At 59.1% G+C, this 129,795-nt stretch overlaps 12 protein-coding genes, 1 long non-coding RNA gene and 2 other non-coding genes across 23 annotated transcripts; 8 read left to right on the top strand and 7 right to left on the bottom strand.

Moving 5' to 3' along the window:
- The first annotated feature begins 13,933 nt into the window (after window positions 1-13,933).
- Window positions 13,934-34,938, top strand: LOC135284560 (calcium/calmodulin-dependent protein kinase type IV-like). Of its 3 annotated transcripts, none has more exons than XM_064396138.1 (12): window positions 13,934-14,351; window positions 14,725-14,852; window positions 18,487-18,565; window positions 18,851-18,913; window positions 23,120-23,202; window positions 23,282-23,354; window positions 26,017-26,107; window positions 26,200-26,274; window positions 27,318-27,393; window positions 28,342-28,468; window positions 30,134-30,286; window positions 31,928-34,938. In XM_064396138.1, exons 2-12 carry the CDS (start codon window positions 14,755-14,757, stop codon window positions 32,642-32,644), a joined length of 1,635 nt encoding a protein of 544 aa, XP_064252208.1. In that variant the 5' UTR covers window positions 13,934-14,351; window positions 14,725-14,754; the 3' UTR covers window positions 32,645-34,938. The 3 variants fall into 3 exon arrangements, with proteins under 3 accessions (XP_064252208.1, XP_064252207.1, XP_064252209.1); XM_064396137.1 differs by having other exon boundaries at window positions 13,935-14,357; XM_064396139.1 differs by lacking the exon at window positions 13,934-14,351 and adding an exon at window positions 14,416-14,495.
- On the bottom strand, window positions 34,308-36,313 carry LOC135284587 (uncharacterized). Its single transcript, XR_010349869.1, has 2 exons — window positions 36,233-36,313; window positions 34,308-34,518 (listed from the first exon to the last, which is right to left on the bottom strand). It is a non-coding gene; the product is annotated as an uncharacterized LOC135284587 (long non-coding RNA).
- Window positions 36,314-36,547: 234 nt separating this feature from the next.
- PWWP3A (PWWP domain containing 3A, DNA repair factor) lies at window positions 36,548-46,343 on the top strand. 2 transcript variants are annotated; one of them, XM_064396124.1, is made up of 16 exons: window positions 36,548-36,646; window positions 37,537-37,571; window positions 38,182-38,277; window positions 38,691-38,782; window positions 39,028-39,098; window positions 39,712-40,029; window positions 40,060-40,638; window positions 41,146-41,259; window positions 41,599-41,669; window positions 42,110-42,186; window positions 42,661-42,721; window positions 42,965-43,040; window positions 43,301-43,351; window positions 43,503-43,933; window positions 44,605-44,693; window positions 44,927-46,343. In XM_064396124.1, exons 3-16 carry the CDS (start codon window positions 38,221-38,223, stop codon window positions 45,000-45,002), a joined length of 2,163 nt encoding a protein of 720 aa, XP_064252194.1. In that variant the 5' UTR covers window positions 36,548-36,646; window positions 37,537-37,571; window positions 38,182-38,220; the 3' UTR covers window positions 45,003-46,343. The 2 variants fall into 2 exon arrangements, with proteins under 2 accessions (XP_064252194.1, XP_064252193.1); XM_064396123.1 differs by having other exon boundaries at window positions 39,712-40,638.
- Window positions 46,344-46,844: 501 nt separating this feature from the next.
- Window positions 46,845-46,917, bottom strand: TRNAF-GAA (transfer RNA phenylalanine (anticodon GAA)). Its single transcript has one exon. It is a non-coding gene; the product is annotated as a tRNA-Phe (tRNA).
- Window positions 46,918-47,138: 221 nt separating this feature from the next.
- TRNAN-GUU (transfer RNA asparagine (anticodon GUU)) lies at window positions 47,139-47,212 on the top strand. Its single transcript has one exon. It is a non-coding gene; the product is annotated as a tRNA-Asn (tRNA).
- A 190-nt stretch (window positions 47,213-47,402) lies between these two features.
- On the top strand, window positions 47,403-52,047 carry NDUFS7 (NADH:ubiquinone oxidoreductase core subunit S7). The gene is made up of 8 exons (XM_064396160.1): window positions 47,403-47,506; window positions 47,649-47,685; window positions 48,143-48,208; window positions 48,554-48,668; window positions 49,949-50,128; window positions 50,198-50,244; window positions 51,399-51,487; window positions 51,857-52,047. Exons 1-8 carry the CDS (start codon window positions 47,491-47,493, stop codon window positions 51,952-51,954), a joined length of 648 nt encoding a protein of 215 aa, XP_064252230.1. The 5' UTR covers window positions 47,403-47,490; the 3' UTR covers window positions 51,955-52,047.
- Window positions 52,048-52,574: 527 nt separating this feature from the next.
- GAMT (guanidinoacetate N-methyltransferase) lies at window positions 52,575-58,664 on the bottom strand. 2 transcript variants are annotated; one of them, XM_064396155.1, is made up of 7 exons: window positions 58,493-58,664; window positions 56,692-56,865; window positions 55,044-55,189; window positions 54,900-54,963; window positions 54,002-54,069; window positions 53,444-53,554; window positions 52,575-53,250 (listed from the first exon to the last, which is right to left on the bottom strand). In XM_064396155.1, exons 1-7 carry the CDS (start codon window positions 58,647-58,649, stop codon window positions 53,110-53,112), a joined length of 861 nt encoding a protein of 286 aa, XP_064252225.1. In that variant the 5' UTR covers window positions 58,650-58,664; the 3' UTR covers window positions 52,575-53,109. The 2 variants fall into 2 exon arrangements, with proteins under 2 accessions (XP_064252225.1, XP_064252226.1); XM_064396156.1 differs by lacking the exon at window positions 58,493-58,664 and adding an exon at window positions 58,062-58,232.
- On the top strand, window positions 57,801-82,463 carry DAZAP1 (DAZ associated protein 1). Of its 3 annotated transcripts, none has more exons than XM_064396148.1 (12): window positions 57,836-58,006; window positions 64,444-64,484; window positions 64,924-65,090; window positions 65,355-65,420; window positions 65,934-66,041; window positions 68,291-68,339; window positions 72,581-72,663; window positions 75,897-76,050; window positions 77,523-77,552; window positions 77,984-78,124; window positions 78,899-79,081; window positions 81,859-82,463. In XM_064396148.1, the coding sequence occupies exons 1-12, from the start codon at window positions 57,975-57,977 to the stop codon at window positions 82,029-82,031; spliced, it is 1,227 nt and encodes a 408-aa protein (XP_064252218.1). In that variant the 5' UTR covers window positions 57,836-57,974; the 3' UTR covers window positions 82,032-82,463. The 3 variants fall into 3 exon arrangements, with proteins under 3 accessions (XP_064252219.1, XP_064252218.1, XP_064252217.1); XM_064396147.1 differs by having other exon boundaries at window positions 57,837-58,006; window positions 65,931-66,041; XM_064396149.1 differs by lacking the exon at window positions 72,581-72,663 and having other exon boundaries at window positions 57,801-58,006; window positions 65,931-66,041.
- Window positions 82,464-83,906: 1,443 nt separating this feature from the next.
- RPS15 (ribosomal protein S15) lies at window positions 83,907-86,474 on the top strand. The gene is made up of 4 exons (XM_064396170.1): window positions 83,907-83,979; window positions 84,228-84,313; window positions 85,520-85,754; window positions 86,314-86,474. Exons 1-4 carry the CDS (start codon window positions 83,977-83,979, stop codon window positions 86,425-86,427), a joined length of 438 nt encoding a protein of 145 aa, XP_064252240.1. The 5' UTR covers window positions 83,907-83,976; the 3' UTR covers window positions 86,428-86,474.
- A 1,502-nt stretch (window positions 86,475-87,976) lies between these two features.
- Window positions 87,977-104,323, top strand: APC2 (APC regulator of WNT signaling pathway 2). Of its 2 annotated transcripts, none has more exons than XM_064396107.1 (15): window positions 87,977-88,132; window positions 91,749-91,907; window positions 91,988-92,078; window positions 92,152-92,335; window positions 92,820-92,928; window positions 93,006-93,119; window positions 93,948-94,025; window positions 95,195-95,275; window positions 95,351-95,732; window positions 95,818-95,913; window positions 96,009-96,148; window positions 96,406-96,483; window positions 96,566-96,682; window positions 96,814-97,028; window positions 97,377-104,323. In XM_064396107.1, the coding sequence occupies exons 2-15, from the start codon at window positions 91,767-91,769 to the stop codon at window positions 102,751-102,753; spliced, it is 7,203 nt and encodes a 2,400-aa protein (XP_064252177.1). In that variant the 5' UTR covers window positions 87,977-88,132; window positions 91,749-91,766; the 3' UTR covers window positions 102,754-104,323. The 2 variants fall into 2 exon arrangements, with proteins under 2 accessions (XP_064252177.1, XP_064252176.1); XM_064396106.1 differs by lacking the exon at window positions 87,977-88,132 and adding an exon at window positions 91,035-91,310.
- On the bottom strand, window positions 104,304-106,044 carry LOC135284566 (granzyme M-like). The gene is made up of 4 exons (XM_064396150.1): window positions 105,506-106,044; window positions 105,268-105,412; window positions 104,658-104,915; window positions 104,304-104,524 (listed from the first exon to the last, which is right to left on the bottom strand). The coding sequence occupies exons 1-4, from the start codon at window positions 106,042-106,044 to the stop codon at window positions 104,336-104,338; spliced, it is 1,131 nt and encodes a 376-aa protein (XP_064252220.1). The 3' UTR covers window positions 104,304-104,335.
- C21H19orf25 (chromosome 21 C19orf25 homolog) lies at window positions 106,037-107,784 on the bottom strand. Of its 2 annotated transcripts, none has more exons than XM_064396168.1 (3): window positions 107,685-107,784; window positions 107,029-107,203; window positions 106,037-106,959 (listed from the first exon to the last, which is right to left on the bottom strand). In XM_064396168.1, exons 1-3 carry the CDS (start codon window positions 107,772-107,774, stop codon window positions 106,778-106,780), a joined length of 447 nt encoding a protein of 148 aa, XP_064252238.1. In that variant the 5' UTR covers window positions 107,775-107,784; the 3' UTR covers window positions 106,037-106,777. The 2 variants fall into 2 exon arrangements, with proteins under 2 accessions (XP_064252238.1, XP_064252239.1); XM_064396169.1 differs by having other exon boundaries at window positions 107,719-107,781.
- An 82-nt stretch (window positions 107,785-107,866) lies between these two features.
- REEP6 (receptor accessory protein 6) lies at window positions 107,867-112,663 on the bottom strand. Its single transcript, XM_064396164.1, has 5 exons — window positions 112,454-112,663; window positions 110,468-110,561; window positions 110,116-110,254; window positions 109,410-109,578; window positions 107,867-108,256 (listed from the first exon to the last, which is right to left on the bottom strand). The coding sequence occupies exons 1-5, from the start codon at window positions 112,566-112,568 to the stop codon at window positions 108,207-108,209; spliced, it is 567 nt and encodes a 188-aa protein (XP_064252234.1). The 5' UTR covers window positions 112,569-112,663; the 3' UTR covers window positions 107,867-108,206.
- A 123-nt stretch (window positions 112,664-112,786) lies between these two features.
- Window positions 112,787-118,646, top strand: PCSK4 (proprotein convertase subtilisin/kexin type 4). The gene is given in 16 exon segments (XM_064396122.1): window positions 112,787-112,990; window positions 113,399-113,503; window positions 113,584-113,679; window positions 114,231-114,359; window positions 115,240-115,275; window positions 115,277-115,317; window positions 115,418-115,506; window positions 115,910-116,082; window positions 116,157-116,369; window positions 116,554-116,654; window positions 116,913-117,016; window positions 117,113-117,230; window positions 117,392-117,562; window positions 117,728-117,852; window positions 118,067-118,186; window positions 118,258-118,646. Coding segments are annotated over 16 exon segments (2,214 nt in total).
- Window positions 118,647-122,137: 3,491 nt separating this feature from the next.
- ADAMTSL5 (ADAMTS like 5) lies at window positions 122,138-127,500 on the bottom strand. Its single transcript, XM_064396140.1, is given in 14 exon segments — window positions 122,138-122,631; window positions 123,210-123,281; window positions 123,525-123,675; window positions 123,677-123,763; window positions 123,848-123,910; window positions 123,912-124,012; window positions 124,614-124,697; window positions 125,253-125,370; window positions 125,449-125,576; window positions 125,663-125,771; window positions 125,859-125,919; window positions 126,135-126,280; window positions 126,384-126,435; window positions 127,316-127,500. Coding segments are annotated over 14 exon segments (1,545 nt in total). The 5' UTR covers window positions 127,375-127,500; the 3' UTR covers window positions 122,138-122,317.
- Between the last annotated feature and the right edge of the window lie 2,295 nt (window positions 127,501-129,795).

The following is a 129,795-nucleotide window of genomic DNA, read 5'->3' as shown; positions in this document are numbered from 1 at the left end:
CTGCGGAGCACCTGGAGAATCCCAGAGCGGGGGATGATTTATGGAAACAGCGCGGGGAGCCGAGGAGAGAGCAGCGGCACCGCCGCTCCCTCCGCCGGGTGGGGATGGGGATGGGGATGGGGATGGGGATGGGGATGGGGATGGGGATGGGGATGGGGATGGGGATGGGGATGGGGATCGGGATGGGGATGGGGATGGGGATGGGGATGGGGATGGGGATGGGGATGGGGATGGGGCGGGGGGCTGCCGGGGCAGGCAGGTGACAGACCCCCGGCCCTTTGTGGCCAGGGATTTGCAGGAGCCGGCCCAGCCGGGTGTGTAATTGCGCTCAGCCCCGGCCGCTCCCGCCGCGGGGCAGGAAATGGAACTTTTCAGGCCGCTGGACATTTGGTTTTGTTCGGCTGTTAATTCCCCCCGGCGCGGGGAGAGGAGGGAGGGTGGTGGAGGGGTGGGAGGAGGATGCTGCAGCCCCCCCGTCCGTGGAGGATTCCTGGGAATCATTGATTCAGCAAATCCCACAATGGTTTGTGTGGGAAGGGGCATTAAAACCCATCTCATTCCACCCCTGCCATAGTCAGGGACACCTTCCACTGTCCCAGGCTGCTCCAAGCCCTGTCCAGCCTGGCCTTGGACACTTCCAGGGATGGTGCCTGGGAAATCCATCCCAGGGCCTCGCCACCTCCACAGGGAAGGATTTCTTCCCAGTACCCCACGGATGCCCTGGGTGAGGGCACCTCGGGAGGTCACTGCGCCTCACCCACCCCCAGGCCACCCTCCCTGTGCCTTTTCCCCCGTTCCGAGCCCGGTTTGGCCGGCGGCAGACACGGCCCGGGTGCTGAGCATCCACCCCCAGCCCCGGGGCTTGGCAGGGAGCGATTTCTCCCCCAGGCACGGAGCGAGCATCCATTCCCCTCGGAGCTCCTCTCTCGCAAGGTAACCGGCATTATATCCGGACCAATTGCTCCAGCATGATCCTCCTGAATGTTGCACAGCATGTACACGGCGTCTTATGGAAAATACATGCCCCTGGGTGAGCCTTTTAATAGCGCCGGCTCCTGCCCGGGGGGCGGGGGGGCCGCGCTCTGCCACGGCGCTGCCAGGGAATGATTGAAAAGTTGGGGCTCGCCGTAGGAAGCCCCCCGCTGTGGGGAACAACGTGTTTTCATTCCCCTGCCAGGTAACAAATGAAAAGAATTGCGATGAATGCTAATGGGGAAGGGAGAAGGACGCTGCTGCGGAGGCTGCCGGGGCTGGAGGGGGGGATGAGGTGGGCAGGGATGGGGGGATCCATCCCATCCACCCCGGGGGTGCGGGAGGTGCTGGAGAACCCCGGGGTTGCAGGTTGGAGCTGGTGGGAAACATTCCCTGGCAGGGGGCTGGTGGGTGCTGCAGGGAGGATGCTCTGGGGTGCTGGGCCAAAATCACTTCTTCTTGCAACAAAATGCAGCTGAGGGGATGTGCTGGTCCCAAAAATTCCCCTTGGTGAGCTCTTATCCTTGCAGCAATCCTGGTTTTGCCGGCTGGAGCTGGTCATGGCATGGCAAACACACCCTGGCATGGGGCTGGTGGGCGCTACGGGGAGGATGCTCTGATGCTGCACCAAAATCACTTCTTTTTGCAGCAAAACGCAACTGGGGGAACACATAAATCCCAAAAATTCCCAGCTTTCAAGCCCAAGGAGCCTGTCCCCGTGTCACAGCCGAGGTGCCATTGAGCTGGGGAAGGGCTGAGCTGTTTGTCACCAGCGCCGGGCTGGGGAGCGGGAGGGTAAACACGGATGAACAGCCTTCACCCGCTCCAGTAAATATTTTATATCCCACACCAAGAAAAGACACTCCTATTTAAATGATTTATCAAGGAAGATCATGTAGAGGTTTCCATAAAATATGTAGGGCTCCTAATCCCGACATCATCAAGCCAAGAGGACCGGAATCATTTATTACCTTCCCAACAGCCGCGCGGCTGCGGGGACACGACTGACAAATAAAAGTGTGTTTACAGCTTTGGGGCTCCTCTGGGGACAGGTAAATCACAGTGGGGGTGGGAAGGGGAAAGGGAGCCGGGAATTGAGCAGCAGTTCTTGTCCGTCAGGGCAGCGTGGGGCTGGGCACGCCGGACACGGCGGCGCGGTGTCCCCCGGTGTCCCCCGGTGTCCCCACGGCGGCTGCCACGTGCTGGGTGCAGCCGTGCTCCTTCTCCCACGAGATTTCTGGGGTGGGCACTGAGTGTAACCCCTGGGGGATGCCCAGATGTGCCCAGATGTTGGCGCACCTCGAGGCTGTGCTGGGATTGGCCACCTGGGGTGGGACAGCGGCAGGTTTGGGATGGCACCTGCAGGGATGTCACGCCTTTCCCCGTGGGGCTCTGGCTGAGCCACAGTTCCACTGCACACTTGGGAGCCTGGACCCCAGGCACAAACCCCTCTGGGATGCCCAGATGTGCCCAGATGTCCTGCAGGTTGCAGCAGGACGGGGACCAGCCGTCTCAGAAGGGTTTCCATGGGCACCAGCAGAATCAGGATGGGCCCACAGGGATGCAGCCTCTTCCCCCCCGGAGCTGGTGCCCACCCCCTGCTCCCCCTCGCCTCTCCTACCACTGCATCCTTTGGATCCACTCATGGGGATTTTTTCCTCATCCTCTGCCACTCAGTGATCTCATCTCCTCATCCATTTCAGCCATTAATTGAGGATTTTCCCCCACCTTCCCAACTTTTTGCACCCATTTACTGAGAATTCCCCCCCACGGTCTTCCGTCACTTCATGATCTCATCAGTGCATCTTTTTGGGTCCATTTATTGACATTTTTTCCCCACCCCCCAATATTTTAGGCCCATTTATTGAGGATTTTCTCCATGTCCTCTGCCACTCGATGACCCAATCACTGCCTCCCTTTAGGTCCATTTATTAAGGATTTCCCCCATCTCCTCAACCTTTTGCACCCATTTGTGGAAGATTTTCCCCATCCTCTGCCACTCAGTGATCCCATCTCCTCATCCTTTTGCATTAATTTATTGATAATTATCCCCTTATCCTTTGCCACTTGACGATCCCTTCTCCCCATCCTTTTTTACCCATTTATCAATGTTTTCCCCCCATCTACTCCACCTTTTAGGTCCATTTGTGGGGGATTTTCCCCCATCCTCTGCTATACAATGATCACCATCTCCCAATCCTTTTTTACCCATTTATGGGGGATTTTCCCCCATCCCCTGTAGTCAACGATCCCATCTCCTCATCCTTTTTTACCCATTTATGGGGGATTTCCCCCATCCTCTGCCACTCAATGATCCCATCTCCTGATCCTTTTTTTACCCATTTAAGGAGGCTTTTCCCCCATCTCCCCGTCCTTTTTTACCCATTTGTTGAGGTTTTTCCCCCATCTCCCCAAACTTTTACTTCCATTTTCCCCCATCCTCTGCCACTCAATGATCCTCATCTCCCCATCCTTTTTTACCCATTTGTGGGGGATTTTCCCCCATCCTCTGCCACTCAATTATCCCATCTCCCCTTCCTTTTTTATCCATTAATCGAGGCTTTCCCCCCATCTCCCCATCCTTTTAGGTCCATTTATGGGGGATTTCCCCCCACCTCCCCATCCTTTTAGGTCCATTTATGGGGGATTTCCCCCCATCTCCCCATCCTTTTAGGTCCATTTTTGGGGGATTTCCCCCCACCTCCCCATCCTTTCAGGTCCATTTTTGGGGGATTTCCCCCCAACTCCCCATCCTTTTAGGTCCATTTTTGGGGGATTTCCCCCATCCTCTGCCACTCAATGATCCCATCTCCTCATCCTTTTTTACCCATTAATTGAGGCTTTCCCCCATCTCCCCAACCTTTTAGGTCCATTTATGGGGGATTTCCCCCCACCTCCCCATCCTTTCTCACCCATCCATGACTCATTCCCCCCCCCATCCTCTGCCGTACCCATCTCCCGCCCTCTCCCCGCACCTTTGGGCTCCAGTCCCGGATTTCGCCCGGTCCAGCGGCCCCGCCGGGCCCCGGGGCAGCCCGGGGCGGGCGGCGGGCGCTGGCAGCGGCGGCGATTTGGCCGATTTGGCATTCAGCGGCGGGAGCGCAGCCGTGGGGCCGGCGCCGCGTTATTAAGGGATTAGCAGGTTGTCTTGGCGCTCAATTGTAGATAAGTGCCGCGGTTTGTATTATCTTTTCACGCTGCACCGCGAAGGATGACAAAGAGACAACATGGGTGTCATGGCCTTCAGCATATCATTAAGGGTAATTTGTCTTGCGGGGAGGGGAAGGCGAAGGGAGAGGGAAGGAGAGGAGGCGAGGGAGGACAGGGAAAGGCAGCCTGGGAGGAGAGAGGGGATTAAAAACTAAGAGAGGAGATTAGGAGTGAAATGGGAACTGTATGGAGAGTCAGCCAGGCGGGGAGAGGCCGGGAGGGGCGGGGGGGTCACCCTGGGACCGGCTCCGGTGCCGAGAAAAAGCGGGGCTGGGATGGACGAGGCACGATGGGGTGGGGGCTGCACAGACCCCCCCTCACTTTTCTCCTGCACAGGAGAGCCCCGATCCCTGCCCAGCCTCCGTCGTGCGCATTAATCTGTAGTAAGGAGATGGCTCCAGATGGATGCCGCGGATCCCGGGAGGGGGGAAACACCCCAGGGGATCCAGGGAATCCACCCGCCACCATCACTGACTGACCACCCCGGGCTTCGGGGGGCTGGGGGCACAGCGCAGGAGGCTCGGGGCATGGGGCCAGCCCCTCGGTGCCACCCTCTCCTCGGTGTAACCCCACTTCTCGCAGCCTCCCCTTCCCCCGTGCCCCGCTGCCCCCTCCTCACCGAGCTGCTGAAGGTAAAGAAATACCAGGAGGAGCAGCAAGGGGAATTCTGGAAGGCCGGGGCAGGGCTCGCTCCGTCGGCCAATCAATCAATCAATCAATCAATCCATCCATGAGGAGCACCGGCGCGGGAATCGATCAGTCGGGGAGATGGCTTTTCACGGCAATGGGAATGAGCATGGGGACAGTCAGACGGAACCGCTCCTGCCACGGTGGCTGCCCCCGAGGTGCTCTGGGGAGGAGGAACCCCCGCTCCCCCCGTGCCCCCTCCCAAAGAACTCGGGGTGGGCAAATCCCTGAGGGGCGCGGCTGGGCCATTCCAGGGGCGAGGGATACCCGGGCACAGCCCCGATTGCCCCGGTGCCACCGCCGTGCCCCGAGCTCCCCCTGCACCGCAGGACCGGCTCTCCGGGGGCTGGGGACGGGGATCCTCCCGCACCCCCTCCCTCCCTCCCCTCCCCTCCCCTTCTGATAATCCTATTTTTGAACCAGGGGATTAGGATCAATACTTCACTCCTAATGCTGTGGTAATACAGTGTTACACCGCCAGCGCCAGTTCCCTGCTGAAACACTTAAGGTAGTTTAAACCCATTTGTGCCGGGGAGTGCCGTGAATCCACAACGAGCTCCTCGCCCGGCCGAGCCGAGCCGAGCCGGTGCCAGCCCGCGGCCAGCCCTGGCTGCTCCTGGTGGCCCAGGGAGCCCAGGAGGCTTCTGAGCCCCAAAAGGGGCCGTGGGCACGGGGGCGGCCGCTGTGCCCTTCACACAGCCGGGGTGGGCATCTGCTCATCCCGGGGGTGCTGCTGATCCCAGCGTGCCTCGTGCGGGGACCCCTCGTGGAAGGATCCCTCGTGCAGTGGAGCCCTGGTGGCTCCCCAAATTCTGAGTGTCCCGAATCTGTGTGCACCAGGCTCTGCCCTGGGCTCTGGGAGTCCCCAGCTCCGTGTTCTCCCATCTCCGTGTTCTCCCAGCTCTGCGTTTTCCGAGCTCTGGATGTCCCCAGCTCCGTGTTCTCCCAGCTCTGCGTTCTCCCAGCTCTGGTTGTCCCCAGCTCTGCCCTGGGCTCTGGGTGTCCTCAGCTCCACGTTCTCCCAGCTCCATGTTGTCCCAGCTCTGTGTGTTCCCAGCTCTGGGTGTCCCCAGCTCTGTGTTTTCCCAGCTCTGTGTGCCCCCAGCTCTCTGTGTCCCCAGTTCTGTGTGCCCCCAGCTCCACATTCTCCCAGCTCTGTGTTATCCCAGCTCCATGTTTTCCCAGCTCTGGGTGTCCCCAACTCTGGGTGTCCCCAGCTCCGTGCTCTCTCCAGCTCCGTGTTCTCCCAGCTCTCTGTGTCCCCAGCCCCGTGTTCTCCCAGCCCTGGGTGTCCCCAGCTCTGTCCCCCCAGCAGCCCCTCGCTGGCCCTGGGGCCGAGGGATCCTGTCCATCCTTCGCTCCAAATTGGCCGAGGGGTTTGAGCAGCTCCCGGGGAACAGAAACCAAAACATTTTCATCCCGCGCTAATTCATAATTAGCTCCGTTTTTATTAGGTGCTAATGGAGAGCGGGGATTTGGGATGCCTGGCACAGCTCGGAAATGCTGATTCACCCAGAGACCTCCCTTTCCTCGGGCCAGAGCCTGCTCGAGGCAGCTCCTGGTCAAAAAACCCCAGCCCAGCAAACTCCAGGAGCACCTCGGGAGCTGAGCAAACACCAGCCCTGGGATCCAGGGATCCACGGCACGAGCAGGCTGTGTCCCTGCACACAACGCTCTGGGGACCCCCTGCCCACACCTGGGGGTCCCTGACCCCACCAGGGGGTCCCTCACGGGGTCCTTCCCTCCTCTGTTTCCCAGGAAAAGGATGTTTGTGACATGTGGGATCAACTGGTCCTGTCCCTCGCACCGGGGAGGATCCGGATCCGGCCCCTCTGCTCTGGACACTTTCAGTTAAAGCCAAAATATCCCCTAATAACCCACAGAGGGTTTTTATTTCCTTCCCTTTTTATTTTTTTTTAAATAAATCTATTATGAGGAGCTTAGAGATGGATGCAAAACCGACGAGGGACGATTTGAGGATAAGGGATGGGCGTGAGGAGCAAAGTCAGCACAGTCCTGATGGGGCTGGAACCAGGCTGGGAAAGGGTCACCAGGAAGGGGAAAAACGGGATGCAGGGCTGGGAAGAGGAGCTGGGAAGGAATTGCTGCATCCAGAGGAGCAGGAGGGGTCCCGGCTGACGGCTCCGGGAGGGGCAGCGAGATCCCGAAGCAGGAAACCCCGCGCTGCTCCAGCCGCCTCCCGAATCCCATTTAGCATAAAAGTCATTTTGGTCGGGGACCCCCGGCTGCTGCTCCCTCATTCCCAGGCATCGGGGCCCCCGCGGGGGGATGCGCGGGGGGAGCAGCGTTTAACCCCCCCGCCAAGGGGAATTGGCTGCTTCGCCGTTTCCCTGACCCCAAAAAGACAATGAAATCCTGCACGAAACCAATAGATTTTAGCCACAGGCCTGCGGAGAGGCGAGAGGAATAAAATACAGATGGAGCCTCGTGCGGCGGGGATGGGAATGGATTCCGAGCGGGAGCCGGGACGTGCCGGGGCTGCCCGGGGTCGGGATGAGGTGACCCCCCCCAGGTCCGTGTGCGCCTCACAGCCACACTCCGGGTGGCTTTTGGGGCCCAATTCTTCATTTCCTGGAAAAAATTCCCTAATTTCTGCCCCGGCTGCGGCGCCCAGCCCGAATTTAGGAGCTCTTTTGGTGGTTTTTCACCAGTTTTGAGCAAAACCTTCTGCCGGGTGGTGGAGCTGGGATGCGGCGGGATGGGGTGGGGACAGGGGACACCCGGAGCATCCCGGGATGGCTCATTCCCTATCCCTGCGGAGCTGCAGCCCTCGGAGGCTGCTCATCCTCCTGCCTTAACGCACCACCTCTATTTATTCTGCTCCTGTAACTGTAAAATTGATTTTCTTGCAACAAGCCGCTCGTCTTTCACCACCCAACGCACCCAAACGCTCCGACATAAGACACTGGCAATTTTTAATTAGTTTCCTTTCTCCCTCCTTCCTCCCTGAGCAGGCATGTGGAACCGGAACAGGGCAGCCCGGAAAGGAGCGGGATCCAAAGGTGACAAAAGCACTTTTTATCCTTGATATGATTATTAATAATACACTCGTTTACCTAACGAGGCGGGAGCGCGGGGGGTGGCGCAGGGAGGTGATTAGTGCTTCCTTCAGCTGCGGGGATGGACGAGCAGCTTCAACCACTGGAATCTTTCAATATTGGCTTGGAGCAGCTCAGGGGTGCTGGTCCCCTCCCCACAAAGACCCCCCAGCCCCCAGCCCAGCCCTGGCTCTGCTGGCACAATGCAGAGGGTGCTGCCGATGTGCCCTGGGTCAGGGGTGGAACTGGTCAGGACCCCCCGGGAGGTGACCCCCAGCACTCCCACGGCCCAGGATTAACTGGGAAACTCACAGAGCTCATTACACCTCCCTGATAATGAGCCTGGAGTAATTAAAGCCTCGCTGGCTGGGCTGGGGGAGCCACTCTGCTCTGCCAGGCTCCCCCTGCCCCTCCAGCCCCACAGGGGATGCTGTGAGCCCCCAATTTGGGGGTCCCTGTGCTGAAGCTGCAGCCAGGTGCCAGCGCCACGTGTCCTCTGTCACCAACACCCCGGCTGGAGGTCACAGCCCCGTGTCCCCCTGTGACCGGCGGGGTGGCAGAGGTGACCCAGCATCCCGCTGTGGGAAGGGTCCCCGGGAGCAGGAAAGGGCAGAGGGGCTGCAGGGAGGGGGCAAAGCCCCTCTGCCCCCAACAGCAGCACAGGGACACGTGTGAGCCCCGAGGAGCCGCCCGCGAAAAGTTCCTGGGATGGGGAAAGCGAGAATGAAAGGGAAAAGAAAGAAGAAAAATAAAAGGAGAAAAAAAGGGGAAAAAAGGGCAGGAAAGTCCTGCGGCCTTTTGCCTTGTCAGTTCTCCGTCTGCTGTCACTCAGCCGCCGAATTCTCCTTCAAGTTGTCATAGCGAGGCTGGCGGGGATTATGCCGCGGCTCTGTCCAGAATTGATTCATGTGGAACGCGTGCTTGACGGGCGGAACCGCTGGTGTGAGCGGGAGCCGCTGAGACCCCCGATTTTCCCACCTTCCTCACACAATCTGGTATTGTTTGGCCGCAGCCTTAGTGATCCCTGCGCCGGGGCTGTGACTGACACAGCTTTGAGGCTCTAAGGCGTATTTTGAATTTCTAAAACCTCTCAGGAAGTCCCCGGGGTGCCTTCTGCCATTGTCTTGTTTCTCCTTTCGCCTTTTTCCCTTTCCACCCCGAACCCCTCCTGCATCCCCCACCGCCTCCTCCCCCTTTTTTTTTGCCCCTTCCTCCCCCTAATTCCAACCCCTCAATCCCTGACACAACCCCGGGGTTTTTTTTTTCCCTTTCCCCCCATGTTTATGCTCCAACTCTCTCCGGAGCTGCTCAGCCACTTCACAAACACGATTTAAAAAAAAAAATAAATTAAATAAAACAGAGAAAAACTAAATAAAGCTCTAAAAGTTCCCAAATCCTTGATCCGCCACGGAGAAGAGGAGCTTTACTTGTTTGCTTTTAATCAGCTGACACAAACCCCGGGATGTGTTGAAAAATAATAACAGTAGAAATAAATCTTCCAGCGAGTCATAATAGAAATAAATCTTTCACCTAATCTTAATAGAAATAAATCTTTTAGCTAATCTTAATAGAAATAAAGCTCTCAGCTAATCTGTGGTGAGCTTGTGTCCATCCCGCTGCCCACACTGCTCCAGCCGTCCATCCCCATCCATCCCCATCCATCCCAACCATCCCCATCCATCCCAACCATCCCCATCCATCCCCATCCATCCCCATCCATCCCCATTCATCCCTGCTGGGGTCACTCAGAGTGACCATCCCACAGGATCAGGATGAGGAATTTCCCTCTGGGTGGACTTTTCCCAGGCAGGGAGAGCAGAGCCCCGTGCCCTCCTCGGACCGAGCCGCTCCCAGCGCAGGCTCCGGGCTCTGCCCCGTCCCCGTCACGTCCCCCGACCCCTCCGGGCTCAGCACTTTATAACCATTTCCCATTTCCAGTCTTAATCTTATAAGAATGAATTGAGAATGACCAGTGTAAATACACAGGTGCCACTGGGAGCAGAAAGCACTCTTTAATCTCGGATATGAAAACAATTCCCTGCTCCGCGCGCTGGCAATCAGCGAGTGCCATCAGCGCCGCGCTCTCCCCGGGAACACGAGAGCTTATAAATATGAATTAGTGCAGAGAAAATCTACTCTCTTACCTAAAGCTAAATGTTATCTGGGTCCCTTTCCAGCAGTGGCTGACATTTCCAGAGTGCTTTTAGTCACATCTGCGGGAAGACAACTCATTTCTTGTCTTAAAAAAAAATAAAAAATAAAAAGAGAGGGAGAAAGGGAAGAGGGAGGAAGTGGAGGAGGATGCAGGGAGGTGATGGGAAAGAGGGAATGCTGGATGCCTGAGCCTCCTCTGGAAAGAGGAGATGCTGGGTGGGCTCTGGGTTGGCTCCTGGGGATGAGGATGGAGCGGCTGGGGAAGCCAAAGCCCCGAGGAGGTGGCACAAGGTGGCTCTCAGGTGCCACCTGAGAGAGGCCCCGGAGTTTGGGTGCTCCTGGCTGGGGTGCTGAACAGCCCTGGGGTGGCTCAGAGTGCCTGCCACTTGCTGGGGTCCTGTTTGGGATGGGACACGAGGAGTGGGGTCCCCAGCTGTCCCCAGGAACAGCGACAGCATCCAGTGCCACAGGAACAGAGCCTTCCATGGGATCGGTGCCCACAGCCCTGGCACGGACCCCCTGGGGTTGTCCTGGGTCAGGGGAGACTGGGAGGGGTCCCACAGGACCCTCGTGTGCCTCTTCCCAAAATCCTGGTGACCCACGGCCGGGCAGGGCTGGAGCAGCACCCGCAGGGCCTGACCCCAGAGCAGCAATCGGTGCTGGGAACATCCCTGGGGACACTGGAACATGGGAAGGGTCAGCACCCCAGCCAAGGCCCTGCAGAGCTGGGGAAACTGAGGCACGGCGTGGGAGCTGTTCCTAAATCCCGCCTGAGGGGGTCTCCTTGGAAAGAGAGGGGATGAGGGGGCAGGGGGGCCCTGGGCGTCCCCAGCCGCAGGACCTGCCCCAGGCTCGGGGTTTGGGATGCTCCAGCAGCATCCCGGCCTCCAGCACCTCTCCCGCCCCTCTCACCCTCAGCACCTCTCCCTCCTCTTTCACCCCTGGGATCTCCAGGGACCCCCAGAAGAGCTCCCCAAAGAAAAGCCCCCCAAAGCCCCCCGAGGGGCCGGCGATGGGGCAGGAGCCGCAAACCCCTCCCCGTGCCCGGCTGCCTCGCCGCTCTCCCGCAAACGCGGCTGCGAGGGAAGGCTCCAGAGCCCGGCCAGGCTCTAATGGGATGCTTAAGCCGCCTTTTAGGTTTTTAATGAGCGGATCCCGGCAGGAATGCTAAACACGGGCAGGTACAGCCCTGCCTCGCCGGCAGCCGCGCGTGTTCCCGTGTCCTTGTCTGGCTCAAGTGAGCTCTGACCTCATTTGCTTCGCGCCGTTCAATTAACGAGGCGAGCGGCGCTGGGGGGAAGGGGGGATGCCGGGGGGGGGTCACCCCGTGTATTAATTTCCATTTTATGTTCCAAACAATTGAGCAGCACACGGCGGCAGCCGCTCCCTCGCGGGGCCGTTCTCAGACTCCGCTCTGCCCGCGCTGGGATTTGCCCCAGACCCCCAGCCCGGGGGGTTTGGGGGTTTGGGGGGGACCGTGGGGACCCCGCTGCAGCCTCGCCATCCCGTTTTCCACCCAGGAAGGGCCGTTTGCAGGGTTTGGATAATGTCCCTCCATCTTGTGCTTCATCCGGAACATCGATGGCTGCCAATGAGACAGAAATGATTGGGAAAAGGGCGAGAGAGGGAGAGAAATGTTTCCCGGGATGTTAAAATAGCCACTTCAGGCACCTAAATTTATGCTGCTCAGAAATGGATTTTTAGTCCGGGGTAATGAGAGAACAAAATAATTAATTCCTCTCCCGCAGACAAAAGGCTGGAGGAGCAGATCCAGCCCCAGCGTCCCATAAACCCGGCAGGGAACGGGACAATTCCCGCTGCCAGCAGCCGGATCTGCACCTTGGGAACGTGTCCTGGCCGGGGACTGCTGCTGCAGAGGGCACCCCCCACCTCAGCAGGGATTTTGGGGCGCTGGGGTCGGGGGCTGCCCCATTCCCATCCCCATTTCCTGCTGTCCAGGCTGATCCAGCGCCGTGCCCCATCCCGTGCCCACCCATGGGTGTCTGTGGGTGCCAGACCCCTCGTTAGGAGCCCAGTGATGAGATTTCCAAAGGGAAGGAGCTGCCTCCCCTGTGCCAGCACAGCCCCCCACTCTTTGGGGATGAACGGGGGGATTGTGCTTGTTCGGGATGGAGTGATAAATATTAATTATGCAAAGCAGCCTCTCCAGCCCACCCTTGTCTCCACAACATTCCAGGACAGGGAGAGACGGAGGCAGAGTCAATTAATTCATGGAGCAGGTCACTCCCTGTACGAGCATCCCTTTCAAAAGGGAGTTGCAACTGGAGGAGATCAAGCAGGGCTGAGTTTGCCTCCCTCAGATATGATAAAATATTCTAATAAATACTTGGGGAGCCCATGACAAGGAGAATGTTTTGTGCTGGTGAGACCTTCATGGCAGAGCCTTTTGGGGGTCTCCTGTTTGTGCTGAGGGATTTGGGGGGTCCTGAAGCATCCTCAGGGCCTGTCTACCCCTCAGTCTCACCTGAGGGTCACTGTCCTGTGGGATGCTCTCCCTATTTCCAATTCTTAAAAGAAAAACATAAAAATCTGCTGTTTCCTTGCCTTGGATGCTCAGGAGGGATTTCCTGCTCCCCTGGCTGTGGGGAACACAACACCCCACAGGCACCCCACAGCCTGGGTGGCCCCAGGCACAGGGACAACAGCACCCCAACCCTACCCCACTCCCACTCTGGTCCTGGCCCCACTCCAGCCTCATTCCTGTCCTTTTCCCAGACAAACCCCAGCCCTATCTTCACTCCCACCCCATTCCTGGAGCTATTCCATCCCCACTCCCATCCCATTCCCACTCCCATCCCATCCCTGGCCCCATCCCATCTCCTTCTCTATCCCGTGTCCATTCTGATTCTGTTCCTGGCCCCAGTCCCAAACCAAGTTTCACCCCAGCCCATCCCCATCCCCATCCCCATTCCCATCTCATCCCTGGCCCTGTCCCAACCCAACCCATCCTCACTCCCATCCTATTCCCAGTCCCAGCCCTGCCCCATCTCCATTCCCTGTTCTGGGCCCCACCCCAATCCCAATCCCACCCTAAACCCACCCAAGCCTGGTCCCATCTCACCCCCACCTCCACTGCTCATCCCCCTCCTCCAGCCGGGCACCACCATTCCCAGTGCCATTCCCACCATTCCCAATGCCATTCCCAGCCTATTCCCATCATTCCCAGTGCCATTCCCACCATTCCAGTGCCATTACCAGAGCCATTCCCAGTGCCATTCCCACCATTCGCGGGGCCATTCCCAGAGCCATTCGCGGGGCCATTCCCAGTGTCATTCCCACCATTCCCAGTGCTATTCTCAGAGCCAATCCCAGCGCCATTCCCACCATTCCCAGTGCCATTCCTACTGCCGTTCCCACCATTCCCAGTGTCATTCCCACCATTCCCAGCCTATTCCCATCATTCCCAGTGCCATTCCCACCATTCCCAGTGCCATCCCCAGCGCCATTCCCACCATCCCCCGCCCACTCCCCCTCCAGTCCCGTAACTCCATCCCTCTCCAATCCCAACCTCAGCCCAGCCCCCTCCCATCTCCCCCCCGTTCCCATCCGGTGGGCGACGGCGTCACCGTGCGGCCGCTCCGGGCAGCGCCCGCGCCCCCTCCGCCCCGCGACCCCCGGCACCGGCGGGGCGCAGCCCGGCCCGGTGGCTGCGGGTGTCCCCGGGGCGTTCCGGTGCTCCCGGGGTGCCCCCGCGGCGGGGCCGCCTCCTGCCGGTGCGGGGCGCGGGGTCGGGGCCGCCCGGACCCCCGAGCGCCGTAGCCCCGGGGGGGCGGGGGGTGCAGTGGCGGCGCCGGGCCGGGGGGTGGCACGGCCGAGCCGGGCGGGAGCGCGGCGGAGCCGGTGCTGCTGCCGGGGAGGCTCCCGGTGCTGCTGCCGGGGAGGCTCCCGGTGCTCCGCAGCCGCGGCCCCGCGTCCCCACCTTCCCCTCTCCCTGCTCCCGCGTCCCGGCGGCCCGGCAGGCTCTCGTCGCCGCCTCCCGGTGCTGCCCGGTGTCCCCCATCCCTGCCTCCTCCCATCCCGCCATCCCGGCAGCCGCAGCCGCGCCGCCCGGCATCCTCCGGTCCGCTGCCGAGCCCTCCTCCCATCGCCGCGTCCCTGCCTCCCTCCATCTTCCCATCCCTGCATCCTCCCAGCCCCGCCGGGCCCCCCGAGCAGCTGAGCCCCGGTCTGGGGAGCAGCGGGGGCCCCGCGGGCTCGGGACCCCCCGGGGATGAGGCAGCGCCGGGGGGGACGCGAGCGGCGCCGCAGGTAACGGTACGTGCCGGGCCACGACCCCACCCCAAAATTACCGGGGGCGTGCGGAGGGCGGGGGGGGTTCGGGGGGGCTGCAGGAATCGGGGTGAAAAGCAGCCCGAGGGTGCCCGGCCTGCCCACTCTGAGGACCCCAAAAAGGTGGGAAAAGGGGGAGGTGGAAAAAACCGGGGGGGAAACATCCCGGAGCGGGGGGAATTATCTCGGGAAAAGCATCGTACGTGCCGGGTGGGAAGGGGATTTGTGGTTCCGTGGCGCTCGATAATCCCGAGCTGGTTTTTCCCGAGCCATCTGGGCACTGGGGGGGATTGGGTGGGGGTGACGCGGGGGGGCTGCGGCCATCCATGCCGGGGTCTCCCCTTGCCCGCAGCTGGAGGCAGCTCGCAGCCCCCAGCCCACCATGCCGTCCTCCAAGAGCGAGAGCGACTTCTGGATCGATGGATCCCACCGGGAGGCGGCACTGGAAGATTTCTACATCGTGGGCCCCGAGCTGGGACGGTACCGGGCGGGGAGAGGGAACGGGGAGGGGCAGGAGACCCCCGGGGGTGGGAGAGGGTCCTGGAAGGGCAGGGTGGGGAGAGGGCAGGGTGGGGAGAGGGATGGAGGGAGGCGGGGGGGATGGAGGGATGTGGGGGGGATGGAGGGATGTGAGGAGGGGTGAGGAATACGGAGGGGATGGATTGGGGGGGTGGAGGGATTTGGGGGAGGGGGATGAAGGGGAATGGGGGTGAAGGGATGCAGGGAGGGATAGATAGGAAAGGATGGACGGATGTGGGAGGAATGGATGAGGAGGGATGGAAGAATGGAGGGATGCAGGAAGGGCTGGGCAAGCAGGAGAGAAGGATGGATGCAGAAGGGCTGTGGAAGGATGGATAGGGGCATGGATGGGGACAGAGCCTCCCCTCTGGCGCTTGGCCTGTGCTGTGATGCTGCAGCCAGGGTCTGGCAGTGCTCCTAAGGGGTTTGCAGGTGGGGCTGGGGGTCCCTGGGGCTGTGGAGATGGATATTCCTCATTCCATATAGTGGGATCGTGGGGAGACCCTTCACTCCTCTGAGCACCCCAAGGCTTTGGGGGTGGGCCATGAGGGTCCAGCCTGCAGCAGCCCCCTGCAAAGGCCTGGCAGTGCCAGCCTCCACAGAGCCTGCATTCCCAGCTCTGGATTTGGCTTGGAGAGCCCATCTGAGGGCGTGATCCCGGTGCCCCTCGGGCAGGGGGTGCCAGGGGGTGCCAGGAGGCTGTGCTGGGAAGGTTGATGATCCTGTTTGGGGGGGCTCTGGGCTGTGCCAGGGGGTGGCAGCTCTGCCTCGGAGCCCTGGCTCAGAACAGGGGGATCTGGTGATTCAGACTGGGCCAGGCCCAGCTGCCTCTGGCTTTCCATCCTCAGAGAATCCTAAAAAGCAGCAGTTTTGGGGAAAGCAGGAATTGAAGGGTTTGTATCAAGGTGTGGCCACATCAGTCCAGGGCTTGGCAGCTCTGCACAGAGGGATGTAGGACAGAAGGACAGGCCTGGAACCCCTGGAATCCATCCATCCATCCATCCATCCATCCATCCATCCATCCATCCATCCATCATCCATCCATCCATCCCTCCATCCATCCATCCATCCATCCATCCATCCATCCATCCCTCCTTCCATCCATCCATCCATCATCCATCCATCATCCATCCATCATCCATCATCCATCCATCCATCCATCCATCCATCCATCCATCCATCCATCATCATCCATCCATCCATCCCTCCTTCCATCCATCCATCCATCATCCATCCATCCATCCATCCATCCATCCATCATCCATCTATCCACCATCCATCCATCCATCCATCCACCATCCATCCATGCATCCATCCATCCATCCATCCATCCATCCATCCCTCCATCATCCATGCATCCATCCATCCATCCATCCATCATCCATCCATCCATCATCCATCCATCCATCCATCATCCATCCATCCATCCATCATCCATCCATCCATCATCCATCCATCCATCCATCCATCCATCCATCCCTCCATCCATCATCATCCATCCATCCATCCATCCATCCATCCATCCATCCATCATCATCCATCCATCCATCCATCCATCCATCATCCATCCATCCATCATCCATCCATCCATCCATCATCCATCCATCCATCCATCCATCCATCATCCATCTATCCACCATCCATCCATCCATCCATCCATCCATCCATCATCCATCCATCCATCCATCCATCCATCCACCATCCATCCATCCATCCATCCATCCATCATCCATCCATCCATCCATCCATCCATCCATCCATCCACCATCCATCCATCCATCCATCCATCCATCCATCCATCATCCATCCATCCATCCATCCATCCCTCCTTCCATCCATCCATCCATCCATCCATCCATCCATCCATCCATCCATCCATCCAGTTTCAGCACCAGGCTTAAATCAAGCTGCTCTCAGTCCTGGAGCCATCCCGTGTTGGGATCCGGGTGGGATTTGGGCTGCTGGGAGCCCCTCCCCACGCACAGCCCTCCCTTAGAGCCCCTCCTGGCCAGGCTGGACCCAGCTCCAGCCGGGAAGCCCCGGGGAGCAGGAGAGGGATGGAGGGAACCGCACAGGGATGTGGGACAGCGCGGAGGACCCAGCCCGGGGCTGCTCTCACACCGGCCACACATTCCAGCCTCCCAGCAAACCCCATCGCTCGACATTTTCCAGTTCATCTGGAAAGCAAATGCAATTATCCCCCGTCGCAGGCAGGGCTGATTGGGGATATTTATTTGAGGCCTTGAGCGGCGGCGGCGGGGCCGGGGGCGAGGCGTGGCGAATTCCGGCAGCGCTGCCCTAATTGGGGACGCGTGAGGGGCAGCGCCAGGGGCACAGCGGGCACAGGAGCCACCCCGAGCCCTGCTAAACGCCGAGCCGAGCGCTCCTAAATGATCTCGTTAGCGGCGGGAATCAGGCTGGGGATTGTCCGTGCGGAAAAATGCAGAGGGAGGGCGAGAGGCGGCGGATCCTGGCTGGGATTCAGCCGCGGACAGCGGGTGGAGGGTCCTGCCCCGTGACCAGCTCGGCTGGGAAATTCCAAGGATAACCTCGTGGCTTCTCCCGCTGGAAGAGCGCTGTCGTGGCAGCGATGCCGTTTTGGGGTCAAATTGCAGCTTTTTGCCCTTTTTCCTGAGCTGGAGCAGGTGGTGGCCGCCCCCCCCAGCTGTGACAATCCGTTTCCAAATCGCTTTTTGTTTGTAAGCCGAAGTTTCGTGGAGAACGTTTGGCAAAAGGGAGGAATGTTTTGAAGCTGGGCGGGGTCGGGCTCCTGGATCCCGCAGCATCCCGGGCCACGCTGGTACCCGGCGCTGCCGTTGCCATGGCAACGCCGTTCCCAACTCCAGCCGCATGAGTTGCAAAATCTCCTCCGGGTTTGAAGACAAATCTCTCTTTCAGGAGAGTCCCCGGGGTGTTGGTGGGCTCAGGGGAGGTTTTGGTGTGAAAGTCGGTGGTTTTGGGGTCTGATCTTGCCGGGCAGCTCCAGGCACAGCCAAAGCTCGGTCAAACGCGGCCGATTCCTCGGGGGCAGGAATTAATCTGCCGGGCAGGGAGGTGGAATTGCAAACGAGCCCCGGAAGGGCCGGGGGCGCGGGGCTGATTTCACCGTCCAGCGCTCAGGAAACGCGATTAACTCGAGCTGCGATCGCCGCCGGCTGCGGGGCGCGGTGGCCGCGGTCCCCGTGTCACCCGCGGCGGCTCCAGCTGGGAATGGGCTGGGATGGGGCCCCGGCGGTGTCGCTGCTGTCGCCGAGAGGCTGCGAGAGGGGACACGGCGGCTCCGTCCCGTCCTGAAAGCGGCTAAAGGATTTAAACCCCGTGTGGAATTCGGGTTTAATTAAAATAATCTCAGCCGGGAAAGCCGGGAAGGACGCGGGAGGGAGTGCGGGAAGGGGATGTGGGATAGGGATGAAGGGGAGGGGAATTCAGGAATGGGGGGATGCAGGAGGAGCAGGATCCATGAAAAGTGAGATCCATGAAGAGCGGGATCCACGCTGAGCTCCCACGGCCTGGCACTGCCAAAGGTGCTGCTGGGGGGCACAGGGAGAGCGGGACCCCCAGCTCTGTGCCAGCCTCACGTCCCCCCTCCCTCCAGGGGAGCCACCTCGGTGGTGTTCAGCTGCCAGGAGAAGGGCACGGGAGCTCCCTACGCTGCCAAGATCCTGAAGAAAACGGTGAGTGGGGCAGGAGAGGGGCTGGGGATGGGCAGGGGGAGCAGCAGGAGCTGGGGGGAGGGCTGGTGGTGTCCCCTCCCCTGCCCCTTGGCACCAGGATGGGTGAGGGGCTGGCACTGGGCATCACTCCCACAATCTGGGGGTCCCACATGGACAAAAGCTGGGATTTGGGGTGGGGGAGGGCTCTGGGACAGCCATGGAAATGTTCTGGGGGTGATGGGGGGGGTCTCTGCGGGGTGGGGAGCCAGGCCTGGCAGCACAGGTGACACAAACTCTGCTTCCCAGATCGACAAAAAGATCGTGAGGACGGAGATAGGGGTCCTGCTGCGGCTCTCGCACCCCAACATCGTGAGTAGGACCCTGGTGACACAGCTGCCACCTCCCTTAGGGCCGGGTCCACGGCTGCTGGGGGTGGCTTTGCCCTTAACTCAGCCTGCTGCTGAGGGAAGGGCTGGAATGTCCTTGTCCTCACCCTGTCTTGGTGCAGGGATGAAGGCAGCACCCCATGGAAAACTCTCCTGCAGGCCGTGTTCCCTCCTGTCCCCCATGTCCCCTCCTGCACCTCGTGTCCCCTCCCTGCACCTCGTGTCTCCTCCTGCACTCCATGTCCCCTCCCTGCATCCCATGGAAAACCTTCCTGTCCCCCGTGTCCCCTCCCTGTCCCCTCCTGTCCCCTGTGTCCCCTCCTGCACCCTGTGTCCCCTCCCTGCACTTTGTGTCCCCTCCCTGTCCCCCGTGTCCCCTCCCAGCCTCGCTGACAGCATCCAGGTGATTCCCTGTCTCTGCCACCTGACATTCCTGCTCCTGCAGCTCCTTTGAGCTCTGATATCCAAGGCCAAGGACCCCCCCCCATCCTCCCCCCTTCCCACAGCCTGGCTTGAGATTCCCACCAGGCAATTTCCATGGAGGAGATCAAATGAATCCCAGGAAAATTGCCTGCCTGTAATGAATCCTGCCGGGGGTAGATGAAAGGGGGGGCCGTGGGGCTGGGGCTGTGTCCTGCCTGCTCAGCACTCCTGGGATGACAGGAGTGGGGCTGGAGCAGATCTAACCCAGCCAGGACCAGCAGAGCCCCCCTGCAATGCCAGGGGCTGGGGGGCTCCGTGCCCCCCACCTCCCAAAAAAGGCTGGTCCCCACTGCATGGCTCCTGGGAAACTGCAAAAGGATCAGGGGGACACCTGAGTTAAGGAAATGACGGGGAAAAGGCACCTGGGAGCTGCTGCGGGGCTGAGGCTGGGACAGGCCCTGCTCCTCTTGGGATTGTGGTCACGACATCCCTGGGACATTGTCAGGACATCCCTGGGACACTGTCAGGACGTCCCTGGGACACTGTCAGGACATCCCTGGGACACTGTCAGGACATCCCTGGGACACTGTCAGGACATCCCTGGGACATTGTCAGGACGTCCCTGGGACACTGTCAGGACATCCCTGGGACACTGTCAGGACATCCCTGGGACTGTGGGGACACCACTGGGACACTGTCAGGACATCCCTGGGACACTGTCAGGACATCCCTGGGACATTGTCAGGACATCCCTGGGACATTGTCCTGCCATTTCCCAGGCTGCAGCATCCCTCAAACCCTGGGCACGGCCGCTCCCAGCCCATCCTCCTCTGGAGAAGCCCAAAACTTTCATTCCAAGAGATGAAGCCAAGAGAAATCCCAAAGATCCCGAAAACAGAGATAAAGAGGTCAAAGCACTGGGGACAGGTTGTCTCTAAGCCTCTCAGCCAGCTCGGCGTGGGCCCATTTTTGGGGTGTTTCAGTGTTTTTGGGGCAATTTGGTGCTTCAGCCTCTTCCACGGAGACATTTCCCCAATCCCAGGACGTCTGGGCAGACGCAGGGATGAGAGCCAGGATGGGAATCACACACTTGGAGCAGCCCAGGTGGACGGGAAGAGGCTCCTCTCTGATGTGTTATCAGGAACAGCACAGAAAATCCAATTTCCTCCCTCCCCTCTCCAGGCAGCAGCTCCTCAGAGCCACGGAGGAGGATCCAGCCCGTTGGAATATTTAAATCCCCGAGGTTTCCGTGGGGTTCTGCTCATCCCAGGCTCAAGTGATGTTTGAAGAGGAGCTGCTCTGCTCCCTTATTGACGCCGGCGCCGCTATCGTGCGGCACCGACCTCGGCAGCAGCTGATAATAGGATTGTAAACTTTTGAAGTTAATAGGAAAATTATAGTGCTCCGTGTATTATTATAATGCAATAAGCTGCCACATAGTGTCTCTCACCCCGCGGGGGATCACGGCTTGTCACCCAGCCTGGGAAGGGAATGATTAAAGCCCCATGAAATTCGCAGTGTCACAAAAGTCTTAAGAAGCATGAAATTCTTGGGTTTCCATTTTCGTAAAAAAAAAAAAAAAAAAAAGAAGAAGAAAAAAATTGCATTTGGACGTCGCTTTAAGAGAGAATTGTTAATTCCAGATGGGCTGTGGAGGCACAAAGGGCTCGTGTGGGAGCCAAAGCACAAAAAGTCAGGAGGAAAACACGGGTTTGGTGCCTCTTCTGCTGCAGAACAGCCCAAGGGACTTTTCCAAAACCTTGATCCCAGAGTGGCCGTGGCCGTGCAGGTGTGCCTGGCTCTCCCTCACCCCCTCCCAGGGGTGCAGGATCAGGATCCATCCCATGGGATGCAGCTCCCACACCACAGGGCTGGACAGAGGCTCCGAGGTGCCCATGGAGCTGCAAAATTCCAGTGCTCCCAAGGAGCTCCTCTAGAAACAAGCTGGGAGATGTGAAGAGGATCAGGGCTCTGCACGTTCCCGGGTTCATCTTTAATCCCCGTTAAGTGAGCGAGGCTGCTGCAAAGAGTTCAAAAAACTCAGGTGAAAACAAATCAACAGGGGGAAAAACCAAACAAACAGAGGAAGGAAATGTTTGCCCTGGAACAACCCTTTCCACTCTCCCTGATGGCCAAAGTCTCCTCCCAGCACAGCCAGGATGCATTCCTGCATCCCATATCCCACACCCCACATCCTATATCCCATATCCCATATCCCATATCCCACATCCCATATCTCACATCCTTCATCCCATATCTCGTATCACACACCTCACATCCCTCATCCCACATCCCATGTCTCATATCTCACATCTCACATCTTTCATCTTTCATCCCATATTCCATATCCCACATCCCATATCCCATGTCTCATATCCCACATCCCATTTCTCACACCTCTCATCCCATATCCCATGTCTCATATCTCACATCCCACAACCCATATCCCACATCCCATATCCCACATCCTTCATCCTACATCCCATATCCCACACCCCATATCCCATATCTCCCATCCCATATCTCACACCTCACACCTCTCATCCCATATCCCATGTCTCATATCTCACATCCCACAACCCATATCCCACATCCCATATCCCACATCCTTCATCCTACATCCCATATCCCACACCCCATATCCCATATCTCCCATCCCATATCTCACACCTCACACCTCTCATCCCATATCCCATGTCTCATATCTCACATCCCACAACCCATATCCCACATCCCATATCTCACATCCTTCATCCCACATCCCATATCTCACACCTCACATCCCTCATCTCACATCCCATGTCTCATATCCCATATCCCATATCTCATATCCCACATCCTATATCTCACATCCCATATCCCATATGCCACAGCCTATATCCCATATCCCATATCTCATACTCCATAGACCACACCCCATATCCCATATCTCACCCCTCACATCCCACATCCCATATCTCATATCCCATATCCCACACCCCACACCCCATAATCCCATGTTTCATATCTCACATCCCACACCCCACACCCTACAATCCCATGTTCCATATCCCACACCCCACACCCCACATCCCACACCCCACACCCCACAATCCCATGTTCCATATCCCACACCCCACACCCCACATCCCACACCCCACACCCCACAATCCCATGTTCCATATCCCACACCCCACACCCCACAATCCCATGTTCCATATCCCTCATCCCACACCCCACACCCCACAATCCCATGTTCCATATCCCACACCCCTCATCCCACACCCCACAATCCCATGTTCCATATCCCACACCCCTCATCCCACACCCCACAATCCCATGTTCCATATCTCACATCCCACACCCCACACCCCACAATCCCATGTTCCATATCCTACACCCCACACCCCACAATCCCATGTTCCATGTTCCATATCCCACACCCCACACCCCACAATCCCATGTTCCATATCCCACACCCCACACCCCACAATCCCACGTTCCATATCCCACACCCCACACCCCACACCCCACAATCCCATGTTCCATATCCCATATCCCACACCCCACACCCCACACCCCACAATCCCATGTTCCATATCCCATATCCCACACCCCACACCCCACACCCCACAATCCCATGTTCCATATCCCATATCCCACACCCCACACCCCACACCCCACAATCCCATGTTCCATATCCCATATCCCACACCCCACACCCCACAATCCCATATCCCACATCCCACACCCCACACCCCACAATCCCTCCTCTCACCCCTTCCAGATCAAGCTGAAGGAGATTTTCGAGACGCCCTCGGAGATCGCGCTGGTGCTGGAGCTGGTGACGGGGGGAGAGCTCTTTGACAGGTACAGAGGGGCCCTGGGGGTGGATCCCGGCGCGAGGAGGAGGAGGATGGAGCGGGCTGAAGGCTCCGTGTGCCCGCAGGATCGTGGAGAGGGGGTTCTACAGCGAGCGGGACGCGGCGCACGTGGTCAAGCAGATCCTGGAGGCTGTTTCGGTAACGTGGCCCTGGGACAGCCCGGGGGGGGCCTGGGGGGCACCGGGGGGGCTGCAGCCAAATATCCCTGGGGAGAGGGGCCTGGAGCTGCACTGATCCCAAATATCCCTGGGGAGAAGGGCCTGGAGCTGCCCCCATCCCAAATATCCCTGGGGAGAGGGGCTGGGAGCTGCACTGATCCCAAATATCCCTGGGGAGAGGGGCCTGGAGCTGCACTGATCCCAAATATCCCTGGGGAGAGGGGCTGGGAGCTGCCCCCATCCCAAATATCCCTGGGGAGAGGGGCCTGGAGCTGCCCCCATCCCAAATATCCCTGGGGAGAGGGGCCTGGAGCTGCCCCCATCCCAAATATCCCTGGGGAGAAGGGCCCAGAGCTGCCCCCATCCCAAATATCCCTGGGGAGAGGGGCCTGGAGCTGCACTGATCCCAAATATCCCTGGGGAGAGGGGCCTGGAGCTGCCCCCGTCCCAAATATCCCTGGGGAGAAGGGCCCAGAGCTGCCCCCATCCCAAATATCCCTGGGGAGAGGGGCCTGGAGCTGCACTGATCCCAAATATCCCTGGGGAGAGGGGCCTGGAGCTGCCCCCATCCCAAATATCCCTGGGGAGAGGGGCCTGGAGCTGCACTGATCCCAAATATCCCTGGGGAGAGGGGCCTGGAGCTGCACTGATCCCAAATATCCCTGGGGAGAGGGGCCTGGAGCTGCACTGATCCCAAATATCCCTGGGGAGAGGGGCTGGGAGCTGCACTGATCCCAAATATCCCTGGGGAGAGGGGCTGGGAGCTGCCCCCATCCCAAATATCCCTGGGGAGAGGGGCCTGGAGCTGCCCCCATCCCAAATATCCCTGGAGAGAGGGGCCTGGAGCTGCACTGATCCCAAATATCCCTGGGGAGAGGGGCCTGGAGCTGCCCCCATCCCAAATATCCCTGGGGAGAGGGGCCTGGAGCTGCACTGATCCCAAATATCCCTGGGGAGAGGGGCCTGGAGCTGCACTGATCCCAAATATCCCTGGGGAGAGGGGCCTGGAGCTGCACTGATCCCAAATATCCCAGGGGAGAGGGGCCTGGAGCTGCACTGATCCCAAATATCCCAGGGGAGAGGGGCCTGGAGCTGCCCCCATCCCAAATATCCCTGGGGAGAGGGGCCTGGAGCTGCACTGATCCCAAATATCCCTGGGGAGAAGGGCTGGGAGCTGCCCCCATCCCAAATATCCCTGGGGAGAGGGGCCTGGAGCTGCCCCCATCCCAAATATCCCTGGGGAGAGGGGCCTGGAGCTGCACTGATCCCAAATATCCCTGGGGGAGAAGGGCCTGGAGCTGCCCCCATCCCAAATATCCCTGGGGAGAGGGGCTGGGAGCTGCACTGATCCCAAATATCCCTGGGGAGAGGGGCCTGGAGCTGCACTGATCCCAAATATCCCTGGGGAGAAGGGTCTGGAACTGCACTGATCCCAAATATCCCTGGGGAGGGGCACCCAGTGCTTCCCTCATCCCAAATATCCCTGGGGAGAAGGGCCCAGAGCTGCCCCCATCCCAAATATCCCTGGGGAGAAGGGCCTGGAGCTGCACTGATCCCAAATATCCCTGGGGAGAGGGGCTGGAGCTGCCCCCATCCCAAATATCCCTGGGGAGAAGGGCTGGGAGCTGCACTGATCCCAAATATCCCTGGGGAGAGGGGCTGGGAGCTGCCCCCATCCCAAATATCCCTGGGGGAGAAGGGCCTGGAGCTGCCCCCATCCCAAATATCCCTGGGGAGAGGGGCCTGGAGCTGCCCCCATCCCAAATATCCCTGGGGAGAAGGTTCTGGAGCTGCCCCCATCCCAAACTCCTCATTTGTCCACCCTCCCTTGGCCTTCCAAAGGCAGCACTGGGAGAGGATGGATCTGCTCTTAGGGGGGATGGAGAGGAGGAAGGAGGAAGGAGGAAGGAGGGAGGAGGGAGGAGGAAGGAGGAAGGAGGAAGGAGGAAGGAGGAAGGAGGGAGGAGGAAGGAGGGAGGAGGGAGGAGGAAGGAGGAAGGAGGAAGGAGGGAGGAGGAAGGAGGGAGGAGGAAGGAGGGAGGAGGAAGGAGGAAGGAGGAAGGAGGAAGGAGGGAGGAGGAAGGAGGAAGGAGGAAGGAGGAAGGAGGAAGGAGGGAGGAGGAAGGAGGAAGGAGGAAGGAGGAGAGGGAGGAGGAGGGAGGAGGGAGGAGGGAGGAGGGAGGAGGGAGGAGGAAGGAGGAAGGAGGAAGGAGGAAGGAGGGAGGAGGAAGGAGGGAGGAGGAAGGAGGGAGGAGGGAGGAGGGAGGGAGGGAGGAGGGAGGAGGAAGGAGGGAGGAGGGAGGAGGGAGGAGGGAGGAGGGAGGAGGAAGGAGGAAGGAGGGAGGAGGGAGGAGGAAGGAGGAAGGAGGAAGGAGGAAGGAGGAAGGAGGAAGGAGGAAGGAGGAAGGAGGAAGGAGGAGGGAGGAAGGAGGAAGGAGGAAGGTCAGGGCCGCTCTGCATCCCAGAGTTTCCATGGCAACAGGAGGGTTTAAAAACCAGGAACTCCCAGCTGGCATCGGATCCACCACAGCGGTGGCGGGTCCCCAGTTGGTGACAGGTCCCAAATGGCTGCTGCCACCTCCCAAATTCCGTCTGCGGCCGTTCCCTTCCTTTCCACATTCCACTTTTCCTCTTTTCTGCAGTATTTGCACCAGAACGGGGTCGTGCACCGCGACCTGAAGCCCGAGAACCTGCTCTACGCAGACCTGTCCCCCGATGCCCCCCTCAAGATCGGTGGGTTGGGGGCGTGCCCGGGGGTCCTGGCACGGGAGGGGATCCCAGTGCCCGTCCCTGATGGCACTGCCACCCCCTTGTGTCCCCGCAAGGTGACTTCGGGCTCTCCAAGATCGTGGATGAGCAGGACACCATGAAAACCGTGTGTGGGACACCGGGGTACTGCGTGTGAGCGCGGGGGACGGGAGGGAGGGAGGGAGGGATGTCCTGGGGAGAGGGAAACTGGGGAGAGGGAAACTGGGAGAGAGGGATGTCCTGGGGAGAGGGAAACTGGGAGAGAGGGATGTCCTGGGGAGAGGGAAACTGGGAGAGAGGGATGTCCTGGGGAGAGGGAAACTGGGGAGGGAGGGATGTCCTGGGGAGAGGGAAACTGGGGAGAGGGATGTCCTGGGGACAGGGAAACTGGGGAGGGAGGGATGTCCTGGGGAGAGGGAAACTGGGGAGGGATGGATGCTCTGGGGAGAGGGAAACTGGGGAGGGAGGGAGGGAGGGAGGGAGGGAGGGAGGGAGGGAGGGAGGGAGGGAGGGAGGGAGGGAGGGAGGGAGGGAGGGAGGGAGGGAGGGATGTCCTGGGGAGAGGGAAACTGGGGAGGGAGGGAGGGAGGGAGGGAGGGATGTCCTGGGGAGAGGGAAACTGGGGAGGGAGGGATGGATGCTCTGGGGAGAGGGAAACTGGGAGGGACATTGTGGGGAGTGGAAATTGGGGTGAGAGGGACATTCTGAGGAGAGGAAAATTGGGGTGAGAAGGAGAGAGGGAGGGACATTATGGGTAGAGGAAAACTGGGAGGAAGGGACATTTTGGGAAGAGGAAATTGGGGTGAGAGGGACATTTTCAGGAGAGGAAAATTGGGAGGGAGGGAGGGACATTCTGGGGAGAGGAAAATTGGGGTGAGAGGGACATTCCAGGGGGTTTTCTCTGCCTGAGGCCGGGCACAGCCTTTCTCCACATTTATCCATTTTTTTCTCCACATCTATCCCTTTCTTCCTCCATATTTATCCCCTTTCTTCCCCATTTATCCCCTTTTTCTCCCCATTTATCCCCTTTTCTCCCCATTTATCCCTTTTTCTCCCCATTTACCCTTTTTTTTACCCCATTTATCCCCTTTTCTCCCCATTTTTCCCTTTTCTCCACACCTCCTGCCGCCCAGGCTGGTTTTTCTCCACTGGAACCCCCCCATGGGTGGGTTTGACCCCCAACTTTTCCTTCCAGCCCCCGAGATCCTGCACGGGTGTCCCTATGGACCCGAGGTGGACATGTGGAGCGTGGGCGTCATCACCTACATCCTGTGAGTGTCACAGCCAGGGGACAAGCGCGGTGCCTTTGTCCCCTCTGGCCCTGCCACAGGGACCTTGAATTATCCAGAGTCCCCAGGACAAAGGAGGAAATGAGTGAATTTGACTCTATGTTTTTAGAAGGCTAATTTACTATTTTATATTATATTTTTATATTATTATTTTATATTACTTTAATATTATAATTTCGTATTGTTTTAGTATTAATTTTGTATTATGGTATTATTTATTTTTATTGTTATTATTTTATATTATATTTATATTATACTTATATTTTTATTTATATCTATATCTATAGCTGTATCTATATCTATATCTATATCTATATCTATATTTATATTTATATTTATATTTATATTTATATTTATATTTATATTTATATTTATATTTATATTTATATTTACATTTACATTATTTATATTTATATTTATATTTATATTTATATTTATATTTATATTTATATTTATATTTATATTTATATTTATATTTAATATTATATTTATATTTATATTATTTTATTTCTATATTATTTTACATTATATAAATAAATACTATACTAAAACTATACTAAAGAACGGAGAAAGGATACAGACAGAAGGCTTAAACAGAATGACAATGAAAACTTTTTCCAGAGCTGCCTGTGATTGGTCATTAAGTAAAAACAATCCACATGAAATGAATCAGTGACCCGTGGGTAAACAACATTCCAAAGCAGCAAAGCACAGGAGAAGCACTCAGCCAATTCTTGGTTTCATTTTCCCCTGAGGCTTCTCAGCTTCGAGGACAGAAATGCTGGGTTTTTCGGGCTGTGACGGTGGCGGGGGCAGGCGGGTGGCCCCGGTGGCGGGGGCAGGCGGGTGGCACCGGTGGCGGGGGCAGGCGGGTGGCACCGGTGGCGGGGGCAGGCGGGTGGCACCGTGCCCACGGCTCTGTCCCCCCAGGCTCTGCGGCTTCGAGCCCTTCTTTGACGCGCGGGGGGATCAGTACATGTACGGCCGCATCCTCACCTGTGACTACGAGTTCGTGTCCCCCTGGTGGGACGAGGTGTCCCCAAACGCCAAGGACTTGGTGAGTGGGGCAGCGCGGCCTTGGGAAACTGCAACGTTTATTTTGTTCTATTTTATTTTATTTTATTTTATTTTATTTTATTTTATTTTATTTTATTTTATTTTATTTTATTTTATTTTATTTTACTTTATTTTATTTTGTTTTATTTTATTTTATTTTATTTTATTTTATTTTACTTTATTTTATTTTATTTTATTTTATTTTACTTTACTTTACTTTACTTTATTTTATTTTATTTTACTTTACTTTACTTTACTTTACTTTATTTTATTTTATTTTATCTTATTTTATTTTATCTTATTTTATTTTTAATTTATTTTATCTTTAATTTATTTTAAATTTTATTTTATTTTAAATTTTATTTTAAATCTTATTTTTAATCTTATTTTTAATTTTATTTAAAATATTTGTTTTATTTTATACTTTATTTTATTGTATACTTTGTACTTTATACTTTATTTTATTTTAATTTATTTTTATTTTATTTGCATTATTTCACTATTTTATTTTAAATTTTATTTTTAATCTTATTTTTAATTTAATTTTAAATATTTGTTTTATTTTATACTTTATACTTTATTTTATACTTTATTTTATTTTATTTTATTTTAATTTATTTTTATTTTATTTGCATTATTTCACTATTTTATTTGACTTCATTTTGCTCCTTTCCTTTCCTTTCCTTTCCTTTCCTTTCCTTTCCTTTCCTTTCCTTTCCTTTCCTTTCCTTTCCTTTCCTTTCCTTTCCTTTCCTTTCCTTTCCTTTCCTTTCCTTTCCTTTCCTTTCCTTTCCTTTCCTTTCCTTTCCCTTCCCTTCCCTTCCCTTCCTTTCCCCCTTACTTTATTGTTATTTATTAATTTATTAATTTTTATTTTATACTTTATTTTATTTTACTTTAATTTATTTTACTTTATTTCACTTTATTTTGTTTTACTTCATTTCCTCTTCTCCCTTTCTTTATTTTTATTTATTAATTTATTCAGTTTTATTTATTTCTTCCACATGTTAATAATTTCTTTTATGATTTCATTTTCATCCCTTTATTTATTAATTACTTTATTTATAACATGGTGATTGTTTATTTTATGATTTCATTTTTATCCATTTATTTATTAATTTCTTTAATTATATTTATTTATCACATATTAGTATTGATTTATTTCTTTATGATTTTATGTTTATGTATTTATGGCAAGTTTACATTTATTTATTACAAATTTTCATTTATTTATTTATCACAATTTGCATTATTGGTTTCACTTATTTTATGCTTTTATTTTTATCTATTTATTGCATTTGTTTATTTCTTTTCATTTATTAACCACATTTTGTTTTATTTCATTATTTTATTTTCACGTATTTACTACACATATTTATCTAATTAAATTTATTTATTTCCCACACATTGCTATTAATTATTTATTTTTCCACGTGAATCCATTATTTATTTATTTATTATGCTGTACTCCTGCTTTCTTTAATTTCCTTTATTTATTCCTTATTTTTTATGATTGATTTTATGATTAATTTTACTTCTTTCTTTCTTTATCCCTTACTTTTATGATTGATTTTATGATTCATTATAACATACATTACATATTTATTATAATTATTTATTCCTTTACTTCGAAATGACAAAAACTTAGCGCTTTTGGTGCTTTCAGGTGAGAAAATTGATCGTTTTGGACCCGCAGAAGAGGCTGACGGTTCAGCAGGCCCTGCAGCACCCCTGGGTCACCGGCAAGGCGGCGAAGCTCGCCCACATGGACAGCACGCAGAGGAAGCTGCAGGAGTTCAACGCCAGGAGGAAGCTGAAGGTCAGGGGGGCCTGGCACCCCCGGGGACGTGTGACAGCGAGGGGACAACAGGGGACACCTGTCCCCATCCACGGCCTGGAAGGGCAGAACGCTGCCAGCACCCTCTTGGAGTTTGCAGTGGTGCCAGGGGATTTTTGGGGTGGATTTTAGCTCCAGGAGGCTGGGGTGGGGTGTTGGGGACAGCACAGGGAGGGGACAGCACAGGGAGGGGACAACAAGGGACAAGTGTCCCCATCCATGGCCTGGAATGCTGCCAGCACCATCTTGGAGTTTGCAGTGGTGCCAGGGGATTTTTGGGATGGATTTTAGCTCCAGGAGGCTGGCGTGGGGTGTTGGGGACAGCACAGGGAGGGGACAGCAAGGGACAAGTGTCCCCATCCATGGACTGGAAGGGCAGAACGCTGCCAGCACCCTCTTGGAGTCTGCAGCGGTGCCAGGGGATTTTTGGGATGGATTTTAGGGAAAGGTTCCTCTCCCCAAGGGTGCTGGGCGCTGAATTCCCTCAATCCCAGCCCTGAGGCCACCAGAGCTCCAGGAGGCTGGGGTGGGATTGTTGGGGACAGTAAAGGGAGAGGACAGCAAGGGACAAGTGTCTCCATCCATGGACTGGAAGGGCAGAACGCTGCCAGCACCATCTTGGAGTCTGCAGCGGTGCCAGGGGATTCTTGGGATGGATTTTAGCTCCAGGAGGCTGGCGTGGGGTGTTGGGGACAGCACAGGGAGGGGACAACAAGGGACAAGTGTCCCCATCTATGGACTGGAATGCTGCCAGCAGCCTCCTGGAGTTTGCAGCGGTGCCAGGGGGTTTTTTAGGATGGATTTTAGGGAAAGGTTTCTCCCCACCAAGGGTGCTGGGCACTGAATTCCCTCAATCCTGGCCCTGAGGCCACCAGAGCTCCAGGAGGCTCGGGTGGGATTGTTGGGGACAGCACAGAGAGGGGACAGTGAGGGGACAAGTGTTCCCAGCCACGGCCTGGAAGGGCAGAACGCTGCCAGCACCATCTTGGAGTTTGCAGTGGTGCCAGGAGATTTTTGGGATGGATTTTAGCTCCAGGAGGCTGGCGTGGGGTGTTGGGGACAGCACAGGGAGGGGACAGCGAGGGGACAAGTGTTCCCATCCATGGACTGGAAGGGCAGAACGCTGCCAGCACCCTCTTGGAGTCTGCAGCGGTGCCAGGGGATTTTTGGGATGGATTTTAGGGAAAGGTTCCTCTCCCCAAGGGTGCTGGGCGCTGAATTCCCTCAATCCCAGCCCTGAGGCCACCAGAGCTCCAGAAGGTTGGGGTGGGATGTTGAGGGTGGGATTGTTGGGATATTATTGTTGGGATATTATTGTTGGGATGTTATTGTTGGGGTGGAATTGTTGGGGATGGGATTTTTGGGATGTTATTGTTGGGAGTGGGATTGTTGGGAGTGGGATTGTGGGGGTGGGATTCTTGGGGTGGGATTGTGGGGGTGAGATTGTTGGGATCCTATTGTTGGGACATTATTGCTGGTTTGGGATTGTTTGGACGGGATTGTTGGGTTGGGATTTGGGGGTAGGATTGTTGGGGCGGGACTGTCATGGCCTCCTGAGCCAGGCCAGGATCTAGGCCGAACACCCCACAATTCCCTAATTCCCTGCCTATCCCTCTCTCCCAGGCTGCCATGAAAGCCGTGGTGGCCTCCGGCCGCTTGGGCAACCACGGCCACCACGACTGCTCCCGCAGCGGCCGCGGCCAGGCCGGACCCCGGGGCCTGGCCCGGCCTGAGGGCACCGGCGGCCCCGAGGCCAGCGCGGGCCTCGGCGCCTTCCCGAGCGACCGCCCCGCCGTGGCCCCGGTGGCCCCGGTGGCCGTGTTCCAGAGTGACCACCCCCTGGTGTTCCAGAGTGACCACCCACCCACATTCCAGAGTGACCAACCACCCACGTTCCAGAGTGACCACCCCGCCGTGGCCCCGGTGGCCGTGTTCCAGAGTGACCACCCCCTGGTGTTCCAGAGTGACCACCCTTCCATGTTACAGAGTGACCACCCACCCACGTTCCAGAGTGACCACCCTTCCATGTTCCAGAGTGACCACCCACCCATGTTCCAGAGTGACCACCCTGCCATGTTCCAGAGTGACCACCCACCTGTGTTCCAGAGTGACCACCCACCCACGTTCCAGAGTGACCACCCTGCCATGTTCCAGAGTGACCACCCACCCGTGTTCCAGAGTGACCACCCACCCACGTTCCAGAGTGACCACCCCACCGTGTTCCAGAGTGACCACCCACCCACGTTCCAGAGTGACCACCCCTCCACGTTCCAGAGTGACCACCCCGCCGTGGCCCCGGTGGCCCCGGTGGCCGTGCCGGGGGCTGGCTGTGACGGTTAACGGGCCCGGAGCGGTGACACCGCCCAGCCTCGGCCGCTCCCAGAGCCCCCAGAGCCGGTCTGGGCTGGGGACATCCTCGTGTCGTGTCCTGCCAGCCCTGGTCGCTGTCCCTGTGTCTGTGCCCGCCGCCTGAGGGGACGAGGCGGTGACTTTTCTTCCCACTCTGCAGCAGTTTGGGCCCGCTGTGGCTTGGGAAAATCCCCAAAAACGAGGCACAAAGAGGATTTTTCCCACCTTTCCCTGCAAAGGCAGCGAGTTGTCTTTAAGGGGTTCTTGTAAATAATCCTGAAGGGGTTTTTTTTTATTTTTCTGGCATAGCTGTGGCATGTCCAGCGCTGTCAGCAGCCCAGCTGTGGGGCTGCTGCTGTGTTAGGAGGGGTTTGAGGAGCTTTGACCCCAAATGTTCGATCCTCTCTGGAGAACATCCCGTGCTCATGCTTCCCTTGTCAGCCCGAGCCCTGGGCTGTGTTTTTTGGGGTGTGCTCCCCACCTTCAGCCTTGCTGAGGATCCCTGCTGGTGGTGGTGGTGGGGTGGTCACGGACTGGGAATGCTGGTCCAGCCTCCCCTTGGCGTTCCAGGTCAGGACTGGCACCATTCCAACACAGGAATTTGAATATTGTGAGATTTTGCCACGTAACTGCCGTTCCCTGAGGGAGGTCAGTGAGTTTATAGCTTTTTCAATTTTTCTTTTTTAATGAAATCAGCAGACAAACTTCTTGAAAAGGATTTTTTTTTTTTTTAAGGCAGGAAAAAAGATAACCATTTGCAGATTTTAATAGAGGGCAAGTAAGCAGACAGCAAAAGCCATATTGCATGTGGCAATTGCAGAGAGCTGGTGGGATCTGCCAGGGTTGAGCCCTAAGCAGCAACCACGACCTGCACCCTCACATTTTGGGCTTAGAACGGTGTGTTCAGGGTAAAACTCCCACCCGGAGGGGAATAAATTTGTACAGGAGGTTCACTCCCCCAGGATGGCGGTGCAGAATTGAGCAGCTGGGGCAGGAAGAGCAAAAAAACCCCAAAATTGGATGTTTTGCAGCAGTGATAGACCTGAGGGTGACAGAGCAGGGTCAGGGGGAGGAAAAATGCATTTTGGGTTTATCTCCAGCATGAACAGAAATCAAAATATCCCCGAGTCAGGATCCACCCCGGAGCTCAGTGGGGTTTGGGGAGCCAAAGACAGAGAGAAATGGGGTGTTCAAGAGGGGTTTTATTGGGAAAAAAATCATGGCTTGGCCAGAGCTGCACTTTTTGAGTTTGAGCTGCCCCAGGGGGAAAGGAAGCTGCTGGTCCCGTGGGACTCTGCAGCATAGGGAAATTCCCCTTTTTTCTTTGCATTTTTGGCAGTTTTTCCCTCTCCTGTTTGTAACCCTGGGGCTGAGCCTTGCAGGGTGCTCAGCGTCCATCCCACCCTGGTGTCGTGTGTGGGACCTGAACTCCGCCTCGTTGTTTCCCAGCCAGGTTTTAAAGACTCTTTTCTATCCTTTGACACGAAATGCTGATTAAAGGACCAGGCTGGCACCCCCAGAGCCTGCAGAGCAGGGAAGAGGCTGAGCAACACTTGCAGAATTCCCAGGAAAAACGGGAATTACACTTGATAAATCAATTACATAAAGTATCCCCAGCAGGAGACAGGAGGGGGCCTGCAAGAAAAACCAGAACTGGAGTTTATCTTTTATTATTCCATATTTAAAGACAGGAAAAATGCACTGCTGGGGTGAGCCCGGGGAGGTGCATTTGGGGCTGATGCTGTTTGAGGGATTATTTCAGTGTGGTAATTATTTCAGTTCTGGCAGCCAGGTGTTGATAAGCAAGCAGAGACAGTGAATAAAGCATCCAACCTCTGAGCCTGGGCTCCCTGGTCACTGTTTTCCTGGGAAAATTCAAGATTGCCGTGGGATGGGTCGTGTGATAAGATTTTAACAGTTTAATAGTAATGAAGTGGTTATTAAAACAGAAATATAATTAGAGTAATAATAATCTGAACAATTAGGATGAGGACAATACAAGACAATAAGAAACAAAGAGTAATGGATGTCTGGGTATCTTTTTCTGGGCAAAATAAGCCCGAAAAAGGACCCACGTTAAGAGAGGATTAACCCTTAAAAGCAACAGCCTATTTCATATTTAAACACCTCATACATGGTGCATAAATTCCATTTCAACACAGGATTTTGTCTGGTCAGTGCCAACTTCTTCCTCTGAATCCTGACAGCATTTTCATGGCTGAGCAAGGCAGGAAGAAGTTATTTTATCCTGATAACGGGGCAATAAATTCTCCTTCTCTGAAAGATTTAGGAGTCCTGTGGCTGCTATTTTTGCTTTAGACAAAAACCATTTTACACAGCATAGTTTCTATTTTAACATGATGTTATAACCTAAAACTGTATTTAACACGCTACTTAAGGAAATTAATACGGCATCACTTTCTAACTCAACACATGTAATATTGATGTTAATATTTGCCAAATGCCAATCATAAAATACACATTTTTCACCCAGGGACACTTTCTAGAGCGTCCCAGGCTGCTCCAAGCCTCATCCAGCCTGGCCTTGGACACTTCCAGGGATCCAGGGGCAGCCAGGCTGCTCTGGGAATCCCATTCCAGGAATTTGGATTCTGGGGATCCCGTTCCAGGAATCTGGATTTTGGGGATCCTATTCCAGGAATTTGGATTTTGGGGATCCCATTCCAGGAATTTGGATTCTGAGGATCCCATTCCGAGAATTTGGATTCTGGGGATTCTATTATAAGAATATGGATTCTGGGGATCCTATTACAGGAATTTGGATTCTGGGGATCCCATTTCAAGAATTTGGGTTCTGGGGATCCCGTTGCAGGAATTTGGATTCTGGGGATCCTATTTAATTCAAAAAATTTGATTTCTGGGGATCCCATTCCAGGAATTTGGATTCTGGGGATCTTATTCCAGGAATTTGGATTCTGGGGATTCTATTCCAAGAATTTGGATTCTGGGGATCCCATTCCAGGAATTTGGATTTTGGGGATCCTATTCCATTCCAGGAATTTGGATTCTGAGGATCCCATTCCGAGAATTTGGATTCTGAGGATTCTATTATAAGAATATGGATTCTGGGGATCCTATTACAGGAATTTGGATTCTGGGGATCCCATTACAGGAATTTGGATTCTGGGGATCCCATTTCAAGACTTTGGGTTCTGGGGATCCCGTTCCAGGAATTTGGATTCTGGGGATCCTATTTAATTCAAAAAATTTGATTTCTGGGGATCCCATTCCAGGAATTTGGATTCTGGGGATCTTATTCCAGGAATTTGGATTCTGGGGATTCTATTCCAAGAATTTGGATTCTGGGGATCCCATTCCAGGAATTTGGATTTTGGGGATCCTATTCCATTCCAGCAATTTGGACTCTGGGGATCCTGTTCCAGGAATGTGGATTTTGGGGATTCTATTACAAGAATATGGATTCTGGGGATCCCATTCCAAGAATTTGGATTCTGGCGATCCTATTCCAAGAATTTGGATTTTGAGGATCCCATTCCAGGAATTTGGTTTCTGGGGATCCTGTTCCAGGAATGTGGATGGGATGCGCCCCGGACTGACCCTGCGGGTGATGGTGTCCGGTGTCCGGTGCCCGGTGTCCGGTTCCCGGTGTCCCCCGCCCACAGCCGCGCTCGCAGCTCCGTCCAGCCCGAACCGGCCCATGACGTCACAGCTCCCGGCTATGACGTCACTCGCCCCGTTGCCATGCCGCACTCCGCCCGCCCTCCCAGACTGGGCGTGGCTTCCGCCCAACTAGCCAATAGAAGGCGGAGTGGGCGTGGCTAAGGATGCGGAGTGCGTTCTGATTGGCTGAGCCTCGTGTTTTGGCCCCCGGCGGGGAGGGCGGGGCGCCAGGCGGCGCTCGCTGATTGGGCCGGGGGGGCGGTGCCGGGCGGCGCGCGCGGCGCATGCGCAGACCCTCATGTGGAGGGCGGCGGCGGCGCGCGCGGGTCGGCGTTGTCGGGAGCGCGCACGGTAACGGTGCCCCCCCAACAACCCGGGTCTTAAAGCGGGGTCTGGGGGGGACATGAGGGTCTGGGGGCCATCACCGCCACCGGGGCTGTGTGTGGGAGTCCCGCCCGTCCTCTGAGCGGGCGAAGCGAGCGGCCCCGTCCCTCCCCTCGCTGAGGCGTTTTGGGGGGTCCCGTCCCTCCCCTCACCAGGGAAGGTTGGGGAAGGGGGGCGACCCCTCTGAGGGGCCGGTATTGAGGGATCCCGTTCTTCCCCTCACCGAGGCGTTTTAGGGGGCCTGTCCCTCCCTTCACCAGGGAAGGTTGTGGGGGCGACCCCCGTGAGGGGAGGGTATTGAGGGGTCCCGTTCCTCCCTTCTCCAGGGAAGGTTGTGGGGGCGACCCCTCTGAGGGGAGGGCATTGAGGGGTCCCGTTCTTCCCCTCACCGAGGCGTTTTGGGGGGTCCCGTCCCTCCTTTCACCAGGGAAGGTTGGGGAAAGGGGGCGACCCCTCTGAGGGGCCGATATCGAGGGGTCCCGTCCCTCCCCTCAGCGGGCGCTTGGAGCGTTCCATCCCTCCCGGGGGGGGGTTTGGGGTCCCGTCCCTTATGGAGGGGTCTCTGCACTGGGGGTCCCGTCCGTCCCCTCACCCGCTCGCGTTTCGGGGAGGGTCCCGTCCCTCAGCGGGTGCGGGATCCTGGGGGTCTCTCCCCTCACCCGTTGGGGTTTCGGGGAGGGTCCCGTCCCTCCCCTCGCGGCGGGGGCGGTTTGTCCGTCCCGTCCGTCCCCTCACGCGGGGTTTTGGGGCCGGGCGGTTCCCGCTGTGCCCGCTCCGCCTCACGGGGGTCCCGCACCGGCCCCGCCGCCCCGGGCTCGCTAACGGCCCCGCGTTCCTCCCTCCCTCCGCCGCCGCAGCGCCGCGATCCCGGAGCTCCGGCGATCTGGACCTTGTAAGTACAAGAATATCCTCAGTAATGTGTTTTTTTTAAAGCCCTTCAGGAAGCCCTGCGGGGTCTGAGGCCGCTCTGCTCAGGTTTCTGTTGAAAATAGCGTGTAAAAATTTGGATTAAATGGGGTGGGAAAAGTCTACCCGGCGCGTTATTTTTAGGGTGTAGTTCCCTGTTTTCAGGGTTTGGTCGCAGGAAGCTGTGGATTGGGCAGGCCCACGGCTGCGTTGTGTAATTCCTGGTAGTATTTTCCTCACACAGTGAGAGCCACTTGTGCTCCTGGAATTAAGGAATTCTTTTATCCTGGGATCCTTTTTTGGTTGGAAGGACCTAAAGCCCATCCAGTCCCATCCCTTCCACTATCCCAGGTTGCTCCAAACCTTGTCCAACCTTGGATACTTCCAGGGATGGGGCAGCCACAGCTCCTACAGAAAAATGGAATTTAAGATATAACATTAAAGAGAGGCTGCAGGGTGGTATCAGTGATCCTGAAGGTAAAACAATAATGACTGTAGCAATGTGTTTGATTCAATCCTGTATTTCCTTCAGAAATAAAGACCACAATGGACAAAGGTGGGTGATTCCTTTATTCCTTTTTTTTTTTTCCCCTCAGAACACCTTGGCTTTGCCCTTTTCCACGTGAAGCTCAGCCATGACTGACCAAGAGTTTGTCCTCTGCAAGTGGAAGAGGCGTTTGTGGCCAGCCAAGGTAAGGAGGAATGAGGAAATGTTTGTGGAGGCTGCTTGGAACAGAGCAGGAAGGAAGGGAGAGGTCCCAGCCAACGTGTCTGAACTTGTCTGAGCTGTGGAGATACCAGCAGGAAAAACGGAGAGGGCCTGGAGCCATGGGGATAACTTCTCACAGCCTGAGGGCAGGGTTGGATGGGGCACTGGGGAGAAATTCCTCCCTGTCAGGGCCTGGAATGGATTTCCTGGGCCAGTGAAGGAGTCCCTGCCCTTGGCAGGGGTGGGATGGGATTGAAGATCCCTTCCCAGCTCCATCCTGGGATTTTATCACTCCACAGTCTTCAAGCTGCTCCCAGGCAGTGTCAAGCTGCTCTTAGATAAACGTTTTGCTGTTGATTAAGATTTTTAAATGAAGATTTCTCACTTCTAATGTAGGTTTTGTGCAAACCTGGAGTTGCTGGGGGCAGTCCTGTTGCCACCACAAAAAGGATGGGATTGAAAGCCGAAATCCTTGGCTTGCAGAAGCAGTTGAGTATCCTTGTTCCTATCACATGTTTGCATTTTTGGAGGCTAAAAAATAAGGGGAAGGAAGGAATCCTTTTATCTGAAGGTGCCAGTGAGACGGGATCCTGGATTTGCAGAAGGTTTAGGGGTTTAACCCTATCCAGGACAGGTTGGGGGAGGGAGTGTTTGGGGATTTTGCTGTCTGAGAGCAGTTTTGTGCTGCTGGGAGTGTTTTGCTGCCGGTTCCAGTCACCTTTTTGTGTTCCAGGGTCAGTGTGAGCTCTGCAAACGTGGTTCCCCTGACAGAGGAGAGGATCAAGGCCATCGCCTCCACCCTGGGTGAGGAGGGAGGGGCTCAAATGTGCTGCTTTGTGTCTTTTCTGGGGGTAAAATACCTGTAAAAACTCAGCCCCAGATGTGCTGCTTTGTGTCTTTTCTGGGGGTAAAATACCTGTAGAAACTCAGCCCCAAAAGTGCTGCTTTGTGTCTTTTCTGGGGGTAAAATACCTGTAAAAACTCGGCCCCAAATGTGCTGCTTTGTGTCTTTTCTGGGGTAAAATACCTGTAAAAACTCAGACCCAAAAGTGCTGCTTTTCTGTGTAAAATCCCTGCAGAAACTCAGCCTGGGGGGATAAAACTTCTGTATCTCACTTATTTTCTTTTCCCCTTTTCCATAAAGTTGGAAAATAGGTTAAGAATTTATCATTTTTCTCTTCCCTGGGGTGGTTTGTTGGAGAGATGGTGAGGAAATGTTTCCCTCAAACTGAGGCACTTCCAGCTTGGTCTTTGTGTGTCTCCATCCTTGGCCTTGGGAATTGTGGATGATTTAAGTAGTAAAAAATGCACCTTAAAAGAAACACTACGAGTAACATTTATTATTTCTTGAATAATGCGTTTGTTTATGGTAGAATAATGAGGACAATTTCATTTATCGAATATTTTTCCTCATCAGAGCAAAAGGAAAGCGTGAGTGAGGCCGTGGAGGAGCTGCAATATCGCTGCTCCCTTAAACTTGCCCTGGACATTCTCCATCAGACTGACTCCAGCAGTGACATGGCACCTGCAGAGGGACCAAATCCCGAATTTTCCCGGGAGAAATCTGCCCCCCCCACCCCCTTCCACAGCTTCTTGTTGCGCTCTCGCTCCAAAAAGTCAGAACCTGAGGCTGCCAAGAGGAAAAGAAAACCCCAGAATAACTGTGGGGTGAAGGATGATCCCAAAGCACGCAGCCAGGGGGGCTCTGTGGCTCCAGGGGGGAGTGGAAAAGCACCTGGGAGGGGCACAAACCCTGCCAGGGCACCTGGGAGGGGCACAAACCCTGCCAGGTGTGGTGCCAGGAACTCGAGTGTGGCACCAGCTCCTGACAGTCACAACTGCAGAGAACCAGAGCCAAAATCATCACCCAGACAGAGGAAAATCCAGCCCAAAGTGGGGAGTGGAGCCTCCTGTAAGGCAGAGGTTGGAAGAAGTCAGCAAGGAAGGAAAAGAAGATGTAGGGATGATTCCCCCCAGGATCAAGCACAGCTGGCTCCTGAGGAGGGCTCTCCCTCTGTCCCCTCTAAATCTGGCACTGTGGAAGCTTCCAGAAAGACAGGAACTCAGCCTGGGAGAACATTCCTGGATTCCTCCTGTGAAACTGCCTCGGATGAGCTGGAGAAAAGCATCAGCAGTGAGAGTGAGAGCCTGGCAAAGCAGCTGGATGGGAGGAGAGAGGCAGAGGGTGGAAAACACCTGGATGGGGCAGCTGTGGCCTCGGGCACAGACAGGAAATGCAGGAGCCAGCCCGGATCCTCACCTGGGCCTTCTGGTGCCTTCCCTCAGCCTCAGGAGGAGGAAAACCAGGATGGGAATAGAGCCCCTGACTCTGAGGAAGATGAAGGTGGGCAGATCCCTTGGGGAAGGGAAACCTTCGTCCTGGGTGGGTGCTGAGCACTGTTACTCACCTTGGAATGTTACTCACCTTGGAATGCTGCTTTGCTTTTGGGGAAGTGGCTCTTGAATTGCTGCTTTCATTCCTTTTGGTTTCCATTCCTGGGAAGCAGAAATGCTGATTCCCTCAGAGCTGGGGAGGGTTTGGGTTCTCTGGATTTGCTTGGGGTTTTCCATGGAAAGCTGTTTGTTTTGGTTTTTTTTTGAGCTCACATTTGTTATCCCTTACTGCTCTCTGATAAATTGAGATTAAATGTTTTTGAATGAGTAGGTGCAGTTCCTGAGGCCAGCCCCTTTCTTTCCCCTTTCCCTCTTTCATCCACACGATCAGGGAATCAGGATTCCCTAATTAGAAGTGTGCAGGTCTGTCAGATCCCCTCTAGGTCACACTCAGGTGTGTCTCACCTGCTCTGAAGCTGATCCTGTCCTAATGCCTGGATCCTGGTGCTGTTGGCAGGGCTGGAAGCCTCTGGGATGTTTTCCAGGAGAGTTTCCTCAGAAAGCCTCCCTCCACTCTCCCCTCTGGCAGATGAAGAGGAGGAAGATTTCCCAAGTGTTCTGTCCCATCGAGGTGAGACATCAGCAGGGCTCAGGCTCTGCCCCCTCTGGGAGCTTCAGTTTGCCTGCAGTCCCTGGAGATTCCAGGAGGGGATCAGCTGTGTCCAGGCTTTGGGATAAAATGCCTTTCCTGGGTCCATCAGGCATTTTGCTGCAGAATAAAATGAAAATCCCTGAAACTGGACAAGGGCCTGGGATTGAACTTGCTGGGTTTCAGTTCAGGCCTCCCTGTGCTGCATTTTGGGGTCACTGTAACAGCACTGAAGAGAAACTCCTGGAGGAAAAGAAGAAAGGGGCAGCACCTGTCTTGTTGTATTGGTTTTTAAGGAAAATTTCCTTTCTGTTTCACCAGAACCCAAATTCTTCGAGGAAGGGATGTTGGTGTGGTGCAAGCTGCGGCGGTATCCGTACTGGCCAGCCGTGGTAAGAGCAGCTCCTGCCTCCTCAGCCTGCTGATAAGGAGCAACTCCCAGCTCTGGAGTGACTTTTGCCCTTCCTGCAGGTGTTAAAGACCTTCCAGCAGAAGCATTTCAAAATTGATAGCAGTAAATTTGTGCTAAAAGCACTCCAAATGTGGTCACTTCACTCCTGTTTGTACAGAGCTCTGGCTTATCCCAGTTCTTTTGTGGTGGAGCAGGACTTTGTTCCCAATTTGCAAAAGAAAGGAGAAGCCCTTTGTGCACTAAAAATACTCCCTTGGGGGAACTGGTTGCTGCTTCTGCTTGAGTTTTTCATATTTGTGAAATAAAGGAAAGTTACAGCAACAAAAAAAAATTAAGTGTGGGTTGTAGTGGGGGATATCCACAGAAAAATATCCCTGCTTTATCAAGATTAGGATTTTTGAGGCTTTTTCCTCTCTCCAGGTAAAAGCAGTGAAGAGGAAGCACCGGAGGGCCTGTGTGCTCTTCATAGATGGCACCACAAATGAGAAGAAAAAAGGGTAAATGTGGATTTCCATCCCATCCTGAATCTCCAGCCTCGTTATTCCATGTCCTGTGACTTTTCCTGGTGCAGGGTGAGGACAGTCCTGTCCAGGTTGATCTGGGAGGGAGGGGCTGGGGCAGGTGAGGGTTGCAGGTGCTTTGTCATGCTGCAGGTTGAGGCAGCTCCCTGTCCCTGGGAAGAGCTGAGGAGTCAAAAACAAAAAAAAATCCCCTGGAATGCAGCCAGTGTTCTCCTTGTGCTGCCCAAACTTTCTGGAAACACTGGGCTGCCTTTAACTTTTCTCTAAACCAGGTACTTCTCATTTGTTAGAAGATTCCATACTTTTAACTTGCTGTGGAAGCTAAAACCATTAAAATTTGTGCTCCTGAATTCCTTGGGAAATGGGATTTTCAGGGAGAAGCAGAGCTGCAGTAGATCAGCAGGGAAATGGGGTGGTTGAGGTGCACCTCTGACTGTGTTTCTTTAAAAGTTTCTCAGTGTCTCTGAAGAGCCTGAAGCACTTTGACTGTGAGGACAAGCAGGAGCTCATTGTGAGTATCCCAGAGATGTGGAGCTGCAGGGCTTGGGCACATACAGTGGGAAATTCAGGATATAAATGGCCAGGGGGGAAATGTGGGGCTTGGCCCCCTCGAAGCCACTCTCATCCCTGTGACAGCTCTGGCAGGAGTTGTTTTACCGTGAGGCAAAAATTCTCATGGACCATTTTTGTCCCCTGGGCTGAAACTCTTGGAGAGCTGCTGGGTTTGGGACAGAAATTCCTCCTTGTTCTGCAGGAACGAGCCAAGGAGAACTATTCCAGGGAAATCGAGTGGTGCCTGCAGCTGATCCGGGACTACCGCATCCGCGTGGGTGAGGAGGGGCAGGGCCCTTGGCATCACCAAAGCCCAGCGTGGTTTGGGTGGGAAGGACCTTAAAGCCCTTCCAGTCCCCCCCTGCCATGGCAGGGACACCTTCCACTGTCCCAGGGTGCTCCAAGCCCTGTCCAGCCTGGCCTTGGGCATTCCCAGCTTCTCTGGGATCTCATCCTGAGGTCCAGCAGGAAAGGGGAGCCCCAAGCTTTGATTTCTGGGTGAGTGGAACTGATCTCTGCCCCTGTTTTGGTTTTTTAGGCTGTCATTCTTTCACTGGGTCCTTCCTGGAGTATTTTGCTGCTGATATCAGTAAGTGAATCCATCCCTTTGGGAATTCTCTTGGCTGGGTAAAAACTCCTCTGAACAATAAAATTCCTTATTTTCTATTGATATGGCTATGAAAAGAAAACAAAAAACTCTTTGTACATTTAAATATAAATTCTTGTGGTTTCCCTTTCAGGCTACCCAGTGAGGAAGGAGGGATACCAGAGTGTGGTGCAGATGGCATTCCCAAACACAGGGGAGGAAGAGGCTGGGCAGTCTTCCTCAGACACCTCCCCCCAGAAGCCCCCGAGGAAGCTCCTCCCTGACAGGACCAGAGCTGCCAGGGACAGGGAGAACAAGAAGCTGGTGGAGTTCATAGTGAAGACCAAAGGGGCTGAAGAGCATCTCCTGGGCATCCTGAAAAGTGGGAAACAATCCCGCTGGCTGAAGAAATTCCTGAATTCCAGCCGGTACATGACCTGTGTGGAGACTTACCTGGAGGATGAGGAGCAGCTGGACCTGGTGGTTGGCTACCTGAAGGAGGTGTACAGGGAGATGGACACCAAGAACCTGCACCAGATCCTGGGGGATGGCATCAGGTTCATCTCAGATGTGCTTTTACCTGAGGTGAGGGAGGGGGAAAATGAACTGCAGAGGTAAATGACACTAATTCCCATTATTTATTCCTTTGTGTGACGTGGGTCCTGTGGAATGATGTGGGGAGAGCTCCCAGAACTGAGCCAGGCAGGAATATTCACCCCTGCCTACAGCCTGAGTCACTCAAATGTTGATTTTTAAGCACAGAAAGGAGAAGCTTCAGGTAGATTGTTGTATTTAAAAGCAGACTGATAGTTTTCTGATGTATTTTAATTACCCCTGAAATGCTTCAAAGCTTTGTTTGGGGTTTTTATTTTAATTTGGCAACTTCTCAGGTTTTTCTTGGTCCTTTGTGTGTGTGGAGGTGGGGGTGGTGTGTTGGCTGTTCTTCCAGTTGTTGTGGATAACTTGTGTTCTTCCCAGGAATTTTCCCAGGAGAACATTAACTCGTGTAGAAACAAAATTACTGTGAAGAATATTTTAATCTGAGGATAAAAATACCCCCCAGGGGATGATACAGAACAATTTCATATTTTTTATTTAGGAATTTCAGACACTCAATGAGCAGTTTCATCCAAATTTTCTAAGTTACTGAGGAACCCTTTTCTCAAAACATGCTTAGCTGAGGCAGTTTCAAATCCCTGGCTATGGTTTAGTTTTGCTTATTGATTATTATCATTAATTATTCAATGCTTTTCTAGGCCATCATCTGTGCCATTGCTGCTGTGGATGACATTGATTATGAGAAGGCAGAAGAGAAGTACATTAAAGGCCCACCTGTGAGCAAAAGGTAGATTTTTTTAGGGTTTTCCAAGGGTTTTTACTCATTTGTTGTTGGATGCAGAAAAGGTTTCAGGTGAGGGCAGGAGAGCTCAGCATCCCCCTCCTTTGAGGGACAAAATGTGGAAAATGTCCCAGCTGAGCAACCCTGCAAATTTAATTTGGGTTATTATTGTCCAGGTGATGCAATCTGGACAATAATATCCTGTTTTAACTTCCAACCTTCTATGTTTTCCTTTCCAGAGAGAGAGAGTTGTTTGATGAACAAATCCTGGGAAGCAAAAAGCTCAAGACTGAGGCAGAGCCTGCAGAGAGCTGAGGAGAGGCCAGGGCTGTCCTGGGGCCAGCTGTAAATAACCAGTGGTGCTTTGTATAAAACGTGGCATTCTTTGTAAAGTCTGTGTGTACATCCCCAAATGCTCTGCTCCCTGCTGCTTCCATGGCCTCACTGTGTTCAGGATCCACTGCATCCTCACCCCTCAGTGCCCTCCTGGGGGCTGCCAGAGACCCCCAGGGCTGTGCAGAGCTGCTGCTGCTGCTCCACCACTTCCACGTGGGTTCTTTTAGCCAAACACCCGACCTGGGCAGGGATCTTGTCCTGCTTTGGGCTCCTTGCTCCTGATCCAACCAGGGAAGGCTCCTGGGGGTTCTCCCTTCCTGCCTCGTGCGTCTCCAAGGGTGGGAAATCAGAGCTGCCACCTGGATCACCAAGATTTGGGCTCTTCTTTTGTAAAATTCCATGGAGAAGGAATCCAGGTTTGCTTAAACAGAAACATTTCCTCTGACTGAATCAGTGGAATGCTGGATTGTTGCCTCCTCTGAATTTTGGGAGGCTTTTAATTGTGGTTTTGGTTTTTTTTTTTTCTCATCTAAATTCCCAATTTAATCCTGCCCAGTTCCCTGCTCACCTTTGTTGGAGCTGTGGCACATGGAAGCAGTGTCACCAAGAACTAATTAATGATGAGTAATGATAAATGATACATAAAACCCCCTGATTAGGGTTTCTCTGTGATAATGAACTGTGATCTCCTTGCTTGTCCAATAAAACCCAAGATGATTTGAAATGAAGAGGTTGAAATTGGGATCCAGATGTCTATCCTGGCTGTAGTAATTATCTGAATATATTTTAATTACACTTTTAATTGCTCTGTGCTCTCTAATGAGTTTTTCCATGAAATCCTTATTCCTGTTATCTCAAGTACCTCAGTTACAGGGCCAGGCCAGGAAGTGAGGGTTTATTAAAGCCTGGGAGGAGGGATAATGAATTTTGTGGGATGGGATAAAAAATTAATGATGGAGTTAACTCAGAGCTGTGAGTGGCACTTTCCCTTTGGAGATGAGGGGCTGGGGGGGACTGCTCTGGGTAATTTGGAGGTGGGGGTGAACTTCCCCCTCCTTTCCATGAACCCTGTGTTCCCTTTTCCATCAAAACTCCTCGGGTGCTGCTCGGATCCTGCTCCAGACCAGAACCACCTCCCTGCAGCTGTGAATCCTGGAATGGTTTGGGCTGGAAGGGCCCTCAAACCCCAGCCAGGGGCAGGGACAGCTCCAGTGTCCCTGGGTGCCCCAGGGATGGTCCTGGCCTTGTCCCACCCCTGGGCACCAGGCTCAGCCTCAGCGTGTACCAAGCACGTGGACTTAATAAAGTGAATCATCAACATTTGCTGCTTTTGTTTAATTATTGTAATCTGTGGTGGGTGGTGCTTCCACCCCGGTGTGACAGCAGGTGAAGATACTTTATCTGATGCATAAAAACTGAGATGATAAAGTAACATCCTGTCTGTCTCAGTCTCATGTTATTAATCACTGGGAAATAAACTCAGTGGGTTTTGTTCTTGTGCTTTATTTAAAATGGGCTGACACCACCTCTGCTTGTGATTGTCCAGTTAATTAATCCCTGTTCCCTCAGCTCCCTCCTCAATGCTCAGTGTAAGATCATTAACTCATATCTATTATTAATTCATAATTAAATAATAATATTTGTCATTAATCCAGTATTACAGCCCTTCGTTCCTCCCTGTTGTGTGTGCGTGGTTCCAGGATATTAAAACGATCGAGTGCAGAGTGTGGGGCAGGTATAAACGAGCTCCGAAGCCGCGGGGGTGTTTTGGGGTGAAAACGGCGCTTTTGCAACCCCGCTGCCTGCGGGAAAAAAAGCTTCTGCCGAAACCCGGGATCGAACCAGGGACCTTTAGATCTTCAGTCTAACGCTCTCCCAACTGAGCTATTTCGGCTGCACGGGGGCGCTCCGCCCCCCCCGCCCGTCACCGCCGGTGGCGCCGCTCGGGGCGGGGGGACACGGGGGGGGACACAGGGGGGGACAGAGGGGACAGAGGGGCGGGACGTGGGGCCCGGGACCGGGACGGGCAGGACACGGGATAGGCGGGACGGGGGACACGGGACCGGGACCGGGCCAGGCGGGACACGGGGCCGGGCGGGAGGCGGCGGCAGCGCGGTCTCTGTGGCGCAATCGGTTAGCGCGTTCGGCTGTTAACCGAAAGGTTGGTGGTTCGAGCCCACCCAGGGACGCCCGCTCTTTATTTTCCTGCGCGACCGCGGCTTCGCAGCCCCGGGACGGGCCTTAACCGCCGAGTCCAGTGGCGGCTCCGGGGCGGCTCGGCCCGCCAGGGTGTGTTTTGGGGTAATTTTGGGATCTTTTGGGGTCGTTTTGCCGCGGGCGGCGGAGCGGAGCGCGCCTCCGGAACCGCCGGCCCGGGAGGCGTTTCCCGCCGGAGCGCTGCGGCGGCGGCGCGCGGGGCGCTTTAGCGGGCGCACCGCGCGCAGAGGTTGCCTGAAGGGCTGCGGCGATGGCGGCGCTGGGCCGTGAGCGGGGCCGGGACGGGGCGGGACGGGCACCGCGGCCGGGCTGGGGGCACCGGAACAACCCCCCCTGAGGGAGTGACGCGGGGGGAGCCCTGCGGGGGCACCAGGCAGCCGCGCTGAGCTCTCCCGTCCTCTCTTGCAGGTCTGCGGCTCCCCGCGCGCGGCGTGCTGGGCTGGCGGTGAGCGCCGGGCCGGGGGCACCGGGGCGGTGGGACCCCAGGGACGGTGACAGCGCTGACCCCGGGGCTGGGAGGGACGGGGTGGGGGGACCCCGGGCTCTGGGGGGGCTCTGAGGATCAGGGAGGGCTCTGGGGGTCAGCGGGGGGCTCTGGGGGCCGGGGGGGACTCTGGGGGCCAGGGAGGGCTCTGGGGGCCAGGGGGGGTCAGGGGGGGCTCTGGGGGTCAGGGAGGGCTCTGGAGGTCAGGGGGGGCTCTGGGGGTCAGGGGGGGGCTCTGGGGGTCGGGGGGGGGTCAGGGGGGGGCTCTGGGGGCCAGGGGGGGCTCTGGGGGTCAGGGGGGGCTCCTTCCCCGCTGGGCTTGGAGGAGCACCGGCTGCCGCGCGGGCTCTGTCCCCCTGTCACCCTTTCTGTCCCCTTGTCACCCTTTCTGTCCCCCTGTCACCCTTTCTGTCCCCAGGCCCGGCTCCCTGAGTGCCGTGCCCGCTCAGCTGCTCCATCAGACGGCGGCCGATGGCGCTGACAGGTGACAGCTCCTGCCCCGGGGACAGGGCACGCCGCTTGTGCGGGGGGTCCCAGTGGCACCTCCTGTGAGGGGGCTCCTCCCTTCCCTGCTGAAATCCGGGGAGCTCTGGGAGCCCCGGGAGAGGCAGCCAGGGGCTCTCCGTGCCTGGGGTGCAGCTCAGGGGCTCTGCCCCAGCACCAAAGGCACAGATCCACACTGGGGACAATCCTCTGTCACAGAGGGGTGGCATTGTCCTTCCTCAGGGAGGCACAGCCCCCTGCAGGGCTAAACGCTGATTCTGCAGGGAAATCTCTGGAGAGTGATGGCTCTGTGCTGCTGCTTTCAGCTCTGTGCTGCTGCTTTCAGCTCTGTGCAGGTGCAGAAGAGCTCTGCTGTTGTCCAGAGGAAATCCTACCTCCCCAGCAGCCGCGGCGAGTACGTCATCACCAAGCTGGATGACCTGGTCAACTGGGCACGGCGGGTGAGTCCCGGGCCACCCTGGCACGGGGGACAGCGTGGCACATCAGGGGCACCTCCTGCTCGGGGTGAAAATGGCTCAGAGCTCCTGTGGGCAGAGGGTGACACTGGGGTGCAGTGACAGTCTGGGGGGCCTGGAACTGCCCGTTGGTCACCAGGAAAAGGCACTGCTGGAGCTGTCCCTGCCCTGAGCAGCTGCTCTGCCCGTGGGGAAGGGTGACACAGGTGACAGTGCCCTGGGTCTGCTGTGCTGTGCCTTAGCTGGGCTGGTCCCTCTCCGGCCACCACTGTCCCCATGGGGCTCTGAGCTGTCCCTGAATTGGGACATTACTGTCCCCATGGGGCTTTCAGCAGGGACACCACTGTCCCCATGGGTCTCTGAGCTGTCCCTGCTGTCCCCGTGGGGCTCTGAGCTGTCCCTGCTGTCCCTGGCTGGCTCTGAGCTGTCCCTGAGCTGGGACATTACTGTCCCCATGGGTCTCTGAGCTGTCCCTGCTGTCCCTGGCTGGCTCTGAGCTGTCCCTGCTGTCCCCCTGGGTGGCTCTGAGCTGTCCCTGCTGTCCCTGGCTGGCTCTGAGCTGTCCCTGAACTGGGACATTACTGTCCCCATGGGTCTCTGAGCTGTCCCTGCTGTCCCCGTGGGGCTCTGAGCTGTCCCCAAGCAGGGACACCACTGTCCCCGTGGGTCTCTGAGCTGTCTCTGCTGTCCCTGGCTGGCTCTGAGCTGTCCCTGAACTGGGACATTACTGTCCCCATGGGTCTCTGAGCTGTCCCTGCTGTCCCCGTGGGGCTCTGAGCTGTCCCTGAACTGGGACATTACTGTCCCCGTGGGTCTCTGAGCTGTCCCTGCTGTCCCTGGCTGGCTCTGAGCTGTCCCTGCTGTCCCTGGGTGGCTCTGACCTGTCCCTGGGTGGCTCTGAGCTGTCCCTGCTGTCCCCGTGGGGCTCTGAGCTGTCCCTGCTGTCCCCGTGGGTCTCTGAGCTGTCCCTGGGTGGCTCTGAGCTGTCCCTGCTGTCCCTGGGTGGCTCTGACCTGTCCCTGGGTGGCTCTGAGCTGTCCCTGCTGTCCCTGGGTGGCTCTGAGCTGTCCCTGGGTGGCTCTGAGCTGTCACTGCTGTCCCTGGGTGGCTCTGAGCTGTCCCTGGGTGGCTCTGAGCTGTCCCTGGGTGGCTCTGAGGTGGCTTTAGGCTGCACACAGAGCTCTCCCCGTATCCATCCCCGGTGCCTTGAGCTGTCCCTCTGTGCGCCACCCGCGCTGTCCCTGAGCTGCTGGCTGTCCCCACAGAGCTCCCTGTGGCCCATGACCTTCGGGCTGGCGTGCTGTGCCGTGGAGATGATGCACATGGCAGCCCCCCGCTACGACATGGATCGCTTCGGGGTCGTGTTCCGCGCCAGCCCGCGCCAGGCCGACGTCATGATCGTGGCAGGGACCCTGACCAACAAAATGGCCCCGGCGCTGCGCAAGGTACGGGGGCACGGGGGGCACGGGGGGCACGGGGAGCTGGGCAGCACCCCACACATCCCTGTCCTGCAGGTCTATGACCAGATGCCGGAGCCTCGCTACGTGGTGTCCATGGGGAGGTGAGTGCCGGGATCTCCTCGGGGTCCTGGGGGAGTTCTTGGCTTGTTTGTGTTTCCAAATTCTTAAAAAGCTTTGTAGAGCAGAGCCCAAAGGCTGCTCAAAGGGAATGGTGGGTGTGAATCCTCCCAGGGATGGGTTCAGGGGCTTTGCAGCTGCCAAACTCCAGAATCACAGAGTTTGCTTTTGGCTTTCAAAATGCTTCTGCTGTGCTGGAATCTGCTCTGTGGGGGACTCAGTTGGGATCTGCCCCCTGAGGGATCAGTTGGAATCTGCTCCATGAGGGGATTCAGTTGGAATTGTTCCATGAGGGACTCAGTTGGGATCTGTTCCATGAAGGATTCAGTTGGGATCTGCTCCCTGAGGGATCAGTTGGAATCTGCTCCATGAGGGATTCAGTTCGGATCTGTTCCATGAAGGATTCAGTTGGAATCTGCTCCATGGGGGGACTCAGTTGGAATCTGCTCCATGAGGGGATTCAGTTGGAATTGTTCCATGAGGGACTCAGTTGGGATCTGTTCCATGAAGGATTCAGTTGGGATCTGCTCCCTGAGGGATCAGTTGGAATCTGCTCCATGGGGGGATTCAGTTGGGATCTGCTCCATGGGGGGATTCAGTTGGGATCTGCTCCATGAAGGATTCAGTTGGAATTGTTCCATGAGGGACTCAGTTGGGATCTGTTCCATGAAGGATTCAGTTGGGATCTGCTCCATGGGGGGATTCAGTTGGGATCTGCTCCATGAGGAATCAGTTGGGATCTGCTCCATGGGGGGACTCAGTTGGACTCCATGGTCTCAGAGTTCTTTTCCAACCTGAATGATTCCATGATTCTCAAAGTTTTCTTGTCCTCACTGGCTGAGGGTGGCAGGTCCAGGCTGGAACAGGACAAATTCTGGCAAAGCTCTGAGCCAAAACAGAAGGGTTTGTAGCAGAGAGGGAGGGCTGTGGACCCTGCTTTGTGAGGGTGATGGGAACAGTTCAGCTGGGCTGGATTCACCTGGAACCCTCCCAGGCAGGGCTCGTGATGGGGCAGTGCCACCTGTGGAGCTGGAGGCTCCGAGCCTGGCAGTGCCCACCTGCCCAGGGCCACCTTCCCTTGGCCTGCTGCTCACCTTCCTGGGCTGCCCCTGACCCTGTCCCTGTCCCTGTCCTGCAGCTGTGCCAATGGTGGGGGCTACTACCACTACTCCTACTCCGTGGTGAGGGGCTGCGACCGCATCGTGCCCGTGGACATTTATGTGCCAGGTAAAGGGGCAGCTCACCTGGGAGCAGGGCAGGGAGAGGGGAATTCTCTGCATGCAGGTGTAGGTTTGAAAGGTTTTCCTGTTTCAGTGGTGGGGAAACTGCAGCAGCTCCAGGGATTGTAGGATGGGGAGGGTTGTGATGGTGGTGGCACCGTCAGTGGGGTGGGAGGGGGTTTGGATACACTTTGAAATTAAATAATTGCTGTGTTTGATAAAGATCTTGATAAACAGCATCAGTTCAGTTTCTTTGCACTCCTGCCTGTGCCAGCCACAAAGCCAAGGGGAGTGAGCTTTGGGATAAGTGCTGGGGTTGACACTTGTTGCAGGTTCCTGCCCTGTGACCTTCCCCCCTTCCTCCCTTCTCTCCCAGGCTGCCCACCCACAGCTGAGGCTCTGCTCTACGGGATCCTGCAGCTGCAGAGGAAGATCAAGCGGGAGAGGAGGATGCAGATCTGGTACAGGAAATAGCCTTTATTTATGTCCCCTCACTGTCCCGGGCACTGCTCACAGCTACGCACAAATCCGGCTCCTCACACGCCTTCCAATAAAACTCTACCTGTCCAGGTGCTTTTCTGTCTTTAATAAACCCCTCTGATCTGAGGGGCTGAAAAACTGGGCTAAAAAAAGCAGGAGCTGAGTTTGATAACTGCTGAGTTACTGAGTTAACACTGCTGAACAATCTGTCAGGGAAGGTGATGTCATGTCGTGACATAAAAGCTTTGTTAGAATTTTTTCTTAGCTTTGTTGGGAAGTTTGGAGACCAACACATGTCTGGGTGATCCCTGAGCCCTTCCTGAGCTCATCCCTTACTCAGCACCTGCTCCTTGTTGGTAATTCCTACACAGGATCTAATAAATCCATAATATTTGTGTGCACAGGGGCCAGAAATTAATTTGGTTTCTGTAACAAATCAAATAGTGATGCCTAAAATCAGAATGTGATTATTAAACCTGAATGTAGAGCTCCTAAGCAGAGCAGGGATAAAGCAGCCTGTCCTGGATGCATCCCTGGAGCCTGGGATGAGGACTGGTCGTGCCTGAGGGACAAACACACTTTGGAAAGACAAATAAATCGCTCGGGAACAGTGGTTTGGGTATTTCATTCCTTTTAATGGACTTTATCCCTTCTGGGGAGAGAGGAAACATCATTTATTGAGCTGTGAGGGGGTGTTGGGGTCAGGATTTGCTGCCGTGGGCTTTGACCGAAAATGTTGGGAAACTTCCCTGGGGAATTGCTTCAGGAGAAGCTGAAATGCCTCAGATTGCCCCATTTCTCCCACCTGGTTTGGATTATTTGACTTTTGTGGGACTTCACCCTGTGATTTCTCAAAATGATGCAGTTTTTAGAGGAAATGGCTGGTTCTGGAACCTGTTTGGCCAGAACCACACTCTGAAATTCAAGCTTAATTGAGAATTTCAAATCTTGAGGGGACAGAGCAGGGTGAGATCTTCCACAGAGCCCACAAGACCCCTCCAGGGCAGGGGGCTCCTGGGGCAGGGAGCTCCTGGGGCAGGGGGTTTCCCGTCCTTTTGTCCACGGGAATCCATCCTGATCCTCCACCCATCTCTCAGGGGCTTTAAAGGAGATCAGAGCTTTCCTCCTCCTGCCCAGCTCCTGCTCCCCTCAGTGTTTGAGGACGGTGGGGGTGATCATCCTGGGGTGGGAGTAGTAGCGGCACTCGGCGGGCGGCTGCAGCTCCATCACCCTCGTGCTGATGTTCTCCCTCCTGAAGCCCGCCTGCAGCAGCGGCCCCACCTGGGTCTCCTGCAGGAGAGGGCAGCGAGGAGCAGCCGTGGGTTGGGGTGTCTCGTGGGAGAAGTGGGGACACGCTGGAGGAAGAACCCCCCGAGCTCCCCTCTGGCGTTCCCCGCCCATCCCCAGCAGCAGGGATGAGCTCCAGAGCCTCGGAGTGCTCTGGCCCAGCCCGGGCACAGCTGAGGGGAGGGGAGCAACTCACCTCGAACATCTTCTCGATGTCGCTGTACCTGGTCTTGAGCAGCTCCCCCCACGAGGTGAGGTTGCAGTAGGTGAGGACCCCTCCGGGCCGCAGCAGGCGGAAGGCGTGGCCCTGTCCCGGGAGTGCGGGGCCGGGTCAGCTCCTCCTGCTGAGCCCCAGCTCCCCTCGAGCCCCAGCTCCTCCTGCTGAGCCCCAGCTCCTCCTGCTGAGCCCCAGCTCCCCCTCCAGCCCCAGCTCCTCCTGCTGAGCCCCAGCTCCTCCTGCTCAGCCCCAGCTCCCCCTCCATCCCCAGCTCCCCCTGGAGCCCCCAGCCCCAGCTCCCCCTCCAGCCCCAGCTCCTCCTGCTGAGCCCCCAGCCCCAGCTCCCCCTCCAGCTCCAGCTCCCCCTCCAGCCCCAGCTCCTCCTCCATCCCCAGCTCCCCCTGGAGCCCCAGCTCCTCCTGCTCAGCCCCCAGCCCCAGCTCCCCCTCCAGCCCAGTTCCTCCTGCTCAGCCCCCAGCCCCAGCTCCCCCTCCTCAGCCCCCAGCTCCTGCCCCAGAGCCCTCCCCGAGCTGTCACCTGGATGAAGTTGAACTGATGCGTGTGCCAGGTGGCCTCTGACAGCGGGTAGGTGTCGTACAGGATCCCTGCCCGGGAACACGGGGCTGGCTGTTAGCTGGGACAGACCCTGAGGGGCTCCTGTGTCCCGGGAAAATCCCCCTCCACGGCCTGGTATTGTTATGTTCCCACTGCAATTTGTCCCCATGTCTCTGAGCCCTGGAAGGCAGCGATGTGATGGCCCCCAGGGCAAGGATCCATTTCCTAGGACAAGGATCCACTGCAGGACAAGGATGTGCTCCCTAGGGCAAGGATCTGCTCCCGAGGACAAGGATCTGCTCCTCAGGACAAGGATCCATTTCCTAGGGCAAGGATCCACTGCAGGACAAGGATGTGCTCCCTAGGGCAAGGATCTGCTCCCCAGGACAAGGATCTGCTCCCCAGGACAAGGATCCATCCATTTCCCCAGGACAAGGATCCATCCATTTCCCCAGGACAAGGATCCATTTCCCCAGGACAAGGATCTGCTCCCCAAGACAAGGATCTGCTCCCCAGGACAAGGATCCATTTCCCCAGGACAAGGATCTGCTCCTCAGGACAAGGATCTGCTCCTCAGGACAAGGATCCATCCATTTCCCCAGGACAAGGATCCGCTCCCCAGGACAAGGATCCATCCATTTCCCCAGGACAAGGATCCATCCATTTCCCCAGGACAAGGATCCATTTCCCCAGGACAAGGACCCCAGGGACACAGCAGTGCCCTGTCCCCAGCCCCATGGGAGGATGTGGGCTCCACCTGCACCCTGGCCGAACTGCTCCCCCCTTTCCATGGCTCAGGGATGCCCTGGGCTTTGCTGCACCCCCAGTTTGCAGTGGGGTCCCCACCCCAGCCCTGCCCACCGTGCTGTGGATGCCTCACCACTGAAGTGCCCGTCCGGCAGCGTTGGCACCACGTCCTCCCACAGCCCCTTCAGGGGCACCACCTGCGGGTGGGGGGCACAGGGGTGAGCTGGGGGGGCCACAGGCACCCCCCAGCCCTGGCACAGCCCGCCGTGCCCCTGACCTTGTGCGGCTGTGCCTTTGCCCACTGCTCCAGGCGCCGGAAAACGCCCTCGTTGCACTCGATGATCCAGTGCTCCTCGATGGCGAATTCCTGCACCTTGGAGGCGGCGATGGCCATCCCAAAGCCCACCTCGAGCACGCGGCCGCCTGCAGGTGGAACCCGGCACTCACAGCTCTGCTTTTCTCCGCCTCAAACCCCCCGCCAAGCCCTGAATTCTGACCCGTTCTTTCCCCAAATTGGGCTCTTTGGGTGGAGGTTGGGAGCACGTGGCGCTGCTGGCACTGAGGGGGGAAGTTTGAGCAGCGCTGTGTCCCTGTCACCTGCTGTCCCCCCAGCTGCCCCTCCATCCCTGTCACCTGCTGCCCCCCCAGCTGCCCCTCTGTCCCTGTCACCTGCTGTCCCCCCAGCTGCCCCTCTGTCCCTGTCACCTGCTGCCCCCCCAGCTGCCCCTGTGTCCCTGTCACCTGCTGCCCCCCCAGCTGCCCCTCTGTCCCTGTCACCTGCTGTCCCCCCAGCTGCCCCCCTGTCCCTGTCACCTGCTGTCCCCCAGCTGCCCCTGTGTCCCTGTCACCTGCTGTCCCCCCAGCTGCCCCTGTGTCCCTGTCACCTGCTGCCCCCCCAGCTGCCCCTGTGTCCCTGTCACCTGCTGCCCCCCCAGCTGCCCCTGTGTCCCTGTCACCTGCTGCCCCCCCAGCTGCCCCTCTGTCCCTGTCACCTGCTGCCCCCCCAGCTGCCCCTGTGTCCCTGTCACCTGCTGTCCCCCCCCAGCTGCCCCTGTGTCCCTGTCACCTGCTGCCCCCCCAGCTGCCCCTCTGTCCCTGTCACCTGCTGCCCCCCCAGCTGCCCCTGTGTCCCTGTCACCTGCTGCCCCCCCAGCTGCCCCTCTGTCCCTGTCACCTGCTGCCCCCCCAGCTGCCCCTCTGTCCCTGTCACCTGCTGCCCCCCCAGCTGCCCCTGTGTCCCTGTCACCTGCTGCCCCCCCAGCTGCCCCTGTGTCCCTGTCACCTGCTGCCCCCCCAGCTGCCCCTGTGTCCCTGTCACCTGCTGCCCCCCCAGCTGCCCCTCTGTCCCTGTCACCTGCTGTCCCCCCAGCTGCCCCTCTGTCCCTGTCACCTGCTGCCCCCCCAGCTGCCCCTGTGTCCCTGTCACCTGCTGTCCCCCCCCAGCTGCCCCTGTGTCCCTGTCACCTGCTGCCCCCCCAGCTGCCCCTCTGTCCCTGTCACCTGCTGCCCCCCCAGCTGCCCCTCTGTCCCTGTCACCTGCTGTCCCCCCAGCTGCCCCTGTGTCCCTGTCACCTGCTGTCCCCCCACAGTGCCCCTTTGCCCCCAACAAACCCCCCAGTGATCCCAGTGGGAACAAACAACATCCAACCCTCCCTCTGCCAAGGGAAACAGCCCCAAAAGCAGCAGATCCTGGGAGGGGAAAATCCCCAAAACCAGCAGGGCCTGGATGGGAGGTGGCTGCACCCCCTCCCCATGTCCCCATCCCCTTTCAAGATTGCGTCACCCTGCCACAAGGACACGAATGCCACCATGGCGCTGCTGCCCCTGTCACTGCATGGGGGCACACGCAGTGGGGTCCCCCAGCACATCTCCCCCCACACCAGCAGCTTTTGGGGAAGCTGCCCCCCACGGCAGCCCCCCGTTACCCTTGGAGGCAGCCACGGTGGCCAGCGAGTGCATGTAGGGCGTCTCCCAGCGCTCCATCACCGGCTTGCCCAGGATCTCCAGGTGGGCGTCGGGCTGGTCGTAGCCCGCCGGGGCCGCCCCCCAGGCCGCCCTGCAGTCCTCGCCCTCGCCGAAGATCGGCCCCGAGCTCATGGCTGCGGGAGGAGAGTGCAGCTGCACGGGCCGGCAGGAGGGACAGGCACAGAAAGGGCCACGGGGCGCTTGGCCGGCTTTAAATAGCCCTGCTGGAAAGTGCTGAGTGTGCACAGCCGGCTGGGGCCCCTGCGGGGACGGGAGCTTATCGGGATCGGGAGCTCTAATTGGGAATGAGAACCCTTATCGGGACTGGGAGTCCTTACTGGGAATGAGAGCCTTTACTGGGAATGGGAGCCTTTATTGGGAACGGGAGCTCTAATTAGGAATGGGAACCCTTATGGTGAATGGGAGCCTTTATTGGGACTGGGAGCCCTTACTGGGAATGGGAGCCCTTACTAGGAATGGGAGCCCCTATCAGGAATGGGAGCATATTGGGAATGGGAGCTCTTATTTGAAAGGGGAGCCCTTACTGGTAATGGGAGCCCCTATCGGGAAGGGGCGCCTTTATCAGGACTGGGAGTCCTTACTGGGAATGGGAGCTCTTATCGGGAATGGGAGCTCTAATTAGGCATGGGAGCCCTTATTGGGACTGGGAGCCCCTATCAGGAATGGGAGCCTTTATTGGGAATGGGAGCTCTAATTAGGAATGGGAACCCTTATTGGGAATGAGAGCCCTTATCAGGAATGGGCAGTGGGACCCTGGAAAGGGCAATGGGCCCCTGGGACGGGCAATGGGACCCCCGGAATGGGCAGTGAAACCCCCAGGACGGGCAATGGGACCCCCGGAATGGGCAGTGAAACCCCCAGGACTGCCAATGGGACCCCCGGGGTGGGCAGTGAAACCCCTTGGAGGCCCCGCCCCCCGCGCGCGCGGACTGCCCTTCCCGCCGGCCCCCGCGCGCGCGCGCGGCCCCGCCCCTCTCTGCCCCTCCCAGGGCGCGGCCCCGGAGACCCCGTAGCGAGGGGCGGGTGCGCGCGCAGCGGCGGCGCTGAGGGAGCGCGAGCGCGCGGCGGGGGGGGCCGGGCCGGGCCGGGGGCGGCGGGGGGGAACCGGGACACGGGAACCGGGACACGGCCGGGAGCGCCCGCCCGCGGCCCCACGACCCGCCGCCGGCACCGCCGCCACCCGGAGGGGAGAGCCGGGCGCGGCCCCGCAGGAGTCGCCGCCATGAACAGCGTGGGAGGCGCCGATGAGATCGGGTGAGGGGAAGGGGAGGGCAGCGCGCCGGGACGGTGGTGCGCGGCGCTCGGTCACCTTTTCCCGCAACCTCACGAGAGGGTCCCGCCGCGGCTCCGGCGGGCCGGGAGGGGCTGAGCGCGGGCCGGTGGCGGGCCGGGGGGCTTTAAGAGGGAGCCGGTCCCGGGCAGGAGGTGCTGAGGGGGGGCCGGTCCCGCCATGTTGGGGCCGTGAGGGCGCGCACCCCCCCCCCCCCCCCCCCCGCCCCGCCACCCCCCGTCACGTGACCGGCGCGCGCGCGGGGCTGCGGCAGGTGCGCGCGCCCAAGGTCACCCGCCCGCGGCGCTTCCCGCGCCCGCCCGCACCGGATCCCCCCGCGGCCCGCCCGCCCGCACCGCATCCCCCCGCGGCCCTCCCGCCTCTGTCCCTTCGTGCCCTCTTCTCCTGACGCGGGGGACAGCGCGCCGGTCGAGGGAGGGGGTTGTCCCGCTCTGCTGGTGCGGCCTCACCTTGAGTCCTGCGCGCAGTTTTAGGCGCCACGGTGTAAGAAAGATAGTGAGGGGTTAGCGTGCAAAGGAGGGCGGCGGACGTGGTGAAACGCCTTTGGAGGAGCGGCTGAGGGTACTTGGTGTGTTCAGCCTGGAGGGGTGTGAGGGGAGAGCTCATCGCAGTCTGAAACTTCCTCGTGAGGGGAAGCAGAGGGGCAGCTCCGATCTCTGCTCTCTGGCACCAGTGACAGAACCGAGGGAACGGCTGGAACTGTGGCCGGGCAGGTTTAGGGTGGCTGTCAGGGAAAGGTTTATTCCCCCCGAGGGTGCTGGGGCACTGCCCAGGCTCCCCAGAGAAGGGTCCCGGCCCTGAGGCTGCCAGAACTCCAGGAGAGCTTGGACACCGCTCCCAGGGCCAGGGTGGGATTGTTGAGGAGCTCTCTGCAGGGCCAGGAGTTGGACTCGATGGTCCTTGAGGGTCTGTCCTGTGACTGTGTGACCCTGCTGGGGACTTTGTTCGGGTCACTCATCAGGGCCACCGCGGGGGGCTTGTGGAGGAGGGACAAAGGTGGCACCAGGAGCCTCCCCTCGCCCTCGGTGCCCCCTGCAGGGCTGCCCTCCCGAGCTCCCCTCTGCCCGGGGTGTGTTCCAGGCAGGAAAATCCCGGTTTTAATCATCCCCGGGGGTTTTGGGGCTTCAAACCAAAAACCTGACACTGGTCTGGTTCTTGTGACGTGCTTTTAGAATCGTAGCAAGGCTCGGGTTGGAGGGGACCTCAGAGATCATCCAGCTGCACTCAGTGTTGTTCTGCTTGAGGGCTGTACCCTGGTGACATTGAAATGATCAGGCTGCAGGCTTGGGCATGGTAGAACTCAGAGCAGCTAAAACCAAATTAAAAAAAAATTCCTTGGCTGGTTCTTCCAGTTTTGGCACAGTATTTGCCCATTAGGACTGGTCACCTTGTTGGAAACAGGAAACACAAACCACTTGTCCCATGCTGCTTGCACTGCTTTGTAAGCTGCTTATTTACTGCATGTTCTTAGTTTGTAAATCCTGAAAGTACAGGAGGCAGGATAAGTGATGGGAATATCTCAGTGGGGTGGTTTGGTTGGAAGGCACCTTAGAGATGATCCAATTCCAGCATACATTGCATGAGGCCTGGTTAAATAAGTGGGTTTTGCTCTGAAAGTGTTTTTGTTTGCTCCTGAGCCTTAGTCACTGTCTGGTGCCTTGTGAGAGCCCTGATCAGGTCTGGCTTCCTGAGCTGTAGTGAGTGCCAGGCTCCAGGATATTCCTGGGGTATCATCAGCTCCCCTCCATGGATAACCTCCAGGTTATTCCCTGGAATATCATCAGCTCCCCTCCATGGATAACCTCCAGGATATTCCATGGAATATCATCAGCTCCCCTCCATGGATAACCTCCAGGATATTCCATGGAATATCAGCTCCCCTCCATGGATAACCTCCAGGATATTCCATGGAATATCAGCTCCCCTCCATGGATAACCTCCAGGTTATTCCCTGGAATATCAGCTCCCCTCCATGGATAACCTCCAGGTTATTCCCTGGAATATCAGCTCCCCTCCATGGATAACCTCCAGGTTATTCCATGGAATATCAGCTCCCCTCCATGGATAACCTCCAGGATATTCCCTGGAATATCAGCTCCCCTCCATGGATAACCTCCAGGATATTCCATGGAATATCAGCTCCCCTCCATGGATAACCTCCAGGTTATTCCCTGGAATATCAGCTCCCCTCCATGGATAACCTCCAGGATATTCCATGGAATATCATCAGCTCCCCTCCATGGATAACCTCCAGGTTATTCCATGGAATATCAGCTCCCCTCCATGGATAACCTCCAGGATATTCCCTGGAATATCAGCTCCCTTCCATGGATAACCTCCAGGTTATTCCATGGAATATCAGCTCCCCTCCATGGATAACCTCCAGGATATTCCCTGGAATATCAGCTCCCCTCCATGGATAACCTCCAGGATATTCCCTGGGGTATCAGCAGCTCCCCTCCATGGATAACCTCCAGGATATTCCCTGGGGTATCAGCAGCTCCCCTCCATGGATAACCTCCAGGTTATTCCATGGAATATCAGCTCCCCTCCATGGATAACCTCCAGGATATTCCCTGGGGTATCAGCTCCCCTCCATGGATAACCTCCAGGATATTCCTGGGGTACCAGCAGCTGAGCAGGCTGGGCTGTTGCAGAGTTTGTTCCCAGTCACAGGCTGTGATCCTTCAGAGCTGTAAGCAGACTGGGAGGAATTGGGGGTTAATCAGAGAGGAAAATTTTCTTTATTCTCGTGCCCCAAAAGCGCTCAGAGGGAAGATGAGAGTGTAGAACAAGCTCGGCTGCTGCAGCCCTCAGAAGGAAGCTCTGGTTTGAAGCTGTTGTGAGAGGCAGGGCTGGATGGGAAGTTATGAATTCAGCTGCTTTTGCAGGCAGAGATTTTCAGAGAAAGTACCTCAGGAAGCTGTAAGCCTTGCAGGTGTCTTGGCATGGGTAGGCAGGGGCCTTGTTGAGTGTTATTTATTGTAATTAATTAATACTTGGGGCTGGTTTGGATGAAGAAAGGTGCTGATCGTGATCCTTTTGTCCTGCAGCTGTTGGGGGCTGTGCTGAGGTGTTGATCAGAGCTATTAATCAAACCCCAGATTGTTTATGTAGGCAAAGAGTTTGTGCTTTTGTTGATTTTTGGTGGTTTTAAAACACCTGTACATGCTTTTTTTACTAATCCTGAGTTGATTTGCTCTGGCAGCAAGTATGTTTATGGCAAAAAAGAATAAATTAGCAATGAGAATTCACCCAGGAAGTAGTGAGGCAGAGCACTTGGTTAAAACTTATTATCCAGCTGCAACTTCTGAGGAGTCATTATCCCACTTTCTGCTCCTGTGGGGAATTCTGCGTTGCACCTGTCAGGATCTCACTGCTCGTGGTGGACAGACTCACCTGGCTGGTGGTTTGTGCAGTCACTGGCTGTGCTGGAGTGGCTTTGCATTCCAGCAGGGATGGGCTGTGGTGTCCCCAGACTGTAAATTTGGAGCTTTATGGAGCTGTGGGCTTTGGGGTGGTGTCAGCACGTGTGAGCTGAAAACATTGAAGAGCATGAGGGGAGGCTCAGCAGGGTCTGCAGCTTCTTCCCAAGAGGCAGCAGCAGCCTCTGCTCTCTGGGAGCAGGGGCAGGGCCTGGGGCTGGAGCTGTGCCTGGGAGGTTCAGGAAATCAGGAGAGGTTCTTGTCCCCGAGGGTGCTGGGCACTGCCCAGGCTGCCCAGGGCATGGTCACAGCCCCCAGAGCTCCAGGAGGGTTTGGGCACCACTCCCAGGGGTGCCCAGGGTGGGATTGTTGGGGTGTCAGTGCTGGACTCAATGGATCCCTTCCAACTCAGGATATTCTGTCAATTTTATACATTTCTATGAATTTAATAACTGTTAGGACCAAAAGTTTTGGGTTGGAGTGTGGGTGAGACCTTGGGAAAGGGCTGGTGGTGCAGCTGAGCGTGGGGGCAGAGCACTCACACATCCTGCCTCACAGCTGTCCTGCACCACACCACATCTGGATTTTTGTGAACTTGGGCCCTGCTCAGTGTCTTCAAACCACGGAGGATCCCAAGGCAGAGGATTCCTGGCCTTTGGTGTTCCATGTGTATAAACCAGGGCTGTGGATTTCCATAGAGCTGCTGGAGCCTTGAGCTACCCAGCTTTGCTGTTGCAGTCCATGTAGGGTGACTACAAATAATTCATGGTGGAACTGGAAGGTTTCAGTGACCTCCCTCTGCAGACAGCTTGGTGTTCCCTCAGAACACAGCTGGTACTTTTACAAGGATACAAAATCGATTAAACTTTTATACCAAGCTATCAAATTTAGTTAAAAACACCCCAAAACAAACCATAACCTCAAATGGTGGTTAGTGAAGAGAATGTTGCTAACACATATCAAAACTTTATTGTGAATATAGCAGTAGATCAGCTGGTTTTACTTTGCTATTAGGAAATTAGAATTACTTATTTTCCTTAAAAATAACAGCACAGCAGAGGGGTTTGTGTCCTGTGTGTGGAGAGGGAAGGTGGGCAGGGGGTGGTGGGGCCACCTTGGCCAAGGCTGGCTGGGCCCAGCACACGACCTGTTGCTGTGAGCTGGCTGCTGTTCCACAAGGCCCTGAGCCCGTGCCAGGAGCCAGCGCTGCCAGGGCGAGCTGGGGGCACTTTTCCAATCCTTGAGGGAAACTCGGTCATGCCCAACAGGCCTGCTCTGAGAGAGGGCAGGGTGCAGGTCCTGCCCTGCTCTGGGGAGGGCTGGCACGTCCTTTAGCACGATGGTGACACAGCAGAGGCTGCTGCTGTGACACTGAGGGCTGTCTTTGCCTCGCGTGTCACCAGCTCGCTTGTTTGCTGGCTGCTCAAGGAGAAGCTTTGATCAGCCTTTAACAGTTGGTCTGTTCTTGTGAAAGACAAGACTCGTGTCACGTCTCTGCTTGTAATGTAGGAACAGGGTTTGCCTCAGTGGAACAAGGCTCCTAGGTGCTGTGTGCTATTGAATTTTGTCACTTTGGCTGGTGCACAAGGGTTGTGACATGATGTCCTATCACAGAGAAGTGAATCAAAGGGGAAAGGGACAGGCTGGTTTTGTCAGTGAGCTGCCCTGCTCCACAGGAACTTCCAGTTGCAAGGCTTTCACTTCCCTGCTACTCCCAGTGCACCTGCAGCTCTTACTGGGGGTGGCTGGGCTCTCCCTGCCATTACCTGCTCCTGAAAAGAGCAGGTGAGAGGAAGTTTAGGGGGTTTTTTTGCTAGGAGAAATTCAACTGTGCACGTCTAAGTGGGGATGCAGGAATCCCCACCAGCCTCAGCTGTACTCGGGTGTAGGTGAAGGTGAGTAGAAGACAAAGCAAGGTCCATTTTGTTCTCTTTGAGGTCTGATGGAGAACCTGAGGGCATCCTCCAAAAATAAACTTTCCCAGTGCTTGTCTGTGCAGAGCCATGGAGCCATTAACAGCAGAGTTTTTCACAGAATCACACAATCTGCTGAGCTGGAAGGGAAGCCCAGGGACCATCAGAGCCCTGCACAGACACCCCAGCAATCCCATCCTGTCCCTGAGACTGGTGTCCAAATGCTCCTGGAGCTCTGGAAGCCTCGGGGCTGGAGGAGCCTGGGCAGTGCCCAGCACTGTCTGGGGAATAAACCTTGCCTGGTACCCAGCTTGAACCTCCCCTGGCAGCTCCAGCCTTCCCCGGGTCCTGCCCCTGCTCCCAGAGAGCAGAGCTTGCTGCTGCTCCTCAGGGTGAAGCTGCAGACAGCTATGGGGGTGTTTTTTGGGGTTGATTCTTGGCACTGACAAGGGCCAAATGTTGAGGTGGCTCTAAGCAGCCTTTAATTACTGAGTAAATGACTGCTGGAAGTTTTGGCACACCCAGGAGTTGATGAAGAGCTGCAGAGCTGGCAGCCTGGCACGGAGCTCCTGTAGCACCTACCCAGGGTGTTGGGCGTGCTGGGACAGGAAACCCTGCAGATTTGGGTGCTCTGTGCAGAGGAAGAGTCGAATCAGTTTGAAGCAGTTTAGTTTGGGGTTTAGCCATGACTTTCTCACGTGCCCAGCACTCTCTGGAAACTGGGTTGTACAGTGGTTTCACAACTGCTGCTGGATTAGTGCTGCTCTGTTAATTAGTACCTGCTGCACAGGTTTGACTTCTGTCTCAGGCCTGAGCATGGCAGTTCTGCTTTTGCTTTCACCCCACAAGAAGGTGCTGGCAGCCAAGGGAGTGTTCTGTGGTGAGTGAGGGAGGAGCAGAGAGCAGGGATGGAGGAAGGTTTGGTTTCATCAGCAGCTTTGGGTATGGTGCCAGCTTTGTAGGTCCTGGTACCCCCAAACTCTCCAGAAGAGCTGAGCTGTGCCTTAAATCAGATGGAGCCTGTGCTGCAGGCCCTGAACGTGCCCTGTGCTTTGTTTGCAGAAAGCTGTTCGTGGGTGGCCTGGACTGGAGCACGACACAAGGTGAGCAAAGTGCTGCCGGCGTTGGGCCTTGGTGACAGCCCAGCCTGGGGCTCTTCAAGGCATTGCTGTGGGGAGGAGATCGGCCTGAGAGCCTCCTCCTCTGCTCATTAATGAAACTTTCTGTAGAGACAGCTCAGATGTATCATTATATATATTTTTTATGTTCATATTTTTAGATTTATGTTGTTTGGTGCTGAAGTTTTTGTCAGCTCAACAGACATCCCTTTTTATAATCACTGTCCTACTGTTTTCCATTTGTATGAGTGGAAATAAACTGCTGTCTGCCATTTGTTTACAGGAAGTAAGTTGTGATCATTTTCAAAAGATGAGTTTGAAGCTGTGTTCCATGTTTGCTGATCTGTTGTCTCATAATTGCAAACACAGTCTGGTGTTGTTAATATCTGGCTCTGTTTAATGCTTGCTTTTTTTTCTTTGACAGAAACTCTTCGTAGCTACTTCTCCCAGTATGGAGAAGTTGTAGACTGTGTAATAATGAAAGACAAAACAACAAATCAATCTCGAGGATTTGGATTTGTCAAATTTAAAGATCCCAACTGTGTGGGAACAGTGCTGGCCAGCAGACCTCATACGTTAGATGGCCGAAATGTAAGTTGCTTTTGTGTTTGTTTTTTTTTTTTCCTGCACCAGATTTAAAGATTTACTTTAAATTCTGGCTCCTTATTTGCAGAGTGTCAGAGTTAACCTGGTTGTTGGTTTAAATGATTGATTGTAAGGCAGCTCTTAGCTCCGTGCCTTGTGTTGTTTGAGCTCTGAGGAGCTGCATGTCAGCAGGGCTGGGTTCAGCTGCCACAAATGTAACTTTTAGAGCAAAACTCTGCTGAGGTCTGACCAAAGTGGAACTTCTTCCAGATTGACCCAAAGCCATGCACACCTCGGGGGATGCAGCCGGAGCGGACACGGCCGAAGGAGGGATGGGTAAGGAGAGATCCCTGTGCCTCCTCTTGAATTCCTCTGGATTGTGGCCGTGTTTTAAAGGCACAAGTCTGTATGCAGAACTTAAATCTCATTTTTAAAAAGTGTCTTTAATTTGGATTTCCATGGGCAGGCTCTGTGCAGAGCAGTGTCAGTTTGGGTGTGGTGTTTCCTAAGCTCTTAGTGATGCTTTTAGTGGAGCTCTTCAGATTTGAGAGCAGTGTCTGGAGAGCACTGGCAGGGCTGATGCTGTTCCAGCCCACTCCACACCCTGAAGCTTCACCAGATTTCAGTTTAGAATGAGTCAGTGGCCTCAGAGCACAGGCCCAGGATTTCTGCTCCTCTGAAGAGCAGGGGACTGAACCTCTGAGCTTCCCTTTCATGCCTGGGAGACTTCAAGGCTGGAGCTCTCCCCTGAGCCTGCCAGAGCCCATTGTTCATGGTTCAGTATGAAATGATAGAAGCAGCCACCCTTATTGTTCTTCTGACTGAATTCTCTCCTCCTTGATTTAGCAGAAAGGATCCAGGAGCGATAACAATAAATCCAATAAAATTTTTGTTGGTGGGATTCCTCATAACTGTGGCGAGACAGAGCTCAGGGAATACTTCAAGAAGTTCGGAGTGGTGAGTCCTGGGGGGAAGGTGCCTCCCCTCCCTGCTGCCTCCTCTCACATTTCCTCAAGCTGTCAAATTTGGGGGTAATTTGGGCAAAGTGCTGGAGGGGCACCTGAAGCATTTTGTGAGAAACTGTAGTGAGCATTCATCATCTGGAAATGTCCCTTGGCAGAACCTGCTGCTCATGTGGAATTTACTTTGCTGCTTCTGTCTCCTCATGTTTAAGTCTATCTGATGCATTATTCTGTCCCTTCTTCCAAAAACTCCTGAGGTGCCTTAAGAATGATACTTTTTAAAATTATTATTATTATTTCCACCCCCACCCCTCTTCCTCTTGATAACTTTCAGCTGGGCAATTAAAAATGTCTGCTGATTATTTTTTGGGAACAGTGAGTCTCAATGGGCTGGATTTTAAGATCCTGGTGTTTGACTGTGTGTACAGGCAGGTGAAATTTGGGTCTCCTGCCATTGTTTGGGGAGCAGTAGCTGCTTTCAAACCATCTGGAATCTCAGTTCTGATGTCCCTAGAACCTCTGTTCTGAGACAGACTGCTCCTCTTGCACCTTCTTTAATTCACTTTGTAACCTTGGACTGAAATGAGTGTCTTCTGTATTTTTTTTTAATTTAGTTTTTATTTAGTTTTAATTCCCATTTATCCCAGCTCTCACTGCCCTCAAGGAAGTGGGGGCATATGATAAATTACTGAATTAAATAATTCAGCTGTGAATAAGTTTGAGGAAGGTAAAGATTGTGTGAGTTAAATTCAGGACTGGGCTGGTAAAAATTAACTTGATTGGCATTTAGTGTAGTTTTTGATACTTTCTTCAATAACCTTTTTCTGACATTTCTTAGTGTCAGCGAAGGATTTATTGAGAAACAAATTCTTATCAAGTTAAATCAGTGTTTAAAATTCCATTAAGAATTAATTTAAAAACACAAAAAGCAACAGCTAACAACTGTTTCTTTAGCTTGAAGGGCTGCAGTAGACTAATAATAAAAACAGGGAGCACGTTCCACAGCTGTGGGATGTAGTTTCTAAAGGCTCTTCCTCACAGACTTGGCTTTCCAGCTGTGCCCTGGATGCTGGGGAGATACAGGGTATGTCCTGCAGGTGTAGAAGGCAACAGCCACAACTGTAAGTGCCCTTAAAAGTAAGTAGTAGCACTTTACTCATAGTATAGAAATCAGAGAATCTGCCTGGAGCTGTAACGAGTCCCTTTGGAGCAGTGGAGTCTCACAAATGTTTTGTGGCCACCAGAGTGAAGAGCCCAAGGCAGGCACTGATTTTCAGCCCTGGTAATTGCTGGCTCATTAAGGCCAGGGTGAAGAGGACCCAAATGGAGCAGGGGAGGGACAAATCTGGCACTGATTGTCCCGTGGCAAAATCCCCACGTGGAGCCCCCAGCCCAGCTGGGAGCATCCAGTAGGATGTGCTCAAGTGAGTGCAGCAACTCAAACCCAATGTTTTCTAGCTGTAAGTAAAGATAAATAAATTTGTGTCAGGCTTTAAACTAATTTTTACTCACGGGTAAATATCCTAAGATTGTCTTCAGTATGCAATTTTACAAAATAACACCTATTTTGTGACCACTTCTCTGCATCTAAGAGATTTCAGAGCAGTTCCCTTCAGCTCTTTTAATGTTGACATAAACATTACACCTCAGGTTTTGTTTAAATTGTAGCTCACTGTGGTGCTCATTCTGAGAAGAATAATCCTGAAGCCTTTGAGCAGCTTGCAATTTCCATTTTTCCTTTTTTTAGGTTAAAATCACACTGATACTGCTCATCCAGAACTTAGAGGGTTTTGTAAAGCTGTTTAAAGCATTGGTTTAACTGGTGCTCTGGGCCTCTCTGGTGCTCCAGTAATTCAATCAGAGGAGCCCTGCATGTTCCTGCAGCTCAAGCTGCTTTTCGTGGTGAAAGTGAAAATGGTTAAAAATGGGAAAAATCATGTTTTAAAAAGCTGCACTGATGAGTTGGAAAACAAACCTTTGGGGTGTGTAATAGGCCACAGAATGGGTACAAATAGTACAAAACCTCAGTGTTAGATTAAAATGTCAAGTGTGATGAGGCAATAGAGATGAGCTCAGGCTTTCTGAACTCCCAGGAAGAGCAATATTCCCTGTTTTGTGCTGTTGCTGGGATGATGGCTGCTCTTGGCTTGTGCTTTGTGGGTAGAGAGCAGGAACCAGCTGGTGGTGACTGTTCCAGCCCTCCCCTGGTAGCACAGGGAGTAGAATTTCCCTTCTCTCTTCCAGGTCACTGAAGTTGTAATGATCTATGACGCAGAGAAACAGAGGCCCCGAGGTAAAGGCTGATCTAGTTTGTCCTTGAAATTTCTTCATACTCTCCTATAGTCAGATGGCAAACTATTTCACACCATCAGAAAAGGTAGATTTATTTTTTTTCTCCCTATGTTGCCTCAGGAAAAAGAATAATTCACTGGGCAAACATCACTTCAAGTCTAGACTCTTCATCTCCAGCTTCACTTGGGTCTGTGCATTTCAACTCAGATGTTTCATGCTCATTGATGGGTTGGGGTTTTTTATTTTTATAGTTGAATGAAATTTGATTCTCGAGCCACTCCTGTGGCTTAAGGTCTTTTGAGAGGGGGAAAAATAAGCAGATTTTCCTCCTGTTCCACTTGAAAGGTACGTTGGGTCTGTAAGTGCATGTGGGGTGCTCCAGGCAGAGCACGAGACAGGACACAATCCATCCATCACCTGCTTTTTGTTTTGGTTAAATGGCTTCACCTCAAATTAAAGAAAAACTCTTCTTAAACAACACAAAATAATTCTGAACTATATATATGTATATTTTTAATTGGGATATATAATCCCTGTATACCAGATTGCTTTTTTTTAAGAGGGGAGGGGAAAAAATACCCCAAAAACCTGAAAAATTCACTAGATATTGAATCAAGCTGGGAACCTTTGGTCAAAATATGAAGCAATTCCATGTCACCCACGTCCCTTTGCATCCACCATTTGTTTGCCAAGGAAGAGGCAATATTTTGGCACATGAAGCTTAGCTGTGCTCCCACCCTGTAGCATGTTGGACATGCTAGAGAATAGTTTGCCATCTGAACTTTTCATTTCTCTTCTGCCTCATTATTAAGAAATATATCCTTCACTTCATATTTATTAAGCTGTTAAGTCTTAGTTTTATTTTTAATTTAGACATACATCCTTAGTGACATATTTAAGTGTTTCATAGTAAAGTATGGTAATGTTAAGTAAGTTCTTTTTTTTGTTTCTTCTCTCTCTGTGAATTGTTTGACTGTGATTAACGATATCTCTTTAGATTTCTTCTCTCTAGGTGATAATTTATCACAGAGGTACAGGCCAGTTCCGCAGTCAGAGGAGGGACGGGCTTTGTCTTTTATTGGAGTGTAAACGAAGTTTCAATATATTTGTTTTTTTGTTTTCTTGCTTTAGCTACCCTAATCTTCTTCCAGCAGATACCTTTGATTTAAGCAGCACATAAATTCATCTGTTTCAGTGCTTTAGAGCAGCTGGTTTTGGATAGAGGAGACAAAGGCACTGGCATTCAAATGTAATTTGGGGCTGAAGTTCTGAAATGTTTCAGTAATTATTGTATCATCTCCATCTTTGCAATATTTAATCCCAGCCTTGCAGCCTCTGTGCAAAAGGTACTTAAACATCATGCCTGGTCTGGATTAATCCTGTCTCAATTAATGGCTTCTCTGCTTCAAGCTCTACTAAAAGCAAAACAGCAAAGGAGGGCTTGGGGTGCAAAGCACAAGTGCCAGCTGGGGGAAAGGTCTTGTCTCCACCCACAGAAAACTTCCTCCCCTAATTCATCAGATTTCTTAAGCACTTCTTGAATCTTCTCTCTCTGCCTTTTGTTTCTGTGCTGTTCCAGGCTTTTTTTAGTGTGCTGACTAACACATCTCCCAAAATGGCCCTGGCAGTCCCTGGGGGTGCTAGGAAAAATTCCTCGAGTTTGTGTTGGGTACTCCTGGTTGTGCATCCCAGAACACATTTTCTCTAGCCTTCTTCTCTCTGTGTTCTCTTGCTGCTCTGCCCCTTTATCCTTTTAATAATTGTAGATAAAATTCCAGAGGCCAATTCAATCTCTCCTCAGACCCTTCTGAATTTTGCCTTTTCCCATTCACTTCACCACCCTTGCTCTGGGAGTGCACATTGCTCTACTGGTAGGAGGAGGGAAAATGATCCCTGTTCCTAATCCCTGTAGCATCCATTTACCTCCAGCTCCTCAGGAGGCACCAGATTCTCAGGTGATGTCCTTGAGGAGCTGACTGGGCTCAGGTATCCACGTGATCTTTGCTTCCTCCCAGTCCTACCTGCTCCTGCCAGCTCTGCCTCATCCAAACTCTTCCCACAGCCCCGAGCACAGCAGCCATGTCACATCTCTGAAGGACCAAAGTGCCTTTGGTGCAGTCTCAGCTTCCCCTGCTTCCTGTTCTTGGCCAAGCCAACAGCTGGGAAGGGATTTCCAGTTCTTGCTCTGTCTGTTCTCCTCCTGCCTTGGCTGCAGACCAGCTCTGTCACTCTGGTCTGGTCCTCTTGGATTCCTGCTGGATGCAGTTCATTTCTCCAGCCTTTAAGAGAGTCCTGTCCTTCAAAACTAAAGCTGCAGCTGGTGGGTTTCATCACTTCTGCTTGAACCTTCAGCTTGGAGTTTTGCTGTGTTACTCTGATTACTGTGCTCTTCTTTATCTTGTGCTGTCTGACCCTTCTAAATCCCCTTTTAAAAATGATTTATTTATTTTCTCAATGACCTCTTGCTGTCCCTGTTCCCCCCTTCCAAACCCATCCCACAATCTGTTCCCCTCCTTTAGCTTTGGAATCAAATTTAACAACAACCTTCGCATCCAGATGGAATCCATTGTTTTTCTTCCCCATCTCTTTTTAGACAAAGGCTGGAATACTAAACGTGATTTAAATACAAACACTTTTCCTTTGGCTCCAACACTCGGATTTCTGGTTAACTCAGACAAATATATTGTGATGAAATGCTGCTCTCAGCTTCGAGGCTGCTTTCATCACAGCTCCACAAAACTTCGTTTATACTGCCAGTCTCTTGTGTGTGGGAAATGCCAAGTTTTTTCCTTTTTATTTTCAGTTTATTTTAGTGATGTCTTTTGCTCTTGTTGCTGACAGCAGAATTTGACCTGCTGGAATCTATTTTGGCCTGTATCTTTGTGTATTTTTATATATATATATATATATAAACTTTCTCTACACTAGGCCTCTTTGGGCTTACCCAACGCAGTTGGATAAGCGTGGAGAGACATTCCTGTGCTAGATCTGTATTCTGTAACGCTTTAGAGCAAGATTTGGCTGCTGTCAGCACTAGCTGCAAAGCAAAACGCAAACCAAGGGGGAAATCTTGGGTTTCAGAAAAGCAGAACCGCATCCATGTTCCATAAACGCTTCCCACGCCGCACCTCGGGTTTCTTTTCTAATTTTTATTGCTCTCCCCCCTTTCCCCCCTCTCCGTAGCTAATCCAAAGAATGGCACAATTCCTGTACTGCATGTGTCCCTCCCTGCCCTGGGTTGTCCCCAGCAGCAGCCAGTGGGTGATGGCATGAAGCAGCCGCCTTGTCCTGGGGATTAACCACTATTTTGCCACTCTCTCGGCTGTGTCAGCAGCTACAACCTACTTCAGTGGTTCTCAGAGTGACCTCCAAAAGGGGAGCTTTGCCTCCTGTCTCAGAGTTCTTTCCAAGCATCAAAAGCTGCTGGATCCAGCTGAGCTGCCAGCAGCCAGGGCTGTGGTCGGGTGGAAGGGAATGAGCCACCCACTGGGGGCAAAAAGGATGGGGAAGTTTTGTGGATTTTCAAAAGGAAACCCAACAGGAAATACAAGAAATGAAACAGATTCAGGACGTGGCAGCAACACCACGTTCTGTGTGAGCAACACCTCCCAGGGGGCTGCCTTGTTGGGAAGGAGTGACACCTGTTCCGTGATTTTCTCCAGGTTGTGCAAATCTTGAGAACCTCTGATGCAGGTTGTTAGTTTCTGAAGCTTCTCATTCATCCATGGAGTGGTAAAATTTTTCATGCTTTAACAGCTACATTTCAAAACTAACTTTCTTTTCTACGGAAAATATTCCCTAACTGGAAGCTGGGCTAAGGGATTGGGAGGAAGTTGCTTTGCAGCTTTGGGGAACAGGGATATATGACAGGTTTTCCTTGGGAAACTAGGCTAAATCAAAGGGAGGAGCAGCAAAGTTGCTTGACTTCAATCTGCTGTCCCACAAGTATTTTGATTTTAGCAGTTTTTTTCCATTTCCTGGTAGGTGGATGAGGAATAAAATCAAATTAAAAGCCGGTTAACGAGCTCAGTTCGAAGCTGCATGCGCGCAATCGAGACGAGGCACTAAAGCCTCTTCACAGGAAGTATCCATTGCAATTTCCTCAGAGTTTTTGCCAATTGAACACAAGTGTCGTTATCTGAAACCCCTGCTTGAACCCTTGGTCTGCCCCTAATACTGTTCATCATCCTGTTTTGTGTCACAACACCCTGCTACCTTGATTCACTCTTCGTCGTTGGCTAGGTTTTGGATTTATTACTTTCGAGGACGAACAATCAGTGGACCAGGCTGTCAACATGCATTTTCACGACATCATGGGCAAAAAAGTGTGTAGTTGTAGTTTTATTTTACCTTAAGAAAGAACCAAGTCTTGGACAACGAGAGATTTCACTGGGGAATCCAACTTAATTGTGGATGGGAGAGCACAGCAGTCCAAATTCAAGGCTTTATCCATGGAGGTGGGGAAAGTCTGAGTTTGCTGGAGAAGGGCACTTAGGATGGGGCAGCCTGGGGAAGGGAGGGCTTGGAAGCCTGAGGGTTCAGGCTGTGGGCTCTGCTTGGGGTGAGGCCTTGTGTGTACAGACCTGGGGGCTGCTCTGGCTGAGCAGATGAACTGGGATCATCATCTCTGGGGTGAACTGGTGCTCACTGCCTCTGCTTTGAGCACTGCTGTGGTGCAAGGAGAGAAATCAGTGATTTCCAGCTGTTGGAAAAGCAGAATCCCAGTGAAATCCGAGTTCTTCAAGGCTTGGTTTAAGATACCACTCCTTCAGATGTGTGCTCGATACTCAAATCTTGAGGTGGTGTCAGACAATCTGCTTTATATGATCTTAAACTTCCAAAGAAAAAGGGAGAAAAAAAAACATCCTGAAGGATTGGTTTTTTAAAAAATTGGGTCACTTACTGTGAAACTTTGATACCAACCCACGTACTCTATATAGTATTTAACCACAATGCAGTTAAGTGACCTCTGGTTGTTTCATCTTCATACTGTGTTGTCAGCAAACGGGGCTTGGATAGGCAGGGAGTTTTTTAGGCTCTTTTGATGTTACTCAGCAAGGAACACGCTTCTACCTGTGGAAAAAAAAACAGCCCAAACCTAAAAGCAAAATAAATTGTTGCAGGACACCCAAGTTTTAAATATAGGGGAAATAATAATTTAAAGAAAAATGAACCACAGGAAATTCTGGTAAATTTAAGTCCTTGCACAGCTTTAAGGTATATTCAGATTTTAAACTAATGTTAAAACTGCTAAACTTGAAGTGAGGGCACTCAGGGAGACATAGAAGATTCTCCCATTCATTAAATTATTACATTATGTGACTTTTTAATTGTCTTTAAAGTCTTTTATGTGCTGGTATTTCATAAGCCTTTCCTTAGCTAGCAAGGGACACACTCTGCATATCAGTGGAGTTCTGGTTCATTTTGCAGTGCAACAATGCCTTTAATTCCTTGAACTTGTTTTGGGGGGGAAGGCTGGGTGTTTTCCTGATAATGGGAACAAAGGGATGTACTTGTGGGATCCAGAGCATCAGTGCTTGGTTGCTGGTGTGAGCAGGTGCAGTGAATCACACAGGGCTGTGTGAGGATCACCTGCATCCCCCAGCATCCCTGCTCTGCCCTTGGAGCTGCCTTCAGCAAAACCCTGACGTGGGAGCTGATCCCACAAAGCAGCAGAGCCAAATGGGAACAAAGAAACATCCACAAGGTGCTGGGAGAGGGTGGAGAGCCCAGTGTGAGCCTCCTCATTGCTCTCTGCTGACACAGCACTGGGACTTGCTCTGTGTTCCCCAAACAAACCCAATTCCAAACTGAAATAATGGATTTTTGCCCTTTCCCCCTCCCTTTCAGTGACCAAAAAAAAAAATAAATCAGGATTCAGGGATTTTTAGCTCAGATTAATAGAGTTGCCTCAGTTCTTGGGGTGAGCTGGGCTCCAGGCAGGTGTGGAATTTGAACCTCCCTATTGCACAGGGAATTTTCAGTCCTCACTTTGGCAGTTCCCTGCTTCCAAGTGTGCACTGAAAAATTAATGGGATTCTTCCACAAGGATTAATGAGCTCCAGATCCCCTGCTCTCTCCTTCACTGCCTAATCATGCCTGCTTTTAAAAATGGTATCTCTGTCTTTTTGGTAATTAAAAAGGTATTGCTGAAATGAATCCATATGTTGTTGAAAGGAGGGGGAAAAAATTAAAATTGCAAGAAGGCCTCTGCTTTTGTAAGCAATACCCGAATTCCCTCAAGGCAAATGTGTTAAGACTCATTAATTTGAGTCCTTTGAAAAATTCCCTTGGTTGCTCTCTGGAAGGGCCTTGAGCTGGCAGAGATTTGGTTACTGTCATGTCTCATGTCCTTGGGGCATTGGCAGGGGGGTGTGGGGGCTTTGTCCTTGCCTTGTGCCTGTTTCCTGTTTGTTCTCCGACATGAATGGCTTTTAAGACATGGCAGGAAGAATTCTGAATACTTTATTTTCCATACTACTCAGGCCCATTGATGATTGAGATTTATTTTCTTTGTACTCTGGCACCCATTAAAATTAATCATGAAATGAAAAAAAAAAAAAGCCTCAAATTCAGCGAGTGCTGAGAGGGTTTCATTAAATCAGAACTGGATTTCTTTTTTTTTTGAGAGGTTTATGTTGAATGTGCAGCTTATTTTAAGTAGGTCAAACGCACTTATTCCATGGCTGGGAACACTAGGACATTTTATCTTGGAATGAAATAAGTTCAGCACTGTGGTTACTGATTTTTTAAAACAGGAGGGGTTTTGTCACTGACTTAACACAGTATGAAGATTGCTTCTTATTGACTCAACTGTCCATTTTTATTACTTGCATGTTTGTTTACTTTTTTGTTAGATGTAATGTAAGATTCTCTTATCACATCCATTCCCTCTGACATTGTTTGAGTTAACTGAGATTCTTTAAGCGTTAGCCTGGGGAAGGTAAGTCTTTATCTTCCATTAGACATTTAAATAAAATCTTAAGTTTAAAAAAAAATACAACAATACAAAAAAAAAAATCTCAAAAAATGTGTGTTTCTCAGGTATGAGCAGAGCTGAAATTGCAGTTAGTTGGGGTGGGTTAAACTGTCACTTCCAAATGAACCCCAAACATGTTTGGTTAAAGCATTAGTACCCTTTTTCAGAGCAGCCTCTTCACTCAAAATTCTGGTTTTTTAACTGAAAACATCACCTTTGTATCTCCTGCCTTGAACATGAAATCAGTCTGTCATTAATGTCCGAGATTGTGCTGTTTTAAGTGCAGAGCTGCTGTAAGAGGGTACTGCTGTTTTAAGATGAAAGCCAACGAGACTGAAGTGATTTTTAGGGTGCTTTTCTCGGAATCCCTCAACAGTAGGACTCGTAATTCCTTACCATCACCTACACTGTACCTGAGAAACATTGTAAATTACTGGCCTTAAGTTTTAATAATAATTAAGTACTTAGACATAAGTCATAAGATGCTAAGTGTAGCCTTAAGTGTACCTGGGTGTGTGTGAGGGGCCGGGGGGCGCGGGGCCCCCCCAGCCCTGCTGAGCTCTGCCTCTCTTTGTCCAGGTGGAGGTGAAACGCGCCGAGCCTCGTGACAGCAAGAGCCAGACTCCAGGGCCACCGGGGGCCAGCCAGTGGGGAAGCAGGATCATGCCAAGCGCTGCCAACGGCTGGGCAGGGCAGCCCCCTCCGACCTGGCAGCAGGGGTACGGCCCCCAAGGTACTGCCCGCCCTGCCAGGGTGCCCCCTCTCCCTGCCCGGCCTTCCCAGCTCGCTGCGCTCTGCTTTGCTGGGCTAGGTGGTGTTCCTCTCCCTGGTAGCAGGACTGCAGTTCCACCCACAGGTCCTTTGTGAGGTTTTTTCACTGCTTTGCCCAAAAATGGGTTTAATTGGCAGAAGGCGGTGCCAGCCTGGCACGTGTCCCAGGTGTGTCCCACCTGCTCCCTTTGGAGCTGCCTCTCCCCATGTGGAGTCCCCATGGGTTGGGGGAGCTCAGAGAAGGTGTTGGGAATGTCCCAGGTGTGTCCCACCTGCTCCCTTTGGAGCTGCCTCTCCCCATGTGGAGTCCCCATGGGTTGGGGGAGCTCAGAGAAGGTGTTGGGAATGTTCCAGGTGTGACTCCAGCTGCGGAGTGAGTTCTGTACAACACCCCAATGGCAAATCTGGCTGAAATATGGCTTTTCAAGGATGAGGCAGTTTCAAAGGAAGTTATCAGGGAAATCTGAAAGGGATGAGGGGGAAATAGATGGCCTTGCCTTTGGATTTTATTGCTTAATGCAGCTTGGGAAAGCACCAGGCAGGCAGCTCTGGTGCAGGGAGCACTCCGTGCACAGCAGGAGCCCTGCAGGGCTCAGGAGCAGCCTGGGTTGGATGGTGCAACCCCCCGAGATTCCAGAGGCAGGATAAACACGCTGAGTTCATCCAAGACAATTTTGATAACTTCTGGAGAAATGCAGAGGGATAATTGAGTTGCTGTGACTTGCTTGCTCTGAGAGATGAGAAATGTTCACCTTGGGGGGCTGCAGGGAGCGTGGCTGCTCCATCCCTGTCCAATGGATGGAAGTGCAGCACAGGGATTGCTCATTTCCCCACGGTGCTGATTAACTTGAAAGCTGCAGCTGAGGGTTGACATTGTGCACAGATGTGCTAATCTGCAAACTGAGAAACTCCCATTATTTTCCATGCAGTGATTAGTAGGGAAAATGATATCTGATCTCCTGGAAAGATTAATGTCAGACACGAGCGCATTTATCCTTCAATCTCAGCACTGCACAAGGGATGGGAAAGGCTTTTTTATGCTTCAAAAACTGCAAAAATAACTCGGATAAACCTGGTAGTAAATTAAGAATCCCTTGGATGTGCAGTCTGCTGGGGTTCTCTGGGGTGTTGTTCTCTGTAGTACTGTAATTTCTTGCACTTGGTATGTGGCAGCTCTCGAATGCTCCATCTGATTTGGGTTTGGGAGCTGCTGTCTTATTCTGAGTGTCATTTGCTGAATGATTCAGAGTCTTTCTAGAATTACACATTCAGAAATAGTCCCACAACGTTGCTTAGGCCATAAAAATAGCCCTATAAGGGACATGGGGAGGATACCCAGTCTATCCCAGAGCCAAATCCTCCTTCCTGCATCATCCCTGCTGCGGAGTGCGCAGCTTCGCTGATGTCTGAGGCTCTTTTTTTGTTCTGTTGTAGGGATGTGGGTGCCAGCTGGACAGGCAATTGGTAAGTACATTATATGGGACCAATTCTGAAAGGAAAAAATCCTCCCAAGCATGGGTGCAGCTTCTTTGAGCATTCACAGTGATTTTTGGATTTCTGTAGGATTTAACCTACATTTAAAAGCTTGATTGAATTTGTCCTGGAAGAACAGAGGGGAAGACAGTGGCTTCTTAGCAGCTCAGTAATGGGAGCTGACACACATCCTGCTGTTCCAGCCACATTAATTTGTTACCAAGGGATTACATGCTAAACTGCAATTATTTACAGTGGGGATACTTGGAGGACAAATATTTCCCAAAGTGAGGATTCATAGAAGGCTGAACCTGCATTTGAAATCCACCCAACAGCCTTACCCCATCTAGAGGAAGCTGACTCCAGCAGCAGCTCCTTGGTATTCCTCTGCTTCAGTTTTTGGGTTTCTCTTCCTTTTGCAGGTGGATATGGACCCCCTCCTCCGGGCAGAGGAGCTCCTCCCCCACCACCACCATTTACCTCATACATTGTCTCCACACCTCCCGGGGGATTCCCGCCTCCACAAGGATTCCCACAGGGCTATGGCACCCCTCCACCATTTAGTAAGTGACCCCCAGGGGCTGGAGCACATCCAGCTCCAAATTCAGCTTTTCCTCCTTGTTTGCTGGACTTGCATTTCCCCCTGTGTTTCACCTATCCTTAATTACTTTTCCCAGATTATGTATTTAACTATAGCATTATTTTTTATTGCGTGCACTTTATTTTATTCTTGGGTGCAGTAATCATTTCTGTTCTCTAGTTTAAATCTGTGTTGCTAAATCAATTTAGATACTTTGTGCACCTTTGTTAGGACACCTGAGAGAAAACTTCGAGCTCAGTGCTGGTGACCTGGGCCAAACACAGGCAGGGTTTTTGGAGGAGCTTAAGGAATTAAGGTCATAACTGGGACTGGAAATACAAATAGGATTTTAGCACCTACCTCTCAGGCCACCATTTCAAAAGTCTGTTGCATACCTGGTTTAAAGAAGGTGGAAAATAATTTCCAATTACCTCAAGATACTTTTTCCTCCTAAAATCTTGGATAATATGGCTTCCTCCTCACTTCTCATGTCTGTAAGCACAGAGTTTGGTCCCCAGTTGTGCTTTATCCCTTTCTCTGCTGCAGCCTCTGCCTTTGGGGGGGACATTTCTCCCACCTGTGCAAGGTGAGTTGCTGAGATCTTTGGGCTGTGGGGGTGACCAGTGTGTCAAGGTGAATCTGTGCAGCCACTGGTCACAAACACCTGGGCTTTAATAGCCTCAGAACTGTTGGTTTTAAGTTGTATCATCTCTAAAGCCAAGCAGGATGTTGATGTTCACCTGTTCTGTCCTTGCAGGTTTTAGTTACGGTGCTCCACCTCCTCCACCTGACCAGTTTGCCCCCCCTGGAGTCCCCCCTCCACCTGCCACTCCAGGGGCAGCACCACTCGCTTTTCCTCCACCACCACCACCATCTCAGGCAACTCAGGACATGAGCAAACCCCCGACTGCTCAGCCAGAATTCCCTTACAGTCAGTTTGGTGAGTAACTGCTGCCCTTTATCCCCTTTCCCTTTAGTCCTGGGCACAGAGTGTTGGACACAGTTTGCTGCAGGCATTTCTCAGGGATGGGAATTCTCCCACCAGCTCAAGCCATCCTTGAATCATGCAGTGTTCTAGCCAGAGGGAATTTTCTTAGCTCTAAAGTGTTGTTTTTGTGCTGTAAAATAAGCTTCAGGGATTTGTGCACTGCCAGGATGAATTCTTGGTTTCCACTCTCCCCAAACCTATAGCTAAAACTTCCACTCCAAGAGCTTCACAGAGCTTGTAGTGAACTTTTTTTTGTGTCTCAGACCTTGGAGAACAGACTTGAAGAGTAAAAGCAGCATGGAGAGACAGGCAGTGCATGTGTAAGGATCCAAACCAGTGCCTTTTCCTCTCTTTTCTCATCCCTGCCCCATCTGTCTGGAGGTGCAGTTCTGTGCAAAGCTTTGTTGTGCTCTCTAGGTAACTTTGAGGTGGAAGGCACTGAGCTAACAAAAACCAAATTCTTTTTAAAATTGCTAGAGAAGTGCCTGTGCTCCAGAGTAAAATTTCTGCTGCTGCTCCCTGAGGGAGCTCTGAGGGAATTCTCATTCTCATCTTGCTCCTCTCAGCCTTGTTTCTCAGCAGTGTTCTCCAAATATCTCTACAGACATCTCTCCAAAGAGCTCTGTACTCATGTTGTTTTTAAGGCATTGTAATTGGTCAGTTTTCACTTCTGAAGGGAATTTTGCAAGCAGCAGCCTGTGGATTCAGCCTGTTCTCTGCTGGAACACGTTCTCCATGTGGTAGTGCTGCCTCAAGTTCCTGCAGAAACTGCTCTGAGGTGAAAACTTCACAACATTTATTCAAATAGATAATATTCAAAGTTCCAGCAATGTAAAGCAGCCTCTGAAGGAAGATGAGCCTTTGAGATGTGTTTGTGAAGCAGCATGTCCTCATCTTATGAGTTTGAAATGTTTTTTTCATTTGTTTCTTACCCAGCTGATTTCATGGATAGTTTTGCCCTTGTGACTCAAAGTTTTTCTTGTTCTGCCAGAACTTGGCTCTTTGCAGATTCTTTTTTGGAGTGGGTTGGACTCTTCTAAATAAAGCACAAATCCCTGCACAGCCAGTTACATCAGTGAGGAGCCAGAGTTTGGGAGGTGTTGGAAGTTTAGGAAGGATCTGATGGAGAAGAGTTTGATGGAGAAGCACTCTTCATCTGGAGCTGTGGTGACAGGACAAGGGGAATGGCTTTGATCTGGAAAAGAATAGGTTTAGCGTGGATATTAGGAAAAAATTCTTCACTGTGAGGCTGTTGAGACCCTGGCATAGGTTTTCCAGAGAAGCTGTGGCTGCCCCATCCCTGGAAGTGTCCCTGATTTGCATATATTTACATAAATGTGTAAAGCTTGTGGGCTTTAAAGAACCACAAAGTTCCCTAATGAGCATAAGGCACTGTGAGGTTTATCCTGGGCAGTGTCCTAAATCCTTCAGTGTCAGCACTAACACTAACCCTGCAACATCAAATTAATTACATTAATTTAAAGCAATTAAAAATTCATTATCTCCATGCAGGGTGCTCTTGAGGCTCATCCCTGCACTCCCCTCAGTGACTAGGGTGGGTTTGTCTGCTCCAGACCCTTCAGGCCCCACCCAGAGCTTTGTGTGCACTCCCGAGGTCAGGCTGGGCAGGGACGAGGAGCCTCGGGCAGGTCCTGGGAGAATTCCCTGGTGTTCCTTGCAGGGAGGGAGGCAGGGATGGGGCTCAGATGTTGGGGTGAAACCCCACAGTGAGCTCTGCCTGCCAGGCCAGCCTTAATTTACCCTGGTGATCCATCCAGGCTGGGGTTTGGAGCACAGCAGGAGCAGAGGGGCTGCAGCAGAGCGAGTCCCGAGTGCCTGTGCAGGTGTGTGCTGTGGCTTTCCTTCTTCACAAACAGCCTGACCCTCTGCTGAGCTGTGGTTTGCACCACTGTGCAGGGAGAGCAGCTGCAGGGTTGTGTTTTTCCACTCCCAGCCTCACCCCTTGGCAAACAATCCCGTTGTAGTTTTGGGCGCCTGCTTATCTGTGTCTGAACAAGTGCCAGGAGGAGCATTTGCAGCTCCCCGAGCCCGAGCTCGCTGTGTTTTAGTGCTCATTAGTGCCAGCAAGTCCTTGAGGGACAGGCAGAGCTTGAAATCGAACTGCTGAAGATGTGCTAAGAGACTTTGTTTGGGATTAAGAGAGTTAAACCTGCTGTAAGCCTGCAGAGAGAGAGGCAGCCTGCACAAATGCTCTTGGTAATTAGGAGCCTTAATAGCATCTTTCAGAGCAGGGGCTGGCGCTGATGCCAGGATTAAGAGTCATATTTAATTATGAGAATTTGAATTAAATTTCTCAATTTCTCAGTCGTCTTAATTTACATCTAGTTGTAAATTTTTGTGTTGGTAGCAGGGATTCCAGCCAATCTTTTCTCTTGGAAAGGACCCCCCTGTTTTTCTCCCTGTCCCTAATTCTGCTCACTCCAGAGTGGCCTGTGGTGCAGTCCCAACCCAAAAACAAACTGCTCCCAAGCACCCCAAAGCTGTGAGCAGATGGTTGAACTGCCAGCCTGGCTGGGATTACCCCACACACCTCTCCCCCTTCCTGCACTCCTGCTCCCTTGTGCTTTTTGCATTTCCTCTGTGAGGAGGAAGATCCCTGCGGGACCCCGGAGCTGCTGCTCCTCCCGGGTGTGTTCCTGGCAGGGAATGCTGTCAGGTTCCTGTGGCTGCTCCTGGAAGCTCACCCTGTACCTTTCCCTTCTCCCCAGGGTATGGACAAGACTTGAGTGGGTTTGGACAAGGTTTCTCTGACCCCAGCCAGCAGCCCCCTCCCTACGGAGGCCCCTCGGTGCAGCCTTCCAGCGGCCCCCCGGGCGGAGGCAGCGCCTTCGGCCGGGGGCAGAACCACAACGTGCAAGGATTCCACCCCTACCGGCGCTAGCCTGGGCTGCCAGCAGGGAGTGCTGCCCCAGGGACCTCTGGGCACGCCTGGAGCCCGGCATCCCAGACTTCTGAACTTGTGACAATCACATTACTTGATGGAAGAAAAACCTAACAACAGTTTTGTTTTTTTGTTTTTTTTTTTTTCTCGGGGGTGGGGCGGGGGAGGGTTGGGGGCAGATGGCTTCTGAAGGCAGAGCTGTGGGTGTTTGGACTGCAGTTTTTAAAGATTTTCCTTTCTCTAACCCATCAGCACAAATAAAGAAAATGTCACTGGTTCAAATTACAGGGTTTTAAAAATGTCTTCAGCTTTAATTCAAAACTTCAGGTTTCTTTTTTTTGAAATTATTTTTCCTGAGCCTTTGTTTTACCGTATATTGTAAACTTTTATGTTTAAAAGAAAAAAAAATATATACATTTACAGATTGTGAAATTTTTAAGAGAAATTTTCTACTATGTATGCTGGCTTATTTTTTAATTTAAAACAGGGTTTCCGTGAGCGCTGTCGGAGGCGGGGGAAGAGCTGCAGCCCCTCCCTCCCTCCCTCCCCACGGCAGTGCTGGGGCGGAGGGTTCCAAACTCTGGGAGTTGACAGAAACCTGCTGAGTGTATTTTGCTGTTTGTTCTGGGGGCAGAGCTGGGCCGGGCCGGGGGCAGGAGCTGCTCAGAGGCTCCAGCTCCACCCGCCTCCCTCCCGCGGCCCGGCCACACTGCATTCCCTCAGGCAAAAAGGTTTTGGTGCGTTTGGCACTGAGCAGTGCCAAGCCCTGGTTTGAATAAAGACAAGAACCTTTGGATTAGAAACACCAGCCTGTCTCCATTTTTCTGGGGTTTTTTTGCTTTTGTGAGTGTGGGTTTTCTGGAGAAGTCCCTTGGGAGTCCTGGAGGGTGTGGTGGCACCAGCTGTGCCCGTGCCCTGCAGGGTGGCACTGCCAGGAAGGCACTGCTGTGTGGGATCTGAGCTGGGGAGGGAGCCTGCAGCCCGCTGTGGTGAAGGCTGTCCCTGGTGTAATTAATCGCCGTTAATGAGGTGGAGCTGGGATGTGTTGGGATGCAGAGGTCGCTCCTGGCAGGACTTGCATCTGTTCAGGGGGAGTTTGGTGTTTGGTGTGGCTCTGGTTGTGCTCACCGTGTGACTCCCCGTGGCTCTGCTCCCCGTGGCTCTGCTCCCCGTGGCTCTGCTCCTCGCTCCATCCCTGAGCTGGAAATTCCAGCCGGAGCAGGAGCAGCTCCAGGGCTGTGTGGGGTGTCACTGCTGAGACCAGCTGGGCTCGCCAGGAGCAGAAACCATGGGAAGGGCACAGCACCACCCTGGCACGGAGAACACCCAACACCCTCACCTCCTCTGGGATCAGAGCCTTTGGATGTGGCCCCTGTGTGCAGAACCGGCCCCTGTGTGCAGAACCGGCCCCTCCAGGCCCCTGCGGCCGCTGGATCCGGAGCTCCTGCTCCAGCCCGGGTCAGCCCGGGTCAGCCGTGCCCGCGGGCCGGTTCTGCTGCCGTGCCCGCCGTGTCCCGCCCCACCCGCGGCTGCTGGCACCGTGGCACCGTGAATCTCCACGGGTGACACACGGGCGGCTCCAGAGGCGCGGGATGCTCAGGGCTGGCCCGAGCGGCTGCCATCCTGTCACTGTCACTGTCACTGTCACTGCTGGGTTCTCGGGCCAGCGGCAAGGAGCGGCTTCACTGGAACCCCGATTTCCCTGGATCACCAGGGGCAGGCTCGGGGGGGACGGGAGGGAGGCTCCGTCCCTCGCCGCTGTCCCCGGGCTGTCCCCGCTCTGTCCCCTCGCTGTCCCCTCGCTGTCCCCCGGCTGAGGTCGCGGCCCCTTTAAGGGCAGTGAGGGCGGAAGCGCTGCCCGGCCGCGGCTTCTCCGCCCGCGCCGCTCTCGCGAGATCCGCCGCTTCCGGCGCGGGCCCGGCCTTTCCGAGCAGCCCCGGCCAAGATGGTGGGTGCGGGGGAGGCGCCGCCGGCGCCATCGGGCTCCATCCGCCGCCATCCGCGCTTCACCCGCCGCGGCGGCGCCGCGCGGGGCTCGGGGCTTCCCTGGGGGACGGGGAATGGGCCTCAGCGGGGCGCTGCGGGGGCCGTGGGCTCCGCGGGCGGCGGGAGCGGGGCTGAGGGGAGGGAGCGGCCTGGGCGCCCCTCGGATCCCCCGGTTCCCTGCCCTGACCCGACCCCCCTGTCCCGCTGCAGGCGGAGGTGGAGCAGAAGAAGAAGCGAACCTTCCGCAAGTTCACCTACCGCGGGGTGGACCTGGACCAGCTGCTCGACATGTCCTAGTAAGGGCGGCGGGGCGCCCGGGATGGGGTTTGGGGTTCGGGGAGCCGGTTGTGTTCAAATCCCGGCAGTAACGGGGGTTGGGTGTTCCACAGCCGCCTTTTGGGCTGTTTAAAGTCCCTCAGTGGTGACACGGTCACTGTGGGGTGCCCCGGCCTGCTCCCGGCTCGGTTCGGGTGATGCTGAGGGTCTGGGCTCCCCGGGCTCTCTTGGGGTAACGCTGTTACTGTGGGGTCCCTGGGGGTCTCCCTGCTGTGTACCCCATCCCAGGCTGGGGGACACAGACTTTGGGGTGTCCGGGGGGCTGTACCCCGGCTCGCCTTGACCTTTGGGGGTCTCCAGGACGTACCCCGGGCTGGGTTTGGGGTCCCTGGGGTGTCCCTGGGATGTTCCCCAGGCTCACTTCGGGGTCCCTGGCTGTCTCCTGGGGCTGTGCCTGGCACCTCTGTGGCTCTGGGGTCTCTCAGCTCTCCCCAGGCTGTAGCCCAGGCTGGGTTAGGGGGTCCTAGGGTTGTTCCCCAGGCTGGGTTTAGGGTCCCTGGGCTGGGTTTGGGGTCCTGGCGCTGTTCCCAGACTGTGTTTAGGGTCCCTGGGCTGTTCCCAGGCTGGGTTTGGGGTCCCTGGGCTGGGTTAGGGGTCCCTGAGCTGTTCTCCAGGCTATGTTTGGGGTCCCTGGGCTGTTCCCCAGGCTGGGTTTGGGGGTCCCAGGGCTCTCCCTGGGCTGTGTTAGGGTTCTTGGGGCTGACCCCGGGGCTGTGTTTGGGGCTGTCCTGGGGCTGTGTTTGGGGTCCCCAGGGCTGTTCCCAGGCTGGGTTAGGGGTCCCTGGGCCATTCCCCGGGCTGTGTTTGGGGTCCCGGGCTGGGTTGGGGGTCCCTGGGCTGTTCCCCAGGCTGGGTTAGGGGTCCCTGGGGCTGTGTTTGGGCCCAAGGCTGTGTTTGGGGTCCCAGGGCTGTTCCCCAGGCTGTGTTTGGGGCTGTCCCCGGGCTGTGTTTGGGTCCCCGGGGCTGTGTTTGGGGTCCCGGGGCAGTCCCCAGGCTGGGTTAGGGGTCCCTGGGCCATTCCCTGGGCTGTGTTTGGGGTCCCGGGCAGTTCCCAGGCTGTGTTTGGGGTCCCGGGCAGTTCCCAGGCTGTGTTTGGGGTCCCTGGGCCATTCCCCAGGCTGTGTTTGGGGTCCCTGGCACTGTCCCTGAGCCCCGTGTCCCCGCAGCGAGCAGCTGATGCAGCTGTACAGCGCGCGGCAGCGGCGGCGCCTGAACCGCGGCCTGCGGCGCAAGCAGCACTCGCTGCTCAAGCGCCTGCGCAAGGCCAAGAAGGAGGCGCCGCCCATGGAGAAGCCCGAGGTGGTGAAGACCCACCTGAGGGACATGATCATCCTGCCCGAGATGGTGGGCAGCATGGTGGGCGTCTACAACGGCAAGACCTTCAACCAGGTGGAGATCAAGGTGAGCTGGGGCCTGGCGGTGGCTCTGGCACTGAGCCCAGCGTCTGCACTTGGAACTCTTTGTAAATCCTCGTTCCCTGTGCCTGGGGGGTCCAGGCTCCTCCTCTGATCAGGGTTGGCTCAGAGGGACACCTGGAGGTGTCATCCCAGGGAGGGCAGCTCGCAGAGGGGTCTCGGTGTGGCTCTGAAGCAGCTGTGGAGTGATCCATGTGCTCAGGGTGGCTCCAGCCTGCCAGCCCTGCTTCGGGGTGAAACAGATCCCTGAGCTCTCCCAGGAGTGGAATTACCCGGGGGTGCTGTCACTAGATACCACCAGTGGGATTAAATGCCATTTCTTGCTCCTGCCTGGCGTTCAGTCCCACCTGGAAGGGCACAAATGCCCCCGTGTCACCTCTCCTGGGGGGGCAGAGCTGGGGACGCCCCTCTGGCTCCATCAGGGCACATGGGGACGAGCCAGGCTGGAAAAACCGGCTGTGCCAGGCTCCTGGCAGCCCTGGGATGGCAGGGGGATGTCCCCGTGCCCCCGGCTCTGTCCCCAGCAGGGATCTCTCCCCTTGCAGCCCGAGATGATCGGCCACTACCTGGGCGAGTTCTCCATCACGTACAAGCCAGTGAAGCACGGCAGGCCTGGCATCGGTGCCACCCACTCCTCCCGCTTCATCCCGCTCAAGTAACTCCGGGAGGAGCCTCCTGCAGTGTAAATAAAGAATTTCCACCTGGATCCTGTCTCCTGCCTCTGCATTCCCGGGGAGGGCTGGGGTGTGCTGAACTCCGCCGTCATTGGATGTTTCACTGAGCGTTGCCAGGATTTTTGGCACTGATTTCTGTCAGCACCTGCAGCAAACAAAGCACCTTCATGTGGGTTTAGTGAATGAATTAAATTCCTTGTTCTTCACTGGGAAGTGGGGAATGGCACTTTAATTTACAGCATTTCCATGTATTTAACTTTATTTGTTAATATAAATACTGGGAATGTGGAAATGTGGAACTGGGGGAGGGCAGGGGGGGTTCCCAGGCTCAGAACCAGCCCGAGCCCCAGGAGAAGCTGCCACAGCCCATCACAGGATGTCAAAACGCCAAAGTATTATTTTCTTGTCCTTAATTTGGAACCCAAAGGTGGCAGGGATCACAGAGTGGTGTGGGGTGAGAGGTGACCTGAGTGTTTGCAGCTCGGGCTGGGAGGGAGGGATGTGTTTTGGGGATGCTCAGGGGTGATGATGATGGAAAGGAGGACACGAGGAGTTCATCCTGGGTGGATGATCTGGTTTGTCCCTGAATTGAACCAAATGAACCCAGCGCCAAGTCCCTTGCTGAAGCCATCAGTGGAGAGGGACATTTGTCCCCAGGGTTCTGCCTTGTCCCTGCTGCTGGCTGGGGTCCCTTTGGACTGCTCAGGGGTCCCTCGGGGCCCAGCTCCAGCTCTTTGAGTCTCACACCCTCCACATCCCATTCCTGTGGCCGGTGGTGCCAGGGCCGTTTGTCCTTCAGGGAATGTCCCCGGGCTCAGGGTCCCTTTTTGTTCAAGCAATGTGACCTTGAGAGTCCTGCTCCCACCCTCGCTGGTGGCAGCAGGGACAAGAGGGCTGGAGTCACTGTCCTGCTGGGCTGCTGTCCTTGTCACTGTCCTGCTGGGTCACTGTCCTGGCTGGTCACTCTCCTGGTCACTCTCCTGGTCTCTGTCCTGCTGGGGTCGTGTGGTGACAGCCCCTGGGGATGCCTGGAGGGCCAGGATGCCCCAGCTGCGAGGTGGGTGGCAGTGACCTCGGTGGGTGGCAGTGACCTCGGTGGGTGACAGTGGCCTGAGCACACGGCAGAAGCCACGGTCACGGGAGGGATCAGCTGCAGAGGGGTCGTCGTGAGGGTCCCGCTCATCCCGGGGGGGACCCCGGGGCTCAGCCGGTGCTGCCGCACCTTGGCTGTGTCCCCAAGGACACGGGGGTGGCACCGGGCGGCTGGCGGGGGACAGATCCGGTCGGGAGGGCCGGTTCGGTCGGGAAGGGCCGGTTCGGTCTGGAGGGACCGGTCCGGTTTGAGGGGCCAGGCTCGGTCTGGAGGGACCGGTCCGGTCGGGAGCGGCAGGTGCGCTCCGGGACACGGGGGCGCGGCAGATCCCGGCGTTTTTGCGGAGGCAGGAAAAGAGGCGGATGGAGGGGAACGGAGCCCTCCCGGGGGGTCCTGTCTCCCCCCGCCCGGCACCGGCCGGGGGGGCGCGGGGAGCCCCCGGTGCCGCCCTCTAACGGCGGCGGCGCCGCTGGAAAATCCCGACCGGGAGCGGGGGGGGCGGGGGCGGGATGCGGCTGCTCGGGGCCGCGCCGGAGCCTCGCCCAGCTCCGCACCGCTCCGCACCGCCCCGCACGGCTCCGCACCGCCGGGGATGAGGTACGGCCGCACCTGCCCCGCACCCCGAGCCCCCCGCGGGTCCCGGCGGCTCCGGCCGCCGCAGCCGCCGGGGATGGGGGAAAGCGGGGGGGGCTGAGCGGCGGGGCCGGGGGACCGGGGTGCGGTACCGGCTTGCGGGGGGTTGGATGCAGCGGGGGGGGCTCGGTCTGCGCCCCCTCCCCGCGGCGGGGATGCCCCCGGCCCTGGCTGCGCTGCGGCGGGCGCGGCTCCGTCCCGCGGGATCGGGGGATCGGGGGGATATTGGGGGGCAGGAGGGCTCAGGGCGGATCAGGGGGTTCGGGGGGAATCGGGAGGGTCGGGCAGCGTTTGTCCCCCGCATCCTGCGGGAACAAAGGCCGGACAATGCCGGGGCTCGGCGGGGAGTCCGCGGGAGGGGGGGGAGAGGGCGCAGCATCCCCGTCCCCATTCTCACCTTCACCCCCATCCCATCCCCATCCCCATCCCATCCCCATCCCCATCCCATCCCCATCCTGCGGGCGAGGCGGGGGCTCGTTCCCGGGGTGACAGCAGCTCCCCCCGCCTCGATGCGAGCTCGGCTCCCTGCAGACCCCCCCCCTCCCGGTGCCCCCCCAGCACGGCTGGGCCGGGCATTGCGGCTGAGCCCGGCACTTGGAGCCCCAAAACCCCACCCAAACCCTCCCCACCAACCCACAGCCCAAATCCACCTCCCAAAATGGTCCCTCAAAATCCTCGGCCTCTAAACCAGCACATCAACCCCACCCGGGGGCACCCCAAGGGTCCCAGTGTCCCCAGGCAGGGGTGTCCCCAAGCAGGGGTGTCCCCAGTCACCCCGGATGGGGGTGGAGGTGGCTGCACCCCTCTGGCTCCTGGGGTGCGGGGCGGAAAAGGGGGGCCCTGCATTGTGAGGGGGCTGTGCTGGCCGTGTTGGGGACCCCACCAGGGCCCCACATCCCCCCCAGGCCACGATGTCGCTGTGTGTGTGCAGGAGCTGTGTGAGGCGAGGGCGATGGATCCCAAATCCCCGTGCCCTGCGTGGGCCCCCACGTGTGCAGGGTCGAGCTGGGGGGGCCTGTGCTCCCCGGGGGGGGTTTGCTGTGGTCGGGGGTCCCCGGGGCCAGGTCGATCAGGCCGGGCTGGTGACAACACGCTGTTTGTTTAATGTCCCCGGGGGCTGCAGGAGCCGCAGCCGGGGCTCAGCTGTGCCTTTGGCGATGTGGCTGCAGTGCCTGTCCCCAGCCCTGCCCGCAGAGCTGCTGCCAGGCTGGAGTGAGCGCGGGCTGCAGGGAGCTTGGGGTACCCCCAGGGCTCCCCAGGCCCTGCCCTGGCCAAGGTGGCATCACATGTGGTGGGCAAGGCACTGCGGTGGTGACCAGAGGATGGGGGGGTGGTGGGCAGTGGGGTGGGCACTGAGTGCTGCAGGCAGTGGGGTGGGCACTGGGCACTGTGGGCACTGGGCTGGGCAGTGATCAACCTGGGCAGCGTGGAGGGCAGCAGGGTGTGCTGGGCAGCGCAGCTGCTGCTTCATCTGCGGCAGCATCTGCCCTGCCAGGAAATTGCTGGATGGATCCAGGCCCCACCAGCGGCCTCGGCCAGTCCTGGGGTGCCCTCAGCAGAGAGAGGCAGATTTTGGGCTCAGGAGGAGACACACCCAGGACCCTGAGCCATCACATCACCCCAGGGTCCTGCCCGTGGGGGGACACAAGGTCCTGTGGGACAGTGACCATCACGGTGCTGGAATGGAGCTGCAGCCCCGGCCCCCCTTTCCTGCAGCCCTGCTCCCCCTTTCCCACAGCCCGGCCCCCCTTTCCCGCAGCCCCGGCCCCCCTTTCCCGCTGTCTCGGCGCTCCCTGGATGCAGGTGCGGCCCCGGCCCCTCCCCGCACGCTGCAGTTCCCGGCGCCGCTGCGGCCCTGCCAGGAACCGGGGGCAGCAGAGCTCAGCCCCACCTTCATCAACCCCCCGAATATCCCAGCCCTGACCCCCCCGGAGGGCAGCCCGAGCACCCCGGGTTCCTACAGGGTGGGGGTCCCCAGGGGAGGGGCCCTGGCTGAGCAGCTGGGTGGGCACCCAGAGGTTTGGGGTGCTGGGGAGGGGGGAACGTGTTCCCCTGGAGGAGTGGAAGCCCCCGGCCCCCATTATCCCCGACAGGGCTGAACACCCCCATCCTCCACGTCTGAGTCCTCAGCAAGGGCCGGGAACCGCCTGTGCTCCCCCATCACTGTCGCCATAGCAACGGCAGGCCGTGCTCCTCCCGCATCCCCTATCCCGCATCCCGCATCCATTATCCCGCATCCATCACCCACCTCCCTCCTGCGGCGTCCTCCCTTCCACATCCCCCACCCCTCACCCCGCATCCCACATTCCGTGTCCTGCACCCATCATCCCCCACCCCTCACCTGCATTCCCCATTCCCCCATCCCTGCAGTCCCCATTCCTGCATCCCTCTCCCTGCATTTCCTGTTCCCACACCCCTCTCCCTGCATCCCTCATTCCCCTCTCCCTTCATCCCCCATTCCCCCATCCCTCCCCCTGCATCCCTCCCCCTCCCGAATTCCCCCCTTGCCCACCCTGCACCCCCAATCCCGCACCCCTCACCCCCTTCCTCTGCCCCCCATTTCCTCTGCCCGAGGTTATTTCTCTCCCGGGGGGGATTTTCGGCAGCTGGGGGGGGTTTGACACCCTGGGGGTCTTTGTCTCCCCTGGGAAGCACGGGCAGCTCTGGGCGGGGGGCACCCTGGGGCAGGGTGTGGGGTCCCCCCCGCTGCGGGGTGCAGGAGCAGTTTGGGGGGGTCCGGGATGGCTCCTGGGGGTGTGAAGGACATCGGGGGGGGGCCCTGGGGGTTGCTGGGTCCCAGCACTGCCGGGTGGGGCCTCTGTGCTGGGAGGGGGTGCTGGGGCATCCAGAAGGACTGGCGGAAGCAGAAGGGCCCCAGGGAGCCGCCGTGGGCAGATTTGGGGGTGTCACAGCCGGGGGGGGGGCGATCTCTGCCCCCCCTGACCCGCTGTGGTGGGGGATGTGGGGTGGGGGCAGCCGAGGGGAGGGGGGAGCCCCATCGCCCCCCATTGCCGGCTCCCCCCGCTCACACGTGGTGCTGACGGGGGTCCCGCTGCCTGCACGACCCTCTGGGGGGGCTGCGAGGGGTCCCCGGCCCCCCCAACCCGCGTGTGGCAGCCTCGTGTGAGCCCCCCCCGGGCAGGTGCGAGGGGCGGCAAGGGGGGGTTTGGGGGGGTTTGGGGGGCTGGGGGAGCACAGGGGGGCTGGGAGGGTTTGGGGGGGGCACAGGAGGGCGGGGGGGCCCTGGAGGGGCCGGGGCTGCCCCCGGAGCCGGAGGGAGCGGAGCGGGAGAAGGCTGGGAGAGGGAGAAGACAAAAGCGAGACAAAGGGAGCGGAGCGCGGAGCTCTGCGGAGGCTGGAACCGGGCGGGGGCTGGGGGCGCTGGGGGGCCCTGGGGGGGCGGGGGGCGGCGCTGGACCCCCCCCCCCCAGGCCGGGGCCGCCCCTCTGGGGGGGTTCGGGGGCACCGGCTGTGCCAGGGCTCGGGGGGGGCGGGCGCTGGGGTGCCCAGGGGGGTCCCGCGGGGCTGTGGGGGTGCTGCGGAGCCCCCCGGGCGCTGCCCACCCCCAAACCCCCCGCAGGCGCTGCAGGAGGTGAAAATGTCCGGCTCCATCGCCTCGTACGACCAGCTGGTGCGGCAGGTGGAGGCGCTGAAGAAGGAGAACAGCCACCTCCGGCGGGAGCTGGAGGACAACTCCAACCACCTCTCCAAGCTGGAAAATGAGACCTCGGACATGAAGGTGGGGACAGGGCACAGACCCCGAAATGGGGGGGTTCCATGCACGTCTCCCCATCCTCAACGGCTCCACCCCTGTTCCAGGAGGTCCTGAAGCACCTCCAGGGCAAGCTGGAGCAGGAGGCCCGGGTCATGGTGTCCTCGGGGCAGACCGAGGTGCTGGAGCAGCTCAAAGGTGGGCACGGGCGCAGGGTGGGCAGGGGGACACCCCGCCAGGCCCGCCCTGACACCGCTGTCCCCGTCCCCAGCCCTGCAGATGGACATCACCAGCCTCTACAACCTCAAGTTCGCCCCGGAGGCGGCGAGCGGCGGGCGCGGGGCCGAGGAGAGCCCGCCCGGCCCCGGCCCCGGCCCCAGCCCCGGCCCCGGCCCCGGCCCCGGCGAGCTGGGCAGGGCCACCTTCCGCATGCTGGAGGAGCTGGACCGGGAGAGGTGATGGGCTGGGCATCAAACGGGCTGGGGGTATCGAGTTTCTTTTTCTTGGGTCTCATAAGCTCTCAAAAGAAATGTAATACACCCAAGGATAGCTCAGCTATTATTTTGGGGGCATAAAATAAGCAGGATGAGTTCTGCTGCAGTGTTGGAAACAAAAAAGTTTTAATAAAAGGCGAAATAACAAACAGGAAAACTCGAGCCAGGTGCAGAGGTCTGCTTCTGGTAAAAACACCTCACAAAAGCATTTTAGTTCTTTTGTTCTCTTCAACCTGATGGTTCAAGAGGGGCTTTTTGGCTTCTATCCAGTTAGATGACCCCGAGTTTTTGGTGAAGTCCCTGAGGTGGCTTTTCACCTAATCATTGAGAGAAACTTCTGGGCTTCTTTCCTTTTCTGGGGGACAAAGGCTAGCTTTGCCACTGTGTCATTGAGGGGCTCACTCCTACCGGGGGGTTGTGCTCACGGGGTCCTCCCCTCTGGCAGGTGTTTCCTGCTGGGGGAGATCGAGAAGGAGGAGAAGGAGAAGGTCTGGTACTACGCGCAGCTGCAGAGCCTGGCCACGCGCCTGGACGAGCTGCCCCACGTGGAGACGGTGAGTGGGGGGCACCCCTGTCCCCCCCGAGGCCCTGGGGAGCGGCCCGGACCCCGCTCACGGCAGCCCCTGTGCAGTTCTCCATGCAGATGGATCTGATCCGGCAGCAGCTGCAGTTCGAGGCGCAGCACATCCGCTCGCTGATGGAGGAGCGCTTCGGCACGGCCGACGAGATGGTGCAGCGGGCACAGGTGGGTCCTTCACCCCCAACTCCTGCTGCTCCGCTTCTGGGGGGCTCCAGAGTGATGGGCTCAACTCTGGGTACCCTCACAAGCAGCTCTGGGAGCCCTGCACCAGCTGCTCACACCCCATCCAGCTCCTCACACCCCACTCCAGCTCCTCACACCCCACTCCAGCTCCTCACACCCCACTCCAGCTCCTCACACCCTACTCCAGCTCCTCACACCCCACTCCAGCTCCTCACACCCCACTCCAGCTCTTCACACCCCACACCAGCTCCTCACACCCCATCCAGCTCCTCACACCCTTCTCCAGCTCCTCACACCCCACTCCAGCTCCTCACACCCCACTCCAGCTCCTCACACCCCATCCAGCTCCTCACACCCCACTCCAGCTCCTCACACCCCATCCAGCTCCTCACACCCTTCTCCAGCTCCTCACACCCTTCTCCACCTCCTCACACCCTTCTCCAGCTCCTCACACCCTTCTCCAGCTCCTCACACCCCACACCAGCTCCTCACACCCCATCCAGCTCCTCACACCCTTCTCCAGCTCCTCACACCCTTCTCCAGCTCCTCACACCCCACTCCAGCTCCTCACACCCCATCCAGCTCCTCACACCCTTCTCCACCTCCTCACACCCTTCTCCAGCTCCTCACACCCTTCTCCAGCTCCTCACACCCTTCTCCAGCTCCTCACACCCCACACCAGCTCCTCACACCCCACTCCAGCTCCTCACACCCTTCTCCAGCTCCTCACACCCCGTTCCTCGCACCCCTACACCCCTCCCTCCCCTTTCCCGTGCTCGGGGGGGTCCCAGCCCTCTCTGTGCCCCCCAGATCCGCGCGTCCCGGCTGGAGCAGATCGACAAGGAGCTGATGGAGGCGCAGGACAAGGCGCAGCAGCCGGAGCCGCAGGTAGCGGGGCCGGGGCGTCCCCGGTCCCTGCGGGGCCCTGGGGCCGGGAAGGGTGGAGGAGGGGGCCAGCAGGGCCCCCCCGCGCTGTCCCCGCGCTGTCCCCACCGGCACAGCCAGGGCTTTGTGCGGCTCGGGCACCGTGAAATGGGCAGTTGCCATGGAGACCAGAAGTAGGCCACGGCGGGCGGGCGGCGCGGGGGCTCCCGCGGCATCTGCCGCCAACAGGGACACCAGGGTGGGCAGCCTGCCATCGTCATCGTCATCGCCAGCACCACGGGCTGCCATCGACACGGCCCCAGTGTCACCCACAGCCTCACCTCTGTCACCCACAGCTCCACCACCATCGTCATCGTCATGGGCTGCCATCACCATCGCCACGCTGTCACCCACTGCCCACCATTGCCACGGGCCCAGTGTCACCCACAGCCCTGCCACTGTCACCATCATGGGCTGCCATTGTCCCAGTGTCACCCACAGCCTCACCACTGTCACTGTCCTACTGTCACCCACAGCCCTGCCACTGTCACCATCATGGGCTGCCATTGTCCCAGTGTCACCCACAGCCTCACCACTGTCATTGTCCCACTGTCACACACAGCCCTGCCATTGCCACCATCACAGGCTGCCATCACCATTGTCGCACTGTCACCCACAGCCCTGTCATTGTCACCATCACAGGCTGCCATCGACATGGTCCCAGTGTCACCCACAGCCTCACCACTGTCATTGTCCAGCTGTCACCCACAGCTCCACCACTGTCCCCATCATGGGCTGCCATCACCACTGTCCCATTGTCACCCACAGCCTCACCGTTGTCATTGTCCCACTGTCACTGTCACCCACAGCCCCACGTGGCAACGCCCACAGCTGCCGTCACCCCCAGACACCCCCAGCTCCTCTCAGCCCCCGTTTCCAGCCCCTCCATCCCTCCCCAGGCTCAGCCCCAGCCCCCTCCCCACTCCCACCCACGCTCTCCCGTCCCTGAGCCTGCAGCAGCCCCCCCATCCCAATCATCCCCGATTTAACTTAAAACAACAAAAACACAGAAAAACGCAGCCCTGGCACTGACGGAAGCAACGGCTGGGGGTGGCAGGAGAGCGGGGAGGGGCTGGGCACGGGGGGGAGGGCATTGCAATGCAGCCCCCCCCAAGCTGCCCCCTCCTCTGCAGCTCTGCGGGAAGGTCCCGGGCATGGAGGGGGACGGCAGCCTGGACCCCCCGACCCACCCCGAGGAGGGCGGCAACACCAAGGTGAGGGGCAGCGGCCGGAGCCGGGCTGGGCTGAGCCCGGGCGGGGCTGAGCGTGACCCCGTGTGCCCCCCGCAGGTGGAGGTGGTGTTCTGGCTGCTGTCCATGCTGGCCACGCGGGACAAGGAGGACATGTCCCGCACGCTGCTGGCCATGTCCAGCTCGCAGGAGAGCTGCCTGGCCATGCGCAAGTCGGGCTGCCTGCCGCTGCTCATCCAGATCCTGCACGACTCCGACGGGGAGCCGGGGCCCCCCGAGAGCCCCACGGGCGCCAAGGACGCCCGCATGAGAGCCAACGCCGCCCTGCACAACATCGTCTTCTCCCAGCCCGACGAGGGCCAGGCCAAGAAGGAGATGAGGGTGCTGCACGTGCTGGAGCAGATCCGCTCCTACTCGGAGACCTGCTGGGACTGGCTGCAGATGCAGAGCCGGGACGGGGCACGGGGCCCCGAGGGCGCTGGTATGGGCAGGACGGGGCCACGCGAGCTGGGAGGGGCTGGGAGCGTCGTGTGTGCCACCGGGGACTGACCCTCATCCCCCCGCAGTGCCGGTGCCCATCGAGCCCCAGATCTGCCAGGCCACCTGTGCCATCATGAAGCTGTCCTTCGACGAGGAGTACCGGCGGGCCATGAACGAGCTGGGTGAGCGCGGGGAGGGGGCTCCTTCCCCCTGTACCACACCCAGAGGGGCTGCTGCAGGTGGGGGAACCCCAAATGACCCCTGCCCTGCCCCACAGGTGGGCTGCAGGCCGTGGCCGAGCTGCTGCAGGTGGACTACGAGATGCACAAGATGACCAACGACCCCCTGAACCTGGCGCTGCGTCGCTACGCGGGGATGGCCCTCACCAACCTCACCTTCGGAGACGTGGTCAACAAGGTGGGGGGAGGCAGTTTGGGGGCGATCAGCAGGGTCTGGGAGGGACCAGCAGGGTCTGGGAGAGATCAGCTGGGTTTGGGGAGCATCAGCTGGGTTTGGGGGAGTTCAGCTGGGTTTGGGGGAGTTCAGCAGGGTCTGGGGGGCACCAACAGGGTGTGGGGGACATCAGCATGGTCTGGGGACATCAGCATGGTCTGAGGGGATCAGCAGGGTCTGGGGGTCACAGCATCACCCTCACCACCCTCGTCCTCCCCCAGGCCACGCTGTGCTCCCGCCGGGGCTGCATGGAGGCCATCGTGGCCCAGCTGGGCTCCGACAGCGAGGAGCTGCACCAGGTGGGTGCTGCTGGGGCTCCCTGGGGTGGGGGACAGGTAGGGGGACTGTCCCCGTGCCCACTCACCCCGTCTGCCTCTCCAGGTGGTCTCCAGCATCCTGAGGAACCTCTCCTGGCGCGCTGACATCAACAGCAAGAAGGTGCTGCGGGAGGTGGGCAGCGTCACCGGGCTGATGCGCTGCGCCCTGCACGCCGGCAAGGTGAGCCTGGCATGGGTGACAGCGGGCACAGACAGACCTGGCAGGGCTCTGTGTCCCCCTGGGGTGGGTGACAGCGGGCACAGGGTGACAGGACAGGGCTGACAGGAGTTGTGTGTCCCCTCCCGGGGCAGGAGTCGACGCTGAAGAGCGTCCTGAGCGCGCTGTGGAACCTCTCGGCGCACAGCACGGAGAACAAGGCGGCCATCTGCGGGGTGGAGGGGGCCCTGGGCTTCCTGGTCAGCACCCTCACCTACAAGTGCCAGAGCAACTCCCTGGCCATCATCGAGAGCGGCGGTGGCATCCTCAGGAACGTCTCCAGCCTCGTCGCCACACGGGAGGATTACAGGTGAGGGGCACTGCGGGGTGGGGCCTCACCTGAGGGCACCACAGACCTAGGGATGGCATTGGGGGATGCCATAGCTGGGGGGAGGATGGGAATGGCTCCATGGACCCCAGGGTGGCACTGGGGGATGATATGGCTGCAGGAACGAGGGGGATGGAGACGGGGGACCCTGGGCACCAAGGGTGGTGTTGGGGGATGCTGCGGGATCGGGGGGCACTGCAGACCCCAGGGACAGCACTGGGGGTATGTCATGGCTGGGCAGGGGTGGTGGGTCACCCTGCACCCCTGGGATGGGGCAGGGAGTGGGTCCAGGACCACCCTGACGGCCGGGGGGTCCCCTCTGTCCCGCAGGCAGGTGCTCCGGGACCACAACTGCCTGCAGACGCTGCTGCAGCACCTGCGCTCGCACAGCCTGACCATCGTCAGCAACGCCTGCGGCACCCTCTGGAACCTGTCAGCCCGCAGCCCCCGCGACCAGGAGCTGCTGTGGGACCTGGGGGCGGTCAGCATGCTGCGCAACCTCATCCACTCCAAGCACAAGATGATCGCCATGGGCAGCGCGGCCGCGCTGCGCAACCTCCTCACCAACCGGCCCCCCAAGTACAAGGACGCGGCCGTGGTGTCGCCGGGCTCCTGCATGCCCTCGCTCTACATGCGCAAGCAGAAGGCGCTGGAGGCCGAGCTGGACGCCAAACACCTGGCTGAGACCTTCGACACCATGGAGAAGCAGAGCCTGAAGGGCCAGAGCGCCAAGAAGCCGCTGCGGCACATGGAGAGCCTGGTGAAGGACTACGCCTCCGACTCCGGCTGCTTCGACGACGACGAGGTGCCCAACATCTCCACCGGCGTGGAGACGGCCAGCGCCTCCGTCCTCTCCATGTTCCTCAACTCCTCCTTCCTGCAGGGCCAGGCGCTGCCGCGGGCGCTGGCTCAGCGGCGCTGCCCGGAGCCGGAGAAGGACGGCAGCGGGAAGGCGGCCGAGCCCAGGAAGCCGCCGCTGCCGGAGGACGACGTCTCGCTGGCCGCCGAGAAGCTGGCCAACAAGATCTCCAGCACGGTGGCCAAGATCGACAAGCTGGTGGAGGACATCTCCACCATGCACAACTCCTCGGACGACAGCTTCAGCCTCAGCTCCGAGGACCACTGCCTGGACTGGCAGTACGGCCCCGAGGACGGGCACGAGGCGCGCGCCCAGTCCTGCTCGCCGTGCCGGCTGTCGGACGCCGGCGGCTTCGCCAAGCGGGAGAGCCTGAGCCGGGCGCACACCCTGCTGCGGCTGAAGACGGCCTACACCAGCCTGTCCACCGACAGCCTCAACAGCGGCAGCACCAGCGACGGCTACTGCACCAAGGAGCACATGAAGCCCTGCCCCAGGGCCGCCTTCCTGGACTACCGGGACGAGCTGCAGCGCTACCAGAAGAGGCCCAGCAGGCTCGACCTCAAGAGCATCCTGGGCAAACCAGAGCGGGCCGAGCCCCCCGCACGGGAACCGGCCGAGCCAGACAAACCCGAGCAGCGGGAGCTGCCCGAACGGGCCAAGAAGGTGGTGACGTTCCCCAGCCCCAAGGTGCCGGAGAAGGAGACGGAGTGGAAGAAGGAGGTGGGCACCAAGCCCCCCACAGACCCCCATGTTCGCACCATCAAGCTCTCTCCATCCTACCAGCACGTCCCCATACTTGAGACCCTGGCCAAGAGCAGCACGGCTGCTGGCCACCAGCCCTCCCTCCTGGGCAGGAAGCAAGCCTGGCTCCCCCCGGCGCTGCTGCAGGCGGCCGAGCCCCTGAGCAAGATCCCAGAGAAGCTGCCGGCCCAGCCACCAGCCTCGGCGGAGCAGGAGTCGGTGCAGAAGTACTCGGTGGAGGACACCCCAATCTGCTTCTCCCGGTGCAGCTCCCTGTCCTCGCTGTCCTCGGCAGACAACGTGCTGGACGGGCAGAGCCACAGCGAGAACGACCTGGATAGCGACTCCTCCCTGGAGATCCTGGAGATGGAGGAGGGGGACGCCGAAGGGGAGGACGGGAGGCACGAGAAGGAGAAGGCGGTGGATGCAGGTCCCACCACGCCGTTGGGGATCTCCCAGCCCATCACCATCCCCTTCCCAAAGCGCGACAAGGTTTTCCTGCGGGAGGCCTCGCCCTCGCGCCAGGAGGACCTGACGCCCTCCAGCTCCTCGGAGAACTACATCCAGGAGACGCCGCTGGTGATGAGCCGCTGCAGCTCCGTCAGCTCCCTGGGCAGCTTCGAGAGCCCCTCCATCGCCAGCTCCATCCAGAGCGACCCGTGCAGCGAAATGATCAGCGGCACCATCAGCCCCAGCGAGCTGCCCGACAGCCCCGGGCAGACCATGCCCCCCAGCCGCAGCAAGACTCCGCTCTTCGATCTGGGCTGCCAGCCAGAGAAGGAGACCAGCCAGTTCAACATCCAGTGGGAGAACAACGTCAAGAAGTTCATGGAGATCACCGACTTCAAGGAACGCTTCCAGCTGCCCCAGGACCTGGACTCCATGGTTTACTTCACGGTGGAGAAACCCAACGAGAACTTCTCGTGCGCCTCCAGCCTGAGCGCCCTGCCCCTCCACGAGCACTACGTGCAGAAGGACGTGGAGCTCAAGCTGATCCCCACCTTCCCGGAGAAGAACAGCCTGAACTTCGCGGCTCACGAGAAGCGGGAGGAGCGGCGGGAGGAGCGGTACCTGGAGGGCCGGCGGAGGGCGGAGCGCCCCGAGCCCCCCGACGACGACGACATCGAGATCCTCAAGGAGTGCATCAGCTCGGCCATGCCCTCCCGCTTCCGCAAGGTCAAGACCTCGCTGCTGTCCGGGCAGGTGCTGCACCCGCAGACCAAGAAGCCGCTGCACGTCCCCGTGTACATGCTGGTGCCGGCCCACACGCACCCCGGCGTCCCCAAGCACCTGCGAGCCACCGCCCGCGACCTCTTCAAGGACGACGACTCCTTCACCGACTCGGCCGACGGGACCCCCGTCAACTTCTCCAGCGCCGCCTCGCTCAGCGACGAGACCCTGCGGCACCCGGCGGGCGAGGAGGCCGAGCATCCCCTGGCCGAGCGGCGCCGCCAGCCCGGCACCATCCCGGCCCGCAGGGCCGCCTCGGGCAGCTCGGCCCCCGCCCGCCTCAGCTCCGCCGGGAAGGGCAGAGCGGGCCCGGGCCGCGCGGAGGGGAAGCGGAGCCAGACCCTCGCGAAGGGCGCAGCCAGCCTGGAGCTGGGCGTGGGCCGCGCCAGCGGTGGCCCCGGGAGGAAGGACGAGGCTCTGGAGGACGGCGTGGTGTTCCAGTCGCTGTGCCACACCACGCCGACCGAGGAGGCCGTCTACTGCTTCTACGACCCGGATTTGGACGAGCTGCCCGAGGCGGGCAGGGACGGCTCCGGCAGCAGAGCCCAGCCCGGCCGGGCGCCGCGGAGGGAGCGCTGGGGGGGCTCCGTCCCGCACAAAGACCCCGAGCCCGGCTCCCGTCCGGCCAAGACGAAGCCTCAGAACAACCTGATCGCCGACGAGACGCCGCCGTGCTACTCCCTGAGCTCCTCCATGAGCTCCCTGAGCGACGCCAACCTCTCGGAGGGCGAGGAGCGGGGCCAGCCCTGCGGCAAAGCCGCCTGGCCGCGGTCAGCCGCGGTGGGGCAGGCGCAGGGGGGCTCGCCCAGCTCCCCCAGCCTCAACTCGGAGGATGATCTGCTGCAGAAGTGCATCGGCTCGGCCATGCCCAAGCGCCGGCGGCCCGCGGCTCGCCGCAGGCTGGTGGAGAGGAATCAGAAGCAGCCGGGTGCCGGAGGGAGGGAGAGGAAAGCCGAGGCCAGGCATCACCCCGAGGAGGACGCCGGCTCCGACCGGGGCTCCGACCTGGACAGCGTGGAGTGGCAAGCCATCCAGGAGGGAGCCAACTCCATCGTCACCTGGCTGCACCAGGCTGCCGCCTCCCTGTCCCGGGAGCCTTCCTCCGAGTCCGACTCCATCCTGTCCTTCATGTCGGGGCTCTCGGTGGGCTCCACGCTGCAGCTCTCCCTGGGCAGGCAGGACAAGCAGCGGCCCGGCAGCGCCTCCGGCCGGGAGCCAGCGAGGAGGGAGCACAGCAAGGGCCGCCCGGAGCGCAAGGACGCGGCCGGTGCCCGTCCCGCCGCCCGCGCCGGCTCCCGGGCGGAGCGGAGCCCGGCGCCCGCCAAGCCGGTGCCCAACCTGCCCGTGGTCTTCCGCGGCAGGACCGTCATCTACATGCCCAGCCTGGCCAAAGACGCCCCCAGCCCTCGGGCCACCCCGAAGAAGACCCCCGCGGCCAAGGCCGAGGCGCCGCCGGCCAAGAACCTCTCGCTGAGCCAGCAGCGCTCGCGGAGCCTGCACCGGCTGGGCAAAGCCCCCGAAAGCGGGGAGCTGGCGCTGCCCAAGAGGAGCACGACCCCGCCCGCCCGCATCGGCAAGGGCCCCCCCTCCTCGGGCTCCTCCCGCACCTCCACGCCCTCCCAGCACGCCCCCAAGAAGCTGCCGTCGCCCTCCCAGGTCACCAAACAGGGGGGCCCGGCCCCGGGCAAGGCCAGTGGCTCCTCCTCCCCGCCGGGACCCCCGGGCAGAGCCCCGGCCCCCAAATCCCCGGCTCCCAAGCAGTCCAAGACGCAGAAGTCGCCCGTGCGCATCCCCTTCATGCAGAAGCCCAGCAGGAAGGTGCTGCCGGGCCGGGGGGCCATGCCGGTGCTGGAGGAGCAGGTCGATGGCTCCAAGGCTCGGCCCGGGGGGCCGGGGGGCAGCCGGCTCAACCTGGTGCGGATGTCATCCGCCCGCTCCAGCGGGAGCGACTCGGACCGCTCCGGCTTCCTGCGCCAGCTCACCTTCATCAAGGAATCCTCGAGCCTGCTGCTGCGCCACCGCTCCGACCTGTCCCCGGCGCCGCCGGCCACCTCGCTGCCCCGCCGGGGCTCCCCCCAGCGCAGCCGAGCCGCGCTCCCGGCCGTGTTCCTCTGCTCCTCCCGCTGCGACGAGCTCAAGGCGGCCAAACCGGCGAGCCCCGGGCAGCGGCCGCTCACCCCCAGAGCCCAGCCCGGCGGCAAAGCCACGGCCGGGGCCAAACCGCCTCGCCGGACCAGCTCCGAGAGCCCGTCCCGGCTGCCGGTGAAGAGCAGCGCGCCCGCGGCCGAGCCCTTCAAGCGCTACTCGTCCTCGCCCAACATCAGCGTGGCGCGGCGGGCGGCCAGCCCGTCCTCCGTGCGCTCCGAGGCGGCGGCGCGGCGGCGGCAGAACGAGCCGGCTCCCGGGGCGCCGCCGGGAAAGCCGCCGGTGGTGGTGATGAAGGGCACGTGGCGGAGGATCCGCGACGAGGACATCCCGCACATCCTCAAGAGCACGCTGCCCTCCTCCGCGCTGCCGCTGGCGGGCTCGGGCGACGAGGAGCCCCCCGGCACCCCCGGCACGCCCAGGAAGACCAGCGACGCCGTGGTGCAGACCGAGGACTTCGCCACCTCCAAGACCAACTCCAGCACCTCTCCCACACTGGAGAGCCGCGAGGGACCCCCGCAGCCCCGCGCCACCGGCGACGGCGAAGCCCCCGCGCCCGCCAAGGCCGCCCTGCCCATCTCCTTCGGGCACGAGGCGCCCGCCGGGAGCTTCCCCGGCAGCCGGCACGGCTCCCCCAGCAAGGCCGCCCGTGTCACCCCCTTCAACTACGTCCCCAGCCCCATGGCGGTGACGGCGGTGGCCGACAAGGCGGTGGAGAAAATCCAAGCTTGATGATGCCCCAGCGAGGGTCCTGCGACGCCCCCGGCCCCACGGGAGCTGGCTGGGGCTGTGTTTGGGACACAAATGTGGGGATGTGGGACAGATGGGGACCAGCGGGTCACCCCAACCCGCTGCTGGCCCTGGCTGGGGTCTTGCTGTGCTGAAGCGTCACCGTTCCCAGCAGCAAGGACTGGACAGAACTGGGAACGTTCTGGGTTCAGCCCGAGCTGGTTCTCATGGACCTGCCACTGATGGACGCCCAGGGACAAGCTGAAGTGGGGCTGTGTCCCCATGTGTCCCCATCCTGCTCACCCAGGGGCTGAGCCAGGGCCTGATCCCACAGGCCGCAGAGCTGACACAGCACATCCAGGAAAACCCCACACGCTCCTGCTCGTCTGGCACCAGCTCTGGCTCATTTATTAACGGGGAAGGGACGCAGAGGAGAGGATTTGGAGGGGGAGATGGGGACCAGGACCCCCTTTTGGAGGACCAGGGCCCCCGCTGGAGGTTCCTGATGGCTGAGGGTGCCCTGTGCTGCTCCGAGGGGGTGGCAGGAAATGGTGCAGGAGGAGCCGGGCAGGGCTCGTGGGGGTGGCTGGGGTCCCGATGGGCTCATCCCAGGGGCTGCTCACACGGTGCTGTCACCAGGCTAGGGAGCTGCTCTGGGAGGGGACAGGGTGCTGAGCTGGCACCAGGATGCCCAACCCCCAGGAAAGGGTCTGGGGTCCCTCACCTTCCACCACAGCCCCCCAGCCTCCCACCCCCAGGGCAGGAGAGCCTCGGCTGGCTGCAGGATCCTGGTGTGTCCTTGTGGATGTGGACACGAATCCATCCAGGACTGGATTACGCCCACGAGCACGGGGCCTGCCAGCCCCAAAACCCTGGGGACACCCCCACTCCTGCTGCCAGCTGTGCCCAGGTGCCAACCTTGGGGTGTGTGGGAAGTGCCTCAGCCCCAGGGATGGGCTGCAGAGGGACCCCCAACCCAGGTGGTTCCCCCAATCCAGGTGGCCCCAGACCCCTCGGATACCTCCAGTCCTGCACCATCACTCCCTGCCTGGGTGAGGTGACCTTTGAGCCCCCCCCATCCCAGTGCCACGGGGGGCTGTAGGGACAGACACTGGGCTATGGGGACATGTGCAGGGGACACACCTGGGTGGCTGTGGGGACACAGTGAGGAGCTCTGGGCTGCACTGGGGACACACAGTGGGGCCAGGGAGACACCAGGACCGTGGGGATATGCAGGGGCTCCCCAGGAATGGGCACTGGGGTCGTGGGGATGGGCACACCCCTGTGCCCACTGGAGCCCCCCTGCCCTGGCAGAGGCCGGCACGGAGGGAGCAGAGACTGGGAGTGAAGAAAAGCAGGAAAACCCCAGGAGCAGCACTCCCGAGTGCTGTAAGGGAGCGCAGGGGTGGCAGGAGGGCCAGCATCGCCCCCCGGCTACAAGCCACCGCCCTCCTCCTCCACCGACAATCCCGCCGGGCTCCGCTCGCCGTCGCTGTATCTATGTACTGAGGATGTTATTTTACCAGACTCTGGACAGTATTCCCAATTAAAAGCCAACCTGTGTAAATAGGAAGGGGTGTCTGGTCTATCCCGTGTGTTTGGGCTGGCCGGATCCGCAGCCCCTCCGCAGCGTTTTCTGGATCCATTTCTTGTACTTCACGGTCGAGGTGGCCACGGGGGGCTTGGAAGGATCGGCGGCGTTCTTGCTGCTGAAGGACATCACGCCGGCCACCGCCGGCCGCTTCCCGCACACCAGCGGCCCCCCCGAGTCACCCTGGGGGGGTGTGACACCGGGGAGTGCGCCAGGGGACAGGGACCCCCACCATGGCCGGGAGAACATCTCACCAGCTCAGGGCGAGCATCCCCCCGCAGCCGGGCTCGGGTTTTTGTAGCCCTCGGGCTCTCACCTTGGCGGGGGCCGAGCCGCGCTGCCCGTGGAAGCAGATCATGCCGGGGGCGATTTCGCCGCGCCAGAAGCGGCTGTTGTTGCAAACCCGCGTGTCCATCACCGTCACGTTCAGCTCCTGCAGGGTGGGCGACAGCCTCCGGCCCTGGCGGTCCACGACCCCCCAGCCCGCCACGCTGCACCGCGCCCCCGGCGCCGGCTCCCGGCCCGCCAGCGGGATCAGCTGCCGTGTGCTGCTCAGTGTCACCTTCCCGTCCAGCTGCGGGCGGTGGCGGCGTCACAACCCCCCCATGGGCAGAGGGGCTGGCAGGGAGCCCCCCGACACCGCGGGCGGGGGGTCAAAGGGGAGCCCCCCGATGCTGCAGGCGGGGGATTGAGGGGGAGCCCAGGGGGGCTGGGGAGCACCGAGCCGGTGCAGCGCCAGCGGGAGCGGGGAGATGACACCCGGGTGTGAAATCTCTCGGGGGTGAGAAGAGGAAATGTCACCCCGCTCCGGCTGCGAGCGCAGCTGCACCGACCCCGCGCGAGCACCTCGCCCTTCCCGGCAGCGCTTCCCGGCGCCGCCGCCGCTCCCGCCCCGCTCGGAGCCCTCCCCGCCGCCCGAGCCGCACCTGCAGCAGGAGCAGGTCGTTCTCCATCGTCCGTCGGTTGTAGCCGGGGTGAGGACAGGCAGCCCGGATGGAGAAGGTCTGCGTGCTCGCCCCGCGCTTCTCCCACTTGTGCAGCCCCACCACCAGCCGCCCCTTGTCCCACGACCTGCCCGAGCCCACCGGCAGCGGGGTCAGCCCGGTGCCGCTCACCCGGAGCCCCGTCCCCTGCCCGGGCAGGGCGCGGCCGTGCCGGACTCACCCCCGAGGCCGGCAGTGCGCGGCCGTCAGCGCCCAGCTCCGCCGCAGCAGCGCTGCCCCGCAGGCGTGAACCCCCCGGAACTGCAGGGACACCATGTAGGGCCGGGAGCGGGGCTCGGCCTCGCGTCCCCCGATGATGGACGGCTGGAGCCAGCTCCTGTCCCCGGACAGTGACTCCGGGCCCACGCCGGAGCCGCCGGGCCGGTGCTCGCCCCACGGGAGGGGCGGCAGCAGCAGCAGCAGCAGCGGCCCCAGGCAGCTCCGAGCCCCCATCCCGCCCTCGCCGCGTGTCCCGGAGCAGCCGCCGAGCTGGAGGAGCCCCGGGTGGAGTGTGACAGCGGGGCAGGGCAGCAGCAGGGCGAGGATGCTGCTCGGGGGGGGCAGGAAGGGGAAGGAGCACCCACAAGGTCGCACCTGTGGGGGTGGGAAACACCCACGGCCCCCCCAGCGCTCGGCGGTGCAGGCAGAAAGCGACACCTTCATCTCCCAAAAACGGGGGTTTGTGACATTTGCGACAGCCCGCAGCGCTGGGTGAGCCATCCCCACCGCCTTTATTAGCAAAGCAGGGCAGTTTTTCACACCACGGCGCGGTGCTGGCCCCCGACCCAGCCCCCCTGGTGGTGCCTCAGTTTGTCCCCGCGGGCGGGACCCGCCTGGCCCCGCTCCTTGGGCGGGACCTCAGGCTGGCCAGCAGCCGCTGGAAGAAGAACTCGTTCTGGTATTCCAGCGGGACGAGGTGCTGCAGGAACGGGGGCACCTGGGCCCTGCTGACCCCCACGCACACGGGGACCACCCTGGGGCCGCGCTGCTGGACGGCGTGGAGCAGGTTCCACTGCGACACGCGCTGGCACCAGCGGTCGCCCAGGGACTTGGCCGAGAGGAGCAGGATGGCCACCCGGCTGGCCTCGATGACCTGCACGGCCGTCTGGACCACGGATGTCCCCGCCGCTTGGTCCTGGTGCTCGGTGAAGCCCCGAAAGCCCTCCTGCCTCAGGCGCTCCGCGATGCGGGAGGCGACGTGGTCATCCTCGGGGAAGTACCAGAGGGAAAAGTCGTAGGGAGCAGAGGACGTGCCACCCCCGGGGGACATGGCAGGGTTCGGGGGCAGCAGGAGGGGTGCAAGCTTTTGTCCTAACAGCAGGAAAGTGCCACCTGGCGGGTGCCGGTGCTCCCTGGGAAAAGGTCACTGGGGTGGCACAGGAGATCCTGGCAAATCCGGATCGTCCCGATGCAAACGGCTTTGGGAAGGTGAAACCCCAGCGCGGCGCGTCCCTCAGAACGCCTTCTGCCGCATGTCGGCGATGCCGCGCTCCAGCGCCTCCCCGACCCTCTGCAGCTCCCGGCGCCGCTGCCGCAGCCGCTCCCGGGACTGCTGCAGCCGCTGCTTCATGCCCACGTAGGAGCGGACCTGCCGGTAGAGCCGCTCCCGCTCCTCGGCCGCGGGCTCGGGGCAGCCTGGCGGGCACAGCCGGGGCTCAGCGGGGCCGGGGGGTCCCCGCGTCCCCCCTTCCCCACGGGGCTCACCTGGAGCGGGGCCGGGCTCCTGGGGGGGCTCGGCGGGCAGCACGAACACGGGGTCGGAGGGCAGCGTGCCCTGCACGTCGGCCAGGATCTGCTCGGCGCTGGGGGGCTCGGGGCGGGTGGGCAGCACCCGCTTGGCCTTGGAGCTCATCCCGGGCGGGGGCTCATGTGGGAGGGGCTGCGGAGGGGGCAGGTGAGGGCGCCGCGCTGCCGCCACCCCGGACGGACAGACAGACAGACACACGCACACGCCCCCCTCCTCTTTTCAATCCCCCCAAGATGGACAGACCCACAGACCCCCTGTGCTGCCCTTTGGACAGACAGACGGACACCCCGCAGCAGGCAGAGCCCACTCACTGTGCCCCCCGGATGGACAAACAGAACACCCCCCCACCTTCCCCTCCGGACAGACAGACAGACAGACAGCTGCCTGCCTCCCAAACACACACACGGATCCCCTGTGCTGGCCCCCTCCCCCCAGACAGACCGACTCCAGCACCCCGCCCTTTGGACGGACAGACAGACGGACAGACCCCGCCTTGCCCCCACCCCCGCCGCAGGACGGACAGACAGACAGACAGAGCCCCACCCCCGCACAGATAAACCGGCCCCCTCCGCCCCCGGACAGACAGACAGACAGAGCCCCCTGAGCCTCCCACCGGACAGACGGACCCCCCTGGACCGCAGACGGACAGACAGACCGACACCTCTGTCCCGGCCGCACTTCCGCCACACCCCGGACACGTCATCGAGAAAACCCCGCCCCTTTCCCAAAGGCTCCGCCCCCGCCGCTCTTAAAGGCGCCGCGCGGGGTCGCGGAACAGGCGGGACGGGAGCGGCGCTGGGCGGGCACCGGCGTTTATTGGGGCACGGGGGAACGGGGGAACAACAGAGTGGGACCGGAGAAAGCCGCGACCCCGGGCGGTGCGGCCCGGGCTGGCCGGTACCGTCAGCAGGGCCGCGGTGCCGGTACCGGAGTCTGCGCGGGGGACTTCGGTGCCAGAACGGAGGGTGCCGGTACCAGTACCGGGAGCGTGGTGCCGGTACCGGCGTCTGTAGTGCCGGTATGGGGAGCTTCGGTGCAGAACGGGGGGTGCCGGTACCGGTACCGGGAGCGCGGTGCCGGTGCTGGTCCCGGTACCGGGGCTGTAGTGCCGGTACCGGTGGCCCCGGTGCCCCTCTTACTTCACCTTCTGCACGAAATCTGCCAGGTTCAGGGATGTTTTGACGCCTGCGGAGACATGGACGGCGTTAGTGCCCGTTCCCGGGCAGTGCCCGGTGTCCCGGCCCCGCTGAGCACGGCGGTGACAGCCAGGACAGCCAGGACAGCCAGGACTGCCAGGACTGCCAGGACTGCCCGCCCCAACCCCGGGGGGCTCCGAGGGAGCAGCGCTAAGGGGCACATGGGCACAGGGATGGACACAGGGATGGACACAGGGATGGACAATGGACACACAGATGGACAATGGATGGACACACGGATGGACAATGATGGACACATGGATAGACAATGGATGGACACAGGGATGGACAATGGATGGACACAGATGGACAATGATGGACACACGGATTGCCAATGGATGGACACATGGATGGACACACGGATGGACACAGGATGGACAAGGGACAGAGGAACGGACACAGGGATGGACACATGGATGGACAATGATGGACACAGGGATGGACACACGGATGGACAATGATGGACACAGGGATGGACACACGGATGGACAATAGATGGACACATGCATGGACACATGCATGGACAATGATGGACACAGGGATGGACACAGGGATGGACACCGGGATGGACACCGGGATGGACACACGGATGGACACACGGATGGACACACGGATGGACACATGGACACACGGATGGACAATGGATGGACAATGGACACACGGATGGACAATGGACACACGGATGGACAATGGATGGACAATGGACACACGGATGGACAATGGACACACGGATGGACAATGGACGGACACACGGATGGACAATGGACACACGGATGGACAATGGACGGACACACGGACGCGCTCTGCCTAGGGAGAAGCGGGAGGGCAGCGCCTGCTCTAGCCACGCCGCGGGACAGAGGGCCGGTGCCCCGGGGCACGCGGGGCCCGGCCCCTCGGTACCTACGGGCAGGCTGGGCTGCGGGGCCACCCCGGCCGCCAGCCGGGCTCTGCTCTTGGCCAGAGTGTGCAGGACTGGACCGTGCAGCAGAGAGGAGAGAGCGGTTAGACAGGGGACGGTGCCCTGGGGATGCCCACGGGCACCGGGAAATAATCACCCGCCGGTAATTAACGAGCTACCCACGGCCCTGAACTGGAAAAAGCTGGACATGGAGCAGGGGGAGGGACAGGGGGACTGGAGGTACCTTCCCGGGTGACGGAGGACGCCGCGTCCAGGGCCTTGGTGCCGATGTCACCCATCATGTTGTCCACGGCCTGGTGGTGCTTGAGGAAGAAGGGGCGGATGACGTTGTGGTAGATGAGCTGGGAGCCGTTCCAGGGCACGGGGGCCATGCACCACACCAGGAACAGGCACTGCGGGCACACGAGGGGCTCAGCTGCTGCAGCCCAAGGCTGGCACACTGCAGCTCCCAGGGTCTGGGCTGGGTGCAGCCCCTCTGATGCCCTAAGTTTGGCTTTCATGTATTCCAGACTCTGGACTGCACTGGTGAATAACTCTGAACTTTATATGAAGTGTCAGCAGCTCTCCTCACAGCTCAGTCACACAGAGCAATCCCTTTCCAGCCCAGAACCAAGGACACCGCTCCAGCTTCACCCCAAAAAGTGCAAACAACAGGGAATGGAGGAGAGCAACCTGAGAGGATGGGACTGCACAGCCTGGAGCTGTAACTGGACGATGAACCCCAAAATGAAAACGGACCAAAACTGATAAAAGTGTGAAAACTCGTGACCCGGGGCTCTTGCACTGCCCAAGGTGAATCCTTTGAAAGCCTTTTAATAAATCCCTACTTTATTCCTTTAACTCTGCTCCAGGGAGCCTCTTTGGGCATCGCCACCACACCCAGCTCCCCCCGCCCAGCCCCGGGCAGGAGCAGCCGGCACAGCCCTCACCTTCCCGGCGTAGTAGAAGGGGAACCAGTAGAGAAAAATGTCAGAGAAGAACTCAGCGACGCTGAAGACGCCGTAGACCACCCAGTAGGTGAGCCACATGGTGTCATCCTCCTTGTTGTTGCTCTCGATGGCTTTGATGCTGCGGCAGGACAGGGGGAGGAGGGCAGGACACGGCTGCAGCAGCCCTGGCTCGGCTCCACCTGCCCCAATCTCCACACCCCCTGCCCTGGCACGGTCCCAGCCCCTCCAGGAAGGTCTCAAGAGCTTCCCAGCCATGATTGCCACTTGGGTGAGCAGGGAGACCCTCAGCAAAGGGCGGGGAGCGCTCTCCAGGTGCGGGACAGGTACTTACGAGACGTAGGCGGGGTACACGAAGCCGATGATGTTGCAGAGCAGGGAAGCGCCGTAGCCGAACATGAGGTAGAGCCCCAGGAAAGCCACGGAGCCTGCGGGGCACAGGGGACGCTCTGGAGCCTGCTGCCACCAGGGGCGGCCCCGCTGGCTCTGCTGAGCGGGATCCTCATCCCAGAGCGGGAGTGTTCCGGGGGGTGACGACCACCCCCCGTTAATTCCACGCCGCTGAGGCGCTCGACGGAGCGAGCTCCTCCCTGCTCCTCCCCGAGGGACCCCTGACCCGCTGCTGTCACCGCCTGTCCCCTCCCCTGGCTCGGATGGGACTTTACCACCCTCGATTTCGCCCCTGGCGCGGGGCCAGGGCGCCAGGAGCCGGAGACGCCGAGAACAGCCACGGTCCAAAGTCAAGGCTCCGCTCGCGTCCCCCGGAGCCGCTCGGCATTCCCCGAGCTGCGGCTCGAGGACGAGCCCTGCCCCCGGATCGGGCTCCCGGCACCGCTGGCTCCTCTGGGAGCGGCGATCCAACCCCGCTGCTACTCAATTAGATCGTTCAGTTAATTAATTGTGCGCCGCAGCCTGCGCTCGGATGCTCGCAGGAGGCTGGGTGGGGAAGGTGGGACACGGAGGTTTTGGGGGGGAAACCACGGCAGAACCCCGCTGTCAGCAGGGCTCAGAGGGCAGGAAACCTCAGGGATATTCGGGATGGAGCCCAGCACCGGAACAAACTCCAGCAGCAGCAAGAAAGCTGGGAATTAACCTGTCTGTAGGGTGAATTAAAGCCCTCGCTCGGGCTCGGAGCGTGGATAATCCCGGCTCTGCTCGCTGCAGCATTCCTGGGCTGAGCTCCCGATCCGGGCACCCACAGCTCCGGGTCTTTCCCGGGAGACGGGCAGCAGCAGCGTGGCTTTGGAGCGGTCCCAAAGCTCCCTCCAAGGAGGGCAGGCAGGTCCAGGCAGTGCTGGGTTTCATTCCCCAAGAGCCTTAGAAGGGATTTCGCAGGATTTTAACCCCCGGAGAAATTTATGTAACAGCAAAAGCCCAGGGAAAGGCTTTGCTGAGGGAGTCACAGGTGGTGCTGCCCAGAGCTTGCTCCAAACCCCAGCCCGTGGTTCAAACACAAATTAGGGAGGGAGAAATCAGGAATTTTTAGTTCAGCGACAACTTCTCCTTTCCAGGATGGGGGTCCAGAATGCAGAATCCCTTTTGGCTGTGTCCACTCTTGCTCTACCCCACAAGTCCATCACGGCTGAGCCTGACCAAACCCCCGGGATTGTTTTGCCTGGGAGATCCCTGAGTGGCACCACATCCAAACACAACCTGCACACAGCACGGACACTTTTCCCCCCAGAGTGGGAACACCAGCCCTGCTGCAGGGGAAGGGCCAGGAAATCCAACTGGAGCCCCAGGGCTTGCAGGGACACGGGAAACAGGGAAGCCCTGAGAGGTTTGATATGAAATCTGGAATCAGAACACGTGGATGAGGCCAGCTCAAGTTGGCAGAGAGGGCACAGGGCCGAGGGTCAGAGGAGACGGATCCAGGAGGAGGATCCTGGGGGAGAGTCCGGCTGGCTCCTCATTAATGAACAACAGGGATCCGGTTAAAGGCCGGGTCCCCCCGGTGCCACCAGTGGGGCACGGGGACGAGCTGCCATCCCCAGCGCCCGCTCTGAGCCACCACCGTCTGGGGGCTCACCCACAATGGGGACCTCGAGGGTCTCTCTGCCACCTCTGACACTCGGACCACACGAGCTTCAGGATTTGGGGATTTTGTGCCTGCGGAAGGCGAGGGCAGCGCGGTGACAGCGGTGTCACCCCGGCACCCCCAGCCCCCTCCCAGCACGACCCCCAAACCCGCCTGCCCGCCCTCCCCGTGCCCCCGTGCCGAGCCCAGAGCCACGCTGAGCGGCTGCCAAGGCGCCCCACGGCCCGGGCGAGCAGAACACAGCACGTGAGAAGCGGGGGGGCCCCGCGGTACCGGTCGCACCTGTGGCCAGGTAGAGCCGTTGGACGCCGGTGCGCGCTTCCAGGCGAGCCAGCAGGTCGCCGAGGGGCCCGGGGCTGTGCAGGAAGCGCTCCAGGCGCTGCAGCACGGCGGCCATGGCGGCGGTGCCGGTGATCGCGAGCGGCGGCCCCGGAGCGGCCCCGGCCCCGCGCCCGGTCAGAGCGCCCGGGGGGCGTGCCCGGCGGGGGTGGGCGGTGCCCAGCGGAGGGGCGTGGCCAATTGGAGGCGGGGCGGGGGTGAATGCGGGCCAATCGGGCGAGGCGGTGCGGAGGGCGGGGCGGACGCCGTTGCCATGGCAACGCGCGCAGCGGGCTGATGGCGGCGCGGCCCGGGCCAGGCCCGGCGCTGCCGCTGTCGCTGTTCCCGGTGCTGCTCGCGCTGCTGGCGGTGGCCGCCACCGCCCTTCCGAGCCCCGCCAAGCCCCGCGTCTACCTGAGCAGCTGGGCGGTGCGGGTGGCGGCGGGGCTGGGGGACGCGCGGGCCCTGGCCCGCCGGCACGGGCTGCTCTTCCTGGGCCAGGTGCGGCCCGGGCGGGCCCAGCCCGCCCCGTGTGCCCCTGGCCCGACTTTCCTGCTCGTACCCGCCCTGTGTGGCCACTGTTGGTCCCCTTTCCTTGTCCCATCTTCCCTTAGGCCAGGTTGCGCCAAGCCCCATCCAACATTTCCCCTCAAACACGTCCTGGGGGTCTGGGAATGTTGTCCCAGCATCCCCCAACCCTCAGAGCAAACTGTCTCTGAGCACGCAGGGGTCAGCGAGGGACCCCCAAGGGCACCCAGCCCCTCCCCAGGACTCCCTCCTGTCCCCAAGTGCCCCTTCCTGCTTGTCCTGCACCGCGGTGTCCAATTCACCACCCTGAGCCCCTCAGCCGGCGCCAGGCTGGCACCGCTGCCCCCCGGAAAAGCTCAGAGCAGCTCTTGGTGCCCGCAGGTGATGGAGGGAGAGCCCTTCTACCACTTCAGCCAGCGCGGCACCAGGCAGAGAGCGCTGAGCAGGCACTGGGGGTGGCACATGCGGCTCAGCAGGGACCCCCAGGTAGGCAGGAGGGCGCGGGGAGCCAGGGCACAGCCGCGGGCAGGCAGTGCCCGCCACCCACGGCGCCGCTCCCCGCCCAGGTCCTGTGGTTCGAGCAGCAGACGCTGAAGAGGCGCTCCAAGAGGGGCACGGGCGTGGTGCCCACGGACCCCTGGTTCCCCAAGCAGTGGTACATGGTGAGAGCAGGCTCCTGCCCCTCTAATCCCCACCCCAGCCACGGCGTGGAGGGGACCAGTGGCGCTCCAGTGCCAGCTCCCTGCTTGGCACCACCCCCGAGGGCACGGGATGGGCTCGGGATTGTTCTGGGGTATCCCCAGTCAGGGAGACCCCACAGCCCCTCTGCTCTCTGGGCAGGGAGAAGTTCTTCCTCCTGTGCAGGGGGAATTCCTGGGATCTGCCCCTGCCTGTTCCTCTGGTGCCACTTCTGGGCCCTCCCTGCAGACAGGGACAGCCAGGGCTGAGCAGCCCCAGCTCCCTCAGCTTCTCTTTGTCAGGATGCTCCAATCCCTTCCTCAGCTCTGTGACCCTCCCCTGGGCCCAGCCCATGTCCTGAGGAGCCCAGAGCGGGGCCCAGCACCCCAGCAGGGCTGAGCAGAGGGGCAGGACCCCTCCCTGAGCGCTGGCACTGCCCTTCCCCAGACACAAACCAAGCTAACACCAGCACTGATGAGCCAGCAGCTCAGCACTCCTCCGAGGTGACCCCGATCAAATTTAATCTCTTTTCCAGAACAACGACATCCACCCCGACCTGAACATCCTCACGGCCTGGAGCAGAGGCTACACGGGGCTGGGGGTGGTGCTGACTGTCCTGGATGACGGGCTGGAGAAGGATCACCCCGACCTGGCTGCCAACTACGTAACGAGGGGGGGTCCAGGGAGCTGCTCCTGCAGGGAGGGGGGGTCAGTGCCCTCACCCCAGCCCTGGCACTGTGCGGAGGCAGCTCGGCCTCGCCAGGGCTGGATCCAAGGTTTGGAGCCTCCCGCAGTGCAATCGCACTGGGAGGAAATGTCAGAACTTGTACAGGCTCTGGAGCCCCCAGAGAGGTGTAATTACAGCAAGCTGCAGAGCCAGTACGGCTGGAAAGCGCTCCTGGCTGCCCGGGGAGGGAGAGGCAGGCCTGGGGGTGTGGAACACCAGCCTTGCCCTGGCTCGTGGCTCCTCTCCCGGGGCCACCCAGGGTCACCCCCGGGTGACTGGCACGCTGGGCTCTGTCAGCTGGGCTGCTTCCACCCCTTTGTGCAGAACCCCAGGGTCCCTGGGGCTGGAAAAGGGCTTCGGGATCATCGAGTCCAACCTGTGCCCACCTTGTCACCAGCCCAGAGCACTGAGTTCCACCTCCAGCCCTTCCAGGGCTGGGCACTCCAAACCTCCCTGGCCCCCCTTTCCCTGGGGAAATTCCTGCTGCTGTCCCACCTGGCACAGCCTGAGGCTGTTCCCTCTTGTTCTGTTGACCCTCCCGGCTGTCCCCTCCTGCCAGGAGTTGTGCAGAGCCACAGGGTCCCCCCTGCTCCTCCTTTGCTGCAGGCTGAGCCCCTCCCCAGCTCCCTCAGCCCCTCCTGGTGCTCCCTCCCCTCTCAGGACTCGGTTCAGCTGCAGCTCTGGGCACGGAGGGGCCCCGCTGTCCCCAGAGCTGGCAGGCAGTGCCAGCGCCAGGCTCGGTGCCAGGCGCCTGTGCCAAGCTGTCACAGCCCTGCGCAGGCCCTTGGGCTCACGCTGGCACCTCGCTGTGTAACAGGACCCGCTGGCAAGTTACGACTTCAACAGCAACGACCCCCGACCCCCAGCCCCGATACAGCGACAGCGACAGGAACTGGTGGGTCCTGCCCAGCTCCCCACGCTGGGGGGGTCAGCTCCGGGGGGGCCGGGGCTGGCCCAGGCCCCCCACCCCTCACAGGGTCCCTCCGTGCCCCCAGGCACGGGACACGCTGCGCAGGGGAAGTGGCAGCTGTGGCCAACAACGGGATCTGCGGTGCAGGCGTCGCCTACAACGCCAAAATCGGAGGTGAGAGGTTCCTCCACGGCAGGGAAATGAGCTGCAGCCCCCTGTGGGGATGCAGGAGCCCAGGGGGCTGCTCTGGGGTGGCAGGGTGGGTGCTGCCCCGGGGGGTTTGGTGCTCAGCCCAGCACCCAGCAGGGCAGGCTCAGGCTCCGCTGTGGAACTGAGGGTGGCAAAGGGGGTTAAAAGCTGGGAGCTCTCCCCGGGCTTAATTACAAAAGGCTTAAGAGGAGATTTAGGAAGGGCACAGACCCGTGGGGGCCTGATCTCCTTAGGGCAGGGGCATGTGAAAGCTCAGAGCTCTGAGGGGGGGCCTGGCAGGGTGTCCCCAGGCCCTCCCCTCGGTGTGGCACCTGCGGGGCTCCTGTCCCCTCGGAGCCACCTCGGCTGCTCAGCTCCCTGCCCTCAGGTGTGAGGATGCTGGACGGCTCCATCATGGACATCGTGGAGGCGCAGGCCCTGAGCCTGCAGCCCCAGTACATCCACATCTACAGCGCCAGCTGGGGCCCCGAGGACGACGGCAGGACGGTGGACGGGCCCGGCGTCCTGGCCGCCGCCGCTTTCCACAGAGGAGTCGTCCAGGTGAGCCCAGCCCTGGCCTCGGGGACAGCAGGGACACGAGGACACCCTGCTCACCCCCCTCCGCTCCTCAACAGGGACGGGGCGGGCTCGGCTCCATCTTCATCTGGGCCTCAGGCAACGGTGGCACCAACTACGACAACTGCAACTGCGACGGGTACACCAACAGCATCTACACGGTGTCGGTGGGCAGCGTGCTGGGCGACGGGCACCGGCCCCTCTACAGCGAGAGCTGCCCCGCCATCCTCACCACCACCTACAGCAGCAGGACCACCAGCAAGGTGCAGATTGTGAGTGCCACGAGAGCTCTGCCACAGCAGCAGCTCCGGGGCTGGGCTGGTCCCAGTCCTGCTTGGCTTGGTGTCCGTGTAGAGCCTCAAAAGCTCAAAGGGACCTGGAAGGAGGACTTGCTGAAGGTACTCAACCTCAGGCAGCTGTTTTGGAAACAATCCTGAGACTGCTCTGTCCCCGCAGGTGACCACTGACCTGCACCACCGCTGCACAGACAAACACACCGGCACCTCCGCCTCGGCCCCGCTGGCCGCGGGCATGGTGGCCCTGGCACTGGAGGCCAAGTAGGTGGCACTGAGAGGGACACGGCCCAGGGATGAGAAAGGGACGGGCAGCAGGAAGGCTGGGGTGCAGAGCTGTGGCCTTCCCCCAGGCCATGGGAGAGCAGGAGAGCCGTTCCCTGGAGCTCTCTGCTCCCATTGTGGCACTGAGGCAGATCATGGTGGGATCAATTTGGGCCCAGACTTGACCCAGCCTAGAAGAGACAAATCTCCCCCTAAAAACCAACCCAGACCTCTGTCCCATATCCTCCCTGCTTCCAGCCCAGCCCTGACCTGGCGTGACCTGCAGCACCTGATCATCAGGGCCTCCAAACCCGCTCACCTGCAGGCAGAGGACTGGGCCGAGAACGGCGTCGGGCGCCGGGGTGAGTGCAGGGCTCGGCCCCTCACACCCCTCCCGGCAGCCCCCAGTGGCACCGAGGGACTCACGGGTCCCTCTCTGGGTGGCACCCGTGTCCCAGTGAGCCACTACTACGGCTACGGGCTGCTGGACGCGGGGCTGCTGGTGCAGGCGGCCGCCACGTGGACAGGGACCCGGCCCCAGCAGAAGTGCTCGGTCCAGGCCGTCCAGGTCCCCAGGTAAGGGACAGTGACCCCAGTCCAGCCTCCCACGGGGCCTTGCTGTGCCCACCACAGGCACAGGGACCCAAAATGTGGGTCTGCGGTGCTTGGAGGCCACGAGGGAGGGCAGGACACCCATGGCAGGGGGGGAATGCCCTCACCGAGCTCGTCCTCGGCAGGGACATCGGCCCCAAGCTCACCGTGTCCACGGATGTCTCCTCCTGCTCCGAGAGCATCCGCTCCCTGGAGCACGTCCAGGTGCAGCTGTCCCTGAGCTACAGCCGCAGGGGGGACCTGGTGGTGGCTCTGAGCAGCCCCATGGGGACCACGTCCACGCTGGTGACAGTGCGGTAAGGACACGGGGAGCACCGGGGCTCTCTCAGCCTCCCCAGGGCTCCCAAAAAGGGGCTCGCTGGGCCCAAAACTCCTCTGGACCTTTGCCACGTGGCAGTGCCCCCTCAGAGCAGGCACAGGGTGACCCTTCAGGCACTCCCAGCTCTGCTCTCCTCCTCCAGCCCCTACGACACCAGCCAGGACGGCTACAAGGACTGGACCTTCATGTCCACTCACTTCTGGGATGAGAACCCCAAGGGGATCTGGACCCTCCAGCTGGAGAACAGGGGTGATGCCAAAAACACAGGTGGGTGCCCCATGGTGGGGTGAACCCCATTTTTACTGGGGTCACCCTGTGCTTGGTCATTCTTCCTTCCCCCACCCTTGGATGGGCAATTTGTTGGCTTCTCCTCCCTGGCCACGAGCCCTCCTCTGTTGGCTTTGAGGGTCTCCGTGGCCAGCACAGGGCCAGCAGCAGGACACAACCCCAAAGTTTGCAGCCCCTGTCCCTCCTGTGCCAGGCCAGCTGACCAGCTTCACCCTGCACCTGCATGGCACGGACGAGGACATGCCAGCCAGGCGCTCCGCTGCCACCGCCACCGACGAGTGCCTCAGGAGGGACGAGCAGGGAGCCTGCCAGGGTGAGCCAGGCTCAGGGGGGACAGTGACAACGCTCTGGTCCCCAGGGCCTCACCCCAGCCTCTCTCCACAGACTGTGGCAGCTCCCTGTACACCCACCACGGCTCCTGCCTGTCCTACTGCCCCCCACGTTACTACGGCCGGGCGCGGCGTGCCACCCCCAGGGACACCGCCCTCGTGTGTGGCAGCTGCCACCCCTCCTGCTACACCTGCCAGGGCCCCTCGGCCAACAACTGCACATCCTGTCCCTCCGGCCACACCTTCCAGGATGTCACCCGCACCTGCCAGCCGCCTGCAGAGGGCTCCCCCAGCGCGGCGGGGCTGCGCAGGGAGCTGGTGATTGCCACTGTCCTCGCCTGCAGCACCCTGCTCATGGCAGGGGTGCTGTACCCCGTCTACCGAGTGGCTTTCCGTGCTGGCAGAGGAGCTCGGTGCTGTCCCCAGGCCAGGAGGACAGAGTGACACCAGCCCGGGCTGCGGCAGGGACAGCCCGGGAGGGAGCAGGGACCGCGCCTGCCTTCCCAAATAAACCGGTTGTTTTCTTTCCAGCCGCCCCCTCCAAGGGTGATTCCCCTCCCGGGATGCTCCCACCCCTGTCCAGCTGTGCGGGGGGACAGGCGTGGTGGCTGCCCCACAGGGAGGGGACAGAGCCGTTCCCGAGGGGCCGCAGCCCCGTGCCCTTTCCCAGGCAGAGGGACGGGATGTGACTGTCCCCAAACAGCTGCACCCCTGCGGCCACGGCAGGGGCTCGGCCACCAGCCCATGTGGCTTCCAGCAGAGCAGGGGCCAGCCCAGAACCCCTCCAGAGACCCCAGTTCCTGTTCACCAGCAGCTTCAGGCCTTAAAAAGGGTCCCAGGGTGGCCACGCTGCCCACGGGGACTGGCAGAGGCACAGGGGCAGCTGTGCCCTGGCACGTGGCACCGGGCACGGATGGGACAGGGAGCGCTGCCAGCTGGGGCCCTCCCGGGGACACCGGCCCCGTGCCAGGACCCTGGCCTGCCCCAGGACACTGGGGAGGTGGTTTGTGTCCCCCCCACCCCAGCACTGTGTGTTTGCTCAGCTGAAGAGGTCTGGGAATTAAGGCAGAGCCAAACTTTTCTCCAAGCTTGTAATGACCCGTGAAAACCTTGGCTGGACCTTACAGATTACGGGGTGGGGGGGGAGCCAGGATGGAGCTTTGTCTCCAAAGGCAGGGGCACCCCCAGCCCCAGGGATGAGCTGGGACCCCTGCAAACACCAAGGGAGAGTCCTGGCACTGCCATCCAGCCCAGGCCCGTGGGGTGAGGTGCTGGCTGCCCCCGGGCACAGCTCCTCCGGGCTGGCCTAATCCTCAGCGGGCAGCTGGCAGGGCTGGAATCGCCGCTGGATCTCGGGGCGAACGTCCTCCTGCAGGGGAGAGACGGGGCAGGGGCGGGCTATGCCAGAGCGCCCATCCCCTTCCTGTCCCCATGTCCTGTTCCTATCCCCATCCCCACGTCCCCCTTCCTGTCCCATCCATATGTCCCCGTTCCTGTCCCCATCCCTATGTTCCCTTCCCGTCCCCAGGTCCTACCGCCTGTCCCAGCTGGCCCAGCACCGGGATGAGGCGCAGCAGCTCCTCATCCTCAGGGTCCCCAGACCACGGTGGCACCTGGATCCAGTTGGCAGCCTGGGGAGGGGACAGGGAGGAGCTCGGACCCCGCAGAGCTCACGGGGACACCCGAACCCCCCCGGGAGCAGCGCTGCCCTACCTGGGCAGGGAAGCCCTGCATGGTGTGGTCCAGGGCCACCGTCCTGGCCAGGTCCCTGCCCACGTGGCTCAGGTCCTTCCAGTAGCAGCCCTGGGAGCAGACACAATCCGACTGGGAGAAGCAGCGCCTGGCAGAGAGACAGAGCCGTGGGCACCCCGCCCTGGCACGCAGGGGGTCCCCAGCGGGGCACTGCCAGCACCATCACCTGATCAGCTTCTTCTTGGGGTCCAGCACCTCCAGGAGCTTCTTGGCATAGTCCTTCTTGGCAGTGGTGTAGATGAAGATCTGGCAGAAAGAGGGTGAAGGTCCCTGCATGGGCTGCTCTGGTCCCCCCCCCCCCAGCCCCCCAGGGGTCACCCCACACACCCCGGGGGCTCTGGGTACCTCGAAGGTTTTGGAAAGGCTCTCCAAGAACTCCTGCACGTGTGGACGCAGCTTCACGTGGACCTGGGAGGGAAGAGCATCTTGGAAAACCTCCAGCACCCTCATCCTGACAGCGAGGGGAGCCCCGGGGGGGTTCAGTGCCCTCAGCAGGATCCCTCACCCCTCACCCACGGGATCTCGGAGCCCCTTCAGCTACCAGGGACATTGGCACAGAGGCCACACGGGGTGGCAGTGAAGAGCCGCCTCATCCACGGCCCCAAATCACAGCTCCCCAACCCCCCCCAGCCTCAACACCCACCGAGGCCCCACCTTGTAGGAGCTCGCCTGGAAGTCGGTGGTGAAGGTGGCCGTGGCATCCTTCTGCCCGTGGGCGAGCAGGGAGGAGTAGAGCAGGGTCCCATCCTGGGGACAGGCAACAGGGTCAGGGCCAGGGCCACCCCCAGCCGAGCCCCCCAGACCCCCCCAGCTCACCAGCTCCAGGACCAGGGTGTGCTGCAGCTTCCTCCGGACCCTGCCCCTCGCAGGGGTCAGCGCCCCAGGGCTCGGCCTGGGGGGGAAGGCAGAGGGTCAGCGCTGCTGGGAGGGGGCTGTTGGACCCCCCCCTCATATTGGGGGGCTGTGGGGACCCCCCTCGCACTCACAGGCTGGGGGCTGCAGGGGCCAGCAGGGTCCTGATGCTCCACGTCGGGGAGCCCCGAGAAAAAGGAGCCCCCGGGGCAGGGCGGTGCCGGGGGTCTCGCGGGGTCTGTGGGGCAGAGGGGTCCCGTCAGCACGGCCGGGGCAGCCCCCCCGCCCCGCGCAGGGATTTCCGCGGGCAGGGACGCGCTCACCGCTGTCCCCGGGACCGGGGACTGCCCTCGGGACCCCGCCGGACCAGGCGCCCCCTTCCCGGGCGTGGTGGGGGAGCCGGGGACCCGCGCCCACCCCCGCGGGGCGCGCTCCCTCTCTCCCCGCCGGCTCTCGGCCCGGCCACGAGCCGCAGCCCTGGGCGTCGAGAGCCCCCGGTCCTCCCTGGGGGGCTTCTTGGTGCGTGGGGTGGCCCCCCGACCCGCCATGGCTGCGACCCCGGCAGGGACAAACCCCCTCCCCTCAGCAGCCCCAAATGAACCGTGGGGTGGGGCGGGAGGGAGTGTTTTTATAGGGTGGGGGGGGCACCTTTGGAGCCCAAAGCCCCCCGGAGCACCTGGAATCACTCTGGGTTTACCGGCACCAGCTGGGCTCGGCTCTGCCCCCCAGCTGCTCCCGGGGCTCATCATCATCATCATCATCCTCGTGCTGATGTCACCCCGTGCGACAAGGACCCTCCTGGGCTGACAGCTGCCACTCGGGGCACCCCGGAACCCCAGTTTGGGGACAGTCCCCAGCCACACCAGCTGGGGGGGGGTCTCATCTTCCCCTGGCACCAGCTCCGAGCCCACCCCCAGCGAGCCCCGAGCGGGTGAAGCCCCCCGGGTGCCCCAGGTCACATCCTGTCCCCGCAGGGGCCCCGCGGTGGCAGCCAGCAGCCCCAGGGTTGGGTTACGGGCGGGGGGGCTCTGGCACAGGGCGGGGGGGACACGCTCGGCTCCGGCGGAAGGGAGATAAGCGGGAGGTCCCCGACCCCGGCAGGCAGAGCCTGGCACGCGGCCACGGGGACAGGGACACGCCGCCGGGGGGGAGCCGCTCCTGGGGCTCAGCGCGGGGACACGGAGGCGACCCCCGGCTCATGGGGACACAGAGGGGACCCCCTGAAGGGGAGGGACACCGAGGAGCCCCCCTGCCCACGGGGACACAGAGGGGACCCCCTGAAAAGGGAGAACCGTCGCCAGCCAGGCGAGCGAGGGGATAAACAATTTATTTTCTGCAAAAATAACAATAAATTACCACCCCACTCCACCCCCCCGCTGCCACGCGGACCCCAAGGACGGCGAGATGGATTGGGGGGGGGGGGTCCCTCGGCATGGGAAGGGCTCGGTGCCCGGCAGGAGCACCCGGCTGGCCCCGGTGTCACCTCCCGGGGCGGTGCCAGCGGGGAGGGCTCAGGGCGGCCGGGGCTGGGGGCAGTGCCGGGCTGCCTCCCGCACCAGCCGGGCCTCGCGGGGCGTCCAGGGCCGGGCGTAGCCGTCGTCCTGCAGCAGGATGCGGTTCAGGGTGTGCTCGTGGTTCACGTGGCGCCGCGCCATCAGCAGGTACTCGCCGCCCTCGCTGAGCGGGGGGCACCCGCAGGTGTTGGGCACCCACAGGTACTCCCGGGACACCAGCGGGAAGCGCTGCCGGTACCGAGACTCCACCTCCACCTCGTAGCGCGTCTCCCGCCCCACCAGGCGCCGCGCCAGGATGCGCCCGTGGAACACTGCGGGGTGGGGATGGGGCGTGCTGAGCCCCTCCCTGGCCCTGGCATCACCCCGAGCCTCTGGCATCGCCTCTGGCACCACCCCGAGCCTTTGGCATCGCCTCTGGCACCACCCCAAGTCCCTGCATCACCCTGGGCCCCTTTGTGCCACCGACAGCAGCCCGAGCCCCTTCCTGGCCCAGCAGCACTCAGAGCCCCTTCCCATTCCTCTCATTGTCCCTGGCATCACCTCAAACCCCTTCCCATTCCCCTCATCGTCCCTGGCATCATTCTGACCCCCTTCCTGTCCCTGGCATCACCCCAAGCCCCTTCTCATTCCCCTCATCGTCCCTGGCACCGTTCTGAGCCCCTTTCCACTCCTGGCATCACCCCAAACCCTTTCCCATTCCCCTCATCATCCCTGGCACAATTCTGAGCCCCTCTCCACCCCCGGCATTGCCTCTGGCATCGCCCTGAGCACATTCCCGTCCCCGCTACCACCCTGAGCTCCTTCCCGCTCCTGTCCCTGTCCCTGGCGGTGTCCTGAGCCCCGTCCCGCCCCCGCCGCCCTCCCGAGCCCGGCCCGGCCCGGCGCTCACCGAAGTCGCTCTGGCAGAAGTGCCGGATGCGCTGCGAGCGCCCCTTGGGCGGGCGGCACCGCCCGCAGCGCCCTGCGGGGGGAAAGCTGCAGCAATTTAGGGGGCACAGGGCACTCCTGACCCCCCAAACCCCCTCACGCAACCTCGGGAGGGGAGGTTGAGGGTCCACACCCCAGAGAGGCTCACACGGGGCTCCTGATAGCCCTGGCGAGCGCTTTTAGGGTCCTTTTAGGGTCCCCGTTTATTCCCCCACCTGGGCAGCCCGGGATGCTCCCGCGGGGGCGCGGGGGGCTGTGGGGACCCCCGAGGATGTACCTGCGGCTGCCCCGTCCTTGTTCCCCCCGGGGGGGCTCCTCGGCGGTGGCTCCGTGGGGAAGGGCCGGGGGGGCTGCGCGGGGCCCGGGGCGTGCGGGGGCTCCGGGGGCGGGGGGCTGCCGGCCCCTCGGGGCTGCGGCTGCCGCAGGGGGGCTCGTGTCACCGCGGCCGAGCTGCGGGTGCCCGCGGGGCAGCCAGAACCGGTACTCGATGCCGGGGTTGGGCTCCTGCAGCAGCGCCTGGGGGGACACGAGTGGGGCTGGCAGGGGCGGTGGCAGCGGCAGGGGGGCTGTCCCCAAAGCCAGCGTGCCCCTGTCCCCCACCATCACGTGCAGGTCCTCGTGGGTGGGTCCGGGCGCCTCCAGGCTCTCGGTGCCGTCGGGGGCCCCGGCTGTAGGTCAGGAGGGTGCCCGCAGCCTCGTAGGGCCCCGGCCAGGCGATGGCCCAGTCGCCGTTGAGGACGTAGCGCCCGTCACTCGCCATCAGCGCTGCGGGAGGGAGCGCTCCGGTAACGCGAGCCCCGCGCGGCCCCGGGACCCCCGGCCGGGTCCCCACCGGAGGCCTCTCCCGGCGTGGGAGGGCGGCGTGGGCCGGGAGCCGCGCTCGGGGCTCCGGGATCCGCGTTCCTGCGGGATCCGCGTTCCTGCGGGATCCTGGCTGCGGGCCCGAGCCGCAGCCGAAGCCCGGGGGGTGCAAAGCCAGCCCCGAGCCCCCAGACCCCGGCTGGGATGGGGGAGGGGGCTCCAGCTGCATGGGAAAGGGACGGGGGTGGGGGTGGAGGTCCCGGTGCTGCAGTGGCCGCTCTGGCCCCGGTCCAGCTCAGCCCTTCCCAAATCGCGGCCGCGGCCTCTGGAAAATTGCCCCGAGCGCTTGCGAGTTCAGTGACCCCGCCATGCTCAAAACAGCATCCGAGGGAGGGAGCGGCACGGCACGACAAGGGACAAACATGGCACAAACATGGGACAGCACGGCGTGACACGGCCACCCCTGCCCTGCCCTGGCCTGGCCTGCCCGCACACGCAGCTGGCACCAGCCCGGGCCAACTGGGAGGGACTGGGACGGACTGGGACGGAGGAAGTTCAGTCCTACCCAGGTAGTTGCGGCTCTTGTCCGTCACCTTGATGTGGGTGGCCCCGGCCGGGATCTTGGTCACATTCACATATCCCAAATATCCTGTGGAGTGGGGAGGGGGCAGAGTCAGGGCAGAGCCTGGGCAGGGCCCAGGGGGCACCACGGGGGGACAGAGAGGGAGGGGACGGGCACAGAGGGGACCCGGGGCTGGGACATTGACCCAGCTGGGCCCCCCGTGCTGGGACATCAGGGACATGTGGGCACAGGGACTCTGAGTGCCCCCAGGAACCCCTGGGGACATCAGGGACATGTGGGCACGGGGACTCTGAGTGCCCCCAGGACACCCCTGGGGACATCAGGGACATGTGGGCACAGAGGCTCTGAGTGCCCCCAGGACAGTCCTGGGGACATAAGGGTCCCCCCACCCCCCAGGAGTGACCCCTCTGCAATGAGTTCATCCCCCCAAGCTGCTCCGAGTCCGTCCCTGCATGTTGGGGACAGGGAGGGACCAGAGACAGCGACCCTCTGGATGGGGGACAGGGAGAGGGGATGGGACAGCAGGCGATGCCTTGGGGACACGGATGGGGACAGGAGGACAGGGGAGCCAAGAGCCAAAGCATTCACCCATGGAGGGGGCCGGGGCAATGGTTCATTCACCGGAGGAGGGGTCCGAGCCCTGGAAGAGCCGGTGCACCAGGACGCACGAGCCGTGGCCGCCGCCGCAGGGCCCGCAGGCGTCGGGGCGCGAGCCCAGGATCCCGTCACAGCCCACGCTCTGTGGGGAGCCCCGACACCCCCTCAGCGCGGGCCCGGGGGGTCCCGGGGGGTCTGGGGGGTCCCTGGGCACACCCACCAGGCAGCGCCCGCCGACGCACAGGTCCGGGGAGCCGGGGCCGCAGCGGGTGCCGTCCAGCACCCGGCCGAAGCTGTAGTAGAAATTGTGCCCCTCGGCCAGGCAGTTGAGGTCGCAGAGGTTGGGGGCTGCCAGAGCAGGGCGAGAAGGGGTTGGGGTGATGCCGGGGACAGCCGTGAGCCCCCGGTGATGCTGTCACCACGCCGGGACTCACCTCCGTGGAAGGGCACCCAGCGGTAGCGGGCGGAGGTGCCCAGCACGGGCCGGTTGTCGTAGAGGGAGCACTGCATGGCCCGGAAGGGCACGGAGCCGCTGGGGCAGCCCTGTGGGAGCATCGGGATGGAGCACCGGGATGGAGCCATGGGGAGCGGGGACAGCCCCGTCGGTGCCGCGGCGCTCCCGGCGCTCACCTGCAGCTGGCAGAGCCGGTACTGCCGCGGGTCCCCCGGGCACGGCTGCTCCTCGCTGGTCCTGCGGTGACAGTGACAGCACGTGTCCCCACCGTGTCCCACACAGCTCGCCAGGACCACGATGCCACCGAGCCACCGCAGGGCCGGTGCTGCCTGGTGGCACCAGGCCTTGGGAGCTGGGCACACAAGGCCGTGCCGTGGGATTTGGGTGCCACACGGGGTTTGGGAGCTGGGGACACCCCTGGGGGGGGTCTGTGCTGCCCATCCCCCACTGACCTCAGGCACCTCCGCCTGCGCAGGGCGACGCCGTCCCCGCACGAGCTGGAGCAGGAGCTCCAGGGTCCCCAGGACCCCCAGGTCCCCTGGGGCCGAGCAGGGGCTGGGGGCTCAGGGACTCTCGCTGGTGTCCCCAGGGCTGGGTCCTGCGTGAGGAAGGGGATGGTCAGCGCTGGGGGTGGGATGAAGGATCCCTGGGGTGCCCCAGCCCCCCGAGCTGCCCCCCCAGCTGCCCCCCAGCCCCCTCACCTGTGCCATGCCCACCAGGCTGAGCCAGGCCAGCAGCAGCAGCCGCCAGGACCTGCGGAGCAGAGAGCCCTGAGCCGTCCCCAGGGACAGGGGGGGTGGCACCGGGCTGTCCCCCAGCCCAGCATCGCCGCCGAGGCGGGGCCACCGCCGAGCCCCCCCGGGGACCCCAGCGAGGGGCACGGGAGTGAGGGGGGGGCCAAGCCCAGACCCAGCTGAGGGTCCCCAGGGAGGGGACGGGGGTCTGGTTCCACCCAGGCGGGTGGGGGACACGCCACAGGTGAGGCCGGGTGATGACACAGGCTGGTGACACGGCCTGGGTGACGCCGTGTCCCCCACACGTGCCCACGCAGCCCCGGGACGGGCGACGGCCCCGCCGCCCCCGGGGCCCCGCGGCGGGCCGGGATCGCTGCCTGCCGGGGCAGGACCAGACCTGCACGCCGGGGCTCCGCGTCGCTCCCGATCCGGATCCGGCCCCTCGGTGGGGCGAGCAGGGTGGGGGGCAGCGGGAGGCCCCCGCAGCGCCCGAGCCTGCAGCACCCCCAAAGCGCCCGGCCCGGGGTGGGGGAGGCGCCGGGGGGGTGCGGGGAGCGCCGGGGTCCCGTTCCCGTGTCGGGGAATCCCCCGGCAGAGCCGCTCCCGTCCCGCCGCGCGGCTCCGGGGGGTCGCGGGTGGCCACCGGCAGCGCCCGGCTCCGGGTCCCCCCAGCAGGACAGGGGAAGGGCCGGGGGGTCGCGCTGCCGCCGCTCCGGGGGGGGTGTTTGGAGCGTCCGGACCCCGCCGAGGCTCGGGCGGTGCCGGGTGGGTGATGCCCGCACCCCGCTGGCAGCGCGGGGGGCACCGCGTGCCTCAGTTTCCCCGCAGGAACTCCGGGGCAGCGCTGAGGCGCGGGGCGGGGGGGTCCGCGAGGGTTAAAGCAGAAACCAGGAGCTTACCCAGCAGCGTGGGGTCCCCCGCGGGGGTCGGGGCCGTCCCCACGGGCCCCCCCGACCATGCCGCCCCTCGTCGGCGGCGTCCCGGCGGCTCAGTCCCGGCTCGGCGTCCCGGCGGCGGGGAGCGGGGGGGGACCCGGGCCGAGCGGGCATCGCCTGCGCAGCTCCGGGGGGGCCGGGCGAGGCTTCCCCCCCCGCTCCCGGTTCGCCTCCCGTCCCTCCCCGCCGCGTTATTAATATCCAGCCCCAAAGGTGCGCCCAGCCCTCCCCGGCCGCCCGTTAACCCTTGGGGGCCCGGAGAGCCGGCGGTCGGGAGGGGGGGGCTTTTGGCGTCCTGGGGGGGTTCGGGTGCTGCAAAACAACATCAGCGCCCCCCCCGGGAGCCCCTCGGCCCCAGCGGCGGAGGGGAAGAGGCAGCAGGACCTCCCTGCGCGGCCGGATCCTGCTGCGGGACCCCCCGTGCTGGGCATCCCCGGGGGCCGGGACCCCCGCGGGGGTCTCCGCTCCACCATCGGGGTCTTCTGAGGGGGCTCGGGGGGGCAGAGCGGTGGGTGTTGGGTGCGGGGGGGCACCCAGCACCCCTGGGCGCCATGGGCACCCGCAGCCCGGAGCTGAAGGGGTTACAGTGGCGGGGTGCGGGTGTCCCTCGGGGTGTCCCCGGTGCCGAGCGGAGCGGGCAGGATGGTCCCGGGGAGCGCAGGGGCCGAGCCGCCCCCCGGCCAGTACCTCCGCGATGAGGGCAGCGGGACGCTCTACAGGCGGGGGCGGCTCCTGGGAGAGGTAACCCCCCCGAACTGCCCCCCTGAACTGCCCCTCGCCCCCTCCCCGCTGGGCACCCGGGGGGGTCACACGCCCGCACCCCCCGGGGGATCCCCGAGGTGTCCCGATCCAAGCGGGACTCACCCCATCCCCTCTGGAGAAGGGGAAACTGAGGCACGGGACTGAGCCCCAGCAGCTCCCACAGCGAGGGGCAGCTGGGTGGGCACCACGACCCCCGGTGCCCGTCCCCACGGGGTCACTCGCAGGGCGCCTTCGGCCGCTGCTACCAGGTGACAGAGGTGACCAGCGGCCGGCTCTACGCGGCCAAGGTCATCCCGCGAGCCCGGCTGGCTGTCCCGGGCGTCGCGGACAGGGTGAGTCCGGGGGGACCCTCCCCGGGGAGAGGGGACAGTGCCCGTGGGGTCCGCGGGGGTCTGGGTGGGTTCCCGTCCCCGCGGGGAGCGTGCCGGGGGTCCCCGGTCCCCGAGGGTCCCCGGTGCCCGAGGGTCGCCCCGGGGCTGCTGTCGGTGCAGGTGGAGCGGGAGCGGGAGCTGCAGTGTCACCTGCGCCACCCGCACATCGTGCGCCTGCACGGGCACTTCGCCGACCGCGGCCACCTCTGCCTGCTGCTGGAGCTCTGCAGCCGGGGGGTGAGCTCTGCACCCCGAAACTGAGCCTAAACACCTCAAAACTGAGCCCTTGAACCCTGAAATTCTGCACCCCGAAACCGAGCCCCTGAACCCTGAAATTCTGCACCAAAAAACCGAGCTCCTACACCCCAAAACTGAGCCCTTGAACCCTGAAACTGAACCTAAACACCCCAAAACTGAGTGCTTTCACCCCACAACCGAGCCCTTTAACCCTGAATCCAAGCCCTTGAACCGTGAAATTCTGCACCCAAAACTGAGCCCCTAAACCCCAAACCCGAGCCCTTGAACCCCGAAACTGAGCGTAAACACCCCAAAACTGAGCACCCTCAGGCCGGGGCTTCAGCAAGGCCCAGCCTGGTGCCTCGCTCTGTCCCCTGTCCCGGTCTCCCTGTCCCCCACTGTCCCCAGTCCCTCCTCGCTGTCCCCAGCCCCTGTCACTCCATCCCCCATTGTCCCCAGGCCCCCCTCGCTTTGTCCCCAGCCCCTGTCACTCTATCCCCCATTGTCCCCAGCCCCTCCTCGCTGTCCCCAGCTGCTGTCACTCCATCCCCAGCCCCTGTCACTGCATCCCCCACTGTCCCCAGCCGCTGTCGCTCTGTCCCCAGCCGCTGTCGCTCTGTCCCCAGTCCCTGGCCGACATCCTGCGGGCTCGGGGCCGCCTGACGGAGCCGGAGCTCCGGTACTACCTGCGGCAGCTGCTCTCGGGGCTGCGCTACCTGCACGGCCACGGCCTCGTGCACCGCGACCTCAAGCTGAGTGCGTGGGGCTGGGGGGGACCCGGGGGTGGCCCCAGGGTGGCCCAGGGTGACATCGTTCGCGTCCCGCAGGTAACTTCTTGGTGACGGAGCGGATGCGGGTGAAGATCGGGGACCTGGGGCTGGCGCGGCCGGCGGCGCCGCCCGGGCGGCGCTGGGGGTGAGCGGGGCTGCGGGGACGGGGCTGGCCCTGCCCGTGTCCCCGGGGGTCACCCCGGCTGTCCCCGCGCAGGGCACTCTGTGGGACACCCGCGTACCTGGCCCCGGAGGTGCTGGAGCGCAGGGGACACGCGGAGCCCGCGGATATCTGGGCCCTGGG

Source organism: Passer domesticus, chromosome 21 (genome assembly GCF_036417665.1).
Source record: "Passer domesticus isolate bPasDom1 chromosome 21, bPasDom1.hap1, whole genome shotgun sequence".
Classification (NCBI taxonomy): domain Eukaryota; kingdom Metazoa; phylum Chordata; class Aves; order Passeriformes; family Passeridae; genus Passer; species Passer domesticus.
Note: the sequence above shows the minus strand (reverse complement) of the source record. Positions and strands in the feature narration are given on the sequence as shown.

What these genes read in the sequence shown, in the direction of transcription:
- LOC135284560 (XM_064396138.1), top strand. Translation starts at nt 14,755, where the DNA reads ATGCCGTCCTCCAAGAGCGAGAGCGACTTCTGGATCGATGGATCCCAC. An exon ending in GTGGGCCCCGAGCTGGGACG is followed by an intron (nt 14,853 to 18,486) that starts GTACCGGGCGGG and finishes CCCTCCCTCCAG; the next exon opens with GGGAGCCACCTCGGTGGTGT. An exon ending in AGATCCTGGAGGCTGTTTCG is followed by an intron (nt 23,355 to 26,016) that starts GTAACGTGGCCC and finishes TCTTTTCTGCAG; the next exon opens with TATTTGCACCAGAACGGGGT.
- PWWP3A (XM_064396123.1), top strand. Translation starts at nt 38,221, where the DNA reads ATGACTGACCAAGAGTTTGTCCTCTGCAAGTGGAAGAGGCGTTTGTGG. An exon ending in GGCGTTTGTGGCCAGCCAAG is followed by an intron (nt 38,278 to 38,690) that starts GTAAGGAGGAAT and finishes CTTCTAATGTAG; the next exon opens with GTTTTGTGCAAACCTGGAGT. An exon ending in CAGATGTGCTTTTACCTGAG is followed by an intron (nt 43,934 to 44,604) that starts GTGAGGGAGGGG and finishes ATGCTTTTCTAG; the next exon opens with GCCATCATCTGTGCCATTGC.
- NDUFS7 (XM_064396160.1), top strand. An exon ending in TGGCCCCGGCGCTGCGCAAG is followed by an intron (nt 50,129 to 50,197) that starts GTACGGGGGCAC and finishes CCTGTCCTGCAG; the next exon opens with GTCTATGACCAGATGCCGGA. An exon ending in CGTGGACATTTATGTGCCAG is followed by an intron (nt 51,488 to 51,856) that starts GTAAAGGGGCAG and finishes CTTCTCTCCCAG; the next exon opens with GCTGCCCACCCACAGCTGAG.
- DAZAP1 (XM_064396147.1), top strand. Translation starts at nt 57,975, where the DNA reads ATGAACAGCGTGGGAGGCGCCGATGAGATCGG. An exon ending in GCAGGGGTACGGCCCCCAAG is followed by an intron (nt 76,051 to 77,522) that starts GTACTGCCCGCC and finishes GTTCTGTTGTAG; the next exon opens with GGATGTGGGTGCCAGCTGGA. An exon ending in GCCAGCTGGACAGGCAATTG is followed by an intron (nt 77,553 to 77,983) that starts GTAAGTACATTA and finishes TTCCTTTTGCAG; the next exon opens with GTGGATATGGACCCCCTCCT.
- GAMT (XM_064396155.1), bottom strand. Translation starts at nt 58,649, where the DNA reads ATGAGCTCTCCCCTCACACCCCTCCAGGCTGAACACACCAAGTACCCT. An exon ending in AACTGCGCGCAGGACTCAAG is followed by an intron (nt 56,866 to 58,492) that starts GTGAGGCCGCAC and finishes CTCCTCCCGCAG; the next exon opens with CCATGAGCTCGGGGCCGATC. An exon ending in ACATCGAGAAGATGTTCGAG is followed by an intron (nt 53,251 to 53,443) that starts GTGAGTTGCTCC and finishes CCTCTCCTGCAG; the next exon opens with GAGACCCAGGTGGGGCCGCT.
- RPS15 (XM_064396170.1), top strand. An exon ending in CAGCTGCTCGACATGTCCTA is followed by an intron (nt 84,314 to 85,519) that starts GTAAGGGCGGCG and finishes GTGTCCCCGCAG; the next exon opens with CGAGCAGCTGATGCAGCTGT. An exon ending in TCAACCAGGTGGAGATCAAG is followed by an intron (nt 85,755 to 86,313) that starts GTGAGCTGGGGC and finishes CTCCCCTTGCAG; the next exon opens with CCCGAGATGATCGGCCACTA.
- APC2 (XM_064396107.1), top strand. Translation starts at nt 91,767, where the DNA reads ATGTCCGGCTCCATCGCCTCGTACGACCAGCTGGTGCGGCAGGTGGAG. An exon ending in ATGAGACCTCGGACATGAAG is followed by an intron (nt 91,908 to 91,987) that starts GTGGGGACAGGG and finishes CCCCTGTTCCAG; the next exon opens with GAGGTCCTGAAGCACCTCCA. An exon ending in ACAGCGAGGAGCTGCACCAG is followed by an intron (nt 96,484 to 96,565) that starts GTGGGTGCTGCT and finishes CTGCCTCTCCAG; the next exon opens with GTGGTCTCCAGCATCCTGAG.
- LOC135284566 (XM_064396150.1), bottom strand. Translation starts at nt 106,044, where the DNA reads ATGGCTCACCCAGCGCTGCGGGCTGTCGCAAATGTCACAAACCCCCGT. An exon ending in ACGACCTGCTCCTGCTGCAG is followed by an intron (nt 104,916 to 105,267) that starts GTGCGGCTCGGG and finishes CACCGCCCGCAG; the next exon opens with CTGGACGGGAAGGTGACACT. An exon ending in GCGGCTCGGCCCCCGCCAAG is followed by an intron (nt 104,525 to 104,657) that starts GTGAGAGCCCGA and finishes ACACCCCCCCAG; the next exon opens with GGTGACTCGGGGGGGCCGCT.
- C21H19orf25 (XM_064396168.1), bottom strand. Translation starts at nt 107,774, where the DNA reads ATGACGTGTCCGGGGTGTGGCGGAAGTGCGGCCGGGACAGAGGTGTCG. An exon ending in CAGGGGGGTCCGTCTGTCCG is followed by an intron (nt 107,204 to 107,684) that starts GTGGGAGGCTCA and finishes CCCCCTCCGCAG; the next exon opens with CCCCTCCCACATGAGCCCCC. An exon ending in GGAGCCCGGCCCCGCTCCAG is followed by an intron (nt 106,960 to 107,028) that starts GTGAGCCCCGTG and finishes TGTGCCCGCCAG; the next exon opens with GCTGCCCCGAGCCCGCGGCC.
- REEP6 (XM_064396164.1), bottom strand. Translation starts at nt 112,568, where the DNA reads ATGGCCGCCGTGCTGCAGCGCCTGGAGCGCTTCCTGCACAGCCCCGGG. An exon ending in ACGGCTCTACCTGGCCACAG is followed by an intron (nt 110,562 to 112,453) that starts GTGCGACCGGTA and finishes TGTGCCCCGCAG; the next exon opens with GCTCCGTGGCTTTCCTGGGG. An exon ending in GTGTACCCCGCCTACGTCTC is followed by an intron (nt 110,255 to 110,467) that starts GTAAGTACCTGT and finishes GTCCTGCCGCAG; the next exon opens with CATCAAAGCCATCGAGAGCA.